Genomic DNA, 137,705 nt, shown 5'->3' on the forward strand with positions numbered 1-137,705 from the left:
GTTTCCTATGTGGCAGCGTGTTCCCTGCTGCGGAAAGAAGTTAGAGCAAGGCCGCACTGGAGGCACGTTGGACACTCTCAGGGCAGGGCACCCCAGGTCCCCTTTTGCTTCCAAAACGTATCATCGCTCCTAAGGTGACGTCTCCTGCGGGGGGGGGCCCGTGAGATCCCAGGGGACGAAAGACCTTAGAACAGGGGCGGACTAGAAGCCTGTTGGCTACACCGAGTTGAGTTCCAGGGAAGGCCCTTAGGCTTCCCAAACCTACAAACGCAGCGAAGACGAACACTACTAGAGGGCAGTGTTCTCCCAGTTGCGGAAAGGTGTTAGAACAAAGGCGGACGCCAAGGCAGGTTGGAGACTCTGAGGGAAGTGCTCGCCAATGCGTCTCTGCGTCCAAAACGCCAAGCGCCGCGTACGACGCAACCGCCTTCTGGCCGTGTTCTCGCAGGTGAGGAAAGAAGTGAGAACAAGGGCGGCCTGAAGCCGACTTGGACTCTCTGTGTGAAGTGCACGCCAAGTCCATTAGGCTTCCAAAAGGTAGCCTCGCTCTTCAGGTGAAGCCTCATAAGCGGCAGCGTGTTCGCAGCTCAGGCAAGAACTTAGAACCAAGGCGGACTCTACGCCAAGTTGCAAGCTCTACGTAAAGTGCAGGCTAAGGCCCTGCTGCTTCCAACACGTAGAAACGCTCCGAAGGCCAAGAGGCCTATGCGGCCGTGTGTTCCCATTGCAGGAAGGAAAGAACTTAGAACCAAGGCCGACTAGAAGGCAGTTGGAGCTTCTGAGTTAAGTTGCCCGTCCAGTCCCTTGGGCTGCAAAGCGTGTCATCGCGCTTCAGGCGAAGTCTCCTCAGTGGCAGTGTGTTCCCAAGCGAAGGGAAGACTTGAGAAGAAGGGCGTACTAGAAGCTTGTTGGATACTCCGAGTTAAGGGCACGCAAAGACGCTGCGGCTTCCAAAACGTGAACGCGACCTTCAAAGGGAGGATTCCCAAGGGGCAGTTTGCTCCCGGCTGAGGAAAGGAGTTGGAACCTGGGGCGCACCCTAGGCAAGTTGCACACTGCGAGTTAAGTGCAGGCCCAGACCCTTAGGCTTCCACAACGTAAACTCGACCTGAAGTGAAGTTTCCTATGTGGCAGCGTGTTCCCTGCTGCGGAAAGAAGTTAGAGCAAGGCCGCACTGGAGGCACGTTGGACACTCTCAGGGCAGGGCACCCCAGGTCCCCTTTTGCTTCCAAAACGTATCATCGCTCCTAAGGTGACGTCTCCTGCGGGGGGGGGGGCGTCAGATCCCAGGGGAGGAAAGACCTTAGAACAGGGGCAGACTAGAAGCCTGTTGGCTACACCGAGTTGAGTTCCAGGGAAGGCCCTTAGGCTTCCCAAACCTACAAACGCAGCGAAGACGAACACTACTAGAGGGCAGTGTTCTCCCAGTTGCGGAAAGGTGTTAGAACAAAGGCGGACGCCAAGGCAGGTTGGAGACTCTGAGGGAAGTGCTCGCCAATGCGCCTCTGCGTCCAAAACGCCAAGCGCCGCGTACGACGCAACCGCCTTCTGGCCGTGTTCTCGCAGGTGAGGAAAGAAGTGAGAACAAGGGCGGCCTGAAGCCGACTTGGACTCTCTGTGTGAAGTGCACGCCAAGTCCATTAGGCTTCCAAAAGGTAGCCTCGCTCTTCAGGTGAAGCCTCATAAGCGGCAGCGTGTTCGCAGCTCAGGCAAGAACTTAGAACCAAGGCGGACTCTACGCCAAGTTGCAAGCTCTACGTAAAGTGCAGGCTAAGGCCCTGCTGCTTCCAACACGTAGAAACGCTCCGAAGGCCAAGAGGCCTATGCGGCCGTGTGTTCCCATTGCAGGAAGGAAAGAACTTAGAACCAAGGCCGACTAGAAGGCAGTTGGAGCTTCTGAGTTAAGTTGCCCGTCCAGTCCCTTGGGCTGCAAAGCGTGTCATCGCGCTTCAGGTGAAGTCTCCTCAGTGGCAGTGTGTTCCCAAGCGAAGGGAAGACTTGAGAAGAAGGGCGTACTAGAAGCTTGTTGGATACTCCGAGTTAAGGGCACGCAAAGACGCTGCGGCTTCCAAAACGTGAACGCGACCTTCAAAGGGAGGATTCCCAAGGGGCAGTTTGCTCCCGGCTGAGGAAAGGAGTTGGAACCTGGGGCGCACCCTAGGCAAGTTGCACACTGCGAGTTAAGTGCAGGCCCAGACCCTTAGGCTTCCACAACGTAAACTCGACCTGAAGTGAAGTTTCCTATGTGGCAGCGTGTTCCCTGCTGCGGAAAGAAGTTAGAGCAAGGCCGCACTGGAGGCACGTTGGACACTCTCAGGGCAGGGCACCCCAGGTCCCCTTTTGCTTCCAAAACGTATCATCGCTCCTAAGGTGACGTCTCCTGCGGGGTGGGGCCCGTGAGATCCCAGGGGACGAAAGACCTTAGAACAGGGGCGGACTAGAAGCCTGTTGGCTACACCGAGTTGAGTTCCAGGGAAGGCCCTTAGGCTTCCCAAACCTACAAACGCAGCGAAGACGAACACTACTAGAGGGCAGTGTTCTCCCAGTTGCGGAAAGGTGTTAGAACAAAGGCGGACGCCAAGGCAGGTTGGAGACTCTGAGGGAAGTGCTCGCCAATGCGTCTCTGCGTCCAAAACGCCAAGCGCCGCGTACGACGCAACCGCCTTCTGGCCGTGTTCTCGCAGGTGAGGAAAGAAGTGAGAACAAGGGCGGCCTGAAGCCGACTTGGACTCTCTGTGTGAAGTGCACGCCAAGTCCATTAGGCTTCCAAAAGGTAGTCTCGCTCTTCAGGTGAAGCCTCATAAGCGGCAGCGTGTTCGCAGCTCAGGCAAGAACTTAGAACCAAGGCGGACTCTACGCCAAGTTGCAAGCTCTACGTAAAGTGCAGGCTAAGGCCCTGCTGCTTCCAACACGTAGAAACGCTCCGAAGGCCAAGAGGCCTATGCGGCCGTGTGTTCCCATTGCAGGAAGGAAAGAACTTAGAACCAAGGCCGACTAGAAGGCAGTTGGAGCTTCTGAGTTAAGTTGCCCGTCCAGTCCCTTGGGCTGCAAAGCGTGTCATCGCGCTTCAGGCGAAGTCTCCTCAGTGGCAGTGTGTTCCCAAGCGAAGGGAAGACTTGAGAAGAAGGGCGTACTAGAAGCTTGTTGGATACTCCGAGTTAAGGGCACGCAAAGACGCTGCGGCTTCCAAAACGTGAACGCGACCTTCAAAGGGAGGATTCCCAAGGGGCAGTTTGCTCCCGGCTGAGGAAAGGAGTTGGAACCTGGGGCGCACCCTAGGCAAGTTGCACACTGCAAGTTAAGTGCAGGCCCAGACCCTTAGGCTTCCACAACGTAAACTCGACCTGAAGTGAAGTTTCCTATGTGGCAGCGTGTTCCCTGCTGCGGAAAGAAGTTAGAGCAAGGCCGCACTGGAGGCACGTTGGACACTCTCAGGGCAGGGCACCCCAGGTCCCCTTTTGCTTCCAAAACGTATCATCGCTCCTAAGGTGACGTCTCCTGCGGGGGGGGGGGGCGTCAGATCCCAGGGGAGGAAAGACCTTAGAACAGGGGCAGACTAGAAGCCTGTTGGCTACACCGAGTTGAGTTCCAGGGAAGGCCCTTAGGCTTCCCAAACCTACAAACGCAGCGAAGACGAACACTACTAGAGGGCAGTGTTCTCCCAGTTGCGGAAAGGTGTTAGAACAAAGGCGGACGCCAAGGCAGGTTGGAGACTCTGAGGGAAGTGCTCGCCAATGCGCCTCTGCGTCCAAAACGCCAAGTGCCGCGTACGACGCAACCGCCTTCTGGCCGTGTTCTCGCAGGTGAGGAAAGAAGTGAGAACAAGGGCGGCCTGAAGCCGACTTGGACTCTCTGTGTGAAGTGCACGCCAAGTCCATTAGGCTTCCAAAAGGTAGCCTCGCTCTTCAGGTGAAGCCTCATAAGCGGCAGCGTGTTCGCAGCTCAGGCAAGAACTTAGAACCAAGGCGGACTCTACGCCAAGTTGCAAGCTCTACGTAAAGTGCAGGCTAAGGCCCTGCTGCTTCCAACACGTAGAAACGCTCCGAAGGCCAAGAGGCCTATGCGGCCATGTGTTCCCATTGCAGGAAGGAAAGAACTTAGAACCAAGGCCGACTAGAAGGCAGTTGGAGCTTCTGAGTTAAGTTGCCCGTCCAGTCCCTTGGGCTGCAAAGCGTGTCATCGCGCTTCAGGTGAAGTCTCCTCAGTGGCAGTGTGTTCCCAAGCGAAGGGAAGACTTGAGAAGAAGGGCGTACTAGAAGCTTGTTGGATACTCCGAGTTAAGGGCACGCAAAGACGCTGCGGCTTCCAAAACGTGAACGCGACCTTCAAAGGGAGGATTCCCAAGGGGCAGTTTGCTCCCGGCTGTGGAAAGGAGTTGGAACCTGGGGCGCACCCTAGGCAAGTTGCACACTGCGAGTTAAGTGCAGGCCCAGACCCTTAGGCTTCCACAACGTAAACTCGACCTGAAGTGAAGTTTCCTATGTGGCAGCGTGTTCCCTGCTGCGGAAAGAAGTTAGAGCAAGGCCGAACTGGAGGCACGTTGGACACTCTCAGGGCAGGGCACCCCAGGATCCCTTTTGCTTCCAAAACGTATCATCGCTCCTAAGGTGACGTCTCCTGCGGGGGGGGGGGGGGGGGGAGATCCCAGGGGAGGAAAGACCTTAGAACAGGGGCGGACAAGAAGCCTGTAGGCTACACCGAGTTGAGTTCCAGGGAAGGCCCTTAGGCTTCCCAAACCTACAAACGCAGCGAAGACGAACACTACTAGAGGGCAGTGTTCTCCCAGTTGCGGAAAGGTGTTAGAACAAAGGCGGACGCCAAGGCAGGTTGGAGACTCTGAGGGAAGTGCTCGCCAATGCGCCTCTGCGTCCAAAACGCCAAGCGCCGCGTACGACGCAACCGCCTTCTGGCCGTGTTCTCGCAGGTGAGGAAAGAAGTGAGAACAAGGGCGGCCTGAAGCCGACTTGGACTCTCTGTGTGAAGTGCACGCCAAGTCCTTTAGGCTTCCAAAAGGTAGCCTCGCTCTTCAGGTGAAGCCTCATAAGCGGCAGCGTGTTCGCAGCTCAGGCAAGAACTTAGAACCAAGGCGGACTCTACGCCAAGTTGCAAGCTCTACGTAAAGTGCAGGCTAAGGCCCTGCTGCTTCCAACACGTAGAAACGCTCCAAAGGCCAAGAGGCCTATGCGGCCGTGTGTTCCCATTGCAGGAAGGAAAGAACTTAGAACCAAGGCCGACTAGAAGGCAGTTGGAGCTTCTGAGTTAAGTTGCCCGTCCAGTCCCTTGGGCTGCAAAGCGTGTCATCGCGCTTCAGGTGAAGTCTCCTCAGTGGCAGTGTGTTCCCAAGCGAAGGGAAGACTTGAGAAGAAGGGCGTACTAGAAGCTTGTTGGATACTCCGAGTTAAGGGCACGCAAAGACGCTGCGGCTTCCAAAACGTGAACGCGACCTTCAAAGGGAGGATTCCCAAGGGGCAGTTTGCACCCGGCTGTGGAAAGAAGTTGGAACATGGGGCGCAGCCTAGGCAAGTTGCACACTGCGAGTTAAGTGCAGGCCCAGACCCTTAGGCTTCCACAACGTAAACTCGACCTGAAGTGAAGTTTCCTATGTGGCAGCGTGTTCCCTGCTGCGGAAAGAAGTTAGAGCAAGGCCGCACTGGAGGCAAGTTGGACACTCTCAGGGCAGGGCACCCCAGGTCCCCTTTTGCTTCCAAAACGTATCATCGCTCCTAAGGTGACGTCTCCTGGGGGGGGGGGCCGTGAGATCCCAGGGGAGGAAAGACCTTAGAACAGGGGCGGACTAGAAGCCTGTTGGCTACACCGAGTTGAGTTCCAGGGAAGGCCCTTAGGCTTCCCAAACCTACAAACGCAGCGAAGACGAACACTACTAGAGGGCAGTGTTCTCCCAGTTGCGGAAAGGTGTTAGAACAAAGGCGGACGCCAAGGCAGGTTGGAGACTCTGAGGGAAGTGCTCGCCAATGTGCCTCTGCGTCCAAAACGCCAAGCGCCGCGTACGACGCAACCGCCTTCTGGCCGTGTTCTCGCAGGTGAGGAAAGAAGTGAGAACAAGGGCAGCCTGAAGCCGACTTGGACTCTCTGTGTGAAGTGCTCGCCAAGTCCATTAGGCTTCCAAAAGGTAGCCTCGCTCTTCAGGTGAAGCCTCAGAAGCGGCAGCGTGTTCGCAGCTCAGGCAAGAACTTAGAACCAAGGCGGACTCTACGCCAAGTTGCAAGCTCTACGTAAAGTGCAGGCTAAGGCCCTGCTGCTTCCAACACGTAGAAACGCTCCGAAGGCCAAGAGGCCTATGCGGCCGTGTGTTCCCATTGCAGGAAGGAAAGAACTTAGAACCAAGGCCGACTAGAAGGCAGTTGGAGCTTCTGAGTTAAGTTGCCCGTCCAGTCCCTTGGGCTGCAAAGCGTGTCATCGCGCTTCAGGCGAAGTCTCCTCAGTGGCAGTGTGTTCCCAAGCGAAGGGAAGACTTGAGAAGAAGGGCGTACTAGAAGCTTGTTGGATACTCCGAGTTAAGGGCACGCAAAGACGCTGCGGCTTCCAAAACGTGAACGCGACCTTCAAAGGGAGGATTCCCAAGGGGCAGTTTGCTCCCGGCTGTGGAAAGGAGTTGGAACCTGGGGCGCAGCCTAGGCAAGTTGCACACTGCGAGTTAAGTGCTGGCCCAGACCCTTAGGCTTCCACAATGTAAACTCGACCTGAAGTGAAGTTTCCTATGTGGCAGCGTATTCCCTGCTGCGGAAAGAAGTTAGAGCAAGGCCGCACTGGAGGCAAGTTGGACACTCTCAGGGCCGGGCACCGCAGTCCCCTTTTGCTTCCAAAACGTATCATCGCTCCTCAGGTGACGTCTCCTGGGGGGGGGGGCGTGAAATCCCAGGGGAGGAAAGACCTTAAGAACAGGGGCGGATTAGAAGCCTGTTGGCTACACCGAGTTGAGTTCCAGGGAAGGCCCTTAGGCTTCCCAAACCTACAAACGCAGCGAAGACGAACACTACTAGAGGGCAGTGTTCTCCCAGTTGCGGAAAGGTGTTAGAACAAAGGCGGACGCCAAGGCAGGTTTGAGACTCTGAGGGAAGTGCTCGCCAATGCGCCTCTGCGTCCTAAACGCCAAGCGCCGCGTACGACGCAACCGCCTTCTGGCCGTGTTCTCGCAGGTGAGGAAAGAAGTGAGAACAAGGGCGGCCTGAAGCCGACTTGGACTCTCTGTGTGAAGTGCACGCCAAGTCCATTAGGCTTCCAAAAGGTAACCTCGCTCTTCAGGTGAAGCGTCATAAGCGGCAGCGTGTTCGCAGCTCAGGCAAGAACTTAGAACCAAGGCGGACTCTACGCCAAGTTGCAAGCTCTACGTAAAGTGCAGGCTAAGGCCCTGCTGCTTCCAACACGTAGAAACGCTCCGAAGGCCAAGAGGCCTATGCGGCCGTGTGTTCCCATTGCAGGAAGGAAAGAACTTAGAACCAAGGCCGACTAGAAGGCAGTTGGAGCTTCTGAGTTAAGTTGCCCGTCCAGTCCCTTGGGCTGCAAAGCATGTCATCGCACTTCAGGTGAAGTCTCCTCAGTGGCAGTGTGTTCCCAAGCGAAGGGAAGACTTGAGAAGAAGGGCGTACTAGAAGCTTGTTGGATACTCCGATTTAAGGGCACGCAAAGATGCTGTGGCTTCCAAAACGTGAACGCGACCTTCAAAGGGAGGATTCCCAAGGGGCAGTTTGCTCCCGGCTGTGGAAAGAAGTTGGAACTTGGGGCGCACCCTAGGCAAGTTGCACACTGCGAGTTAAGGGCAGGCCCAGACCCTTAGGCTTCCACAACGTAAACTCGACCTGAAGTGAAGTTTCCTATGTGGCAGCGTGTTCCCTGCTGCGGAAAGAAGTTAGAGCAAGGCCGCACTGGAGGCAAGTTGGACACTCTCAGGGCAGGGCACCCCAGGTCCCCTTTTGCTTCCAAAACGTATCATCGCTCCTAAGGTGACGTCTCCTGGGGGGGGGGCCGTGAGATCCCAGGGGAGGAAAGACCTTAGAACAGGGGCGGACTAGAAGCCTGTTGGCTACACCGAGTTGAGTTCCAGGGAAGGCCCTTAGGCTTCCCAAACCTACAAACGCAGCGAAGACGAACACTACTAGAGGGCAGTGTTCTCCCAGTTGCGGAAAGGTGTTAGAACAAAGGCGGACGCCAAGGCAGGTTGGAGACTCTGAGGGAAGTGCTCGCCAATGCGCCTCTGCGTCCAAAACGCCAAGCGCCGCGTTCGACGCAACCGACTTCTGGCCGTGTTCTCGCAGGTGAGGAAAGAAGTGAGAACAAGGGCGGCCTGAAGCCGACTTGGACTCTCGGTGTGAAGTGCACGCCAAGTCCATTAGGCTTCCAAAAGGTAGCCTCGCTCTTCAGGTGAAGCCTCATAAGCGGCAGCGTGTTCGCAGCTCAGGCAAGAACTTAGAACCAAGGCGGACTCTACGCCAAGTTGCAAGCTCTACGTAAAGTGCAGGCTAAGGCCCTGCTGCTTCCAACACGTAGAAACGCTCCGAAGGCCAAGAGGCCTATGCGGCCGTGTGTTCCCATTGCAGGAAGGAAAGAACTTAGAACCAAGGCCGACTAGAAGGCAGTTGGAGCTTCTGAGTTAAGTTGCCCGTCCAGTCCCTTGGGCTGCAAAGCGTGTCATCGCGCTTCAGGTGAAGTCTCCTCAGGGGCAGTGTGTTCCCAAGCGAAGGGAAGACTTGAGAAGAAGGGCGTACTAGAAGCTTGTTGGGTACTCCGAGTTAAGGGCACGCAAAGACGCTGCGGCTTCCAAAACGTGAACGCGACCTTCAAAGGGAGGATTCCCAAGGGGCAGTTTGCTCCCGGCTGTGGAAAGAAGTTGGAACCTGGGGCGCACCCTAGGCAAGTTGCACACTGCGAGTTAAGTGCAGGCCCAGACCCTTAGGCTTCCACAACGTAAACTCGACCTGAAGTGAAGTTTCCTCTGTGGCAGCGTGTTCCCTGCTGCGGAAAGAAGTTAGAGCAAGGCCGCACTGGAGGCAAGTTGGACACTCTCAGGGCAGGGCACCCCAGGTCCCCTTTTACTTACAAAATGTATCATCGCTCCTAAGGTGACGTCTCCTGGGGGGGGGGGGGCGTGAGATCCCAGGGGAGGAAAGACCTTAGAACAGGGGCGGACTAGAAGCCTGTTGGCTACACCGAGTTGAGTTCCAGGGAAGGCCCTTAGGCTTCCCAAACCTACAAACGCAGCGAAGACGAACACTACTAGAGGGCAGTGTTCTCCCAGTTGCGGAAAGGTGTTAGAACAAAGGCGGACGCCAAGGCAGGTTGGAGACTCTGAGGGAAGTGCTCGCCAATGCGCCTCTGCGTCCAAAACGCCGAGCGCCGCGTACGACGCAACCGCCTTCTGGCCGTGTTCTCGCAGGTGAGGAAAGAAGTGAGAACAAGGGCGGCCTGAAGCCGACTTGGACTCTCTGTGTGAAGTGCACGCCAAGTCCATTAGGCTTCCAAAAGGTAGCCTCGCTCTTCAGGTGAAGCCTCATAAGCGGCAGCGTGTTCGCAGCTCAGGCAAGAACTTAGAACCAAGGCGGACTCTACGCCAAGTTGCAAGCTCTACGTAAAGTGCAGGCTAAGGCCCTGCTGCTTCCAACACGTAGAAACGCTCCGAAGGCCAAGAGGCCTATGCGGCCGTGTGTTCCCATTGCAGGAAGGAAAGAACTTAGAACCAAGGCCGACTAGAAGGCAGTTGGAGCTTCTGAGTTAAGTTGCCCGTCCAGTCCCTTGGGCTGCAAAGCGTGTCATCGCGCTTCAGGTGAAGTCTCCTCAGTGGCAGTGTGTTCCCAAGCGAAGGGAAGACTTGAGAAGAAGGGCGTACTAGAAGCTTGTTGGATACTCCGAGTTAAGGGCACGCAAAGACGCTGCGGCTTCCAAAACGTGAACGCGACCTTCAAAGGGAGGATTCCCAAGGGGCAGTTTGCTCCCGGCTGTGGAAAGAAGTTGGAACCTGGGGCGCACCCTAGGCAAGTTGCACACTGCGAGTTAAGTGCAGGCCCAGACCCTTAGGCTTCCACAACGTAAACTCGACCTGAAGTGAAGTTTCCTATGTGGCAGCGTGTTCCCTGCTGCAGAAAGAAGTTAGAGCAAGGCCGCACTGGAGGCAAGTTGGACACTCTCAGGGCAGGGCACCGCAGTCCCCTTTTGCTTCCAAAACGTATCATCGCTCCTCAGGTGACGTCTCCTGGGGGGGGGGGCGTGAAATCCCAGGGGAGGAAAGACCTTAAGAACAGGGGCGGACTAGAAGCCTGTTGGCTACACCGAGTTGAGTTCCAGGGAAGGCCCTTAGGCTTCCCAAACCTACAAACGCAGCGAAGACGAACACTACTAGAGGGCAGTGTTCTCCCAGTTGCGGAAAGGTGTTAGAACAAAGGCGGACGCCAAGGCAGGTTGGAGACTCAGAGGGAAGTGCTCGCCAATGCGCCTCTGCGTCCAAAACGCCAAGCGCCGCGTACGACGCAACCGCCTTCTGGCCGTGTTCTCGCAGGTGAGGAAAGAAGTGAGAACAAGGGCGGCCTGAAGCCGACTTGGACTCTCTGTGTGAAGTGCACGCCAAGTCCATTAGGCTTCCAAAAGGTAGCCTCGCTCTTCAGGTGAAGCCTCATAAGCGGCAGCGTGTTCGCAGCTCAGGCAAGAACTTAGAACCAAGGCGGACTCTACGCCAAGTTGCAAGCTCTACGTAAAGTGCAGGCTAAGGCCCTGCTGCTTCCAACACGTAGAAACGCTCCGAAGGCCAAGAGGCCTATGCGGCCGTGTGTTCCCAAAGCAGGAAGGAAAGAACTTAGAACCAAGGCCGACTAGAAGGCAGTTGGAGCTTCTGAGTTAAGTTGCCCGTCCAGTCCCTTGGGCTGCAAAGCGTGTCATCGCGCTTCAGGTGAAGTCTCCTCAGGGGCAGTGTGTTCCCAAGCGAAGGGAAGACTTGAGAAGAAGGGCGTACTAGAAGCTTGTTGGGTACTCCGAGTTAAGGGCACGCAAAGACGCTGCGGCTTCCAAAACGTGAACGCGACCTTCAAACGGAGGATTCCCAAGGGGCAGTTTGCTCCCGGCTGTGGAAAGAAGTTGGAACCTGGGGCGCACCCTAGGCAAGTTGCACACTGCGAGTTAAGTGCAGGCCCAGACCCTTAGGCTTCCACAACGTAAACTCGACCTGAAGTGAAGTTTCCTCTGTGGCAGCGTGTTCCCTGCTGCGGAAAGAAGTTAGAGCAAGGCCGCACTGGAGGCAAGTTGGACACTCTCAGGGCAGGGCACCCCAGGTCCCCTTTTACTTACAAAATGTATCATCGCTCCTAAGGTGACGTCTCCTGGGGGGGGGGGGCGTGAGATCCCAGGGGAGGAAAGACCTTAGAACAGGGGCGGACTAGAAGCCTGTTGGCTACACCGAGTTGAGTTCCAGGGAAGGCCCTTAGGCTTCCCAAACCTACAAACGCAGCGAAGACGAACACTACTAGAGGGCAGTGTTCTCCCAGTTGCGGAAAGGTGTTAGAACAAAGGCGGACGCCAAGGCAGGTTGGAGACTCTGAGGGAAGTGCTCGCCAATGCGCCTCTGCGTCCAAAACGCCGAGCGCCGCGTACGACGCAACCGCCTTCTGGCCGTGTTCTCGCAGGTGAGGAAAGAAGTGAGAACAAGGGCGGCCTGAAGCCGACTTGGACTCTCTGTGTGAAGTGCACGCCAAGTCCATTAGGCTTCCAAAAGGTAGCCTCGCTCTTCAGGTGAAGCCTCATAAGCGGCAGCGTGTTCGCAGCTCAGGCAAGAACTTAGAACCAAGGCGGACTCTACGCCAAGTTGCAAGCTCTACGTAAAGTGCAGGCTAAGGCCCTGCTGCTTCCAACACGTAGAAACGCTCCGAAGGCCAAGAGGCCTATGCGGCCGTGTGTTCCCATTGCAGGAAGGAAAGAACTTAGAACCAAGGCCGACTAGAAGGCAGTTGGAGCTTCTGAGTTAAGTTGCCCGTCCAGTCCCTTGGGCTGCAAAGCGTGTCATCGCGCTTCAGGTGAAGTCTCCTCAGTGGCAGTGTGTTCCCAAGCGAAGGGAAGACTTGAGAAGAAGGGCGTACTAGAAGCTTGTTGGATACTCCGAGTTAAGGGCACGCAAAGACGCTGCGGCTTCCAAAACGTGAACGCGACCTTCAAAGGGAGGATTCCCAAGGGGCAGTTTGCTCCCGGCTGTGGAAAGAAGTTGGAACCTGGGGCGCACCCTAGGCAAGTTGCACACTGCGAGTTAAGTGCAGGCCCAGACCCTTAGGCTTCCACAACGTAAACTCGACCTGAAGTGAAGTTTCCTATGTGGCAGCGTGTTCCCTGCTGCGGAAAGAAGTTAGAGCAAGGCCGCACTGGAGGCAAGTTGGACACTCTCAGGGCAGGGCACCGCAGTCCCCTTTTGCTTCCAAAACGTATCATCGCTCCTCAGGTGACGTCTCCTGGGGGGGGGGGGGCCGTGAAATCCCAGGGGAGGTAAGACCTTAAGAACAGGGGCGGACTAGAAGCCTGTTGGCTACACCGAGTTGAGTTCCAGGGAAGGCCCTTAGGCTTCCCAAACCTACAAACGCAGCGAAGACGAACACTACTAGAGGGCAGTGTTCTCCCAGTTGCGGAAAGGTGTTAGAACAAAGGCGGACGCCAAGGCAGGTTGGAGACTCAGAGGGAAGTGCTCGCCAATGCGCCTCTGCGTCCAAAACGCCAAGCGCCGCGTACGACGCAACCGCCTTCTGGCCGTGTTCTCGCAGGTGAGGAAAGAAGTGAGAACAAGGGCGGCCTGAAGCCGACTTGGACTCTCTGTGTGAAGTGCACGCCAAGTCCATTAGGCTTCCAAAAGGTAGCCTCGCTCTTCAGGTGAAGCCTCATAAGCGGCAGCGTGTTCGCAGCTCAGGCAAGAACTTAGAACCAAGGCGGACTCTACGCCAAGTTGCAAGCTCTACGTAAAGTGCAGGCTAAGGCCCTGCTGCTTCCAACACGTAGAAACGCTCCGAAGGCCAAGAGGCCTATGCGGCCGTGTGTTCCCAAAGCAGGAAGGAAAGAACTTAGAACCAAGGCCGACTAGAAGGCAGTTGGAGCTTCTGAGTTAAGTTGCCCGTCCAGTCCCTTGGGCTGCAAAGCGTGTCATCGCGCTTCAGGTGAAGTCTCCTCAGTGGCAGTGTGTTCCCAAGCGAAGGGAAGACTTGAGAAGAAGGGCGTACTAGAAGCTTGTTGGATACTCCGAGTTAAGGGCACGCAAAGACGCTGCGGCTTCCAAAACGTGAACGCGACCTTCAAAGGGAGGATTCCCAAGGGGCAGTTTGCTCCCGGCTGTGGAAAGAAGTTGGAACCTGGGGCGCACCCTAGGCAAGTTGCACACTGCGAGTTAAGTGCAGGCCAAGACCCTTAGGCTTCCACAACGTAAACTCGACCTGAAGTGAAGTTTCCTATGTGGCAGCGTGTTCCCTGCTGCGGAAAGCAGTTAGAGCAAGGGCGCACTGGAGGCAAGTTGGACACTCTCAGGGCAGGGCACCCCAGGTCCCCTTTTGCTTCCAAAACGTATCATCGCTCCTAAGGTGACGTCTCCTGGGGGGTGGGGCCGTGAGATCCCAGGGGAGGAAAAACCTTAGAACAGGGGCGGACTAGAAGCCTGTTGGCTACACCGAGTTGAGTTCCAGGGAAGGCCCTTAGACTTCCCAAACCTACAAACGCAGCGAAGAAGAACACTACTAGAGGGCAGTGTTCTCCCAGTTGCGGAAAGGTGTTAGAACAAAGGCGGACGCCAAGGCAGGTTTGAGACTCTGAGGGAAGTGCTCGCCAATGCGCCTCTGCGTCCTAAACGCCAAGCGCCGCGTACGACGCAACCGCCTTCTGGCCGTGTTTTCGCAGGTGAGGAAAGAAGTGAGAACAAGGGCGGCCTGAAGCCGACTTGGACTCTCTGTGTGAAGTGCACGCCAAGTCCATTAGGCTTCCAAAAGGTAGCCTCGCTCTTCAGGTGAAGCCTCATAAGCGGCAGCGTGTTCGCAGCTCAGGCAAGAACTTAGAACCAAGGCGGACTCTACGCCAAGTTGCAAGCTCTACGTAAAGTGCAGGCTAAGGCCCTGCTGCTTCCAACACGTAGAAACGCTCCGAAGGCCAAGAGGCCTATGCGGCCGTGTGTTCCCATTGCAGGAAGGAAAGAACTTAGAACCAAGGCCGACTAGAAGGCAGTTGGAGCTTCTGAGTTAAGTTGCCCGTCCAGTCCCTTGGGCTGCAAAGCGTGTCATCGCGCTTCAGGTGAAGTCTCCTCAGTGGCAGTGTGTTCCCAAGCGAAGGGAAGACTTGAGAAGAAGGGCGTACTAGAAGCTTGTTGGATACTCCGAGTTAAGGGCACGCAAAGACGCTGCGGCTTCCAAAACGTGAACGCGACCTTCAAAGGGAGGATTCCCAAGGGGCAGTTTGCTCCCGGCTGTGGAAAGAAGTTGGAACCTGGGGCGCAGCCTAGGGAAGTTGCACACTGCGAGTTAAGTGCAGGCCCAGACCCTTAGGCTTCCACAACGTAAACTCGACCTGAAGTGAAGTTTCCTATGTGTAGCGTGTTCCCTGCTGCGGAAAGAAGTTAGAGCAAGGCCGCACTGGAGGCAAGTTGGACACTCTCAGGGCAGGGCACCGCAGTCCCCTTTTGCTTCCAAAACGTATCATCGCTCCTCAGGTGACGTCTCCTGGGGGGGGGGGGCGTGAAATCCCAGGGGAGGAAAGACCTTAAGAACAGGGGCGGACTAGAAGCCTGTTGGCTACACCGAGTTGAGTTCCAGGGAAGGCCCTTAGGCTTCCCAAACCTACAAACGCAGCGAAGACGAACACTACTAGAGGGCAGTGTTCTCCCAGTTGCTGAAAGGTGCTGGAACAAAGGCGGACGCCAAGGCAGGTTTGAGACTCTGAGGGAAGTGCTCGCCAATGCGCCTCTGCGTCCTAAACGCCAAGCGCCGCGTACGACGCAACCGCCTTCTGGCCGTGTTCTCGCAGGTGAGGAAAGAAGTGAGAACAAGGGCGGCCTGAAGCCGACTTGGACTCTCTGTGTGAAGTGCACGCCAAGTCCATTAGGCTTCCAAAAGGTAGCCTCGCTCTTCAGGTGAAGCCTCATAAGCGGCAGCGTGTTCGCAGCTCAGGCAAGAACTTAGAACCAAGGCGGACTCGACGCCAAGTTGCAAGCTCTACGTAAAGTGCAGGCTAAGGCCCTGCTGCGTCCAACACGTAGAAACGCTCCGAAGGCCAAGAGACCTATGCGGCCGTGTGTTCCCATTGCAGGAAGGAAAGAACTTAGAACCAAGGCCGACTAGAAGGCAGTTGGAGCTTCTGAGTTAAGTTGCCCGTCCAGTCCCTTGGGCTGCAAAGCGTGTCATCGCGCTTCAGGTGAAGTCTCCTCAGTGGCAGTGTGTTCCCAAGCGAAGGGAAGACTTGAGAAGAAGGGCGTACTAGAAGCTTGTTGGATACTCCGAGTTAAGGGCACGCAAAGACGCTGCGGCTTCCAAAACGTGAACGCGACCTTCAAAGGGAGGATTCCCAAGGGGCAGTTTGCTCCCGGCTGTGGAAAGAAGTTGGAACCTGGGGCGCACCCTAGGCAAGTTGCACACTGCGAGTTAAGTGCAGGCCCAGACCCTTAGGCTTCCACAACGTAAACTCGACCTGAAGTGAAGTTTCCTATGTGGCAGCGTGTTCCCTGCTGCGGAAAGAAGTTAGAGCAAGGCCGCACTGGAGGCAAGTTGGACACTCTCAGGGCAGGGCACCGCAGTCCCCTTTTGCTTCCAAAACGTATCATCGCTCCTCAGGTGACGTCTCCTGGGGGGGGGGGGGGGCGTGAAATCCCAAGGGAGGAAAGACCTTAAGAACAGGGGCGGACTAGAAGCCTGTTGGCTACACCGAGTTGAGTTCCAGGGAAGGCCCTTAGGCTTCCCAAACCTACAAACGCAGCGAAGACGAACACTACTAGAGGGCAGTGTTCTCCCAGTTGCGGAAAGGTGTTAGAACAAAGGCGGACGCCAAGGCAGGTTGGAGACTCTGAGGGAAGTGCTCGCCAATGCGCCTCTGCGTCCAAAACGCCAAGCGCCGCGTACGACGCAACCGCCTTCTGGCCGTGTTCTCGCAGGTGAGGAAAGAAGTGAGAACAAGGGCGGCCTGAAGCCGACTTGGACTCTCTGTGTGAAGTGCACGCCAAGTCCATTAGGCTTCCAAAAGGTAGCCTCGCTCTTCAGGTGAAGCCTCATAAGCGGCAGCGTGTTCGCAGCTCAGGCAAGAACTTAGAACCAAGGCGGACTCTACGCCAAGTTGCAAGCTCTACGTAAAGTGCAGGCTAAGGCCCTGCTGCTTCCAACACGTAGAAACGCTCCGAAGGCCAAGAGGCCTATGCGGCCGTGTGTTCCCAAAGCAGGAAGGAAAGAACTTAGAACCAAGGCCGACTAGAAGGCAGTTGGAGCTTCTGAGTTAAGTTGCCCGTCCAGTCCCTTGGGCTGCAAAGCGTGTCATCGCGCTTCAGGTGAAGTCTCCTCAGTGGCAGTGTGTTCCCATGCGAAGGGAAGACTTGAGAAGAAGGGCGTACTAGAAGCTTGTTGGATACTCCGAGTTAAGGGCACGCAAAGACGCTGCGGCTTCCAAAACGTGAACGCGACCTTCAAAGGGAGGATTCCCAAGGGGCAGTTTGCTCCCGGCTGTGGAAAGAAGTTGGAACCTGGGGCGCACCCTAGGCAAGTTGCACACTGCGAGTTAAGTGCAGGCCCAGACCCTTAGGCTTCCACAACGTAAACTCGACCTGAAGTGAAGTTTCCTATGTGGCAGCGTGTTCCCTGCTGCGGAAAGCAGTTAGAGCAAGGGCGCACTGGAGGCAAGTTGGACACTCTCAGGGCAGGGCACCCCAGGTCCCCTTTTGCTTCCAAAACGTATCATCGCTCCTAAGGTGACGTCTCCTGGGGGGTGGGGCCGTGAGATCCCAGGGGAGGAAAAACCTTAGAACAGGGGCGGACTAGAAGCCTGTTGGCTACACCGAGTTGAGTTCCAGGGAAGGCCCTTAGACTTCCCAAACCTACAAACGCAGCGAAGAAGAACACTATTAGAGGGCAGTGTTCTCCCAGTTGCGGAAAGGTGTTAGAACAAAGGCGGACGCCAAGGCAGGTTTGAGACTCTGAGGGAAGTGCTCGCCAATGCGCCTCTGCGTCCTAAACGCCAAGCGCCGCGTATGACGCAACCGCCTTCTGGCCGTGTTTTCGCAGGTGAGGAAAGAAGTGAGAACAAGGGCGGCCTGAAGCCGACTTGGACTCTCTGTGTGATGTGCACGCCAAGTCCATTAGGCTTCCAAAAGGTAGCCTCGCTCTTCAGGTGAAGCGTCATAAGCGGCAGCGTGTTCGCAGCTCAGGCAAGAACTTAGAACCAAGGCGGACTCTACGCCAAGTTGCAAGCTCTACGTAAAGTGCAGGCTAAGGCCCTGCTGCGTCCAACACGTAGAAACGCTCCGAAGGCCAAGAGGCCTATGCGGCCGTGTGTTCCCATTGCAGGAAGGAAAGAACTTAGAACCAAGGCCGACTAGAAGGCAGTTGGAGCTTCTGAGTTAAGTTGCCCGTCCAGTCCCTTGGGCTGCAAAGCGTGTCATCGCGCTTCAGGTGAAGTCTCCTCAGTGGCAGTGTGTTCCCAAGCGAAGGGAAGACTTGAGAAGAAGGGCGTACTAGAAGCTTGTTGGATACTTCGATTTAAGGGCACGCAAAGACGCTGTGGCTTCCAAAACGTGAACGCGACCTTCAAAGGGAGGATTCCCAAGGGGCAGTTTGCTCCCGGCTGTGGAAAGAAGTTGGAACTTGGGGCGCACCCTAGGCAAGTTGCACACTGCGAGTTAAGGGCAGGCCCAGACCCTTAGGCTTCCACAACGTAAACTCGACCTGAAGTGAAGTTTCCTATGTGGCAGCGTGTTCCCTGCTGCGGAAAGAAGTTAGAGCAAGGCCGCACTGGAGGCAAGTTGGACACTCTCAGGGCAGGGCACCCCAGGTCCCCTTTTGCTTCCAAAACGTATCATCGCTCCTAAGGTGACGTCTCCTGGGGGGGGGGGGCCGTGAGATCCCAGGGGAGGAAAGATCTTAGAACAGGGGCGGACTAGAAGCCTGTTGGCTACACCGAGTTGAGTTCCAGGGAAGGCCCTTAGGCTTCCCAAACCTACAAACGCAGCGAAGACGAACACTACTAGAGGGCAGTGTTCTCCCAGTTGCGGAAAGGTGTTAGAACAAAGGCGGACGCCAAGGCAGGTTGGAGACTCTGAGGGAAGTGCTCGCCAATGCGCCTCTGCGTCCAAAACGCCAAGCGCCGCGTACGACGCAACCGCCTTCTGGCCGTGTTCTCGCAGGTGAGGAAAGAAGTGAGAACAAGGGCGGCCTGAAGCCGACTTGGACTCTCTGTGTGAAGTGCACGCCAAGTCCATTAGGCTTCCAAAAGGTAGCCTCGCTCTTCAGGTGAAGCCTCATAAGCGGCAGCGTGTTCGCAGCTCAGGCAAGAACTTAGAACCAAGGCGGACTCTACGCCAAGTTGCAAGCTCTACGTAAAGTGCAGGCTAAGGCCCTGCTGCTTCCAACACGTAGAAACGCTCCGAAGGCCAAGAGGCCTATGCGGCCGTGTGTTCCCATTGCAGGAAGGAAAGAACTTAGAACCAAGGCCGACTAGAAGGCAGTTGGAGCTTCTGAGTTAAGTTGCCCGTCCAGTCCCTTGGGCTGCAAAGCGTGTCATCGCGCTTCAGGTGAAGTCTCCTTAGTGGCAGTGTGTTCCCAAGCGAAGGGAAGACTTGAGAAGAAGGGCGTACTAGAAGCTTGTTGGATACTCCGAGTTAAGGGCACGCAAAGACGCTGCGGCTTCCAAAACGTGAACGCGACCTTCAAAGGGAGGATTCCCAAGGGGCAGTTTGCTCCCGGCTGAGGAAAGAAGTTGGAACTTGGGGCGCACCCTAGGCAAGTTGCACACTGCGAGTTAAGTGCAGGCCCAGACCCTTAGGCTTCCACAACGTAAACTCGACCTGAAGTGAAGTTTCCTATGTGGCAGCGTGTTCCCTGCTGCGGAAAGAAGTTAGAGCAAGGCCGCACTGGAGGCAAGTTGGACACTCTCAGGGCAGGGCACCCCAGGTCCCCTTTTGCTTCCAAAACGTATCATTGCTCCTAAGGTGACGTCTCCTGGGGGGGGGGGCCGAGAGATCCCAGGGGAGGAAAGACCTTAGAACAGGGGCGGACTAGAAGCCTGTTGGCTACACCGAGTTGAGTTCCAGGGAAGGCCCTTAGGCTTCCCAAACCTACAAACGCAGCGAAGACGAACACTACTAGAGGGCAGTGTTCTCCCAGTTGCGGAAATGTGTTAGAACAAAGGCGGACGCCAAGGCAGGTTGGAGACTCTGAGGGAAGTGCTCGCCAATGCGCCTCTGCGTCCAAAACGCCAAGCGCCGCGTACGACGCAACCACCTTCTGGCCGTGTTCTCGCAGGTGAGGAAAGAAGTGAGAACAAGGGCGGCCTGAAGCCGACTTGGACTCTCTGTGTGAAGTGCACGCCAAGTCCATTAGGCTTCCAAAAGGTAGCCTCGCTCTTCAGGTGAAGCCTCATAAGCGGCAGCGTGTTCGCAGCTCAGGCAAGAACTTAGAACCAAGGCGGACTCTACGCCAAGTTGCAAGCTCTACGTAAAGTGCAGGCTAAGGCCCTGCTGCTTCCAACACGTAGAAACGCTCCGAAGGCCAAGAGGCCTATGCGGCCGTGTGTTCCCATTGCAGGAAGGAAAGAACTTAGAACCAAGGCCGACTAGAAGGCAGTTGGAGCTTCTGAGTTAAGTTGCCCGTCCAGTCCCTTGGGCTGCAAAGCGTGTCATCGCGCTTCAGGTGAAGTCTCCTCAGTGGCAGTGTGTTCCCAAGCGAAGGGAAGACTTGAGAAGAAGGGCGTACTAGAAGCTTGTTGGATACTCCGAGTTAAGGGCACGCAAAGACGCTGCGGCTTCCAAAACGTGAACGCGACCTTCAAAGGGAGGATTCCCAAGGGGCAGTTTGCTCCCGGCTGTGGAAAGAAGTTGGAACCTGGGGCGCAGCCTAGGCAAGTTGCACACTGCGAGTTAAGTGCAGGCCCAGACCCATAGGCTTCCACAACGTAAACTCGACCTGAAGTGAAGTTTCCTATGTGGCAGCGTGTTCCCTGCTGCGGAAAGAAGTTAGAGCAAGGCCGCACTGGAGGCAAGTTGGACACTCTCAGGGCAGGGCACCCCAGGTCCCCTTTTGCTTCCAAAACGTATCATCGCTCCTAAGGTGACGTCTCCTGGGGGGGGGGGTGAGATCCCAGGGGAGGAAAGACCTTAGAAGAGGGGCGGACTAGAAGCCTGTTGGCTACACCGAGTTGAGTTCCAGGGAAGGCCCTTAGGCTTCCCAAACCTACAAACGCAGCGAAGACGAACACTACTAGAGGGCAGTGTTCTCCCAGTTGCGGAAAGGTGTTAGAACAAAGGCGGACGCCAAGGCAGGTTGGAGACTCTGAGGGAAGTGCTCGCCAATGCGCCTCTGCGTCCAAAACGCCAAGCGCCGCGTACGACGCAACCGCCTTCTGGCCGTGCTCTCGCAGGTGAGGAAAGAAGTGAGAACAAGGGCGACCTGAAGCCGACTTGGACTCTCTGTGTGAAGTGCACGCCAAGTCCATTAGGCTTCCAAAAGGTAGCCTCGCTCTTCAGGTGAAGCCTCATAAGCGGCAGCGTGTTCGCAGCTCAGGCAAGAACTTAGAACCAAGGCGGACTCTACGCCAAGTTGCAAGCTCTACGTAAAGTGCAGGCTAAGGCCCTGCTGCTTCCAACACGTAGAAACGCTCCGAAGGCCAAGAGGCCTATGCGGCCGTGTGTTCCCATTGCAGGAAGGAAAGAACTTAGAACCAAGGCCGACTAGAAGGCAGTTGGAGCTTCTGAGTTAAGTTGCCCGTCCAGTCCCTTGGGCTGCAAAGCGTGTCATCGCGCTTCAGGTGAAGTCTCCTCAGGGGCAGTGTGTTCCCAAGCGAAGGGAAGACTTGAGAAGAAGGGCGTACTAGAAGCTTGTTGGATACTCCGAGTTAAGGGCACGCAAAGACGCTGCGGCTTCCAAAACGTGAACGCGACCTTCAAAGGGAGGATTCCCAAGGGGCAGTTTGCTCCCGGCTGTGGAAAGAAGTTGGAACCTGGGGCGCACCCTAGGCAAGTTGCACACTGCGAGTTAAGTGCAGGCCCAGACCCTTAGGCTTCCACAACGTAAACTCGACCTGAAGTGAAGTTTCCTATGTGGCAGCGTGTTCCCTGCTGCAGAAAGAAGTTAGAGCAAGGCCGCACTGGAGGCAAGTTGGACACTCTCAGGGCAGGGCACCGCAGTCCCCTTTTGCTTCCAAAACGTATCATCGCTCCTCAGGTGACGTCTCCTGGGGGGGGCGGCCGTGAAATCCCAGGGGAGGAAAGACCTTAAGAACAGGGGCGGACTAGAAGCCTGTTGGCTACACGGAGTTGAGTTCCAGGGAAGGCCCTTAGGCTTCCCAAACCTACAAACGCAGCGAAGACGAACACTACTAGAGGGCAGTGTTCTCCCAGTTGCGGAAAGGTGTTAGAACAAAGGCGGACGCCAAGGCAGGTTGGAGACTCTGAGGGAAGTGCTCGCCAATGCGCCTCTGCGTCCAAAACGCCAAGCGCCGCGTACGACGCAACCGCCTTCTGGCCGTGTTCTCGCAGGTGAGGAAAGAAGTGAGAACAAGGGCGGCCTGAAGCCGACTTGGACTCTCTGTGTGAAGTGCACGCCAAGTCCATTAGGCTGCCAAAAGGTAGCCTCGCTCTTCAGGTGAAGCCTCATAAGCGGCAGCGTGTTCGCAGCTCAGGCAAGAACTTAGAACCAAGGCGGACTCTACGCCAAGTTGCAACCTCTACGTAAAGTGCAGGCTAAGGCCCTGCTGCTTCCAACACGTAGAAACGCTCCGAAGGCCAAGAGGCCTATGCGGCCGTGTGTTCCCATTGCAGGAAGGAAAGAACTTAGAACCAAGGCCGACTAGAAGGCAGTTGGAGCTTCTGAGTTAAGTTGCCCGTCCAGTCCCTTGGGCTGCAAAGCGTGTCATCGCGCTTCAGGTGAAGTCTCCTCAGTGGCAGTGTGTTCCCAAGCGAAGGGAAGACTTGAGAAGAAGGGCGTACTAGAAGCTTGTTGGATACTCCGAGTTAAGGGCACGCAAAGACGCTGCGGCTTCCAAAACGTGAACGCGACCTTCAAAGGGAGGATTCCCAAGGGGCAGTTTGCTCCCGGCTGTGGAAAGAAGTTGGAACCTGGGGCGCACCCTAGGCAAGTTGCACACTGCGAGTTAAGTGCAGGCCCAGACCCATAGGCTTCCACAACGTAAACTCGACCTGAAGTGAAGTTTCCTATGTGGCAGCGTGTTCCCTGCTGCGGAAAGAAGTTAGAGCAAGGCCGCACTGGAGGCAAGTTGGACACTCTCAGGGCAGGGCACCCCAGGTCCCCTTTTGCTTCCAAAACGTATCATCGCTCCTAAGGTGACGTCTCCTGGGGGGGGGGGTGAGATCCCAGGGGAGGAAAGACCTTAGAAGAGGGGCGGACTAGAAGCCTGTTGGCTACACCGAGTTGAGTTCCAGGGAAGGCCCTTAGGCTTCCCAAACCTACAAACGCAGCGAAGACGAACACTACTAGAGGGCAGTGTTCTCCCAGTTGCGGAAAGGTGTTAGAACAAAGGCGGACGCCAAGGCAGGTTGGAGACTCTGAGGGAAGTGCTCGCCAATGCGCCTCTGCGTCCAAAACGCCAAGCGCCGCGTACGACGCAACCGCCTTCTGGCCGTGCTCTCGCAGGTGAGGAAAGAAGTGAGAACAAGGGCGACCTGAAGCCGACTTGGACTCTCTGTGTGAAGTGCACGCCAAGTCCATTAGGCTTCCAAAAGGTAGCCTCGCTCTTCAGGTGAAGCCTCATAAGCGGCAGCGTGTTCGCAGCTCAGGCAAGAACTTAGAACCAAGGCGGACTCTACGCCAAGTTGCAAGCTCTACGTAAAGTGCAGGCTAAGGCCCTGCTGCTTCCAACACGTAGAAACGCTCCGAAGGCCAAGAGGCCTATGCGGCCGTGTGTTCCCATTGCAGGAAGGAAAGAACTTAGAACCAAGGCCGACTAGAAGGCAGTTGGAGCTTCTGAGTTAAGTTGCCCGTCCAGTCCCTTGGGCTGCAAAGCGTGTCATCGCGCTTCAGGTGAAGTCTCCTCAGGGGCAGTGTGTTCCCAAGCGAAGGGAAGACTTGAGAAGAAGGGCGTACTAGAAGCTTGTTGGATACTCCGAGTTAAGGGCACGCAAAGAAGCTGCGGCTTCCAAAACGTGAACGCGACCTTCAAAGGGAGGATTCCCAAGGGGCAGTTTGCTCCCGGCTGTGGAAAGAAGTTGGAACCTGGGGCGCAGCCTAGGCAAGTTGCACACTGCGAGTTAAGTGCAGGCCCAGACCCTTAGGCTTCCACAACGTAAACTCGACCTGAAGTGAGGTTTCCTATGTGGCAGCGTGTTCCCTGCTGCGGAAAGAAGTTAGAGCAAGGCCGCACTGGAGGCAAGTTGGACACTCTCAGGGCAGGGCACCCCAGGTCCCCATTTGCTTCCAAAACGTATCATCGCTCCTCAGGTGACGTCTCCTGGGGGGGGGGGCGTGAGATCCCAGGGGAGGAAAGACCTTAGAACAGGGGCGGACTAGAAGACTGTTGGCTACACCGAGTTGAGTTCCAGGGAAGGCCCTTAGGCTTCCCAAACCTACAAACGCAGCGAAGACGAACACTACTAGAGGGCAGTGTTCTCCCAGTTGCGGAAAGGTGTTAGAACAAAGGCGGACGCCAAGGCAGGTTGGAGACTCTGAGTGAAGTGCTCGCCAATGCGCCTCTGCGTCCAAAACGCCAAGCGCCGCGTACGACGCAACCGCCTTCTGGCCGTGTTCTCGCAGGTGAGGAAAGAAGTGAGAACAAGGGCGGCCTGAAGCCGACTTGGACTCTCTGTGTGAAGTGCACGCCAAGTCCATTAGGCTTCCAAAAGGTAGCCTCGCTCTTCAGGTGAAGCCTCATAAGCGGCAGCGTGTTCGCAGCTCAGGCAAGAACTTAGAACCAAGGCGGACTCTACGCCAAGTTGCAAGCTCTACCTAAAGTGCAGGCTAAGGCCCTGCTGCTTCCAACACGTAGAAACGCTCCGAAGGCCAAGAGGCCTATGCGGCCGTGTGTTCCCATTGCAGGAAGGAAAGAACTTAGAACCAAGGCCGACTAGAAGGCAGTTGGAGCTTCTGAGTTAAGTTGCCCGTCCAGTCCCTTGGGCTGCAAAGCGTGTCATCGCGCTTCAGGTGAAGTCTCCTCAGTGGCAGTGTGTTCCCAAGCGAAGGGAAGACTTGAGAAGAAGGGCGTACTAGAAGCTTGTTGGATACTCCGAGTTAAGGGCACGCAAAGACGCTGCGGCTTCCAAAACGTGAACGCGACCTTCAAAGGGAGGATTCCCAAGGGGCAGTTTGCTCCCGGCTGTGGAAAGAAGTTGGAACCTGGGGCGCAGCCTAGGCAAGTTGCACACTGCGAGTTAAGTGCAGGCCCAGACCCTTAGGCTTCCACAACGTAAACTCGACCTGAAGTGAAGTTTCCTATGTGGCAGCGTGTTCCCTGCTGCGAAAAGAAGTTAGAGCAAGGCCGCACTGGAGGCAAGTTGGACACTCTCAGGGCAGGGCACCCCAGGTCCCCTTTTGCTTCCAAAACGTATCATCGCTCCTCAGGTGACGTCTCCTGGGGGGGGGCGTGAGATCCCAGGGGAGGAAAGACCTTAGAACAGGGGCGGACTAGAAGCCTGTTGGCTACAGCGGGTTGAGTTCCAGGGAAGGCCCTTAGGCTTCCCAAACCTACAAACACAGCGAAGACGAACACTACTAGAGGGCAGTGTTCTCCCAGTTGCGGAAAGGTGTTAGAACAAAGGCGGACGCCAAGGCAGGTTGGAGACTCTGAGTGAAGTGCTCGCAAATGCGCCTCTGCGTCCAAAACGCCAAGCGCCGCGTACGACGCAACCGCCTTCTGGCCGTGTTGTCGCAGGTGAGGAAAGAAGTGAGAACAAGGGCGGCCTGAAGCCGACTTGGACTCTCTGTGTGAAGTGCACGCCAAGTCCATTAGGCTTCCAAAAGGTAGCCTCGCTCTTCAGGTGAAGCCTCAGAAGCGGCAGCGTGTTCGCAGCTCAGGCAAGAACTTAGAACCAAGGCGGACTCTACGCCAAGTTGCAAGGTCCACGTAAAGTGCAGGCTAAGGCCCTGCTGCTTCCAACACGTAGAAACGCTCCGAAGGTCAAGAGGCCTATGCGGCCGTGTGTTCCCATTGCAGGAAGGAAAGAACTTAGAACCAAGGCCGACTAGAAGGCAGTTGGAGCTTCTGAGTTAAGTTGCCCGTCCAGTCCCTTGGGCTGCAAAGCGTGTCATCGCGCTTCAGGTGAAGTCTCCTCAGTGGCAGTGTGTTCCCAAGCAAAGGGAAGACTTGAGAAGAAGGGCGTACTAGAAGCTTGTTGGATACTCCGAGTTAAGGGCACGCAAAGACGCTGCGGCTTCCAAAACGTGAACGCGACCTTCAAAGGGAGGATTCCCAAGGGGCAGTTTGCTCCCGGCTGTGGAAAGAAGTTGGAACCTGGGGCGCACCCTAGGCAAGTTGCACACTGCGAGTTAAGTGCAGGCCCAGACCCTTAGGCTTCCACAACGTAAACTCGACCTGAAGTGAAGTTTCCTATGTGGCAGCGTGTTCCCTGCTGCGGAAAGAAGTTAGAGCAAGGCCGCACTGGAGGCAAGTTGGACACTCTCAGGGCAGGGCACCCCAGGTCCCCTTTTGCTTCCAAAACGTATCATCGCTCCTAAGGTGACGTCTCCTGGGGGGGGGGCCGTGAGATCCCAGGGGAGGAAAGACCTTAGAACAGGGGCGGACTAGAAGCCTGTTGGCTACACCGAGTTGAGTTCCAGGGAAGGCCCTTAGGCTTCCCAAACCTACAAACGCAGCGAAGACGAACACTACTAGAGGGCAGTGTTCTCCCAGTTGCGGAAAGGTGTTAGAACAAAGGCGGACGCCAAGGCAGGTTGGAGACTCTGAGTGAAGTGCTCGCCAATGCGCCTCTGCGTCCAAAACGCCAAGCGCCGCGTACGACGCAACCGCCTTCTGGCCGTGCTCTCGCAGGTGAGGAAAGAAGTGAGAACAAGGGCGGCCTGAAGCCGACTTGGACTCTCTGTGTGAAGTGCACGCCAAGTCCATTAGGCTTCCAAAAGGTAGCCTCGCTCTTCAGGTGAAGCCTCAGAAGCGGCAGCGTGTTCGCAGCTCAGGCAAGAACTTAGAACCAAGGCGGACTCTACGCCAAGTTGCAAGGTCCACGTAAAGTGCAGGCTAAGGCCCTGCTGCTTCCAACACGTAGAAACGCTCCGAAGGTCAAGAGGCCTATGCGGCCGTGTGTTCCCATTGCAGGAAGGAAAGAACTTAGAACCAAGGCCGACTAGAAGGCAGTTGGAGCTTCTGAGTTAAGTTGCCCGTCCAGTCCCTTGGGCTGCAAAGCGTGTCATCGCGCTTCAGGTGAAGTCTCCTCAGTGGCAGTGTGTTCCCAAGCAAAGGGAAGACTTGAGAAGAAGGGCGTACTAGAAGCTTGTTGGATACTCCGAGTTAAGGGCACGCAAAGACGCTGCGGCTTCCAAAACGTGAACGCGACCTTCAAAGGGAGGATTCCCAAGGGGCAGTTTGCTCCCGGCTGTGGAAAGAAGTTGGAACCTGGGGCGCACCCTAGGCAAGTTGCACACTGCGAGTTAAGTGCAGGCCCAGACCCTTAGGCTTCCACAACGTAAACTCGACCTGAAGTGAAGTTTCCTATGTGGCAGCGTGTTCCCTGCTGCGGAAAGAAGTTAGAGCAAGGCCGCACTGGAGGCAAGTTGGACACTCTCAGGGCAGGGCACCCCAGGTCCCCTTTTGCTTCCAAAACGTATCATCGCTCCTAAGGTGACGTCTCCTGGGGGGGGGGCCGTGAGATCCCAGGGGAGGAAAGACCTTAGAACAGGGGCGGACTAGAAGCCTGTTGGCTACACCGAGTTGAGTTCCAGGGAAGGCCCTTAGGCTTCCCAAACCTACAAACGCAGCGAAGACGAACACTACTAGAGGGCAGTGTTCTCCCAGTTGCGGAAAGGTGTTAGAACAAAGGCGGACGCCAAGGCAGGTTGGAGACTCTGAGTGAAGTGCTCGCCAATGCGCCTCTGCGTCCAAAACGCCAAGCGCCGCGTACGACGCAACCGCCTTCTGGCCGTGCTCTCGCAGGTGAGGAAAGAAGTGAGAACAAGGGCGGCCTGAAGCCGACTTGGACTCTCTGTGTGAAGTGCACGCCAAGTCCATTAGGCTTCCAAAAGGTAGCCTCGCTCTTCAGGTGAAGCCTCATAAGCGGCAGCGTGTTCGCAGCTCAGGCAAGAACTTAGAACCAAGGCGGACTCTACGCCAAGTTGCAAGCTCTACGTAAAGTGCAGGCTAAGGCCCTGCTGCTTCCAACACGTAGAAACGCTCCGAAGGCCAAGAGGCCTATGCGGCCGTGTGTTCCCATTGCAGGAAGGAAAGAACTTAGAACCAAGGCCGACTAGAAGGCAGTTGGAGCTTCTGAGTTAAGTTGCCCGTCCAGTCCCTTGGGCTGCAAAGCGTGTCATCGCGCTTCAGGTGAAGTCTCCTCAGTGGCAGTGTGTTCCCAAGCGAAGGGAAGACTTGAGAAGAAGGGCGTACTAGAAGCTTGTTGGATACTCCGAGTTAAGGGCACGCAAAGACGCTGCGGCTTCCAAAACGTGAACGCGACCTTCAAAGGGAGGATTCCCAAGGGGCAGTTTGCTCCCGGCTGAGGATAGAAGTTGGAACCTGGGGCGCACCCTAGGCAAGTTGCACACTGCGAGTTAAGTGCAGGCCCAGACCCTTAGGCTTCCACAACGTAAACTCGACCTGAAGTGAAGTTTCCTATGTGGCAGCGTGTTCCCTGCTGCGGAAAGAAGTTAGAACAAGGCCGCACTGGAGGCAAGTTGGACACTCTCAGGGCAGGGCACCCCAGGTCCCCTTTTGCTTCCAAAACGTATCATCGCTCCTAAGGTGACGTCTCCTGGGGGGGGGGGCGTGAGATCCCAGGGGAGGAAAGACCTTAGAACAGGGGCGGACTAGAAGCCTGTTGTCTACACCGAGTTGAGTTCCAGGGAAGGCCCTTAGGCTTCCCAAACCTACAAACGCAGCGAAGACGAACACTACTAGAGGGCAATGTTCTCCCAGTTGCGGAAAGGTGTTAGAACAAAGGCGGACGCCAAGGCAGGTTGGAGACTCTGAGGGAAGTGCTCGCCAATGCGCCTCTGCGTCCAAAACGCCAAGTGCCGCGTAGGACGCAACCGCCTTCTGGCCGTGTTCTCGCAGGTGAGGAAAGAAGTGAGAACAAGGGCGGCCTGAAGCCGACTTGGACTCTCTGTGTGAAGTGCACGCCAAGTCCATTAGGCTTCCAAAATGTAGCCTCGCTCTTCAGGTGAAGCCTCATAAGCGGCAGCGTGTTCGCAGCTCAGGCAAGAACTTAGAACCAAGGCGGACTCTACACCAAGTTGCAAGCTCTACGTAAAGTGCAGGCTAAGGCCCTGCTGCTTCCAACACGTAGAAACGCTCCGAAGGCCAAGAGGCCTATGCGGCCGTGTGTTCCCATTGCAGGAAGGAAAGAACTTAGAACCAAGGCCGACTAGAAGGCAGTTGGAGCTTCTGAGTTAAGTTGCCCGTCCAGTCCCTTGGGCTGCAAAGCGTGTCATCGCGCTTCAGGTGAAGTCTCCTCAGTGGCAGTGTGTTCCCAAGCGAAGGGAAGACTTGAGAAGAAGGGCGTACTAGAAGCTTGTTGGATACTCCGAGTTAAGGGCACGCAAAGACGCTGCGGCTTCCAAAACGTGAACGCGACCTTCAAAGGGAGGATTCCCAAGGGGCAGTTTGCTCCCGGCTGTGGAAAGAAGTTGGAACCTGGGGCGCACCCTAGGCAAGTTGCACACTGCGAGTTAAGTGCAGGCCCAGACCCTTAGGCTTCCACAACGTAAACTCGACCTGAAGTGAAGTTTCCTATGTGGCAGCGTGTTCCCTGCTGCGGAAAGAAGTTAGAGCGACGCCGCACTGGAGGCAAGTTGGACGCTCTCAGGGCAGGGCACCCCAGGTCCGCCTTTGCTTCCAAAACGTATCATCGCTCCTAAGGTGACGTCTCCGGGGGGGGGGGGCGTGAGATCGCAGGGGAGGAAAGACCTTAAGAAGAGGGGCGGACTAGAAGCCTGTTGGCTACACCGAGTTGAGTTCCAGGGAAGGCCCTTAGGCTTCCCAAACCTACAAACGCAGCGAAGGCGAACACTACTAGAGGGCAGTGTTCTCCCAGTTGCGGAAAGTTGTTAGAACAAAGGCGGACGCCAAGGCAGGTTGGAGACTCTGAGGGAAGTGCTCGCCAATGCGCCTCTGCGTCCAAAACGCCAAGCGCCGCGTACGACGCAACCGCCTTCTGGCCGTGTTCTCGCAGGTGAGGAAAGAAGTGAGAACAAGGGCGGCCTGAAGCCGACTTGGACTCTCTGTGTGAAGTGCACGCCAAGTCCATTAGGCTTCCAAAAGGTAGCCTCGCTCTTCAGGTGAAGCCTCAGAAGCGGCAGCGTGTTCGCAGCTCAGGCAAGAACTTAGAACCAAGGCGGACTCTACGCCAAGTTGCAAGCTCTACGTAAAGTGCAGGCTAAGGCCCTGCTGCTTCCAACACGTAGAAACGCTCCGAAGGCCAAGAGGCCTATGCGGCCGTGTGTTCCCATTGCAGGACGGAAAGAACTTAGAACCAAGGCCGACTAGAAGGCAGTTGGAGCTTCTGAGTTAAGTTGCCCGTCCAGTCCCTTGGGCTGCAAAGCGTGTCATCGCGCTTCAGGTGAAGTCTCCTCAGTGGTAGTGTGTTCCCAAGCGAAGGGAAGACTTGAGAAGAAGGGCGTACTAGAAGCTTGTTGGATACTCCGAGTTAAGGGCACGCAAAGACGCTGCGGCTTCCAAAACGTGAACGCGACCTTCAAAGGGAGGATTCCCAAGGGGCAGTTTGCTCCCGGCTGTGGAAAGAAGTTGGAACCTGGGGCGCACCCTAGGCAAGTTGCACACTGCGAGTTAAGTGCAGGCCCAGACCCTTAGGCTTCCACAACGTAAACTCGACCTGAAGTGAAGTTTCCTATGTGGCAGCGTGTTCCCTGCTGCGGAAAGAAGTTAGAGCAAGGCCGCACTGGAGGCAAATTGGACACGCTCAGGGCAGGGCACCCCAGGTCCCCTTTTGCTTCCAAAACGTATCATCGCTCCTAAGGTGACGTCTCCTGGGGGGGGGGGCCGTGAGATCCCAGGGGAGGAAAGACCTTAGAACAGGGGCGGACTAGAAGCCTGTTGGCTACACCGAGTTGAGTTCCAGGGAAGGCCCTTAGGCTTCCCAAACCTACAAACGCAGCGAAGACGAACACTACTAGAGGGCAGTGTTCTCCCAGTTGCGGAAAGGTGTTAGAACAAAGGCGGACGCCAAGGCAGGTTGGAGACTCTGAGTGAAGTGCTCGCCAATGCGCCTCTGCGTCCAAAACGCCAAGCGCCGCGTACGACGCAACCGCCTTCTGGCCGTGCTCTCGCAGGTGAGGAAAGAAGTGAGAACAAGGGCGGCCTGAAGCCGACTTGGACTCTCTGTGTGAAGTGCACGCCAAGTCCATTAGGCTTCCAAAAGGTAGCCTCGCTCTTCAGGTGAAGCCTCATAAGCGGCAGCGTGTTCGCAGCTCAGGCAAGAACTTAGAACCAAGGCGGACTCTCCGCCAAGTTGCAAGCTCTACGTAAAGTGCAGGCTAAGGCCCTGCTGCTTCCAACACGTAGAAACGCTCCGAAGGCCAAGAGGCCTATGCGGCCGTGTGTTCCCATTGCAGGAAGGAAAGAACTTAGAACCAAGGCCGACTAGAAGGCAGTTGGAGCTTCTGAGTTAAGTTGCCCGTCCAGTCCCTTGGGCTGCAAAGCGTGTCATCGCGCTTCAGGTGAAGTCTCCTCAGTGGCAGTGTGTTCCCAAGCGAAGGGAAGACTTGAGAAGAAGGGCGTACTAGAAGCTTGTTGGATACTCCGACTTAAGGGCACGCAAAGACGCTGCGGCTTCCAAAACGTGAACGCGACCTTCAAAGGGAGGATTCCCAAGGGGCAGTTTGCTCCCGGCTGTGGAAAGAAGTTGGAACCTGGGGCGCAGCCTAGGCAAGTTGCACACTGCGAGTTAAGTGCAGGCCCAGACCCTTAGGCTTCCACAACGTAAACTCGACCTGAAGTGAAGTTTCCTATGTGGCAGCGTGTTCCCTGCTGCGGAAAGAAGTTAGAGCAACGCCGCACTGGAGGCAAGTTGGACGCTCTCAGGGCAGGGCACCCCAGGTCCGCCTTTGCTTCCAAAACGTATCATCGCTCCTAAGGTGACGTCTCCGGGGGGGGGGGGGCGTGAGATCGCAGGGGAGGAAAGACCTTAAGAAGAGGGGCGGACTAGAAGCCTGTTGGCTACACCGAGTTGAGTTCCAGGGAAGGCCCTTAGGCTTCCCAAACCTACAAACGCAGCGAAGGCGAACACTACTAGAGGGCAGTGTTCTCCCAGTTGCGGAAAGTTGTTAGAACAAAGGCGGACGCCAAGGCAGGTTGGAGACTCTGAGGGAAGTGCTCGCCAATGCGCCTCTGCGTCCAAAACGCCAAGCGCCGCGTACGACGCAACCGCCTTCTGGCCGTGTTCTCGCAGGTGAGGAAAGAAGTGAGAACAAGGGCGGCCTGAAGCCGACTTGGACTCTCGGTGTGAAGTGCACGCCAAGTCCATTAGGCTTCCAAAAGGTAGCCTCGCTCTTCAGGTGAAGCCTCATAAGCGGCAGCGTGTTCGCAGCTCAGGCAAGAACTTAGAACCAAGGCGGACTCTACGCCAAGTTGCAAGCTCTACGTAAAGTGCAGGCTAAGGCCCTGCTGCTTCCAACACGTAGAAACGCTCCGAAGGCCAAGAGGCCTATGCGGCCATGTGTTCCCATTGCAGGAAGGAAAGAACTTAGAACCAAGGCCGACTAGAAGGCAGTTGGAGCTTCTGAGTTAAGTTGCCCGTCCAGTCCCTTGGGCTGCAAAGCGTGTCATCGCGCTTCAGGTGAAGTCTCCTCAGTGGCAGTGTGTTCCCAAGCGAAGGGAAGACTTGAGAAGAAGGGCGTACTAGAAGCTTGTTGGATACTCCGAGTTAAGGGCACGCAAAGACGCTGCGGCTTCCAAAACGTGAACGCGACCTTCAAAGGGAGGATTCCCAAGGGGCAGTTTGCTCCCGGCTGTGGAAAGGAGTTGGAACCTGAGGCGCACCCTAGGCAAGTTGCACACTGCGAGTTAAGTGCAGGCCCAGACCCTTAGGCTTCCACAACGTAAACTCGACCTGAAGTGAAGTTTCCTATGTGGCAGCGTGTTCCCTGCTGCGGAAAGAAGTTAGAGCAAGGCCGAACTGGAGGCACGTTGGACACTCTCAGGGCAGGGCACCCCAGGTCCCCTTTTGCTTCCAAAACGTATCATCGCTCCTAAGGTGACGTCTCCTGCGGGGGGGGGGGGGGGCGTGAGATCCCAGGGGAGGAAAGACCTTAGAACAGGGGCGGACAAGAAGCCTGTAGGCTACACCGAGTTGAGTTCCAGGGAAGGCCCTTAGGCTTCCCAAACCTACAAACGCAGCGAAGACGAACACTACTAGAGGGCAGTGTTCTCCCAGTTGCGGAAAGGTGTTAGAACAAAGGCGGACGCCAAGGCAGGTTGGAGACTCTGAGGGAAGTGCTCGCCAATGCGCCTCTGCGTCCAAAACGCCAAGCGCCGCGTACGACGCAACCGCCTTCTGGCCGTGTTCTCGCAGGTGAGGAAAGAAGTGAGAACAAGGGCGGCCTGAAGCCGACTTGGACTCTCTGTGTGAAGTGCACGCCAAGTCCTTTAGGCTTCCAAAAGGTAGCCTCGCTCTTCAGGTGAAGCCTCATAAGCGGCAGCGTGTTCGCAGCTCAGGCAAGAACTTAGAACCAAGGCGGACTCTACGCCAAGTTGCAAGCTCTACGTAAAGTGCAGGCTAAGGCCCTGCTGCTTCCAACACGTAGAAACGCTCCAAAGGCCAAGAGGCCTATGCGGCCGTGTGTTCCCATTGCAGGAAGGAAATAACTTAGAACCAAGGCCGACTAGAAGGCAGTTGGAGCTTCTGAGTTAAGTTGCCCGTCCAGTCCCTTGGGCTGCAAAGCGTGTCATCGCGCTTCAGGTGAAGTCTCCTCAGTGGCAGTGTGTTCCCAAGCGAAGGGAAGACTTGAGAAGAAGGGCGTACTAGAAGCTTGTTGGATACTCCGAGTTAAGGGCACGCAAAGACGCTGCGGCTTCCAAAACGTGAACGCGACCTTCAAAGGGAGGATTCCCAAGGGGCAGTTTGCACCCGGCTGTGGAAAGAAGTTGGAACCTGGGGCGCAGCCTAGGCAAGTTGCACACTGCGAGTTAAGTGCAGGCCCAGACCCTTAGGCTTCCACAACGTAAACTCGACCTGAAGTGAAGTTTCCTATGTGGCAGCGTGTTCCCTGCTGCGGAAAGAAGTTAGAGCAAGGCCGCACTGGAGGCAAGTTGGACACTCTCAGGGCAGGGCACCCCAGGTCCCCTTTTGCTTCCAAAACGTATCATCGCTCCTAAGGTGACGTCTCCTGGGGGGGGGGGGGCCGTGAGATCCCAGGGGAGGAAAGACCTTAGAACAGGGGCGGACTAGAAGCCTGTTGGCTACACCGAGTTGAGTTCCAGGGAAGGCCCTTAGGCTTCCCAAACCTACAAACGCAGCGAAGACGAACACTACTAGAGGGCAGTGTTCTCCCAGTTGCGGAAAGGTGTTAGAACAAAGGCGGACGCCAAGGCAGGTTGGAGACTCTGAGGGAAGTGCTCGCCAATGTGCCTCTGCGTCCAAAACGCCAAGCGCCGCGTACGACGCAACCGCCTTCTGGCCGTGTTCTCGCAGGTGAGGAAAGAAGTGAGAACAAGGGCGGCCTGAAGCCGACTTGGACTCTCTGTGTGAAGTGCACGCCAAGTCCATTAGGCTTCCAAAAGGTAGCCTCGCTCTTCAGGTGAAGCCTCATAAGCGGCAGCGTGTTCGCAGCTCAGGCAAGAATTTAGAACCAAGGCGGACTCTACGCCAAGTTGCAAGCTCTACGTAAAGTGCAGGCTAAGGCCCTGCTGCTTCCAACACGTAGAAACGCTCCGAAGGCCAAGAGGCCTATGCGGCCGTGTGTTCCCATTGCAGGAAGGAAAGAACTTAGAACCAAGGCCGACTAGAAGGCAGTTGGAGCTTCTGAGTTAAGTTGCCCGTCCAGTCCCTTGGGCTGCAAAGCGTGTCATCGCGCTTCAGGCGAAGTCTCCTCAGTGGCAGTGTGTTCCCAAGCGAAGGGAAGACTTGAGAAGAAGGGCGTACTAGAAGCTTGTTGGATACTCCGAGTTAAGGGCACGCAAAGACGCTGCGGCTTCCAAAACGTGAACGCGACCTTCAAAGGGAGGATTCCCAAGGGGCAGTTTGCTCCCGGCTGTGGAAAGGATTTGGAACCTGGGGCGCAGCCTAGGCAAGTTGCACACTGCGAGTTAAGTGCTGGCCCAGACCCTTAGGCTTCCACAATGTAAACTCGACCTGAAGTGAAGTTTCCTATGTGGCAGCGTGTTCCCTGCTGCGGAAAGAAGTTAGAGCAAGGCCGCACTGGAGGCAAGTTGGACACTCTCAGGGCAGGGCACCCCAGGTCCCCTTTTGCTTCCAAAGCGTATCATCGCTCCTAAGGTGACGTCTCCTGCGGGGGGGGGGGGGGGCGTGAGATCCCAGGGGAGGAAAGACCTTAGAACAGGGGCGGACTAGAAGCCTGTTGGCTACACCGAGTTGAGTTCCAGGGAAGGCCCTTAGGCTTCCCAAACCTACAAACGCAGCGAAGACGAACACTACTAGAGGGCAGTGTTCTCCCAGTTGCGGAAAGGTGTTAGAACAAAGGCGGACGCCAAGGCAGGTTGGAGACTCTGAGGGAAGTGCTCGCCAATGCGCCTCTGCGTCCAAAACGCCAAGCGCCGCGTACGACACAACCGCCTTCTGGCCGTGTTCTCGCAGGTGAGGAAAGAAGTGAGAACAAGGGCGGCCTGAAGCCGACTTGGACTCTCTGTGTGAAGTGCACGCCAAGTCCATTAGGCTTCCAAAAGGTAGCCTCGCTCTTCAGGTGAAGCCTCATAAGCGGCAGCGTGTTCGCAGCTCAGGCAAGAACTTAGAACCAAGGCGGACTCTACGCCAAGTTGCAAGCTCTACGTAAAGTGCAGGCTAAGGCCCTGCTGCTTCCAACACGTAGAAACGCTCCGAAGGCCAAGAGGCCTATGCGGCCGTGTGTTCCCATTGCAGGAAGGAAAGAACTTAGAACCAAGGCCGACTAGAAGGCAGTTGGAGCTTCTGAGTTAAGTTGCCCGTCCAGTCCCTTGGGCTGCAAAGCATGTCATCGCACTTCAGGTGAAGTCTCCTCAGTGGCAGTGTGTTCCCAAGCGAAGGGAAGACTTGAGAAGAAGGGCGTACTAGAAGCTTGTTGGATACTCCGAGTTAAGGGCACGCAAAGACGCTGCGGCTTCCAAAACGTGAACGCGACCTTCAAAGGGAGGATTCCCAAGGGGCAGTTTGCTCCCGGTTGTGGAAAGAAGTTGGAACCTGGGGCGCAGCCTAGGCAAGTTGCACACTGCGAGTTAAGTGCAGGCCCAGACCCTTAGGCTTCCACAACGTAAACTCGACCTGAAGTGAAGTTTCCTATGTGGCAGCGTGTTCCCTGCTGCGGAAAGAATTTAGAACAAGGCCGCACTGGAGGCAAGTTGGACACTCTCAGGGCAGGGCACCCCAGGTCCCCTTTTGCTTCCAAAACGTATCATCGCTCCTCAGGTGACGTCTCCTGGGGGGGGGGGGGCCCGTGAGATCCCAGGGGAGGAAAGAACTTAAGAACAGGGACGGGCTAGAAGCCTGTTGGCTACACCGAGTTGAGTTCCAGGGAAGGCCCTTAGGCTTCCCAAACCTACAAACGCAGCGAAGGCGAACACTACTAGAGGGCAGTGTTCTCCCAGTTGCGGAAAGGTGTTAGAACAAAGGCGGACGCCAAGGCAGGTTGGAGACTCTGAGGGAAGTGCTCGCCAATGCGCCTCTGCGTCCAAAACGCCGAGCGCCGAGTACGACGCAACCGCCTTCTGGCCGTGTTCTCGCAGGTGAGGAAAGAAGTGAGAACAAGGGCGGCCTGAAGCCGACTTGGACTCTCTGTGTGAAGTGCACGCCAAGTCCATTAGGCTTCCAAAAGGTAGCCTCGCTCTTCAGGTGAAGCCTCATAAGCGGCAGCGTGTTCGCAGCTCAGGCAAGAACTTAGAACCAAGGCGGACTCTACGCCAAGTTGCAAGCTCTACGTAAAGTGCAGGCTAAGGCCCTGCTGCTTCCAACACGTAGAAACGCTCCGAAGGCCAAGAGGCCTATGCGGCCGTGTGTTCCCATTGCAGGAAGGAAAGAACTTAGAACCAAGGCCGACTAGAAGGCAGTTGGAGCTTCTGAGTTAAGTTGCCCGTCCAGTCCCTTGGGCTGCAAAGCGTGTCATCGCGCTTCAGGTGAAGTCTCCTCAGTGGCAGTGTGTTCCCAAGCGAAGGGAAGACTTGAGAAGAAGGGCGTACTAGAAGCTTGTTGGATACTCCGAGTTAAGGGCACGCAAAGACGCTGCGGCTTCCAAAACGTGAACGCGACCTTCAAAGGGAGGATTCCCAAGGGGCAGTGTGCTCCCGGCTGTGGAAAGAAGTTGGAAACTGGGGGGCACCCTAGGCAAGTTGCACACTGCGAGTTAAGTGCAGGCCCAGACCCTTAGGCTTCCACAACGTAAACTCGACCTGAAGTGAAGTTTCCTATGTGGCAGCGTGTTCCCTGCTGCGGAAAGAAGTTAGAGCAAGGCCGCACTGGAGGCAAGTTGGACACTCTCAGGGCAGGGCACCGCAGTCCCCTTTTGCTTCCAAAACGTATCATCGCTCCTCAGGTGACGTCTCCTGGGGGGGGGGGGCGTGAAATCCCAGGGGAGGAAAGACCTTAAGAACAGGGGCGGACTAGAAGCCTGTTGGCTACACCGAGTTGAGTTCCAGGGAAGGCCCTTAGGCTTCCCAAACCTACAAACGCAGTGAAGACGAACACTACTAGAGGGCAGTGTTCTCCCAGTTGCGGAAAGGTGTTAGAACAAAGGCGGACGCCAAGGCAGGTTTGAGACTCTGAGGGAAGTGCTCGCCAATGCGCCTCTGCGTCCTAAACGCCAAGCGCCGCGTACGACGCAACCGCCTTCTGGCCGTGTTCTCGCAGGTGAGGAAAGAAGTGAGAACAAGGGCGGCCTGAAGCCGACTTGGACTCTCTGTGTGAAGTGCACGCCAAGTCCATTAGGCTTCCAAAAGGTAACCTCGCTCTTCAGGTGAAGCGTCATAAGCGGCAGCGTGTTCGCAGCTCAGGCAAGAACTTAGAACCAAGGCGGACTCTACGCCAAGTTGCAAGCTCTACGTAAAGTGCAGGCTAAGGCCCTGCTGCTTCCAACACGTAGAAACGCTCCGAAGGCCAAGAGGCCTATGCGGCCGTGTGTTCCCATTGCAGGAAGGAAAGAACTTAGAACCAAGGCCGACTAGAAGGCAGTTGGAGCTTCTGAGTTAAGTTGCCCGTCCAGTCCCTTGGGCTGCAAAGCGTGTCATCGCGCTTCAGGTGAAGTCTCCTCAGTGGTAGTGTGTTCCCAAGCGAAGGGAAGACTTGAGAAGAAGGGCGTACTAGAAGCTTGTTGGATACTCCGATTTAAGGGCACGCAAAGACGCTGTGGCTTCCAAAACGTGAACGCGACCTTCAAAGGGAGGATTCCCAAGGGGCAGTTTGCTCCCGGCTGTGGAAAGAAGTTGGAACTTGGGGCGCACCCTAGGCAAGTTGCACACTGCGAGTTAAGGGCAGGCCCAGACCCTTAGGCTTCCACAACGTAAACTCGACCTGAAGTGAAGTTTCCTATGTGGCAGCGTGTTCCCTGCTGCGGAAAGAAGTTAGAGCAAGGCCGCACTGGAGGCAAGTTGGACACTCTCAGGGCAGGGCACCCCAGGTCCCCTTTTGCTTCCAAAACGTATCATCGCTCCTAAGGTGACGTCTCCTGGGGGGGGGGGCCGTGAGATCCCAGGGGAGGAAAGACCTTAGAACAGGGGCGGACTAGAAGCCTGTTGGCTACACCGAGTTGAGTTCCAGGGAAGGCCCTTAGGCTTCCCAAACCTACAAACGCAGCGAAGACGAACACTACTAGAGGGCAGTGTTCTCCCAGTTGCGGAAAGGTGTTAGAACAAAGGCGGACGCCAAGGCAGGTTGGAGACTCTGAGGGAAGTGCTCGCCAATGCGCCTCTGCGTCCAAAACGCCAAGCGCCGCGTTCGACGCAACCGACTTCTGGCCGTGTTCTCGCAGGTGAGGAAAGAAGTGAGAACAAGGGCGGCCTGAAGCCGACTTGGACTCTCGGTGTGAAGTGCACGCCAAGTCCATTAGGCTTCCAAAAGGTAGCCTCGCTCTTCAGGTGAAGCCTCATAAGCGGCAGCGTGTTCGCAGCTCAGGCAAGAACTTAGAACCAAGGCGGACTCTACGCCAAGTTGCAAGCTCTACGTAAAGTGCAGGCTAAGGCCCTGCTGCTTCCAACACGTAGAAACGCTCCGAAGGCCAAGAGGCCTATGCGGCCGTGTGTTCCCATTGCAGGAAGGAAAGAACTTAGAACCAAGGCCGACTAGAAGGCAGTTGGAGCTTCTGAGTTAAGTTGCCCGTCCAGTCCCTTGGGCTGCAAAGCGTGTCATCGCGCTTCAGGTGAAGTCTCCTCAGGGGCAGTGTGTTCCCAAGCGAAGGGAAGACTTGAGAAGAAGGGCGTACTAGAAGCTTGTTGGGTACTCCGAGTTAAGGGCACGCAAAGACGCTGTGGCTTCCAAAACGTGAACGCGACCTTCAAAGGGAGGATTCCCAAGGGGCAGTTTGCTCCCGGCTGTGGAAAGAAGTTGGAACCTGGGGCGCACCCTAGGCAAGTTGCACACTGCGAGTTAAGTGCAGGCCCAGACCCTTAGGCTTCCACAACGTAAACTCGACCTGAAGTGAAGTTTCCTCTGTGGCAGCGTGTTCCCTGCTGCGGAAAGAAGTTAGAGCAAGGCCGCACTGGAGGCAAGTTGGACACTCTCAGGGCAGGGCACCCCAGGTCCCCTTTTACTTCCAAAATGTATCATCGCTCCTAAGGTGACGTCTCCTGGGGGGGGGGGGGCGTGAGATCCCAGGGGAGGAAAGACCTTAGAACAGGGGCGGACTAGAAGCCTGTTGGCTACACCGAGTTGAGTTCCAGGGAAGGCCCTTAGGCTTCCCAAAAATACAAACGCAGCGAAGACGAACACTACTAGAGGGCAGTGTTCTCCCAGTTGCGGAAAGGTGTTAGAACAAAGGCGGACGCCAAGGCAGGTTGGAGACTCTGAGGGAAGTGCTCGCCAATGCGCCTCTGCGTCCAAAACGCCGAGCGCCGCGTACGACGCAACCGCCTTCTGGCCGTGTTCTCGCAGGTGAGGAAAGAAGTGAGAACAAGGGCGGCCTGAAGCCGACTTGGACTCTCTGTGTGAAGTGCACGCCAAGTCCATTAGGCTTCCAAAAGGTAGCCTCGCTCTTCAGGTGAAGCCTCATAAGCGGCAGCGTGTTCGCAGCTCAGGCAAGAACTTAGAACCAAGGCGGACTCTACGCCAAGTTGCAAGCTCTACGTAAAGTGCAGGCTAAGGCCCTGCTGCTTCCAACACGTAGAAACGCTCCGAAGGCCAAGAGGCCTATGCGGCCGTGTGTTCCCATTGCAGGAAGGAAAGAACTTAGAATCAAGGCCGACTAGAAGGCAGTTGGAGCTTCTGAGTTAAGTTGCCCGTCCAGTCCCTTGGGCTGCAAAGCGTGTCATCGCGCTTCAGGTGAAGTCTCCTCAGTGGCAGTGTGTTCCCAAGCGAAGGGAAGACTTGAGAAGAAGGGCGTACTAGAAGCTTGTTGGATACTCCGAGTTAAGGGCACGCAAAGACGCTGCGGCTTCCAAAACGTGAACGCGACCTTCAAAGGGAGGATTCCCAAGGGGCAGTTTGCTCCCGGCTGTGGAAAGAAGTTGGAACCTGGGGCGCACCCTAGGCAAGTTGCACACTGCGAGTTAAGTGCAGGCCCAGACCCTTAGGCTTCCACAACGTAAACTCGACCTGAAGTGAAGTTTCCTATGTGGCAGCGTGTTCCCTGCTGCGGAAAGAAGTTAGAGCAAGGCCGCACTGGAGGCAAGTTGGACACTCTCAGGGCAGGGCACCGCAGTCCCCTTTTGCTTCCAAAACGTATCATCGCTCCTCAGGTGACGTCTCCTGGGGGGGGGGGGGCCGTGAAATCCCAGGGGAGGAAAGACCTTAAGAACAGGGGCGGACTAGAAGCCTGTTGGCTACACCGAGTTGAGTTCCAGGGAAGGCCCTTAGGCTTCCCAAACCTACAAACGCAGCGAAGACGAACACTACTAGAGGGCAGTGTTCTCCCAGTTGCGGAAAGGTGTTAGAACAAAGGCGGACGCCAAGGCAGGTTGGAGACTCAGAGGGAAGTGCTCGCCAATGCGCCTCTGCGTCCAAAACGCCAAGCGCCGCGTACGACGCAACCGCCTTCTGGCCGTGTTCTCGCAGGTGAGGAAAGAAGTGAGAACAAGGGCGGCCTGAAGCCGACTTGGACTCTCTGTGTGAAGTGCACGCCAAGTCCATTAGGCTTCCAAAAGGTAGCCTCGCTCTTCAGGTGAAGCCTCATAAGCGGCAGCGTGTTCGCAGCTCAGGCAAGAACTTAGAACCAAGGCGGACTCTACGCCAAGTTGCAAGCTCTACGTAAAGTGCAGGCTAAGGCCCTGCTGCTTCCAACACGTAGAAACGCTCCGAAGGCCAAGAGGCCTATGCGGCCGTGTGTTCCCAAAGCAGGAAGGAAAGAACTTAGAACCAAGGCCGACTAGAAGGCAGTTGGAGCTTCTGAGTTAAGTTGCCCGTCCAGTCCCTTGGGCTGCAAAGCGTGTCATCGCGCTTCAGGTGAAGTCTCCTCAGTGGCAGTGTGTTCCCAAGCGAAGGGAAGACTTGAGAAGAAGGGCGTACTAGAAGCTTGTTGGATACTCCGAGTTAAGGGCACGCAAAGACGCTGCGGCTTCCAAAACGTGAACGCGACCTTCAAAGGGAGGATTCCCAAGGGGCAGTTTGCTCCCGGCTGTGGAAAGAAGTTGGAACCTGGGGCGCACCCTAGGCAAGTTGCACACTGCGAGTTAAGTGCAGGCCAAGACCCTTAGGCTTCCACAACGTAAACTCGACCTGAAGTGAAGTTTCCTATGTGGCAGCGTGTTGCCTGCTGCGGAAAGCAGTTAGAGCAAGGGCGCACTGGAGGCAAGTTGGACACTCTCAGGGCAGGGCACCCCAGGTCCCCTTTTGCTTCCAAAACGTATCATCGCTCCTAAGGTGACGTCTCCTGGGGGGTGGGGCCGTGAGATCCCAGGGTAGGAAAAACCTTAGAACAGGGGCGGACTAGAAGCCTGTTGGCTACACCGAGTTGAGTTCCAGGGAAGGCCCTTAGACTTCCCAAACCTACAAACGCAGCGAAGAAGAACACTACTAGAGGGCAGTGTTCTCCCAGTTGCGGAAAGGTGTTAGAACAAAGGCGGACGCCAAGGCAGGTTTGAGACTCTGAGGGAAGTGCTCGCCAATGCGCCTCTGCGTCCTAAACGCCAAGCGCCGCGTACGACGCAACCGCCTTCTGGCCGTGTTTTCGCAGGTGAGGAAAGAAGTGAGAACAAGGGCGGCCTGAAGCCGACTTGGACTCTCTGTGTGAAGTGCACGCCAAGTCCATTAGGCTTCCAAAAGGTAGCCTCGCTCTTCAGGTGAAGCCTCATAAGCGGCAGCGTGTTCGCAGCTCAGGCAAGAACTTAGAACCAAGGCGGACTCTACGCCAAGTTGCAAGCTCTACGTAAAGTGCAGGCTAAGGCCCTGCTGCTTCCAACACGTAGAAACGCTCCGAAGGCCAAGAGGCCTATGCGGCCGTGTGTTCCCATTGCAGGAAGGAAAGAACTTAGAACCAAGGCCGACTAGAAGGCAGTTGGAGCTTCTGAGTTAAGTTGCCCGTCCAGTCCCTTGGGCTGCAAAGCGTGTCATCGCGCTTCAGGTGAAGTCTCCTCAGGGGCAGTGTGTTCCCAAGCGAAGGGAAGACTTGAGAAGAAGGGCGTACTAGAAGCTTGTTGGGTACTCCGAGTTAAGGGCACGCAAAGACGCTGTGGCTTCCAAAACGTGAACGCGACCTTCAAAGGGAGGATTCCCAAGGGGCAGTTTGCTCCCGGCTGTGGAAAGAAGTTGGAACCTGGGGCGCACCCTAGGCAAGTTGCACACTGCGAGTTAAGTGCAGGCCCAGACCCTTAGGCTTCCACAACGTAAACTCGACCTGAAGTGAAGTTTCCTCTGTGGCAGCGTGTTCCCTGCTGCGGAAAGAAGTTAGAGCAAGGCCGCACTGGAGGCAAGTTGGACACTCTCAGGGCAGGGCACCCCAGGTCCCCTTTTACTTCCAAAATGTATCATCGCTCCTAAGGTGACGTCTCCTGGGGGGGGGGGGCGTGAGATCCCAGGGGAGGAAAGACCTTAGAACAGGGGCGGACTAGAAGCCTGTTGGCTACACCGAGTTGAGTTCCAGGGAAGGCCCTTAGGCTTCCCAAACCTACAAACGCAGCGAAGACGAACACTACTAGAGGGCAGTGTTCTCCCAGTTGCGGAAAGGTGTTAGAACAAAGGCGGACGCCAAGGCAGGTTGGAGACTCTGAGGGAAGTGCTCGCCAATGCGCCTCTGCGTCCAAAACGCCGAGCGCCGCGTACGACGCAACCGCCTTCTGGCCGTGTTCTCGCAGGTGAGGAAAGAAGTGAGAACAAGGGCGGCCTGAAGCCGACTTGGACTCTCTGTGTGAAGTGCACGCCAAGTCCATTAGGCTTCCAAAAGGTAGCCTCGCTCTTCAGGTGAAGCCTCATAAGCGGCAGCGTGTTCGCAGCTCAGGCAAGAACTTAGAACCAAGGCGGACTCTACGCCAAGTTGCAAGCTCTACGTAAAGTGCAGGCTAAGGCCCTGCTGCTTCCAACACGTAGAAACGCTCCGAAGGCCAAGAGGCCTATGCGGCCGTGTGTTCCCATTGCAGGAAGGAAAGAACTTAGAACCAAGGCCGACTAGAAGGCAGTTGGAGCTTCTGAGTTAAGTTGCCCGTCCAGTCCCTTGGGCTGCAAAGCGTGTCATCGCGCTTCAGGTGAAGTCTCCTCAGTGGCAGTGTGTTCCCAAGCGAAGGGAAGACTTGAGAAGAAGGGCGTACTAGAAGCTTGTTGGATACTCCGAGTTAAGGGCACGCAAAGACGCTGCGGCTTCCAAAACGTGAACGCGACCTTCAAAGGGAGGATTCCCAAGGGGCAGTTTGCTCCCGGCTGTGGAAAGAAGTTGGAACCTGGGGCGCACCCTAGGCAAGTTGCACACTGCGAGTTAAGTGCAGGCCCAGACCCTTAGGCTTCCACAACGTAAACTCGACCTGAAGTGAAGTTTCCTATGTGGCAGCGTGTTCCCTGCTGCGGAAAGAAGTTAGAGCAAGGCCGCACTGGAGGCAAGTTGGACACTCTCAGGGCAGGGCACCGCAGTCCCCTTTTGCTTCCAAAACGTATCATCGCTCCTCAGGTGACGTCTCCTGGGGGGGGGGGGGCCGTGAAATCCCAGGGGAGGAAAGACCTTAAGAACAGGGGCGGACTAGAAGCCTGTTGGCTACACCGAGTTGAGTTCCAGGGAAGGCCCTTAGGCTTCCCAAACCTACAAACGCAGCGAAGACGAACACTACTAGAGGGCAGTGTTCTCCCAGTTGCGGAAAGGTGTTTGAACAAAGGCGGACGCCAAGGCAGGTTGGAGACTCTGAGGGAAGTGCTCGCCAATGCGCCTCTGCGTCCAAAACGCCAAGCGCCGCGTACGACGCAACCGCCTTCTGGCCGTGTTCTCGCAGGTGAGGAAAGAAGTGAGAACAAGGGCGGCCTGAAGCCGACTTGGACTCTCTGTGTGAAGTGCACGCCAAGTCCATTAGGCTTCCAAAAGGTAGCCTCGCTCTTCAGGTGAAGCCTCATAAGCGGCAGCGTGTTCGCAGCTCAGGCAAGAACTTAGAACCAAGGCGGACTCTACGCCAAGTTGCAAGCTCTACGTAAAGTGCAGGCTAAGGCCCTGCTGCTTCCAACACGTAGAAACGCTCCGAAGGCCAAGAGGCCTATGCGGCCGTGTGTTCCCAAAGCAGGAAGGAAAGAACTTAGAACCAAGGCCGACTAGAAGGCAGTTGGAGCTTCTGAGTTAAGTTGCCCGTCCAGTCCCTTGGGCTGCAAAGCGTGTCATCGCGCTTCAGGTGAAGTCTCCTCAGTGGCAGTGTGTTCCCAAGCGAAGGGAAGACTTGAGAAGAAGGGCGTACTAGAAGCTTGTTGGATACTCCGAGTTAAGGGCACGCAAAGACGCTGCGGCTTCCAAAACGTGAACGCGACCTTCAAAGGGAGGATTCCCAAGGGGCAGTTTGCTCCCGGCTGTGGAAAGAAGTTGGAACCTGGGGCGCACCCTAGGCAAGTTGCACACTGCGAGTTAAGTGCAGGCCAAGACCCTTAGGCTTCCACAACGTAAACTCGACCTGAAGTGAAGTTTCCTATGTGGCAGCGTGTTGCCTGCTGCGGAAAGCAGTTAGAGCAAGGGCGCACTGGAGGCAAGTTGGACACTCTCAGGGCAGGGCACCCCAGGTCCCCTTTTGCTTCCAAAACGTATCATCGCTCCTAAGGTGACGTCTCCTGGGGGGTGGGGCCGTGAGATCCCAGGGTAGGAAAAACCTTAGAACAGGGGCGGACTAGAAGCCTGTTGGCTACACCGAGTTGAGTTCCAGGGAAGGCCCTTAGACTTCCCAAACCTACAAACGCAGCGAAGAAGAACACTACTAGAGGGCAGTGTTCTCCCAGTTGCGGAAAGGTGTTAGAACAAAGGCGGACGCCAAGGCAGGTTTGAGACTCTGAGGGAAGTGCTCGCCAATGCGCCTCTGCGTCCTAAACGCCAAGCGCCGCGTACGACGCAACCGCCTTCTGGCCGTGTTTTCGCAGGTGAGGAAAGAAGTGAGAACAAGGGCGGCCTGAAGCCGACTTGGACTCTCTGTGTGAAGTGCACGCCAAGTCCATTAGGCTTCCAAAAGGTAGCCTCGCTCTTCAGGTGAAGCCTCATAAGCGGCAGCGTGTTCGCAGCTCAGGCAAGAACTTAGAACCAAGGCGGACTCTACGCCAAGTTGCAAGCTCTACGTAAAGTGCAGGCTAAGGCCCTGCTGCTTCCAACACGTAGAAACGCTCCGAAGGCCAAGAGGCCTATGCGGCCGTGTGTTCCCATTGCAGGAAGGAAAGAACTTAGAACCAAGGCCGACTAGAAGGCAGTTGGAGCTTCTGAGTTAAGTTGCCCGTCCAGTCCCTTGGGCTGCAAAGCGTGTCATCGCGCTTCAGGTGAAGTCTCCTCAGTGGCAGTGTGTTCCCAAGCGAAGGGAAGACTTGAGAAGAAGGGCGTACTAGAAGCTTGTTGGATACTCCGAGTTAAGGGCACGCAAAGACGCTGCGGCTTCCAAAACGTGAACGCGACCTTCAAAGGGAGGATTCCCAAGGGGCAGTTTGCTCCCGGCTGTGGAAAGAAGTTGGAACCTGGGGCGCAGCCTAGGCAAGTTGCACACTGCGAGTTAAGTGCAGGCCCAGACCCTTAGGCTTCCACAACGTAAACTCGACCTGAAGTGAAGTTTCCTATGTGTAGCGTGTTCCCTGCTGCGGAAAGAAGTTAGAGCAAGGCCGCAATGGAGGCAAGTTGGACACTCTCAGGGCAGGGCACCGCAGTCCCCTTTTGCTTCCAAAACGTATCATCGCTCCTCAGGTGACGTCTCCTGGGGGGGGGGGGCGTGAAATCCCAGGGGAGGAAAGACCTTAAGAACAGGGGCGGACTAGAAGCCTGTTGGCTACACCGAGTTGATTTCCAGGGAAGGCCCTTAGGCTTCCCAAACCTACAAACGCAGCGAAGACGAACACTACTAGAGGGCAGTGTTCTCCCAGTTGCGGAAAGGTGTTAGAACAAAGGCGGACACCAAGGCAGGTTGGAGACTCTGAGGGAAGTGCTCGCCAATGCGCCTCTGCGTCCAAAACGCCAAGCGCCGCGTACGACGCAACCGCCTTCTGGCCGTGTTCTCGCAGGTGAGGAAAGAAGTGAGAACAAGGGCGGCCTGAAGCCGACTTGGACTCTCTGTGTGAAGTGCACGCCAAGTCCATTAGGCTTCCAAAAGGTAGCCTCGCTCTTCAGGTGAAGCCTCATAAGCGGCAGCGTGTTCGCAGCTCAGGCAAGAACTTAGAACCAAGGCGGACTCTACGCCAAGTTGCAAGCTCTACGTAAAGTGCAGGCTAAGGCCCTGCTGCTTCCAACACGTAGAAACGCTCCGAAGGCCAAGAGGCCTATGCGGCCGTGTGTTCCCATTGCAGGAAGGAAAGAACTTAGAACCAAGGCCGACTAGAAGGCAGTTGGAGCTTCTGAGTTAAGTTGCCCGTCCAGTCCCTTGGGCTGCAAAGCGTGTCATCGCGCTTCAGGTGAAGTCTCCTCAGTGGCAGTGTGTTCCCAAGCGAAGGGAAGACTTGAGAAGAAGGGCGTACTAGAAGCTTGTTGGATACTCCGAGTTAAGGGCACGCAAAGACGCTGCGGCTTCCAAAACGTGAACGCGACCTTCAAAGGGAGGATTCCCAAGGGGCAGTTTGCTCCCGGCTGTGGAAAGAAGTTGGAACCTGGGGCGCACCCTAGGCAAGTTGCACACTGCGAGTTAAGTGCAGGCCAAGACCCTTAGGCTTCCACAACGTAAACTCGACCTGAAGTGAAGTTTCCTATGTGGCAGCGTGTTGCCTGCTGCGGAAAGCAGTTAGAGCAAGGGCGCACTGGAGGCAAGTTGGACACTCTCAGGGCAGGGCACCCCAGGTCCCCTTTTGCTTCCAAAACGTATCATCGCTCCTAAGGTGACGTCTCCTGGGGGGTGGGGCCGTGAGATCCCAGGGGAGGAAAAACCTTAGAACAGGGGCGGACTAGAAGCCTGTTGGCTACACCGAGTTGAGTTCCAGGGAAGGCCCTTAGACTTCCCAAACCTACAAACGCAGCGAAGAAGAACACTACTAGAGGGCAGTGTTCTCCCAGTTGCGGAAAGGTGTTAGAACAAAGGCGGACGCCAAGGCAGGTTTGAGACTCTGAGGGAAGTGCTCGCCAATGCGCCTCTGCGTCCTAAACGCCAAGCGCCGCGTACGACGCAACCGCCTTCTGGCCGTGTTTTCGCAGGTGAGGAAAGAAGTGAGAACAAGGGCGGCCTGAAGCCGACTTGGACTCTCTGTGTGAAGTGCACGCCAAGTCCATTAGGCTTCCAAAAGGTAGCCTCGCTCTTCAGGTGAAGCCTCATAAGCGGCAGCGTGTTCGCAGCTCAGGCAAGAACTTAGAACCAAGGCGGACTCTACGCCAAGTTGCAAGCTCTACGTAAAGTGCAGGCTAAGGCCCTGCTGCTTCCAACACGTAGAAACGCTCCGAAGGCCAAGAGGCCTATGCGGCCGTGTGTTCCCATTGCAGGAAGGAAAGAACTTAGAACCAAGGCCGACTAGAAGGCAGTTGGAGCTTCTGAGTTAAGTTGCCCGTCCAGTCCCTTGGGCTGCAAAGCGTGTCATCGCGCTTCAGGTGAAGTCTCCTCAGTGGCAGTGTGTTCCCAAGCGAAGGGAAGACTTGAGAAGAAGGGCGTACTAGAAGCTTGTTGGATACTCCGAGTTAAGGGCACGCAAAGACGCTGCGGCTTCCAAAACGTGAACGCGACCTTCAAAGGGAGGATTCCCAAGGGGCAGTTTGCTCCCGGCTGTGGAAAGAAGTTGGAACCTGGGGCGCAGCCTAGGCAAGTTGCACACTGCGAGTTAAGTGCAGGCCCAGACCCTTAGGCTTCCACAACGTAAACTCGACCTGAAGTGAAGTTTCCTATGTGTAGCGTGTTCCCTGCTGCGGAAAGAAGTTAGAGCAAGGCCGCAATGGAGGCAAGTTGGACACTCTCAGGGCAGGGCACCGCAGTCCCCTTTTGCTTCCAAAACGTATCATCGCTCCTCAGGTGACGTCTCCTGGGGGGGGGGGCGTGAAATCCCAGGGGAGGAAAGACCTTAAGAACAGGGGCGGACTAGAAGCCTGTTGGCTACACCGAGTTGAGTTCCAGGGAAGGCCCTTAGGCTTCCCAAACCTACAAACGCAGCGAAGACGAACACTACTAGAGGGCAGTGTTCTCCCAGTTGCGGAAAGGTGTTAGAACAAAGGCGGACGCCAAGGCAGGTTGGAGACTCTGAGGGAAGTGCTCGCCAATGCGCCTCTGCGTCCAAAACGCCAAGCGCCGCGTACGACGCAACCGCCTTCTGGCCGTGTTCTCGCAGGTGAGGAAAGAAGTGAGAACAAGGGCGGCCTGAAGCCGACTTGGACTCTCTGTGTGAAGTGCACGCCAAGTCCATTAGGCTTCCAAAAGGTAGCCTCGCTCTTCAGGTGAAGCCTCATAAGCGGCAGCGTGTTCGCAGCTCAGGCAAGAACTTAGAACCAAGGCGGACTCTACGCCAAGTTGCAAGCTCTACGTAAAGTGCAGGCTAAGGCCCTGCTGCTTCCAACACGTAGAAACGCTCCGAAGGCCAAGAGGCCTATGCGGCCGTGTGTTCCCATTGCAGGAAGGAAAGAACTTAGAACCAAGGCCGACTAGAAGGCAGTTGGACCTTCTGAGTTAAGTTGCCCGTCCAGTCCCTTGGGCTGCAAAGCGTGTCATCGCGCTTCAGGTGAAGTCTCCTCAGTGGCAGTGTGTTCCCAAGCGAAGGGAAGATATGAGAAGAAGGGCGTACTAGAAGCTTGTTGGATACTCCGAGTTAAGGGCACGCAAAGACGCTGCGGCTTCCAAAACGTGAACGCGACCTTCAAAGGGAGGATTCCCAAGGGGCAGTTTGCTCCCGGCTGAGGAAAGAAGTTGGAACTTGGGGCGCACCCTAGGCAAGTTGCACACTGCGAGTTAAGTGCAGGCCCAGACCCTTAGGCTTCCACAACGTAAACTCGACCTGAAGTGAAGTTTCCTATGTGGCAGCGTGTTCCCTGCTGCGGAAAGAAGTTAGAGCAAGGCCGCACTGGAGGCAAGTTGGACACTCTCAGGGCAGGGCACCCCAGGTCCCCTTTTGCTTCCAAAACGTATCATCGCTCCTAAGGTGACGTCTCCTGGGGGGGGGGGGCCGAGAGATCCCAGGGGAGGAAAGACCTTAGAACAGGGGCGGACTAGAAGCCTGTTGGCTACACCGAGTTGAGTTCCAGGGAAGGCCCTTAGGCTTCCCAAACCTACAAACGCAGCGAAGACGAACACTACTAGAGGGCAGTGTTCTCCCAGTTGCGGAAATGTGTTAGAACAAAGGCGGACGCCAAGGCAGGTTGGAGACTCTGAGGGAAGTGCTCGCCAATGCGCCTCTGCGTCCAAAACGCCAAGCGCCGCGTACGACGCAACCACCTTCTGGCCGTGTTCTCGCAGGTGAGGAAAGAAGTGAGAACAAGGGCGGCCTGAAGCCGACTTGGACTCTCTGTGTGAAGTGCACGCCAAGTCCATTAGGCTTCCAAAAGGTAGCCTCGCTCTTCAGGTGAAGCCTCATAAGCGGCAGCGTGTTCGCAGCTCAGGCAAGAACTTAGAACCAAGGCGGACTCTACGCCAAGTTGCAAGCTCTACGTAAAGTGCAGGCTAAGGCCCTGCTGCTTCCAACACGTAGAAACGCTCCGAAGGCCAAGAGGCCTATGCGGCCGTGTGTTCCCATTGCAGGAAGGAAAGAACTTAGAACCAAGGCCGACTAGAAGGCAGTTGGAGCTTCTGAGTTAAGTTGCCCGTCCAGTCCCTTGGGCTGCAAAGCGTGTCATCGCGCTTCAGGTGAAGTCTCCTCAGTGGCAGTGTGTTCCCAAGCGAAGGGAAGACTTGAGAAGAAGGGCGTACTAGAAGCTTGTTGGATACTCCGAGTTAAGGGCACGCAAAGACGCTGCGGCTTCCAAAACTTGAACGCGACTTTCAAAGGGAGGATTCCCAAGGGGCAGTTTGCTCCCGGCTGTGGAAAGAAGTTGGAACCTGGGGCGCACCCTAGGCAAGTTGCACACTGCGAGTTAAGTGCAGGCCCAGACCCTTAGGCTTCCACAACGTAAACTCGACCTGAAGTGAAGTTTCCTATGTGGCAGCGTGTTCCCTGCTGCGGAAAGAAGTTAGAGCAAGGCCGCACTGGAGGCAAGTTGGACACTCTCAGGGCAGGGCACCCCAGGTCCCCTTTTGCTTCCAAAACGTATCATCGCTCCTAAGGTGACGTCTCCTGGGGGGGGGGGTGAGATCCCAGGGGAGGAAAGACCTTAGAAGAGGGGCGGACTAGAAGCCTGTTGGCTACACCGAGTTGAGTTCCAGGGAAGGCCCTTAGGCTTCCCAAACCTACAAACGCAGCGAAGACGAACACTACTAGAGGGCAGTGTTCTCCCAGTTGCGGAAAGGTGTTAGAACAAAGGCGGACGCCAAGGCAGGTTGGAGACTCTGAGGGAAGTGCTCGCTAATGCGCCTCTGCGTCCAAAACGCCAAGCGCCGCGTACGACGCAACCGCCTTCTGGCCGTGCTCTCGCAGGTGAGGAAAGAAGTGAGAACAAGGGCGACCTGAAGCCGACTTGGACTCTCTGTGTGAAGTGCACGCCAAGTCCATTAGGCTTCCAAAAGGTAGCCTCGCTCTTCAGGTGAAGCCTCATAAGCGGCAGCGTGTTCGCAGCTCAGGCAAGAACTTAGAACCAAGGCGGACTCTACGCCAAGTTGCAAGCTCTACGTAAAGTGCAGGCTAAGGCCCTGCTGCTTCCAACACGTAGAAACGCTCCGAAGGCCAAGAGGCCTATGCGGCCGTGTGATCCCATTGCAGGAAGGAAAGAACTTAGAACCAAGGCCGACTAGAAGGCAGTTGGAGCTTCTGAGTTAAGTTGCCCGTCCAGTCCCTTGGGCTGCAAAGCGTGTCATCGCGCTTCAGGTGAAGTCTCCTCAGGGGCAGTGTGTTCCCAAGCGAAGGGAAGACTTGAGAAGAAGGGCGTACTAGAAGCTTGTTGGATACTCCGAGTTAAGGGCACGCAAAGAAGCTGCGGCTTCCAAAACGTGAACGCGACCTTCAAAGGGAGGATTCCCAAGGGGCAGTTTGCTCCCGGCTGTGGAAAGAAGTTGGAACCTGGGGCGCAGCCTAGGCAAGTTGCACACTGCGAGTTAAGTGCAGGCCCAGACCCTTAGGCTTCCACAACGTAAACTCGACCTGAAGTGAAGTTTCCTATGTGGCAGCGTGTTCCCTGCTGCGGAAAGAAGTTAGAGCAAGGCCGCACTGGAGGCAAGTTGGACACTCTCAGGGCAGGGCACCCCAGGTCCCCATTTGCTTCCAAAACGTATCATCGCTCCTCAGGTGACGTCTCCTGGGGGGGGGGGCGTGAGATCCCAGGGGAGGAAAGACCTTAGAACAGGGGCGGACTAGAAGACTGTTGGCTACACCGAGTTGAGTTCCAGGGAAGGCCCTTAGGCTTCCCAAACCTACAAACGCAGCGAAGATGAACACTACTAGAGGGCAGTGTTCTCCCAGTTGCGGAAAGGTGTTAGAACAAAGGCGGACGCCAAGGCAGGTTGGAGACTCTGAGGGAAGTGCTCGCCAATGCGCCTCTGCGTCCAAAACGCCAAGCGCCGCGTACGACGCAACCGCCTTCTGGCCGTGTTCTCGCAGGTGAGGAAAGAAGTGAGAACAAGGGCGGCCTGAAGCCGACTTGGACTCTCTGTGTGAAGTGCACGCCAAGTCCATTAGGCTTCCAAAAGGTAGCCTCGCTCTTCAGGTGAAGCCTCATAAGCGGCAGCGTGTTCGCAGCTCAGGCAAGAACTTAGAACCAAGGCGGACTCTACGCCAAGTTGCAAGCTCTACGTAAAGTGCAGGCTAAGGCCCTGCTGCTTCCAACACGTAGAAACGCTCCGAAGGCCAAGAGGCCTATGCGGCCGTGTGTTCCCATTGCAGGAAGGAAAGAACTTAGAACCAAGGCCGACTAGAAGGCAGTTGGAGCTTCTGAGTTAAGTTGCCCGTCCAGTCCCTTGGGCTGCAAAGCGTGTCATCGCGCTTCAGGTGAAGTCTCCTCAGTGGCAGTGTGTTCCCAAGCGAAGGGAAGACTTGAGAAGAAGGGCGTACTAGAAGCTTGTTGGATACTCCGAGTTAAGGGCACGCAAAGACGCTGCGGCTTCCAAAACGTGAACGCGACCTTCAAAGGGAGGATTCCCAAGGGGCAGTTTGCTCCCGGCTGTGGAAAGAAGTTGGAACCTGGGGCGCACCCTAGGCAAGTTGCACACTGCGAGTTAAGTGCAGGCCCAGACCCTTAGGCTTCCACAACGTAAACTCGACCTGAAGTGAAGTTTCCTATGTGGCAGCGTGTTCCCTGCTGCGGAAAGAAGTTAGAGCAAGGCCGCACTGGAGGCAAGTTGGACACTCTCAGGGCAGGGCACCGCAGTCCCCTTTTGCTTCCAAAACGTATCATCGCTCCTCAGGTGACGTCTCCTGGGGGGGGCGGCCGTGAAATCCCAGGGGAGGAAAGACCTTAAGAACAGGGGCGGACTAGAAGCCTGTTGTCTACACCGAGTTGAGTTCCAGGGAAGGCCCTTAGGCTTCCCAAACCTACAAACGCAGCGAAGACGAACACTACTAGAGGGCAGTGTTCTCCCAGTTGCGGAAAGGTGTTAGAACAAAGGCGGACGCCAAGGCAGGTTGGAGACTCTGAGGGAAGTGCTCGCCAATGCGCCTCTGCGTCCAAAACGCCAAGCGCCGCGTACGACGCAACCGCCTTCTGGCCGTGTTCTCGCAGGTGAGGAAAGAAGTGAGAACAAGGGCGGCCTGAAGCCGACTTGGACTCTCTGTGTGAAGTGCACGCCAAGTCCATTAGGCTTCCAAAAGGTAGCCTCGCTCTTCAGGTGAAGCCTCATAAGCGGCAGCGTGTTCGCAGCTCAGGCAAGAACTTAGAACCAAGGCGGACTCTACGCCAAGTTGCAAGATCTACGTAAAGTGCAGGCTAAGGCCCTGCTGCTTCCAACACGTAGAAACGCTCCGAAGGCCAAGAGGCCTATGCGGCCGTGTGTTCCCAAAGCAGGAAGGAAAGAACTTAGAACCAAGGCCGACTAGAAGGCAGTTGGAGCTTCTGAGTTAAGTTGCCCGTCCAGTCCCTTGGGCTGCAAAGCGTGTCATCGCGCTTCAGGTGAAGTCTCCTCAGTGGCAGTGTGTTCCCAAGCGAAGGGAAGACTTGAGAAGAAGGGCGTACTAGAAGCTTGTTGGATACTCCGAGTTAAGGGCACGCAAAGACGCTGCGGCTTCCAAAACGTGAACGCGACCTTCAAAGGGAGGATTCCCAAGGGGCAGTTTGCTCCCGGCTGTGGAAAGAAGTTGGAACCTGGGGCGCACCCTAGGCAAGTTGCACACTGCGAGTTAAGTGCAGGCCCAGACCCTTAGGCTTCCACAACGTAAACTCGACCTGAAGTGAAGTTTCCTATGTGGCAGCGTGTTCCCTGCTGCGGAAAGAAGTTAGAACAAGGCCGCACTGGAGGCAAGTTGGACACTCTCAGGGCAGGGCACCCCAGGTCCCCTTTTGCTTCCAAAACGTATCATCGCTCCTAAGGTGACGTCTCCTGGGGGGGGGGCGTGAGATCCCAGGGGAGGAAAGACCTTAGAACAGGGGCGGACTAGAAGCCTGTTGGCTACACCGAGTTGAGTTCCAGGGAAGGCCCTTAGGCTTCCCAAACCTACAAACGCAGCGAAGACGAACACTACTAGAGGGCAATGTTCTCCCAGTTGCGGAAAGGTGTTAGAACAAAGGCGGACGCCAAGGCAGGTTGGAGACTCTGAGGGAAGTGCTCGCCAATGCGCCTCTGCGTCCAAAACGCCAAGTGCCGCGTAGGACGCAACCGACTTCTGGCCGTGTTCTCGCAGGTGAGGAAAGAAGTGAGAACAAGGGCGGCCTGAAGCCGACTTGGACTCTCTGTGTGAAGTGCACGCCAAGTCCATTAGGCTTCCAAAATGTAGCCTCGCTCTTCAGGTGAAGCCTCATAAGCGGCAGCGTGTTCGCAGCTCAGGCAAGAACTTAGAACCAAGGCGGACTCTACACCAAGTTGCAAGCTCTACGTAAAGTGCAGGCTAAGGCCCTGCTGCTTCCAACACGTAGAAACGCTCCGAAGGCCAAGAGGCCTATGCGGCCGTGTGTTCCCATTGCAGGAAGGAAAGAACTTAGAACCAAGGCCGACTAGAAGGCAGTTGGAGCTTCTGAGTTAAGTTGCCCGTCCAGTCCCTTGGGCTGCAAAGCGTGTCATCGCGCTTCAGGTGAAGTCTCCTCAGTGGCAGTGTGTTCCCAAGCGAAGGGAAGACTTGAGAAGAAGGGCGTACTAGAAGCTTTTTGGATACTCCGAGTTAAGGGCACGCAAAGACGCTGCGGCTTCCAAAACGTGAACGCGACCTTCAAAGGGAGGATTCCCAAGGGGCAGTTTGCTCCCGGCTGTGGAAAGAAGTTGGAACCTGGGGCGCACCCTAGGCAAGTTGCACACTGCGAGTTAAGTGCAGGCCCAGACCCTTAGGCTTCCACAACGTAAACTCGACCTGAAGTGAAGTTTCCTATGTGGCAGCGTGTTCCCTGCTGCGGAAAGAAGTTAGAGCAACGCCGCACTGGAGGCAAGTTGGACGCTCTCAGGGCTGGGCACCCCAGATCCGCCTTTGCTTCCAAAACGTATCATCGCTCCTAAGGTGACGTATCCGGGGGGGGTGGCGTGAGATCGCAGGGGAGGAAAGACCTTAAGAAGAGGGGCGGACTAGAAGCCTGTTGGCTACACCGAGTTGAGTTCCAGGGAAGGCCCTTAGGCTTCCCAAACCTACAAACGCAGCGAAGGCGAACACTACTAGAGGGCAGTGTTCTCCCAGTTGCGGAAAGTTGTTAGAACAAAGGCGGACGCCAAGGCAGGTTGGAGACTCTGAGGGAAGTGCTCGCCAATGCGCCTCTGCGTCCAAAACGCCAAGCGCCGCCTACGACGCAACCGCCTTCTGGCCGTGTTCTCGCAGGTGAGGAAAGAAGTGAGAACAAGGGCGGCCTGAAGCCGACTTGGACTCTCTGTGTGAAGTGCACGCCAAGTCCATTAGGCTTCCAAAAGGTAGCCTCGCTCTTCAGGTGAAGCCTCAGAAGCGGCAGCGTGTTCGCAGCTCAGGCAAGAACTTAGAACCAAGGCGGACTCTACGCCAAGTTGCAAGCTCTACGTAAAGTGCAGGCTAAGGCCCTGCTGCTTCCAACACGTAGAAACGCTCCGAAGGCCAAGAGGCCTATGCGGCCGTGTGTTCCCATTGCAGGAAGGAAAGAACTTAGAACCAAGGCCGACTAGAAGGCAGTTGGAGCTTCTGAGTTAAGTTGCCCGTCCAGTCCCTTGGGCTGCAAAGCGTGTCATCGCGCTTCAGGTGAAGTCTCCTCAGTGGCAGTGTGTTCCCAAGCGAAGGGAAGACTTGAGAAGAAGGGCGTACTAGAAGCTTGTTGGATACTCCGAGTTAAGGGCACGCAAAGACGCTGCGGCTTCCAAAACGTGAACGCGACCTTCAAAGGGAGGATTCCCAAGGGGCAGTTTGCTCCCGGCTGTGGAAAGAAGTTGGAACCTGGGGCGCAGCCTAGGCAAGTTGCACACTGCGAGTTAAGTGCAGGCCCAGACCCTTAGGCTTCCACAACGTAAACTCGACCTGAAGTGAAGTTTCCTATGTGGCAGCGTGTTCCCTGCTGCGGAAAGAAGTTAGAGCAAGGCCGCACTGGAGGCAAGTTGGACACTCTCAGGGCAGGGCACCCCAGGTTCCCTTTTGCTTCCAAAACGTATCATCGCTCCTCAGGTGACGTCTCCTGGGGGGGGGCGTGAGATCCCAGGGGAGGAAAGACCTTAGAACAGGGGCGGACTAGAAGCCTGTTGGCTACACCGAGTTGAGTTCCAGGGAAGGCCCTTAGGCTTCCCAAACCTACAAACGCAGCGAAGACGAACACTACTAGAGGGCAGTGTTCTCCCAGTTGCGGAAAGGTGTTAGAACAAAGGCGGACGCCAAGGCAGGTTGGAGACTCTGAGGGAAGTGCTCGCCAATGCGCCTCTGCGTCCTAAACGCCAAGCGCCGCGTACGACGCAACCGCCTTCTGGCCGTGTTCTCGCAGGTGAGGAAAGAAGTGAGAACAAGGGCGGCCTGAAGCCGACTTGGACTCTCTGTGTGAAGTGCACGCCAAGTCCATTAGGCTTCCAAAAGGTAACCTCGCTCTTCAGGTGAAGCGTCATAAGCGGCAGCGTGTTCGCAGCTCAGGCAAGAACTTAGAACCAAGGCGGACTCTACGCCAAGTTGCAAGCTCTACGTAAAGTGCAGGCTAAGGCCCTGCTGCTTCCAACACGTAGAAACGCTCCGAAGGCCAAGAGGCCTATGCGGCCGTGTGTTCCCATTGCAGGAAGGAAAGAACTTAGAACCAAGGCCGACTAGAAGGCAGTTGGAGCTTCTGAGTTAAGTTGCCCGTCCAGTCCCTTGGGCTGCAAAGCGTGTCATCGCGCTTCAGGTGAAGTCTCCTCAGTGGTAGTGTGTTCCCAAGCGAAGGGAAGACTTGAGAAGAAGGGCGTACTAGAAGCTTGTTGGATACTCCGATTTAAGGGCACGCAAAGACGCTGTGGCTTCCAAAACGTGAACGCGACCTTCAAAGGGAGGATTCCCAAGGGGCAGTTTGCTCCCGGCTGTGGAAAGAAGTTGGAACTTGGGGCGCACCCTAGGCAAGTTGCACACTGCGAGTTAAGGGCAGGCCCAGACCCTTAGGCTTCCACAACGTAAACTCGACCTGAAGTGAAGTTTCCTATGTGGCAGCGTGTTCCCTGCTGCGGAAAGAAGTTAGAGCAAGGCCGCACTGGAGGCAAGTTGGACACTCTCAGGGCAGGGCACCCCAGGTCCCCTTTTGCTTCCAAAACGTATCATCGCTCCTAAGGTGACGTCTCCTGGGGGGGGGGCCGTGAGATCCCAGGGGAGGAAAGACCTTAGAACAGGGGCGGACTAGAAGCCTGTTGGCTACACCGAGTTGAGTTCCAGGGAAGGCCCTTAGGCTTCCCAAACCTACAAACGCAGCGAAGACGAACACTACTAGAGGGCAGTGTTCTCCCAGTTGCGGAAAGGTTTTAGAACAAAGGCGGACGCCAAGGCAGGTTGGAGACTCTGAGGGAAGTGCTCGCCAATGCGCCTCTGCGTCCAAAACGCGAAGCGCCGCGTTCGACGCAACCGACTTCTGGCCGTGTTCTCGCAGGTGAGGAAAGAAGTGAGAACAAGCCGGCCTGAAGCCGACTTGGACTCTCTGTGTGAAGTGCACGCCAAGTCCATTAGGCTTCCAAAAGGTAGCCTCGCTCTTCAGGTGAAGCCTCATAAGCGGCAGCGTGTTCGCAGCTCAGGCAAGAACTTAGAACCAAGGCGGACTCTACGCCAAGTTGCAAGCTCTACGTAAAGTGCAGGCTAAGGCCCTGCTGCTTCCAACACGTAGAAACGCTCCGAAGGCCAAGAGGCCTATGCGGCCGTGTGTTCCCATTGCAGGAAGGAAAGAACTTAGAACCAAGGCCGACTAGAAGGCAGTTGGAGCTTCTGAGTTAAGTTGCCCGTCCAGTCCCTTGGGCTGCAAAGCGTGTCATCGCGCTTCAGGTGAAGTCTCCTCAGGGGCAGTGTGTTCCCAAGCGAAGGGAAGACTTGAGAAGAAGGGCGTACTAGAAGCTTGTTGGGTACTCCGAGTTAAGGGCACGCAAAGACGCTGCGGCTTCCAAAACGTGAACGCGACCTTCAAAGGGAGGATTCCCAAGGGGCAGTTTGCTCCCGGCTGTGGAAAGAAGTTGGAACCTGGGGCGCACCCTAGGCAAGTTGCACACTGCGAGTTAAGTGCAGGCCCAGACCCTTAGGCTTCCACAACGTAAACTCGACCTGAAGTGAAGTTTCCTCTGTGGCAGCGTGTTCCCTGCTGCGGAAAGAAGTTAGAGCAAGGCCGCACTGGAGGCAAGTTGGACACTCTCAGGGCAGGGCAACCCAGGTCCCCTTTTACTTCCAAAATGTATCATCGCTCCTAAGGTGACGTCTCCTGGGGGGGGGGCGTGAGATCCCAGGGGAGGAAAGACCTTAGAACAGGGGCGGACTAGAAGCCTGTTGGCTACACCGAGTTGAGTTCCAGGGAAGGCCCTTAGGCTTCCCAAACCTACAAACGCAGCGAAGACGAACACTACTAGAGGGCAGTGTTCTCCCAGTTGCGGAAAGTTGTTAGAACAAAGGCGGACGCCAAGGCAGGTTGGAGACTCTGAGGGAAGTGCTCGCCAATGCGCCTCTGCGTCCAAAACGCCGAGCGCCGCGTACGACGCAACCGCCTTCTGGCCGTGTTCTCGCAGGTGAGGAAAGAAGTGAGAACAAGGGCGGCCTGAAGCCGACTTGGACTCTCTGTGTGAAGTGCACGCCAAGTCCATTAGGCTTCCAAAAGGTAGCCTCGCTCTTCAGGTGAAGCCTCATAAGCGGCAGCGTGTTCGCAGCTCAGGCAAGAACTTAGAACCAAGGCGGACTCTACGCCAAGTTGCAAGCTCTACGTAAAGTGCAGGCTAAGGCCCTGCTGCTTCCAACACGTAGAAACGCTCCGAAGGCCAAGAGGCCTATGCGGCCGTGTGTTCCCATTGCAGGAAGGAAAGAACTTAGAACCAAGGCCGACTAGAAGGCAGTTGGAGCTTCTGAGTTAAGTTGCCCGTCCAGTCCCTTGGGCTGCAAAGCGTGTCATCGCGCTTCAGGTGAAGTCTCCTCAGTGGCAGTGTGTTCCCAAGCGAAGGGAAGACTTGAGAAGAAGGGCGTACTAGAAGCTTGTTGGATACTCCGAGTTAAGGGCACGCAAAGACGCTGCGGCTTCCAAAACGTGAACGCGACCTTCAAAGGGAGGATTCCCAAGGGGCAGTTTGCTCCCGGCTGTGGAAAGAAGTTGGAACCTGGGGCGCACCCTAGGCAAGTTGCACACTGCGAGTTAAGTGCAGGCCCAGACCCTTAGGCTTCCACAACGTAAACTCGACCTGAAGTGAAGTTTCCTATGTGGCAGCGTGTTCCCTGCTGCGGAAAGAAGTTAGAGCAAGGCCGCACTGGAGGCAAGTTGGACACTCTCAGGGCAGGGCACCGCAGTCCCCTTTTGCTTCCAAAACGTATCATCGCTCCTCAGGTGACGTCTCCTGGGGGGGGGGGGCCGTGAAATCCCAGGGGAGGAAAGACCTTAAGAACAGGGGCGGACTAGAAGCCTGTTGGCTACACCAAGTTGAGTTCCAGGGAAGGCCCTTAGGCTTCCCAAACCTACAAACGCAGCGAAGACGAACACTACTAGAGGGCAGTGTTCTCCCAGTTGCGGAAAGGTGTTAGAACAAAGGCGGACGCCAAGGCAGGTTGGAGACTCAGAGGGAAGTGCTCGCCAATGCGCCTCTGCGTCCAAAACGCCAAGCGCCGTGTACGACGCAACCGCCTTCTGGCCGTGTTCTCGCAGGTGAGGAAAGAAGTGAGAACAAGGGCGGCCTGAAGCCGACTTGGACTCTCTGTGTGAAGTGCACGCCAAGTCCATTAGGCTTCCAAAAGGTAGCCTCGCTCTTCAGGTGAAGCCTCATAAGCGGCAGCGTGTTCGCAGCTCAGGCAAGAACTTAGAACCAAGGCGGACTCTACGCCAAGTTGCAAGCTCTACGTAAAGTGCAGGCTAAGGCCCTGCTGCTTCCAACACGTAGAAACGCTCCGAAGGCCAAGAGGCCTATGCGGCCGTGTGTTCCCAAAGCAGGAAGGAAAGAACTTAGAACCAAGGCCGACTAGAAGGCAGTTGGAGCTTCTGAGTTAAGTTGCCCGTCCAGTCCCTTGGGCTGCAAAGCGTGTCATCGCGCTTCAGGTGAAGTCTCCTCAGTGGCAGTGTGTTCCCAAGCGAAGGGAAGACTTGAGAAGAAGGGCGTACTAGAAGCTTGTTGGATACTCCGAGTTAAGGGCACGCAAAGACGCTGCGGCTTCCAAAACGTGAACGCGACCTTCAAAGGGAGGATTCCCAAGGGGCAGTTTGCTCCCGGCTGTGGAAAGAAGTTGGAACCTGGGGCGCACCCTAGGCAAGTTGCACACTGCGAGTTAAGTGCAGGCCAAGACCCTTAGGCTTCCACAACGTAAACTCGACCTGAAGTGAAGTTTCCTATGTGGCAGCGTGTTCCCTGCTGCGGAAAGCAGTTAGAGCAAGGGCGCACTGGAGGCAAGTTGGACACTCTCAGGGCAGGGCACCCCAGGTCCCCTTTTGCTTCCAAAACGTATCATCGCTCCTAAGGTGACGTCTCCTGGGGGGGGGCGTGAGATCCCAGGGGAGGAAAGACCTTAGAACAGGGGCAGACTAGAAGCCTGTTGTCTACACCGAGTTGAGTTCCAGGGAAGGCCCTTAGGCTTCCCAAACCTACAAGTGCAGCGAAGACGAACACTACTAGAGGGCAGTGTTCTCCCAGTTGCGGAAAGGTGTTAGAACAAAGGCGGACGCCAAGGCAGGTTGGAGACTCTGAGGGAAGTGCTCGCCAATGCGCCTCTGCGTCCAAAACGCCAAGCGCCGCGTACGACGCAACCGCCTTCTGGCCGTGCTCTCGCAGGTGAGGAAAGAAGTGAGAACAAGGGCGACCTGAAGCCGACTTGGACTCTCTGTGTGAAGTGCACGCCAAGTCCATTAGGCTTCCAAAAGGTAGCCTCGCTCTTCAGGTGAAGCCTCATAAGCGGCAGCGTGTTCGCAGCTCAGGCAAGAACTTAGAACCAAGGCGGACTCTACGCCAAGTTGCAAGCTCTACGTAAAGTGCAGGCTAAGGCCCTGCTGCTTCCAACACGTAGAAACGCTCCGAAGGCCAAGAGGCCTATGCGGCCGTGTGTTCCCATTGCAGGAAGGAAAGAACTTAGAACCAAGGCCGACTAGAAGGCAGTTGGAGCTTCTGAGTTAAGTTGCCCGTCCAGTCCCTTGGGCTGCAAAGCGTGTCATCGCGCTTCAGGTGAAGTCTCCTCAGGGGCAGTGTGTTCCCAAGCGAAGGGAAGACTTGAGAAGAAGGGCGTACTAGAAGCTTGTTGGATACTCCGAGTTAAGGGCACGCAAAGACGCTGCGGCTTCCAAAACGTGAACGCGACCTTCAAAGGGAGGATTCCCAAGGGGCAGTTTGCTCCCGGCTGTGGAAAGAAGTTGGAACCTGGGGCGCAGCCTAGGCAAGTTGCACACTGCGAGTTAAGTGCAGGCCCAGACCCTTAGGCTTCCACAACGTAAACTCGACCTGAAGTGAAGTTTCCTATGTGGCAGCGTGTTCCCTGCTGCGAAAAGAAGTTAGAGCAAGGCCGCACTGGAGGCAAGTTGGACACTCTCAGGGCAGGGCACCCCAGGTTCCCTTTTGCTTCCAAAACGTATCATCGCTCCTCAGGTGACGTCTCCTGGGGGGGGGCGTGAGATCCCAGGGGAGGAAAGACCTTAGAACAGGGGCGGACTAGAAGCCTGTTGGCTACACCGAGTTGAGTTCCAGGGAAGGCCCTTAGGCTTCCCAAACCTACAAACGCAGCGAAGACGAACACTACTAGAGGGCAGTGTTCTCCCAGTTGCGGAAAGGTGTTAGAACAAAGGCGGACGCCAAGGCAGGTTGGAGACTCTGAGTGAAGTGCTCGCCAATGCGCCTCTGCGTCCAAAACGCCAAGCGCCGCGTACGACGCAACCGCCTTCTGGCCGTGTTCTCGCAGGTGAGGAAAGAAGTGAGAACAAGGGCGGCCTGAAGCCGACTTGGACTCTCTGTGTGAAGTGCACGCCAAGTCCATTAGGCTTCCAAAAGGTAGCCTCGCTCTTCAGGTGAAGCCTCAGAAGCGGCAGCGTGTTCGCAGCTCAGGCAAGAACTTAGAACCAAGGCGGACTCTACGCCAAGTTGCAAGCTCCACGTAAAGTGCAGGCTAAGGCCCTGCTGCTTCCAACACGTAGAAACGCTCCGAAGGCCAAGAGGCCTATGCGGCCGTGTGTTCCCATTGCAGGAATGAAAGAACTTAGAACCAAGGCCGACTAGAAGGCAGTTGGAGCTTCTGAGTTAAGTTGCCCGTCCAGTCCCTTGGGCTGCAAAGCGTGTCATCGCGCTTCAGGTGAAGTCTCCTCAGTGGCAGTGTGTTCCCAAGCGAAGGGAAGACTTGAGAAGAAGGGCGTACTAGAAGCTTGTTGGATACTCCGAGTTAAGGGCACGCAAAGACGCTGCGGCTTCCAAAACGTGAACGCGACCTTCAAAGGGAGGATTCCCAAGGGGCAGTTTGCTCCCGGCTGTGGAAAGAAGTTGGAACCTGGGGCGCACCCTAGGCAAGTTGCACACTGCGAGTTAAGTGCAGGCCCAGACCCTTAGGCTTCCACAACGTAAACTCGACCTGAAGTGAAGTTTCCTATGTGGCAGCGTGTTCCCTGCTGCGAAAAGAAGTTAGAGCAAGGCCGCACTGGAGGCAAGTTGGACACTCTCAGGGCAGGGCACCCCAGGTCCCCTTTTGCTTCCAAAACGTATCATCGCTCCTAAGGTGACGTCTCCTGGGGGGGGGCGTGAGATCCCAGGGGAGGAAAGACCTTAGAACAGGGGCGGACTAGAAGCCTGTTGTCTACACCGAGTTGAGTTCCAGGGAAGGCCCTTAGGCTTCCCAAACCTACAAGTGCAGCGAAGACGAACACTACTAGAGGGCAGTGTTCTCCCAGTTGCGGAAAGGTGTTAGAACAAAGGCGGACGCCAAGGCAGGTTGGAGACTCTGAGGGAAGTGCTCGCCAATGCGCCTCTGCGTCCAAAACGCCAAGCGCCGCGTACGACGCAACCGCCTTCTGGCCGTGTTCTCGCAGGTGAGGAAAGAAGTGAGAACAAGGGCGGCCTGAAGCCGACTTGGACTCTCTGTGTGAAGTGCACGCCAAGTCCATTAGGCTTCCAAAAGGTAGCCTCGCTCTTCAGGTGAAGCCTCAGAAGCGGCAGCGTGTTCGCAGCTCAGGAAAGAACTTAGAACCAAGGCGGACTCTACGCCAAGTTGCAAGCTCTACGTAAAGTGCAGGCTAAGGCCCTGCTGCTTCCAACACGTAGAAACGCTCCGAAGGCCAAGAGGCCTATGCGGCCGTGTGTTCCCAAAGCAGGAAGGAAAGAACTTAGAACCAAGGCCGACTAGAAGGCAGTTGGAGCTTCTGAGTTAAGTTGCCCGTCCAGTCCCTTGGGCTGCAAAGCGTGTCATCGCGCTTCAGGTGAAGTCTCCTCAGTGGCAGTGTGTTCCCAAGCGAAGGGAAGACTTGAGAAGAAGGGCGTACTAGAAGCTTGTTGGATACTCCGAGTTAAGGGCACGCAAAGACGCTGCGGCTTCCAAAACGTGAACGCGACCTTCAAAGGGAGGATTCCCAAGGGGCAGTTTGCTCCCGGCTGTGGAAAGAAGTTGGAACCTGGGGCGCACCCTAGGCAAGTTGCACACTGCGAGTTAAGTGCAGGCCAAGACCCTTAGGCTTCCACAACGTAAACTCGACCTGAAGTGAAGTTTCCTATGTGGCAGCGTGTTCCCTGCTGCGGAAAGCAGTTAGAGCAAGGGCGCACTGGAGGCAAGTTGGACACTCTCAGGGCAGGGCACCCCAGGTCCCCTTTTGCTTCCAAAACGTATCATCGCTCCTAAGGTGACGTCTCCTGGGGGGTGGGGCCGTGAGATCCCAGGGGAGGAAAAACCTTAGAACAGGGGCGGACTAGAAGCCTGTTGGCTACACCGAGTTGAGTTCCAGGGAAGGCCCTTAGACTTCCCAAACCTACAAACGCAGCGAAGAAGAACACTACTAGAGGGCAGTGTTCTCCCAGTTGCGGAAAGGTGTTAGAACAAAGGCGGACGCCAAGGCAGGTTTGAGACTCTGAGGGAAGTGCTCGCCAATGCGCCTCTGCGTCCTAAACGCCAAGCGCCGCGTACGATGCAACCGCCTTCTGGCCGTGTTTTCGCAGGTGAGGAAAGAAGTGAGAACAAGGGCGGCCTGAAGCCGACTTGGACTCTCTGTGTGAAGTGCACGCCAAGTCCATTAGGCTTCCAAAAGGTAGCCTCGCTCTTCAGGTGAAGCCTCATAAGCGGCAGCGTGTTCGCAGCTCAGGCAAGAACTTAGAACCAAGGCGGACTCTACGCCAAGTTGCAAGCTCTACGTAAAGTGCAGGCTAAGGCCCTGCTGCTTCCAACACGTAGAAACGCTCCGAAGGCCAAGAGGCCTATGCGGCCGTGTGTTCCCATTGCAGGAAGGAAAGAACTTAGAACCAAGGCCGACTAGAAGGCAGTTGGAGCTTCTGAGTTAAGTTGCCCGTCCAGTCCCTTGGGCTGCAAAGCGTGTCATCGCGCTTCAGGTGAAGTCTCCTCAGTGGCAGTGTGTTCCCAAGCGAAGGGAAGACTTGAGAAGAAGGGCGTACTAGAAGCTTGTTGGATACTCCGAGTTAAGGGCACGCAAAGACGCTGCGGCTTCCAAAACGTGAACGCGACCTTCAAAGGGAGGATTCCCAAGGGGCAGTTTGCTCCCGGCTGTGGAAAGAAGTTGGAACCTGGGGCGCACCCTAGGCAAGTTGCACACTGCGAGTTAAGTGCAGGCCCAGACCCTTAGGCTTCCACAACGTAAACTCGACCTGAAGTGAAGTTTCCTATGTGGCAGCGTGTTCCCTGCTGCGGAAAGAAGTTAGAGCAAGGCCGCACTGGAGGCAAGTTGGACACTCTCAGGGCAGGGCACCGCAGTCCCCTTTTGCTTCCAAAACGTATCATCGCTCCTCAGGTGACGTCTCCTGGGGGGGGGGGGGCCGTGAAATCCCAGGGGAGGAAAGACCTTAAGAACAGGGGCGGACTAGAAGCCTGTTGGCTACACCAAGTTGAGTTCCAGGGAAGGCCCTTAGGCTTCCCAAACCTACAAACGCAGCGAAGACGAACACTACTAGAGGGCAGTGTTCTCCCAGTTGCGGAAAGGTGTTAGAACAAAGGCGGACGCCAAGGCAGGTTGGAGACTCAGAGGGAAGTGCTCGCCAATGCGCCTCTGCGTCCAAAACGCCAAGCGCCGTGTACGACGCAACCGCCTTCTGGCCGTGTTCTCGCAGGTGAGGAAAGAAGTGAGAACAAGGGCGGCCTGAAGCCGACTTGGACTCTCTGTGTGAAGTGCACGCCAAGTCCATTAGGCTTCCAAAAGGTAGCCTCGCTCTTCAGGTGAAGCCTCATAAGCGGCAGCGTGTTCGCAGCTCAGGCAAGAACTTAGAACCAAGGCGGACTCTACGCCAAGTTGCAAGCTCTACGTAAAGTGCAGGCTAAGGCCCTGCTGCTTCCAACACGTAGAAACGCTCCGAAGGCCAAGAGGCCTATGCGGCCGTGTGTTCCCAAAGCAGGAAGGAAAGAACTTAGAACCAAGGCCGACTAGAAGGCAGTTGGAGCTTCTGAGTTAAGTTGCCCGTCCAGTCCCTTGGGCTGCAAAGCGTGTCATCGCGCTTCAGGTGAAGTCTCCTCAGTGGCAGTGTGTTCCCAAGCGAAGGGAAGACTTGAGAAGAAGGGCGTACTAGAAGCTTGTTGGATACTCCGAGTTAAGGGCACGCAAAGACGCTGCGGCTTCCAAAACGTGAACGCGACCTTCAAAGGGAGGATTCCCAAGGGGCAGTTTGCTCCCGGCTGTGGAAAGAAGTTGGAACCTGGGGCGCACCCTAGGCAAGTTGCACACTGCGAGTTAAGTGCAGGCCAAGACCCTTAGGCTTCCACAACGTAAACTCGACCTGAAGTGAAGTTTCCTATGTGGCAGCGTGTTCCCTGCTGCGGAAAGCAGTTAGAGCAAGGGCGCACTGGAGGCAAGTTGGACACTCTCAGGGCAGGGCACCCCAGGTCCCCTTTTGCTTCCAAAACGTATCATCGCTCCTAAGGTGACGTCTCCTGGGGGGGGGCGTGAGATCCCAGGGGAGGAAAGACCTTAGAACAGGGGCAGACTAGAAGCCTGTTGTCTACACCGAGTTGAGTTCCAGGGAAGGCCCTTAGGCTTCCCAAACCTACAAGTGCAGCGAAGACGAACACTACTAGAGGGCAGTGTTCTCCCAGTTGCGGAAAGGTGTTAGAACAAAGGCGGACGCCAAGGCAGGTTGGAGACTCTGAGGGAAGTGCTCGCCAATGCGCCTCTGCGTCCAAAACGCCAAGCGCCGCGTACGACGCAACCGCCTTCTGGCCGTGCTCTCGCAGGTGAGGAAAGAAGTGAGAACAAGGGCGACCTGAAGCCGACTTGGACTCTCTGTGTGAAGTGCACGCCAAGTCCATTAGGCTTCCAAAAGGTAGCCTCGCTCTTCAGGTGAAGCCTCATAAGCGGCAGCGTGTTCGCAGCTCAGGCAAGAACTTAGAACCAAGGCGGACTCTACGCCAAGTTGCAAGCTCTACGTAAAGTGCAGGCTAAGGCCCTGCTGCTTCCAACACGTAGAAACGCTCCGAAGGCCAAGAGGCCTATGCGGCCGTGTGTTCCCATTGCAGGAAGGAAAGAACTTAGAACCAAGGCCGACTAGAAGGCAGTTGGAGCTTCTGAGTTAAGTTGCCCGTCCAGTCCCTTGGGCTGCAAAGCGTGTCATCGCGCTTCAGGTGAAGTCTCCTCAGGGGCAGTGTGTTCCCAAGCGAAGGGAAGACTTGAGAAGAAGGGCGTACTAGAAGCTTGTTGGATACTCCGAGTTAAGGGCACGCAAAGACGCTGCGGCTTCCAAAACGTGAACGCGACCTTCAAAGGGAGGATTCCCAAGGGGCAGTTTGCTCCCGGCTGTGGAAAGAAGTTGGAACCTGGGGCGCAGCCTAGGCAAGTTGCACACTGCGAGTTAAGTGCAGGCCCAGACCCTTAGGCTTCCACAACGTAAACTCGACCTGAAGTGAAGTTTCCTATGTGGCAGCGTGTTCCCTGCTGCGAAAAGAAGTTAGAGCAAGGCCGCACTGGAGGCAAGTTGGACACTCTCAGGGCAGGGCACCCCAGGTTCCCTTTTGCTTCCAAAACGTATCATCGCTCCTCAGGTGACGTCTCCTGGGGGGGGGCGTGAGATCCCAGGGGAGGAAAGACCTTAGAACAGGGGCGGACTAGAAGCCTGTTGGCTACACCGAGTTGAGTTCCAGGGAAGGCCCTTAGGCTTCCCAAAGCTACAAACGCAGCGAAGACGAACACTACTAGAGGGCAGTGTTCTCCCAGTTGCGGAAAGGTGTTAGAACAAAGGCGGACGCCAAGGCAGGTTGGAGACTCTGAGTGAAGTGCTCGCCAATGCGCCTCTGCGTCCAAAACGCCAAGCGCCGCGTACGACGCAACCGCCTTCTGGCCGTGTTCTCGCAGGTGAGGAAAGAAGTGAGAACAAGGGCGGCCTGAAGCCGACTTGGACTCTCTGTGTGAAGTGCACGCCAAGTCCATTAGGCTTCCAAAAGGTAGCCTCGCTCTTCAGGTGAAGCCTCATAAGCGGCAGCGTGTTCGCAGCTCAGGCAAGAACTTAGAACCAAGGCGGACTCTACGCCAAGTTGCAAGCTCCACGTAAAGTGCAGGCTAAGGCCCTGCTGCTTCCAACACGTAGAAACGCTCCGAAGGCCAAGAGGCCTATGCGGCCGTGTGTTCCCATTGCAGGAATGAAAGAACTTAGAACCAAGGCCGACTAGAAGGCAGTTGGAGCTTCTGAGTTAAGTTGCCCGTCCAGTCCCTTGGGCTGCAAAGCGTGTCATCGCGCTTCAGGTGAAGTCTCCTCAGTGGCAGTGTGTTCCCAAGCGAAGGGAAGACTTGAGAAGAAGGGCGTACTAGAAGCTTGTTGGATACTCCGAGTTAAGGGCACGCAAAGACGCTGCGGCTTCCAAAACGTGAACGCGACCTTCAAAGGGAGGATTCCCAAGGGGCAGTTTGCTCCCGGCTGTGGAAAGAAGTTGGAACCTGGGGCGCAGCCTAGGCAAGTTGCACACTGCGAGTTAAGTGCAGGCCCAGACCCTTAGGCTTCCACAACGTAAACTCGACCTGAAGTGAAGTTTCCTATGTGGCAGCGTGTTCCCTGCTGCGGAAAGAAGTTAGAGCAAGGCCGCACTGGAGGCAAGTTGGACACTCTCAGGGCAGGGCACCCCAGGTCCCCTTTTGCTTCCAAAACGTATCATCGCTCCTAAGGTGACGTCTCCTGGGGGGGGGGCGTGAGATCCCAGGGGAGGAAAGACCTTAGAACAGGGGCGGACTAGAGGCCTGTTGGTTACACCGAGTTGAGTTCCAGGGAAGGCCCTTAGGCTTCCCAAACCTACAAACGCAGCGAAGACGAACACTACTAGAGGGCAGTGTTCTCCCAGTTGCGGAAAGGTGTTAGAACAAAGGCGGACGCCAAGGCAGGTTGGAGACTCTGAGGGAAGTGCTCGCCAATGCGCCTCTGCGTCCAAAACGCCAAGCGCCGCGTACGACGCAACCGCCTTCTGGCCGTGTTCTCGCAGGTGAGGAAAGAAGTGAGAACAAGGGCGGCCTGAAGCCGACTTGGACTCTCTGTGTGAAGTGCACGCCAAGTCCATTAGGCTTCCAAAAGGTAGCCTCGCTCTTCAGGTGAAGCCTCATAAGCGGCAGCGTGTTCGCAGCTCAGGCAAGAACTTAGAACCAAGGCGGACTCTACGCCAAGTTGCAAGCTCCACGTAAAGTGCAGGCTAAGGCCCTGCTGCTTCCAACACGTAGAAACGCTCCGAAGGCCAAGAGGCCTATGCGGCCGTGTGTTCCCATTGCAGGAAGGAAAGAACTTAGAACCAAGGCCGACTAGAAGGCAGTTGGAGCTTCTGTGTTAAGTTGCCCGTCCAGTCCCTTGGGCTGCAAAGCGTGTCATCGCGCTTCAGGTGAAGTCTCCTCAGTGGCAGTGTGTTCCCAAGCGACGGGAAGACTTGAGAAGAAGGGCGTACTAGAAGCTTGTTGGATACTCCGAGTTAAGGGCACGCAAAGACGCTGCGGCTTCCAAAACGTGAACGCGACCTTCAAAGGGAGGATTCCCAAGGGGCAGTTTGCTCCCGGCTGAGGATAGAAGTTGGAACCTGGGGCGCACCCTAGGCAAGTTGCACACTGCGAGTTAAGTGCAGGCCCAGACCCTTAGGCTTCCACAACGTAAACTGGACCTGAAGTGAAGTTTCCTATGTGGCAGCGTGTTCCCTGCTGCGGAAAGAAGTTAGAGCAAGGCCGCACTGGAGGCAAGTTGGACACTCTCAGGGCAGGGCACCCCAGGTCCCCTTTTGCTTCCAAAACGTATCATCGCTCCTAAGGTGACGTCTCCTGGGGGGGGGGGCTGTGAGATCCCAGGGGAGGAAAGACCTTAGAACAGGGGCAGACTAGAAGCCTGTTGGCTACACCGAGTTGAGTTCCAGGGAAGGCCCTTAGGCTTCCCAAACCTACAAGCGCAGCGAAGACGAACACTACTAGAGGGCAGTGTTCTCCCAGTTGCGGAAAGGTGTTAGAACAAAGGCGGACGCCAAGGCAGGTTGGAGACTCTGAGGGAAGTGCTCGCCAATGCGCCTCTGCGTCCAAAACGCCAAGCGCCGCGTACGACGCAACCGCCTTCTGGCCGTGTTCTCGCAGGTGAGGAAAGAAGTGAGAACAAGGGCGGCCTGAAGCCGACTTGGACTCTCTGTGTGAAGTGCACGCCAAGTCCATTAGGCTTCCAAAAGGTAGCCTCGCTCTTCAGGTGAAGCCTCAGAAGCGGCAGCGTGTTCGCAGCTCAGGCAAGAACTTAGAACCAAGGCGGACTCTACGCCAAGTTGCAAGCTCTACGTAAAGTGCAGGCTAAGGCCCTGCTGCTTCCAACACGTAGAAACGCTCCGAAGGCCAAGAGGCCTATGCGGCCGTGTGTTCCCATTGCAGGAAGGAATGAACTTAGAACCAAGGCCGACTAGAAGGCAGTTGGAGCTTCTGAGTTAAGTTGCCCGTCCAGTCCCTTGGGCTGCAAAGCGTGTCATCGCGCTTCAGGTGAAGTCTCCTCAGTGGCAGTGTGTTCCCAAGCGAAGGGAAGACTTGAGAAGAAGGGCGTACTACAAGCTTGTTGGATACTCCGAGTTAAGGGCACGCAAAGACGCTGCGGCTTCCAAAACGTGAACGCGACCTTCAAAGGGAGGATTCCCAAGGGGCAGTTTGCTCCCGGCTGTGGAAAGAAGTTGGAACCTGGGGCGCAGCCTAGGCAAGTTGCACACTGCGAGTTAAGTGCAGGCCCAGACCCTTAGGCTTCCACAACGTAAACTCGACCTGAAGTGAAGTTTCCTATGTGGCAGCGTGTTCCCTCCTGCGGAAAGAAGTTAGAGCAAGGCCGCACTGGAGGCAAGTTGGACACTCTCAGGGCAGGGCACCCCAGGTCCCCTTTTGCTTCCAAAACGTATCATCGCTCCTAAGGTGACGTCTCCTGGGGGGGGTGCCGTGAGATCCCAGGGGAGGAAAGACCTTAGAACAGGGGCGGACTAGAAGCCTGTTGGCTACCCGAGTTGAGTTCCAGGGAAGGCCCTTAGGCTTCCCAAACCTACAAACGCAGCGAAGACGAACACTACTAGAGGGCAGTGTTCTCCCAGTTGCGGAAAGGTGTTAGAACAAAGGCGGACTCTAAGGCAGGTTGGAGACTCTGAGGGAAGTGCTCGCCAATGCGCCTCTGCGTCCAAAACGCCAAGCGCCGCGTACGACGCAACCGCCTTCTGGCCGTGTTCTCGCAGGTGAGGAAAGAAGTGAGAACAAGGGCGGCCTGAAGCCGACTTGGACTCTCTGTGTGAAGTGCACGCCAAGTCCATTAGGCTTCCAAAAGGTAGCCTCGCTCTTCAGGTGAAGCCTCATAAGCGGCAGCGTGTTCGCAGCTCAGGCAAGAACTTAGAACCAAGGCGGACTCTACGCCAAGTTGCAAGCTCTACGTAAAGTGCAGGCTAAGGCCCTGCTGCTTCCAACACGTAGAAACGCTCCGAAGGCCAAGAGGCCTATGCGGCCGTGTGTTCCCATTGCAGGAAGGAAAGAACTTAGAACCAAGGCCGACTAGAAGGCAGTTGGAGCTTCTGAGTTAAGTTGCCCGTCCAGGCCCTTGGGCTGCAAAGCGTGTCATCGCGCTTCAGGTGAAGTCTCCTCAGTGGCAGTGTGTTCCCAAGCGAAGGGAAGACTTGAGAAGAAGGGCGTACTAGAAGCTTGTTGGATACTCCGAGTTAAGGGCACGCAAAGACGCTGCGGCTTCCAAAACGTGAACGCGACCTTCAAAGGGAGGATTCCCAAGGGGCAGTTGGCTCCCGGCTGTGGAAAGAATTTGGAACCTGGGGCGCACCCTAGGCAAGTTGCACACTGCGAGTTAAGTGCAGGCCCAGACCCTTAGGCTTCCACAACGTAAACTCGACCTGAAGTGAAGTTTCCTATGTGGCAGCGTGTTCCCTGCTGCGGAAAGAAGTTAGAACAAGGCCGCACTGGAGGCAAGTTGGACACTCTCAGGGCAGGGCACCCCAGGTCCCCTTTTGCTTCCAAAACGTATCATCGCTCCTAAGGTGACGTCTCGTGGGGTGGGGCGTGAGATCCCAGGGGAGGAAAGACCTTAGAACAGGGGCGGACTTGAAGCCTGATGGCTACACCGAGTTGAGTTCCAGGGAAGGCCCTTCGGCTTCCCAAACCTACAAACGCAGCGAAGACGAACACTACTAGAGGGCAGTGTTCTCCCAGTTGCGGAAAGGTGTTAGAACAAAGGCGGACGCCAAGGCAGGTTGGAGACTCTGAGTGAAGTGCTCGCCAATGCGCCTCTGCGTCCAAAACGCCAAGCGCCGCGTACGACGCAACCGCCTTCTGGCCGTGTTCTCGCAGGTGAGGAAAGAAGTGAGAACAAGGGTGGCCTGAAGCCGACTTGGACTCTCTGTGTGAAGTGCACGCCAAGTCCATTAGGCTTCCAAAAGATAGCCTCGCTCTTCAGGTGAAGCCTCATAAGCGGCAGCGTGTTCGCAGCTCAGGCAAGAACTTAGAACCAAGGCGGACTCTACGCCAAGTTGCAAGCTCTACGTAAAGTGCAGGCTAAGGCCCTGCTGCTTCCAACACGTAGAAACGCTCCGAAGGCCAAGAGGCCTATGCGGCCGTGTGTTCCCATTGCAGGAAGGAAAGAACTTAGAACCAAGGCCGACTAGAAGGCAGTTGGAGCTTCTGAGTTAAGTTGCCCGTCCAGTCCCTTGGGCTGCAAAGCGTGTCATCGCGCTTCAGGTGAAGTCTCCTCAGTGGCAGTGTGTTCCCAAGCGAAGGGAAGACTTGAGAAGAAGGGCGTACTAGAAGCTTGTTGGATACTCCGAGTTAAGGGCACGCAAAGACGCTGCGGCTTCCAAACCGTGAACGCGACCTTCAAAGGGAGGATTCCCAAGGGGCAGTTGGCTCCCGGCTGTGGAAAGAAGTTGGAAACTGGGGCGCACCCTAGGCAAGTTGCACACTGCGAGTTAAGTGCAGGCCCAGACCCTTAGGCTTCCACAACGTAAACTCGACATGAAGTGAAGTTTCCTATGTGGCAGCGTGTTCCCTGCTGCGGAAAGAAGTTAGAACAAGGCCGCACTGGAGGCAAGTTGGACACTCTCAGGGCAGGGCACCCCAGGTCCCCTTTTGCTTCCAAAACGTATCATCGCTCCTCAGGTGATGTCTCGTGGGGGTGGGGGACGTGAGATCCCAGGGGAGGAAAGACCTTAGAACAGGGGCGGACTAGAAGCCTGTTGGCTACACCGAGTTGAGTTCCAGGGAAGGCCCGTAGGCTTCCCAAACCTACAAACGCAGCGAAGACGAACACTACTAGAGGGCAGTGTTCTCCCAGTTGCGGAAAGGTGTTAGAACAAAGGCGGACGCCAAGTCAGGTTGGAGACTCTGAGTGAAGTGCTCGCCAATGCGCCTCTGCGTCCAAAACGCCAAGCGCCGCGTACGACGCAACCGCCTTCGGGCCGTGTTCTCGCAGGTGAGGAAAGAAGTGAGAACAAGGGCGGCCTGAAGCCGACTTGGACTCTCTGTGTGAAGTGCACGCCAAGTCCATTAGGCTTCCAAAAGGTAGCCTCGCTCTTCAGGTGAAGCCTCATAAGCGGCAGCGTGTTCGCAGCTCAGGCAAGAACTTAGAACCAAGGCGGACTCTACGCCAAGTTGCAAGCTCTACGTAAAGTGCAGGCTAAGGCCCTGCTGCTTCCAACACGTAGAAACGCTCCGAAGGCCAAGAGGCCTATGCGGCCGTGTGTTCCCATTGCAGGAAGGAAAGAACTTAGAACCAAGGCCGACTAGAAGGCAGTTGGAGCTTCTGAGTTAAGTTGCCCGTCCAGTCCCTTGGGCTGCAAAGCGTGTCATCGCGCTTCAGGTGAAGTCTCCTCAGTGGCAGTGTGTTCCCAAGCGAAGGGAAGACTTGAGAAGAAGGGCGTACTAGAAGCTTGTTGGATACTCCGAGTTAAGGGCACGCAAAGACGCTGCGGCTTCCAAAACGTGAACGCGACCTTCAAAGGGAGGATTCCCAAGGGGCAGTTGGCTCCCGGCAGTGGAAAGAAGTTGGAACCTGGGGCGCACCCTAGGCAAGTTGCACACTGCGAGTTAAGTACAGGCCCAGACACTTAGGCTTCCACAACGTAAACTCGACCTGAAGTGAAGTTTCCTATGTGGCAGCGTGTTCCCTGCTGCGGAAAGAAGTTAGAGCAATGCCGCACTGGAGGCAAGTTGGACACTCTCAGGGCAGGGCACCCCAGGTCCCCTTTTGCTTCCAAAACGTATCATCGCTCCTCAGGTGACGTCTCGTGGGGGTGGGGGCCGTGAGATCCCAGGGGAGGAAAGACCTTAGAACAGGGGCGGACTAGAAGCCTGTTGGCTACACCGAGTTGAGTTCCAGGGAAGGCCCTTCGGCTTCCCAAACCTACAAACGCAGCGAAGACGAACACTACTAGAGGGCAGTGTTCTCCCAGTTGCGGAAAGGTGTTAGAACAAAGGCGGACGCCAAGGCAGGTTGGAGACTCTGAGTGAAGTGCTCGCCAATGCGCCTCTGCGTCCAAAACGCCAAGCGCCGCGTACGACGCAACCGCGTTCGGGCCGTGTTCTCGCAGGTGAGGAAAGAAGTGAGAACAAGGGCGGCCTGAAGCCGACTTGGACTCTCTGTGTGAAGTGCACGCCAAGTCCATTAGGCTTCCAAAAGGTAGCCTCGCTCTTCAGGTGAAGCCTCATAAGCGGCAGCGTGTTCGCAGCTCAGGCAAGAACTTAGAACCAAGGCGGACTCTACGCCAAGTTGCAAGATCTACGTAAAGTGCAGGCTAAGGCCCTGCTGCTTCCAACACGTAGAAACGCTCCGAAGGCCAAGAGGCCTATGCGGCCGTGTGTTCCCATTGCAGGAAGGAAAGAACTTAGAACCAAGGCCGACTAGAAGGCAGTTGGAGCTTCTGAGTTAAGTTGCCCGTCCAGTCCCTTGGGCTGCAAAGCGTGTCATCGCGCCTCAGGTGAAGTCTCCTCAGTGGCAGTGTGTTCCCAAGCGAAGGGAAGACTTGAGAAGAAGGGCGTACTAGAAGCTTGTTGGATACTCCGAGTTAAGGGCACGCAAAGACGCTGCGGCTTCCAAAACGTGAACGCGACCTTCAAAGGGAGGATTCCCAAGGGGCAGTTGGCTCCCGGCTGTGGAAAGAAGTTGGAACCTGGGGCGCACCCTAGGCAAGTTGCACACTGCGAGTTAAGTACAGGCCCAGACCCTTAGGCTTCCACAACGTAAACTCGACCTGAAGTGAAGTTTCCTATGTGGCAGCGTGTTCCCTGCTGCGGAAAGAAGTTAGAGCAATGCCGCACTGGAGGCAAGTTGGACACTCTCAGGGCAGGGCACCCCAGGTCCCCTTTTGCTTCCAAAACGTATCATCGCTCCTCAGGTGACGTCTCGTGGGGGTGGGGGCCGTGAGATCCCAGGGGAGGAAAGACCTTAGAACAGGGGCGGACTAGAAGCCTGTTGGCTACACCGAGTTGAGTTCCAGGGAAGGCCCTTAGGCTTCCCAAACCTACAAACGCAGCGAAGACGAACACTACTAGAGGGCAGTGTTCTCCCAGTTGCGGAAAGGTGTTAGAACAAAGGCGGACGCCAAGGCAGGTTGGAGACTCTGAGTGAAGTGCTCGCCAATGCGCCTCTGCGTCCAAAACGCCAAGCGCCGCGTACGACGCAACCGCCTTCTGGCCGTGTTCTCGCAGGTGAGGAAAGAAGTGAGAACAAGGGCGGCCTGAAGCCGACTTGGACTCTCTGTGTGAAGTGCACGCCAAGTCCATTAGGCTTCCAAAAGGTAGCCTCGCTCTTCAGGTGAAGCCTCATAAGCGGCAGCGTGTTCGCAGCTCAGGCAAGAACTTAGAACCAAGGCGGACTCTACGCCAAGTTGCAAGCTCTACGTAAAGTGCAGGCTAAGGCCCTGCTGCTTCCAACACGTAGAAACGCTCCGAAGGCCAAGAGGCCTATGCGGCCGTGTGTTCCCATTGCAGGAAGGAAAGAACTTAGAACCAAGGCCGACTAGAAGGCAGTTGGAGCTTCTGAGTTAAGTTGCCCGTCCAGTCCCTTGGGCTGCAAAGCGTGTCATCGCGCCTCAGGTGAAGTCTCCTCAGTGGCAGTGTGTTCCCAAGCGAAGGGAAGACTTGAGAAGAAGGGCGTACTAGAAGCTTGTTGGATACTCCGAGTTAAGGGCACGCAAAGACGCTGCGGCTTCCAAAACGTGAACGCGACCTTCAAAGGGAGGATTCCCAAGGGGCAGTTTGCTCCCGGCTGTGGAAAGAAGTTGGAACCTGGGGCGCAGCCTAGGCAAGTTGCACACTGCGAGTTAAGTGCAGGCCCAGACCCTTAGGCTTCCACAACGTAAACTCGACCTGAAGTGAAGTTTCCTATGTGGCAGCGTGTTCCCTCCTGCGGAAAGAAGTTAGAGCAAGGCCGCACTGGAGGCAAGTTGGACACTCTCAGGGCAGGGCACCCCAGGTCCCCTTTTGCTTCCAAAACGTATCATCGCTCCTAAGGTGACGTCTCCTGGGGGGGGTGCCGTGAGATCCCAGGGGAGGAAAGACCTTAGAACAGGGGCGGACTAGAAGCCTGTTGGCTACCCGAGTTGAGTTCCAGGGAAGGCCCTTAGGCTTCCCAAACCTACAAACGCAGCGAAGACGAACACTACTAGAGGGCAGTGTTCTCCCAGTTGCGGAAAGGTGTTAGAACAAAGGCGGACTCTAAGGCAGGTTGGAGACTCTGAGGGAAGTGCTCGCCAATGCGCCTCTGCGTCCAAAACGCCAAGCGCCGCGTACGACGCAACCGCCTTCTGGCCGTGTTCTCGCAGGTGAGGAAAGAAGTGAGAACAAGGGCGGCCTGAAGCCGACTTGGACTCTCTGTGTGAAGTGCACGCCAAGTCCATTAGGCTTCCAAAAGGTAGCCTCGCTCTTCAGGTGAAGCCTCATAAGCGGCAGCGTGTTCGCAGCTCAGGCAAGAACTTAGAACCAAGGCGGACTCTACGCCAAGTTGCAAGCTCTACGTAAAGTGCAGGCTAAGGCCCTGCTGCTTCCAACACGTAGAAACGCTCCGAAGGCCAAGAGGCCTATGCGGCCGTGTGTTCCCATTGCAGGAAGGAAAGAACTTAGAACCAAGGCCGACTAGAAGGCAGTTGGAGCTTCTGAGTTAAGTTGCCCGTCCAGGCCCTTGGGCTGCAAAGCGTGTCATCGCGCTTCAGGTGAAGTCTCCTCAGTGGCAGTGTGTTCCCAAGCGAAGGGAAGACTTGAGAAGAAGGGCGTACTAGAAGCTTGTTGGATACTCCGAGTTAAGGGCACGCAAAGACGCTGCGGCTTCCAAAACGTGAACGCGACCTTCAAAGGGAGGATTCCCAAGGGGCAGTTGGCTCCCGGCTGTGGAAAGAATTTGGAACCTGGGGCGCACCCTAGGCAAGTTGCACACTGCGAGTTAAGTGCAGGCCCAGACCCTTAGGCTTCCACAACGTAAACTCGACCTGAAGTGAAGTTTCCTATGTGGCAGCGTGTTCCCTGCTGCGGAAAGAAGTTAGAACAAGGCCGCACTGGAGGCAAGTTGGACACTCTCAGGGCAGGGCACCCCAGGTCCCCTTTTGCTTCCAAAACGTATCATCGCTCCTAAGGTGACGTCTCGTGGGGTGGGGCGTGAGATCCCAGGGGAGGAAAGACCTTAGAACAGGGGCGGACTTGAAGCCTGATGGCTACACCGAGTTGAGTTCCAGGGAAGGCCCTTCGGCTTCCCAAACCTACAAACGCAGCGAAGACGAACACTACTAGAGGGCAGTGTTCTCCCAGTTGCGGAAAGGTGTTAGAACAAAGGCGGACGCCAAGGCAGGTTGGAGACTCTGAGTGAAGTGCTCGCCAATGCGCCTCTGCGTCCAAAACGCCAAGCGCCGCGTACGACGCAACCGCCTTCTGGCCGTGTTCTCGCAGGTGAGGAAAGAAGTGAGAACAAGGGTGGCCTGAAGCCGACTTGGACTCTCTGTGTGAAGTGCACGCCAAGTCCATTAGGCTTCCAAAAGATAGCCTCGCTCTTCAGGTGAAGCCTCATAAGCGGCAGCGTGTTCGCAGCTCAGGCAAGAACTTAGAACCAAGGCGGACTCTACGCCAAGTTGCAAGCTCTACGTAAAGTGCAGGCTAAGGCCCTGCTGCTTCCAACACGTAGAAACGCTCCGAAGGCCAAGAGGCCTATGCGGCCGTGTGTTCCCATTGCAGGAAGGAAAGAACTTAGAACCAAGGCCGACTAGAAGGCAGTTGGAGCTTCTGAGTTAAGTTGCCCGTCCAGTCCCTTGGGCTGCAAAGCGTGTCATCGCGCTTCAGGTGAAGTCTCCTCAGTGGCAGTGTGTTCCCAAGCGAAGGGAAGACTTGAGAAGAAGGGCGTACTAGAAGCTTGTTGGATACTCCGAGTTAAGGGCACGCAAAGACGCTGCGGCTTCCAAACCGTGAACGCGACCTTCAAAGGGAGGATTCCCAAGGGGCAGTTGGCTCCCGGCTGTGGAAAGAAGTTGGAAACTGGGGCGCACCCTAGGCAAGTTGCACACTGCGAGTTAAGTGCAGGCCCAGACCCTTAGGCTTCCACAACGTAAACTCGACATGAAGTGAAGTTTCCTATGTGGCAGCGTGTTCCCTGCTGCGGAAAGAAGTTAGAACAAGGCCGCACTGGAGGCAAGTTGGACACTCTCAGGGCAGGGCACCCCAGGTCCCCTTTTGCTTCCAAAACGTATCATCGCTCCTCAGGTGATGTCTCGTGGGGGTGGGGGACGTGAGATCCCAGGGGAGGAAAGACCTTAGAACAGGGGCGGACTAGAAGCCTGTTGGCTACACCGAGTTGAGTTCCAGGGAAGGCCCGTAGGCTTCCCAAACCTACAAACGCAGCGAAGACGAACACTACTAGAGGGCAGTGTTCTCCCAGTTGCGGAAAGGTGTTAGAACAAAGGCGGACGCCAAGTCAGGTTGGAGACTCTGAGTGAAGTGCTCGCCAATGCGCCTCTGCGTCCAAAACGCCAAGCGCCGCGTACGACGCAACCGCCTTCGGGCCGTGTTCTCGCAGGTGAGGAAAGAAGTGAGAACAAGGGCGGCCTGAAGCCGACTTGGACTCTCTGTGTGAAGTGCACGCCAAGTCCATTAGGCTTCCAAAAGGTAGCCTCGCTCTTCAGGTGAAGCCTCATAAGCGGCAGCGTGTTCGCAGCTCAGGCAAGAACTTAGAACCAAGGCGGACTCTACGCCAAGTTGCAAGCTCTACGTAAAGTGCAGGCTAAGGCCCTGCTGCTTCCAACACGTAGAAACGCTCCGAAGGCCAAGAGGCCTATGCGGCCGTGTGTTCCCATTGCAGGAAGGAAAGAACTTAGAACCAAGGCCGACTAGAAGGCAGTTGGAGCTTCTGAGTTAAGTTGCCCGTCCAGTCCCTTGGGCTGCAAAGCGTGTCATCGCGCTTCAGGTGAAGTCTCCTCAGTGGCAGTGTGTTCCCAAGCGAAGGGAAGACTTGAGAAGAAGGGCGTACTAGAAGCTTGTTGGATACTCCGAGTTAAGGGCACGCAAAGACGCTGCGGCTTCCAAAACGTGAACGCGACCTTCAAAGGGAGGATTCCCAAGGGGCAGTTGGCTCCCGGCAGTGGAAAGAAGTTGGAACCTGGGGCGCACCCTAGGCAAGTTGCACACTGCGAGTTAAGTACAGGCCCAGACACTTAGGCTTCCACAACGTAAACTCGACCTGAAGTGAAGTTTCCTATGTGGCAGCGTGTTCCCTGCTGCGGAAAGAAGTTAGAGCAATGCCGCACTGGAGGCAAGTTGGACACTCTCAGGGCAGGGCACCCCAGGTCCCCTTTTGCTTCCAAAACGTATCATCGCTCCTAAGGTGACGTCTCGTGGGGGTGGGGGCCGTGAGATCCCAGGGGAGGAAAGACCTTAGAACAGGGGCGGACTAGAAGCCTGTTGGCTACACCGAGTTGAGTTCCAGGGAAGGCCCTTCGGCTTCCCAAACCTACAAACGCAGCGAAGACGAACACTACTAGAGGGCAGTGTTCTCCCAGTTGCGGAAAGGTGTTAGAACAAAGGCGGACGCCAAGGCAGGTTGGAGACTCTGAGTGAAGTGCTCGCCAATGCGCCTCTGCGTCCAAAACGCCAAGCGCCGCGTACGACGCAACCGCGTTCGGGCCGTGTTCTCGCAGGTGAGGAAAGAAGTGAGAACAAGGGCGGCCTGAAGCCGACTTGGACTCTCTGTGTGAAGTGCACGCCAAGTCCATTAGGCTTCCAAAAGGTAGCCTCGCTCTTCAGGTGAAGCCTCATAAGCGGCAGCGTGTTCGCAGCTCAGGCAAGAACTTAGAACCAAGGCGGACTCTACGCCAAGTTGCAAGATCTACGTAAAGTGCAGGCTAAGGCCCTGCTGCTTCCAACACGTAGAAACGCTCCGAAGGCCAAGAGGCCTATGCGGCCGTGTGTTCCCATTGCAGGAAGGAAAGAACTTAGAACCAAGGCCGACTAGAAGGCAGTTGGAGCTTCTGAGTTAAGTTGCCCGTCCAGTCCCTTGGGCTGCAAAGCGTGTCATCGCGCCTCAGGTGAAGTCTCCTCAGTGGCAGTGTGTTCCCAAGCGAAGGGAAGACTTGAGAAGAAGGGCGTACTAGAAGCTTGTTGGATACTCCGAGTTAAGGGCACGCAAAGACGCTGCGGCTTCCAAAACGTGAACGCGACCTTCAAAGGGAGGATTCCCAAGGGGCAGTTGGCTCCCGGCTGTGGAAAGAAGTTGGAACCTGGGGCGCACCCTAGGCAAGTTGCACACTGCGAGTTAAGTACAGGCCCAGACCCTTAGGCTTCCACAACGTAAACTCGACCTGAAGTGAAGTTTCCTATGTGGCAGCGTGTTCCCTGCTGCGGAAAGAAGTTAGAGCAATGCCGCACTGGAGGCAAGTTGGACACTCTCAGGGCAGGGCACCCCAGGTCCCCTTTTGCTTCCAAAACGTATCATCGCTCCTCAGGTGACGTCTCGTGGGGGTGGGGGCCGTGAGATCCCAGGGGAGGAAAGACCTTAGAACAGGGGCGGACTAGAAGCCTGTTGGCTACACCGAGTTGAGTTCCAGGGAAGGCCCTTAGGCTTCCCAAACCTACAAACGCAGCGAAGACGAACACTACTAGAGGGCAGTGTTCTCCCAGTTGCGGAAAGGTGTTAGAACAAAGGCGGACGCCAAGGCAGGTTGGAGACTCTGAGTGAAGTGCTCGCCAATGCGCCTCTGCGTCCAAAACGCCAAGCGCCGCGTACGACGCAACCGCCTTCTGGCCGTGTTCTCGCAGGTGAGGAAAGAAGTGAGAACAAGGGCGGCCTGAAGCCGACTTGGACTCTCTGTGTGAAGTGCACGCCAAGTCCATTAGGCTTCCAAAAGGTAGCCTCGCTCTTCAGGTGAAGCCTCATAAGCGGCAGCGTGTTCGCAGCTCAGGCAAGAACTTAGAACCAAGGCGGACTCTACGCCAAGTTGCAAGCTCTACGTAAAGTGCAGGCTAAGGCCCTGCTGCTTCCAACACGTAGAAACGCTCCGAAGGCCAAGAGGCCTATGCGGCCGTGTGTTCCCATTGCAGGAAGGAAAGAACTTAGAACCAAGGCCGACTAGAAGGCAGTTGGAGCTTCTGAGTTAAGTTGCCCGTCCAGTCCCTTGGGCTGCAAAGCGTGTCATCGCGCCTCAGGTGAAGTCTCCTCAGTGGCAGTGTGTTCCCAAGCGAAGGGAAGACTTGAGAAGAAGGGCGTACTAGAAGCTTGTTGGATACTCCGAGTTAAGGGCACGCAAAGACGCTGCGGCTTCCAAAACGTGAACGCGACCTTCAAAGGGAGGATTCCCAAGGGGCAGTTGGCTCCCGGCTGTGGAAAGAAGTTGGAACCTGGGGCGCACCCTAGGCAAGTTGCACACTGCGAGTTAAGTGCAGGCCCAGACCCTTAGGCTTCCACAACGTAAACTCGACCTGAAGTGAAGTTTCCTATGTGGCAGCGTGTTCCCTGCTGCGAAAAGAAGTTAGAGCAAGGCCGCACTGGAGGCAAGTTGGACACTCTCAGGGCAGGGCACCCCAGGTCCCCTTTTGCTTCCAAAACGTATCATCGCTCCTAAGGTGACGTCTCGTGGGTGTGGGGGCCGTGAGATCCCAGGGGAGGAAAGACCTTAGAACAGGGGCGGACTAGAAGCCTGTTGGCTACACCGAGTTGAGTTCCAGGGAAGGCCCTTCGGCTTCCCAAACCTACAAACGCAGCGAAGACGAACACTACTAGAGGGCAGTGTTCTCCCAGTTGCGGAAAGGTGTTAGAACAAAGGCGGACGCCAAGGCAGGTTGGAGACTCTGAGTGAAGTGCTCGCCAATGCGCCTCTGCGTCCAAAACGCCAAGCGCCGCGTACGACGCAACCGCGTTCGGGCCGTGTTCTCGCAGGTGAGGAAAGAAGTGAGAAAAAGGGCGGCCTGAAGCCGACTTGGACTCTCTGTGTGAAGTGCACGCCAAGTCCATTAGGCTTCCAAAAGGTAGCCTCGCTCTTCAGGTGAAGCCTCATAAGCGGCAGCGTGTTCGCAGCTCAGGCAAGAACTTAGAACCAAGGCGGACTCTACGCCAAGTTGCAAGCTCTACGTAAAGTGCAGGCTAAGGCCCTGCTGCTTCCAACACGTAGAAACGCTCCGAAGGCCAAGAGGCCTATGCGGCCGTGTGTTCCCATTGCAGGAAGGAAAGAACTTAGAACCAAGGCCGACTAGAAGGCAGTTGGAGCTTCTGAGTTAAGTTGCCCGTCCAGTCCCTTGGGCTGCAAAGCGTGTCATCGCGCTTCAGGTGAAGTCTCCTCAGTGGCAGTGTGTTCCCAAGCGAAGGGAAGACTTGAGAAGAAGGGCGTACTAGAAGCTTGTTGGATACTCCGAGTTAAGGGCACGCAAAGACGCTGCGGCTTCCAAAAGGTGAACGCGACCTTCAAAGGGAGGATTCCCAAGGGGCAGTTGGCTCCCGGCTGTGGAAAGAAGTTGGAACCTGGGGCGCACCCTAGGCAAGTTGCACACTGCGAGTTAAGTGCAGGCCCAGACCCTTAGGCTTCCACAACGTAAACTCGACCTGAAGTAAGTTTCCTATGTGGCAGCGTGTTCCCTGCTGCGGAAAGAAGTTAGAACAAGGCCGCACTGGAGGCAAGTTGGACACTCTCAGGGCAGGGCACCCCAGGTCCCCTTTTGTTTCCAAAACGTATCATCGCTCCTAAGGTGACATCTCCTGGGGGGGGGGGGCGTGAGATCCCAGGGGAGGAAAGACCTTAGAACAGGGGCGGACTAGAAGCCTGTTGGCTACACCGAGTTGAGTTCCAGGGAAGGCGCTTCGGCTTCCCAAACCTACAAACGCAGCGAAGACGAACACTACTAGAGGGCAGTGTTCTCCCAGTTGCGGAAAGGTGTTAGAACAAAGGCGGACGCCAAGGCAGGTTGGAGACTCTGAGTGAAGTGCTCGCCAATGCGCCTCTGCGTCCAAAACGACAAGCGCCGCGTACGACGCAACCGCGTTCGGGCCGTGTTCTCGCAGGTGAGGAAAGAAGTGAGAACAAGGGCGGCCTGAAGCCGACTTGGACTCTCTGTGTGAAGTGCACGCCAAGTCCATTAGGCTTCCAAAAGGTAGCCTCGCTCTTCAGGTGAAGCCTCATAAGCGGCAGCGTGTTCGCAGCTCAGGCAAGAACTTAGAACCAAGGCGGACTCTACGCCAAGTTGCAAGCTCTACGTAAAGTGCAGGCTAAGGCCCTGCTGCTTCCAACACGTAGAAACGCTCCGAAGGCCAAGAGGCCTATGCGGCCGTGTGTTCCCATTGCAGGAAGGAAAGAACTTAGAACCAAGGCCGACTAGAAGGCAGTTGGAGCTTCTGAGTTAAGTTGCCCGTCCAGTCCCTTGGGCTGCAAAGCGTGTCATCGCGCTTCAGGTGAAGTCTCCTCAGTGGCAGTGTGTTCCCAAGCGAAGGGAAGACTTGAGAAGAAGGGCGTACTAGAAGCTTGTTGGATACTCCGAGTGAAGGGCACGCAAAGACGCTGCGGCTTCCAAAAGGTGAACGCGACCTTCAAAGGGAGGATTCCCAAGAGGCAGTTTGCTCCCGGCTGTGGAAAGAAGTTGGAACCTGGGGCGCACCCTAGGCAAGTTGCACACTGCGAGTTAAGTGCAGGCCCAGACCCTTAGGCTTCCACAACGTAAACTCGACCTGAAGTGAAGTTTCCTAGGTGGCAGCGTGTTCCCTGCTATGGAAAGAAGTTAGAACAAGGCCGCACTGGAGGCAAGTTGGACACTCTCAGGGCAGGGCACCCCAGGTCCCCTTTTGCTTCCAAAACGTATCATCGCTCCTAAGGTAACGTCTCCTGGGGGGGGGGCCGTGAGATCCCAGGGCAGGATAGACCTTAGAACAGGGGCGGACTAGAAGCCTGTTGGCTACACCGAGTTGAGTTCCAGGGAAGGCCCTTAGGCTTCCCAAACCTACAAACGCAGCGAAGACGAACACTACTAGAGGGCAGTGTTCTCCCAGTTGCGGAAAGGTGTTAGAACAAAGGCGGACGCCAAGGCAGGTTGGAGACTCTGAGTGAAGTGCTCGCCAATGCGCCTCTGCGTCCAAAACGCCAAGCGCCGCGTACGACGCAACCGCCTTCTGGCCGTGTTCTCGCAGGTGAGGAAAGAAGTGAGAACAAGGGCGGCCTGAAGCCGACTTGGACTCTCTGTGTGAAGTGCACGCCAAGTCCATTAGGCTTCCAAAAGGTAGCCTCGCTCTTCAGGTGAAGCCTCATAAGCGGCAGCGTGTTCGCAGCTCAGGCAAGAACTTAGAACCAAGGCGGACTCTACGCCAAGTTGCAAGCTCTAGGTAAAGTGCAGGCTAAGGCCCTGCTGCTTCCAGCACGTAGAAACGCTCCAAAGGCCAAGAGGCCTATGCGGCCGTGTGTTCCCATTGCAGGAAGGAAAGAACTTAGAACCAAGGCCGACTAGAAGGCAGTTGGAGCTTCTGAGTTAAGTTGCCCGTCCAGTCCCTTGGGCTGCAAAGCGTGTCATCGCGCTTCAGGTGAAGTCTCCTCAGTGGCAGTGTGTTCCCAAGCGAAGGGAAGACTTGAGAAGAAGGGCGTACTAGAAGCTTGTTGGATACTCCGAGTTAAGGGCACGCAAAGACGCTGCGGCTTCCAAAACGTGAACGCGACCTTCAAAGGGAGGATTCCCAAGGGGCAGTTTGCTCCCGGCTGTGGAAAGAAGTTGGAACCTGGGGCGCACCCTAGGCAAGTTGCACACTGCGAGTTAAGTGCAGGCCCAGACCCTTAGGCTTCCACAACGTAAACTCGACCTGAAGGGAAGTTTCCTATGTGGCAGCGTGTTCCCTGCTGCGGAAAGAAGTTAGAGCAAGGCCGCACTGGAGGCAAGTTGGACACTCTCAGGGCAGGGCACCCCAGGTCCCCTATTGCTTCCAAAACGTATCATCGCTCCTCAGGTGACGTCTCCTGGGGGGGGGCGTGAGATCCCAGGGGAGGAAAGACCTTAGAACAGGGGCGGACTAGAAGCCTGTTGGCTACACCGAGTTGAGTTCCAGGGAAGGCCCTTAGGCTTCCCAAACCTACAAACGCAGCGAAGACGAACACTACTAGAGGGCAGTGTTCTCCCAGTTGCGGAAAGGTGTTAGAACAAAGGCGGACGCCAAGGCAGGTTGGAGACTCTGAGTGAAGTGCTCGCCAATGCGCCTCTGCGTCCAAAACGCCAAGCGCCGCGTACGACGCAACCGCCTTCTGGCCGTGTTCTCGCAGGTGAGGAAAGAAGTGAGAACAAGGGCGGCCTGAAGCCGACTTGGACTCTCTGTGTGAAGTGCACGCCAAGTCCATTAGGCTTCCAAAAGGTAGCCTCGCTCTTCAGGTGAAGCCTCATAAGCGGCAGCGTGTTCGCAGCTCAGGCAAGAACTTAGAACCAAGGCGGACTCTACGCCAAGGTGCAAGCTCTACGTAAAGTGCAGGCTAAGGCCCTGCTGCTTCCAACACGTAGAAACGCTCCGAAGGCCAAGAGGCCTATGCGGCCGTGTGTTCCCATTGCAGGAAGGAAAGAACTTAGAACCAAGGCCGACTAGAAGGCAGTTGGAGCTTCTGAGTTAAGTTGCCCGTCCAGTCCCTTGGGCTGCAAAGCGTGTCATCGCGCTTCAGGTGAAGTCTCCTCAGTGGCAGTGTGTTCCCAAGCGAACGGAAGACTTGAGAAGAAGGGCGTACTAGAAGCTTGTTGGATACTCCGAGTTAAGGGCACGCAAAGACGCTGCGGCTTCCAAAACGTGAACGCGACCTTCAATGGGAGGATTCCCAAGGGGCAGTTTGCTCCCGGCTGTGGAAAGAAGTTGGAAACTGGGGCGCACCCTAGGCAAGTTGCACACTGCGTGTTAAGTGCAGGCCCAGACCCTTAGGCTTCCACAACGTAAACTCGACCTGAAGTGAAGTTTCCTATGTGGCAGCGTGTTCCCTGCTGCGGAAAGAAGTTAGAGCAAGGCCGCACTGGAGGCAAGTTGGACACTCTCAGGGCAGGGCACCCCAGGTACCCTTTTGCTTCCAAAACGTATCATCGCTCCTCAGGTGACGTCTCCTGGGGGGGGGGGGGGGGCGTGAGGTCCCAGGGGAGGAAAGACCTTAGAACAGGGGCGGACTAGAAGCCTGTTGGCTACACCGAGTTGAGTTCCAGGGAAGGCCCTTAGGCTTCCCAAACCTACAAATGCAGCGAAGATGAACACTACTAGAGGGCAGTGTTCTCCCAGTTGCGGAAAGGTGTTAGAACAAAGGCGGACGCCAAGGCAGGTTGGAGACTCTGAGTGAAGTGCTGGCCAATGCGCCTCTGCGTCCAAAACGCCAAGCGCCGCGTACGACGCAACCGCCTTCTGGCCGTGTTCTCGCAGGTGAGGAAAGAAGTGAGAACAAGTGCGGCCTGAAGCCGACTTGGACTCTCTGTGTGAAGTGCACGCCAAGTCCATTAGGCTTCCAAAAGGTAGCCTCGCTCTTCAGGTGAAGCCTCAGAAGCGGCAGCGTGTTCGCAGCTCAGGCAAGAACTTAGAACCAAGGCGGACTCTACGCCAAGTTGCAAGCTCTACGTAAAGTGCAGGCTAAGCCCTGCTGCTTCCAACACGTAGAAACGCTCCGAAGACCAAGAGGCCTATGCGGCCGTGTGTTCCCATTGCAGGAAGGAAAGAACTTAGAACCAAGGCCGACTAGAAGGCAGTTGGAGCTTCTGAGTTAAGTTGCCCGTCCAGTCCCTTGGGCTGCAAAGCGTGTCATCGCGCTTCAGGTGAAGTCTCCTCAGTGGCAGTGTGTTCCCAAGCGAAGGGAAGACTTGAGAAGAAGGGCGTACTAGAAGCTTGTTGGATACTCCGAGTTAAGGGCACGCAAAGACGCTGCGGCTTCCAAAACGTGAACGCGACCTTCAAAGGGAGGATTCCCAAGGGGCAGTTTGCTCCCGGCTGTGGAAAGAAGTTGGAACCTGGGGCGCACCCTAGGCAAGTGGCACACTGCGAGTTAAGTGCAGGCCCAGACCCTTAGGCTTCCACAACGTAAACTCGACCTGAAGTGAAGTTTCCTATGTGGCAGCGTGTTCCCTGCTGCGGAAAGAAGTTAGAACAAGGCCGCACTGGAGGCAAGTTGGACACTCTCAGGGGAGGGCACCCCAGGTCCCCTTTTGCTTCCAAAACGTATCATCGCTCCTCAGGTGACGTCTCCTGGGGGATGGGGGGCCCGTGAGATCCCAGGGGAGGAAAGACCTTAAGAACAGGGGCGGACTAGAAGCCTGTTGGCTAAACCGAGTTGAGTTCCAGGGAAGGCCCTTAGGCTTCCCAAACCTACAAACGCAGCGAAGACGAACACTACTAGAGGGCAGTGTTCTCCCAGTTGCGGAAAGGTGTTAGAACAAAGGCGGACGCCAAGGCAGGTTGGAGACTCTGAGTGAAGTGCTCGCCAATGCGCCTCTGCGTCCAAAACGCCAAGCGCCGCGTACGACGCAACCGCCTTCTGGCCGTGTTCTCGCAGGTGAGGAAAGAAGTGAGAACAAGGGCGGCCTGAAGCCGACTTGGACTCTCTGTGTGAAGTGCACGCCAAGTCCATTAGGCTTCCAAAAGGTAGCCTCGCTCTTCAGGTGAAGCCTCATAAGGGGCAGCGTGTTCGCAGCTCAGGCAAGAACTTAGAACCAAGGCGGACTCTACGCCAAGTTGCAAGCTCTACGTAAAGTGCAGGCTAAGGCCCTGCTGCTTCCAACACGTAGAAACGCTCCGAAGGCCAAGAGGCCTATGCGGCCGTGTGTTCCCATTGCAGGAAGGAAAGAACTTAGAACCAAGGCCGACTAGAAGGCAGTTGGTGCTTCTGAGTTAAGTTGCCCGTCCAGTCCCTTGGGCTGCAAAGCGTGTCATCGCGCTTCAGGTGAAGTCTCCTCAGTGGCAGTGTGTACCCAAGCGAAGGGAAGACTTGAGAAGAAGGGCGTACTAGAAGCTTGTCGGATACTCCGAGTTAAGGGCACGCAAAGACGCTGCGGCTTCCAAAACGTGAACGCGACCTTCAAAGGGAGGATTCCCAAGGGGCAGTTTGCTCCCGGCTGTGGAAAGAAGTTGGAACCTGGGGCGCACCCTAGGCAAGTTGCACACTGCGAGTTAAGTGCAGGCCCAGACCCTTAGGCTTCCACAACGTAAACTCGACCTGAAGTGAAGTTTCCTAGGTGGCAGCGTGTTCCCTGCTGCGGAAAGAAGTTAGAACAAGGCCGCACTGGAGGCAAGTTGGACACTCTCAGGGCAGGGCACCCCAGGTCCCCTTTTGCTTCCAAAACGTATCATCGCTCCTCAGGTGACGTCTCCTGGAGGGGGGCGTGAGATCCCAGGGGAGGAAAGAACTTAGAACAGGGGCGGACTAGAAGCCTGTTGGCGACACCGAGTTGAGTTTCAGGGAAGGCCCTTAGGCTTCCCAAACCTACAAACGCAGCGAAGACGAACACTACTAGAGGGCAGTGTTCTCCCAGTTGTGGAAAGGTGTTAGAACAAAGGCGGACGCCAAGGCAGGTTGGAGACTCGGAGGGAAGTGCTCGCCAATGCGCCTCTGCGTCCAAAACGCCAAGCGCCGCGTACGACGCAACCGCCTTCTGGCCGTGTTCTCGCAGGTGAGGAAAGAAGTGAGAACAAGGGCGGCCTGAAGCCGACTTGGACTCTCTGTGTGAAGTGCACGCCAAGTCCATTAGGCTTCCAAAAGGTAGCCTCGCTCTTCAGGTGAAGCCTCATAAGCGGCAGCGTGTTCGCAGCTCAGGCAAGAACTTAGAACCAAGGCGGACTCTACGCCAAGTTGCAAGCTCTACGTAAAGTGCAGGCTAAGGCCCTGCTGCTTCCAACACGTAGAAACGCTCCGAAGGCCAAGAGGCCTATGCGGCCGTGTGTTCCCATTGCAGGAAGGAAAGAACTTAGAACCAAGGCCGACTAGAAGGCAGTTGGAGCTTCTGAGTTAAGTTGCCCGTCCAGTCCCTTGGGCTGCAAAGCGTGTCATCGCGCTTCAGGTGAAGTCTCCTCAGTGGCAGTGTGTTCCCAAGCGAAGGGAAGACTTGAGAAGAAGAGCGTACTAGAAGCTTGTTGGGTACTCCGAGATAAGGGCACGCAAAGACGCTGCGGCTTCCAAAACGTGAACGCGACCTTCAAAGGGAGGATTCCCAAGGGGCAGTTTGCTCCCGGCTGTGGAAAGAAGTTGGATCCTGGGGCGCACCCTAGGCAAGTTGCACACTGCGAGTTAAGTGCAGGCCCAGACCCTTAGGCTTCCACAACGTAAACTCGACCTGAGTGAAGTTTCCTATGTGGCAGCGTGTTCCCTGCTGCGGAAAGAAGTTAGAGCAAGGCCGCACTGGAGGCAAGTTGGACACTCTCAGGGCAGGGCACCCCAGGTCCCCTTTTGCTTCCAAAACGTATCATCGCTCCTAAGGTGACGTCTCCTGGGGGGGGGGGGGCCGTGAGATCCCAGGGGAGGAAAGACCTTAAGAACAGGGGCGGACTAGAATCCTGTTGGCTACACCGAGTTGAGTTCCAGGGAAGGCCCTTAGGCTTCCCAAACCTACAAACGCAGCGAAGACGAACACTACTAGAGGGCAGTGTTCTCCCAGTTGCGGAAAGGTGTTAGAACAAAGGCGGACGCCAAGGCAGGTTGGAGACTCTGAGTGAAGTGCTCGCCAATGCGCCTCTGCGTCCAAAACGCCAAGCGCCGCGTACGACGCAACCGCCTTCTGGCCGTGTTCTCGCAGGTGAGGAAAGAAGTGAGAACAAGGGCGGCCTGAAGCCGACTTGGACTCTCTGTGTGAAGTGCACGCCAAGTCCATTAGGCTTCCAAAAGGTAGCCTCGCTCTTCAGGTGAAGCCTCATAAGCGGCAGCGTGTTCGCAGCTCAGGCAAGAACTTAGAACCAAGGCGGACTCTACGCCAAGTTGCAAGCTCTACGTAAAGTGCAGGCTAAGGCCCTGCTGCTTCCAACACGTACAAACGCTCCGAAGGCCAAGAGGCCTATGCGGCCGTGTGTTCCCATTGCAGGAAGGAAATAACTTAGAACCAAGGCCGACTAGAAGGCAGTTGGAGCTTCTGAGTTAAGTTGCCCGTCCAGTCCCTTGGGCTGCAAAGCGTGTAATCGTGCTTCAGGTGAAGTCTCCTCAGTGGCAGTGTGTTCCCAAGCGAAGGGAAGACTTGAGAAGAAGGGCGTACTAGAAGCTTGTTGGATACTCCGAGTTAAGGGCACGCAAAGACGCTGCGGCTTCCAAAACGTGAACGCGACCTTCAAAGGGAGGATTCCCATGGGGCAGTTGGCTCCCGGCTCTGGAAAGAAGTTGGAACCTGGGGCGCACCCTAGGCAAGTTGCACACTGCGAGTTAAGTGCAGGCCCAGACCCTTAGGCTTCCACAACGTAAACTCGACCTGAAGTGAAGTTTCCTATGTGGCAGCGTGTTCCCTGCTGCGGAAAGAAGTTAGAACAAGGCCGCACTGGAGGCAAGTTGGACACTCTCAGGGCAGGGCACCCCAGGTCCCCTTTTGCTTCCAAAACGTATCATCGCTCCTCAGGTGACGTCTCCTGGGCTGGGGCCAGTGAGATCCCAGGGGAGGAAAGACCTTAAGAACAGGGGCGGACTAGAAGCCTGTTGGCTACACCGAGTTGAGTTCCAGGGAAGGCCCTTAGGCTTCCCAAACCTACAAACGCAGCGAAGACGAACACTACTAGAGGGCAGTGTTCTCCCAGTTGCGGAAAGGTGTTAGAACAAAGGCGGACGCCAAGGCAGTTTGGAGACTCTGAGTGAAGTGCTCGCCAATGCGCCTCTGCGTCCAAAACGCCAAGCGCCGCGTACGACGCAACCGCCTTCTGGCCGTGTTCTCGCAGGTGAGGAAAGAAGTGAGAACAAGGGCGGCCTGAAGCCGACTTGGACTCTCTGTGTGAAGTGCACGCCAAGTCCATTAGGCTTCCAAAAGGTAGCCTCGCTCTTCAGGTGAAGCCTCATAAGCGGCAGCGTGTTCGCTGCTCAGGCAAGAACTTAGAACCAAGGCGGACTCTACGCCAAGTTGCAAGCTCTACGTAAAGTGCAGGCTAAGGCCCTGCTGCTTCCAACACGTAGAAACGCTCCGAAGGCCAAGAGGCCTATGCGGCCGTGTGTTCCCATTGCAGGAAGGAAAGAACTTAGAACCAAGGCCGACTAGAAGGCAGTTGGAGCTTCTGAGTTAAGTTGCCCGTCCAGTCCCTTGGGCTGCAAAGCGTGTCATCGCGCTTCAGGTGAAGTCTCCTCAGTGGCAGTGTGTTCCCAAGCGAAGGGAAGACTTGAGAAGAAGGGCGTACTAGAAGCTTGTTGGATACTCCGAGTTAAGGGCACGCAAAGACGCTGCGGCTTCCAAAACGTGAACGCGACCTTCAAAGGGAGGATTCCCAAGGGGCAGTTTGCTCCCGGCTCTGGAAAGAAGTTGGAATCTGGGGCGCACCCTAGGCAAGTTGCACACTGCGAGTTAAGGGCAGGCCCAGACCCTTAGGCTTCCACAACGTAAACTCGACCTGAAGTGAAGTTTCCTATGTGGCAGCGTGTTCCCTGCTGCGGAAAGAAGTTAGAACAAGGCCGCACTGGAGGCAAGTTGGACACTCTCAGGGCAGGGCACCCCAGGTCCCCTTTTGCTTCCAAAACGTATCATCGCTCCTCAGGTGACGTCTCCTGGGGGGGGGGGCCCGTGAGATCCCAGGGGAGTAAAGACCTTAGGAACAGGGGCGGACTAGAAGCCTGTTGGCTACACCGAGTTGAGTTCCAGGGAAGGCCCTTAGGCTTCCAAAACCTACAAACGCAGCGAAGACAAACACTACTAGAGGGCAGGTTTCTCCCAGTTGCGGAAAGGTGTTAGAACAAAGGCGGACGCCAAGGCAGGTTGGAGACTCTGAGTGAAGTGCTCGCAATGCGCCTCTGCGTCCAAAACGCCAAGCGCCGAGTACGACGCAACCGCCTTCGGGCCGTGTTCTCGCAGGTGAGGAAAGAAGTGAGAACAAGGGCGGCCTGAAGCCGACTTGGACTCTCTGTGTGAAGTGCACGCCAGTCCCTTGGGCTGCAAAGCGTGTCATCGCGCTTCAGGTGAAGTCTCCTCAGTGGCAGTGTGTTCCCAAGCGAAGGGAAGACTTGAGAAGAAGGGCGTACTAGAAGCTTGTTGGATACTCCGAGTTAAGGGCACGCAAAGACGCTGCGGCTTCCAAAACGTGAACGTGACCTTCAAAGGGAGGATTCCCAAGGGGCAGTAGGCTCCCGGCTCTGGAAAGAAGTTGGAACCTGGGGCGCACCCTAGGCAAGTTGCACACTGCGAGTTAAGTGCAGGCCCAGACCCTTAGGCTTCCACAACGTAAACTCGACCTGAAGTGAAGTTTCCTATGTGGCAGCGTGTTCCCTGCTGCGGAAAGAAGTTAGAGCAAGGCCGCACTGGAGGCAAGTTGGACACTCTCAGGGCAGGGCACCCCAGGTCCCCTTTTGCTTCCAAAACGTATCATCGCTCCTCAGGTGACGTCTCCTGGGGGGGGGGGGGGGCCCGTGAGATCCCAGGGGAGGAAAGTCCTTAAGAACAGGGGCGGACTAGAAGCCTGTTGGCTACACCGAGTTGAGTTCCAGGGAAGGCCCTTAGGCTTCCCAAACCTACAAACGCAGCGAAGACGAACACTACTAGAGGGCATTGTTCTCCCAGTTGCGGAAATGGGTTAGAACAAAGGCGGACGCCAAGGCAGGTTGGAGACTCTGAGTGAAGTGCTCGCCAATGCGCCTCTGCGTCCAAAACGCCAAGCGCCGCGTACGACGCAACCGCCTTCTGGCCGTGTTCTCGCAGGTGAGGAAAGAAGTGAGAACAAGGGCGGCCTGAAGCCGACTTGGACTCTCTGTGTGAAGTGCACGCCAAGTCCATTAGGCTTCCAAAAGGTAGCCTCGCTCTTCAGGTGAAGCCTCATAAGCAGCAGCGTGTTCGCAGCTCAGGCAAGAACTTTGAACCAAGGCGGACTCTACGCCAAGTTGCAAGCTCTACGTAAAGTGCAGGCTAAGGCCCTGCTGCATCCAACACGTAGAAACGCTCCGAAGGCCAAGAGGCCTATGCGGCCGTGGGTTCCCATTGCAGGAAGGAAAGAACTTAGAACCAAGGCCGACTAGAAGGCAGTTGGAGCTTCTGAGTTAAGTTGCCCGTCTAGTCCCTTGGGCTGCAAAGCGTGTCATCGCGCTTCAGGTGAAGTCTCCTCAGTGGCAGTGTGTTCCCAAGCGAAGGGAAGACTTGAGAAGAAGGGCATACTAGAAGCTTGTTGGATACTCCGAGTTAAGGGCACGCAAAGACGCTGCGGCTTCCAAAACGTGAACGCGACCTTCAAAGGGAGGATTCCCAAGGGGCAGTTTGCTCCCGGCTGTGGAAAGAAGTTGGAACCTGGGGCGCACCCTAGGCAAGTTGCACACTGCGAGTTAAGTGCAGGCCCAGACCCTTAGGCTTCCACAACGTAAACTCGACCTGAAGTGAAGTTTCCTATGTGGCAGCGTGTTCCCTGCTGCGGAAAGAAGTTAGAACAAGGCCGCACTGGAGGCAAGTTGGACACTCTCAGGGCAGGGCACCCCAGGTCCCCTTTTGCTTCCAAAACGTATCATCGCTCCTCAGGTGACGTCTCCTGGGGGGGGGGGGCCGTGAGATCCCAGGGGAGGAAAGACCTTAAAAACAGGGGCGGACTAGAAGCCTGTTGGCTACACCGAGTTGAGTTCCAGGGAAGGCCCTTAGGCTTCCCAAAACTACAAACGCAGCGAAGACGAACACTACTAGAGGGCAGTGTTCTCCCAGTTGCGGAAAGGGGTTAGAACAAAGGCGGACGCCAAGGCAGGTTGGAGACTCTGAGGGAAGTGCTCGCCAATGCGCCTCTGCGTCCAAAACGCCAAGCGCCGCGTACGACGCAACCGCCTTCTGGCCGTGTTCTCGCAGGTGAGGAAAGAAGTGAGAACAAGGGCGGCCTGAAGCCGACTTGGACTCTCTGTGTGAAGTGCACGCCAAGTCCATTAGGCTTCCAAAAGGTAGCCTCGCTCTTCAGGTGAAGCCTCATAAGCAGCAGCGTGTTCGCAGCTCAGGCAAGAACTTAGAACCAAGGCGGGCTCTACGCCAAGTTGCAAGCTCTACGTAAAGTGCAGGCTAAGGCCCTGCTGCTTCCAACACGTACAAACGCTCCGAAGGCCAAGAGGCCTATGCGGCCGTGTGTTCCCATTGCAGGAAGGAAAGAACTTAGAACCAAGGCCGACTAGAAGGCAGTTGGAGCTTCTGAGTTAAGTTGCCCGTCCAGTCCCTTGGGCTGCAAAGCGTGTCATCGCGCTTCAGGTGAAGTCTCCTCAGTGGCAGTGTGTTCCCAAGCGAAGGGAAGACTTGAGAAGAAGGGCGTACTAGAAGCTTGTTGGATACTCCGAGTTAAGGGCACGCAAAGACGCTGCGGCTTCCAAAACGTGAACGCGACCTTCAAAGGGAGGATTCCCAAGGGGCAGTTGGCTCCCGGCTGTGGAAAGAAGTTGGAACCTGGGGCGCACCCTAGGCAAGTTGCACACTGCGAGTTAAGTGCAGGCCCAGACCCTTAGGCTTCCAAAACGTAAACTCGACCTGAAGTGAAGTTTCCTATGTGGCAGCGTGTTCCCTGCTGTGGAAAGAAGTTAGAGCAAGGCCGCACTGGAGGCAAGGTGGACACTCTCAGGGCAGGGCACCCCAGGACCCCTTTTGCTTCCAAAACGTATCATCGCTCCTCAGGTGACGTCTCCTGGGGGGTGGGGAGATCCCAGGGGAGGAAAGACCTTAGAACAGGGGCGGACTAGAAGCCTGTTGGCTACACCGAGTTGAGTTCCAGGGAAGGCCCTTAGGCTTCCCAAACCTACAAACGCAGCGAAGACGAACACTACTAGAGGGCAGTGTTCTCCCAGTTGCGGAAAGGGGTTAGAACAAAGGCGGACGCCAAGGCAGGTTGGAGACTCTGAGTGAAGTGCTCGCCAATGCGCCTCTGCGTCCAAAACGCCAAGCGCCGCGTCCGACGCAACCTCCTTCGGGCCGTGTTCTCGCAGGTGAGGAAAGAAGTGAGAACAAGGGCGGCCTGAAGCCGACTTGGACTCTCTGTGTGAAGTGCACGCCAAGTCCATTAGGCTTCCAAAAGGTAGCCTCGCTCTTCAGGTGAAGCCTCATAAGCGGCAGCGTGTTCGCAGCTCAGGCAAGAACTTAGAACCAAGGTGGACTCTACGCCAAGTTGCAAGCTCTACGTAAAGTGCAGGCTAAGGCCCTGCTGCTTCCAACACGTAGAAACGCTCCGACGGCCAAGAGGCCTATGCGGCCGTGTGTTCCCATTGCAGGAAGGAAAGAACTTAGAACCAAGGCTGACTAGAAGGCAGTTGGAGTTTCTGAGTTAAGTTGCCCGTCCAGTCCCTTGGGCTTCAAAGCGTGTCATCGCGCTTCAGGTGAAGTCTCCTCAGTGGCAGTGTGTTCCCAAGCGAAGGGAAGACTTGAGAAGAAGGGCGTACTAGAAGCTTGTTGGATACTCCGAGTTAAGGGCACGCAAAGACGCTGCGGCTTCCAAATCGTGAACGCGACCTTCAAAGGGAGGATTCCCAAGGGGCAGTTTTCTCCCGGCTGTGGAAAGAAGTTGGAACCTGGGGCGCTCCCTAGGCAAGTTGCACACTGCGAGTTAAGTGCAGGCCCAGACCCTTAGGCTTCCACAACGTAAACTCGACCTGAAGTGAAGTTTCCTATGTGGCAGCGTGTTCCCTGCTGCGGAAAGAAGTTAGAACAAGGCCGCACAGGAGGCAAGTTGGACACTCTCAGGGCAGGGCACCCCAGGTCACCTTTTGCTTCCAAAACGTATCATCGCTCCTCAGGTGACGTCTCCTGGGGGGGGGCCCGTGAGATCCCAGGGAAGGAAAGACCTTAAGAACAGGGGCGGACTAGAAGCCTGTTGGCTACACCGAGTTGAGTTCCAGGGAAGGCCCTTAGGCTTCCCAAACCTACAAACGCAGCGAAGACCAACTCTACTAGAGGGCAGTGTTCTCCCAGTTGCGGAAAGGTGTTAGAACAAAGGCAGACGCCAAGGCAGGTTGGAGACTCTGAGTGAAGTGCTCGCCAATGCGCCTCTGCGTCCAAAACGCCAAGCGCCGCGTACGACGCAACCGCCTTCTGGCCGTGTTCTCGCAGGTGAGGAAAGAAGTGAGAACAAGGGCGGCCTGAAGCCGACTTGGACTCTCTGTGTGAAGTGCACGCCAAGTCCATTAGGCTTCCAAAAGGTAGCCTCGCTCTTCAGGTGAAGCCTCATAAGCGGCAGCGTGTTCGCAGCTCAGGCAAGAACTTAGAACCAAGGCGGACTCTACGCCAAGTTGCAAGCTCTACGTAAAGTGCAGGCTAAGGCCCTGCTGCTTCCAACACGTAGAAACGCTCCGAAGGCCAAGAGGCCTATGCGGCCGTGGGTTCCCATTGCAGGAAGGAAAGAACTTAGAACCAAGGCCGACTAGAAGGCAGTTGGAGCTTCTGAGTTAAGTTGCCCGTCTAGTCCCTTGGGCTGCAAAGCGTGTCATCGCGCTTCAGGTGAAGTCTCCTCAGTGGCAATGTGTTCCCAAGCGAAGGGAAGACTTGAGAAGAAGGGCATACTAGAAGCTTGTTGGATACTCCGAGTTAAGGGCACGCAAAGACGCTGCGGCTTCCAAAACGTGAACGCGACCTTCAAAGGGAGGATTCCCAAGGGGCAGTTTGCTCCCGGCTCTGGAAAGAAGTTGGAACCTGGGGCGCACCCTAGGCAAGTTGCACACTGCGAGTTAAGTGCAGGCCCAGACCCTTAGGCTTCCACAACGTAAACTCGACCTGAAGTGAAGTTTCCTATGTGGCAGCGTGTTCCCTGCTGCGGAAAGAAGTTAGAACAAGGCCGCACTGGAGGCAAGTTGGACACTCTCAGGGCAGGGCACCCCAGGTCCCCTTTTGCTTCCAAAACGTATCATCGCTCCTCAGGTGACGTCTCCTGGGGGGGGGGGGGGGGCGTGAGATCCCAGGGGAGGAAAGACCTTAAGAACAGGTGCGGACTAGAAGCCTGTTGGCTACACCGAGTTGAGTTCCAGGGAAGGCCCTTAGGCTTCCCAAACCTACAAACGCAGCGAAGACGAACACTACTAGAGGGCAGTGTTCTCCCAGTTGCGGAAAGGTGTTAGAACAAAGGCGGACGCCAAGGCAGGTTGGAGACTCTGAGTGAAGTGCTCGCCAATGCGCCTCTGCGTCCAAAACGCCAAGCGCCGCGTACGACGCAACCGCCTTCTGGCCGTGTTCTCGCAGGTGAGGAAAGAAGTGAGAACAAGGGCGGCCTGAAGCCGACTTGGACTCTCTGTGTGAAGTGCACGCCAAGTCCATTAGGCTTCCAAAAGGTAGCCTCGCTCTTCAGGTGAAGCCTCATAAGCGGCAGCGTGTTCGCAGCTCAGGCAAGAACTTAGAACCAAGGCGGACTCTACGCCAAGTTGCAAGCTCTACGTAAAGTGCAGGCTAAGGCCCTGTTGCTTCCAACACGTAGAAACGCTCCGAAGGCCAAGAGGCCTATGCGGCCGTGTGTTCCCATTGCAGGAAGGAAAGAACTTAGAACCAAGGCCGACTAGAAGGCAGTTGGAGCTTCTGAGTTAAGTTGCCCGTCCAGTCCCTTGGGCTGCAAAGCGTGTCATCGCGCTTCAGGTGAAGTCTCCTCAGTGGCAGTGTGTTCCCAAGCGAAGGGAAGACTTGAGAAGAAGGGCGTACTAGAAGCTTGTTGGATACTCCGAGTTAAGGGCACGCAAAGACGCTGCGGCTTCCAAAACGTGAACGCGACCTTCAAAGGGAGGATTCCCAAGGGGCAGTTGGCTCCCGGCTGTGGAAAGAATTTGGAACCTGGGGCGCACCCTAGGCAAGTTGCACACTGCGAGTTAAGTGCAGGCCCAGACCCTTAGGCTTCCACAACGTAAACTCGACCTGAAGTGAAGTTTCCTATGTGGCAGCGTGTTCCCTGCTGTGGAAAGAAGTTAGAGCAAGGCCGCACTGGAGGCAAGGTGGACACTCTCAGGGCAGGGCACCCCAGGTCCCCTTTTGCTTCCAAAACGTATCATCGCTCCTCAGGTGACGTCTCTTGGGGGGGGGGGCGTGAGATCCCAGGGGAGGAAAGACCTTAGAACAGGGGCGGACTAGAAGCCTGTTGGCTACACCGAATTGAGTTCCAGGGAAGGCCCTTAGGCTTCCCAAACCTACAAACGCAGCGAAGACGAACACTACTAGAGGGCAGTGTTCTCCCAGTTGCGGAAAGGGGTTAGAACAAAGGCGGACTCCAAGGCAGGTTGGAGACTCTGAGTGAAGTGCTTGCCAATGTGCCTCTGCGTCCAAAACGCCAAGCGCCGCGAACGACGCAACCGCCTTCGGGCCGTGTTCTCGCAGGTGAGGAAAGAAGTGAGAACAAGGGCGGCCTGAAGCCGACTTGGACTCTCTGTGTGAAGTGCACGCCAAGTCCATTAGGCTTCCAAAAGGTAGCCTCGCTCTTCAGGTGAAGCCTCATAAGCGGCAGCGTGTTCGCAGCTCAGGCAAGAACTTAGAACCAAGGCGGACTCTACGCCAAGTTGCAAGCTCTACGTAAAGTGCAGGCTAAGGCCCTGCTGCATCCAACACGTAGAAACGCTCTGAAGGCCAAGAGGCCTATGCAGCCGTGTGTTCCCATTGCAGGAAGGAAAGAACTTAGAACCAAGGACGACTAGAAGGCAGTTGGAACTTCTGAGTTAAGTTGCCCGTCCAGTCCCTTGGGCTGCAAAGCGTGTCATCGCGCTTCAGGTGAAGTCTCCTCAGTGGCAGTGTGTTCCCAAGCGAAGGGAAGACTTGAGAAGAAGGGCGTACTAGAAGCTTGTTGGATACTCCGAGTGAAGGGCACGCAAAGACGCTGCGGCTTCCAAAACGTGAACGCGACCTTCAAAGGGAGGATTCCCAAGGGGCAGTTTGCTCCCGGCTCTGGAAAGAAGTTGGAACCTGGGGCGCACCCTAGGCAAGTTGCACACTGCGAGTTAAGTGCAGGCCCAGACCCTTAGGCTTCCACAACGTAAACTCGACCTGAAGTGAAGTTTCATATGTGGCAGCGTGTTCCCTGCTGCGGAAAGAAGTTAGAGCAAGGCCGCACTGGAGGCAAGTTGGACACTCTCAGGGCAGGGCACCCCAGGTCCCCTTTTGCTTCCAAAACGTATCATCCCTCCTCAGGTGACGTCTCCTGGGGGGGGGCCCGTGAGATCCCAGGGGAGGAAAGACCCTAAGAACAGGGGCGGACTAGAAGCCTGTTGGCTACACCGAGTTGAGTTCCAAGGAAGGCCCTTAGGCTTCCCAAACCTACAAACGCAGCGAAGACGAACACTACTAGAGGGCAGTGTTCTCCCAGTTGCGGAAAGGTGTTAGAACAAAGGCGGACGCCAAGGCAGGTTGGTGACTCTGAGTGAAGTGCTCGCCAATTGCCTCTGCGTCCAAAACGCCAAGCGCAGCGTACGACGCAACCGCCTTCTCGCCGTGTTCTCGCAGGTGAGGAAAGAAGTGAATACAAGGGCGGCCTGAAGCCGACTTGGACTCTCTGTGTGAAGTGCACGCCAAGTCCATTAGGCTTCCAAAAGGTAGCCTCGCTCTTCAGGTGAAGCCTCATAAGCGGCAGCGTGTTCGCAGCTCAGGCAAGAACTTAGAACCAAGGCGGACTCTACGCCAAGTTGCAAGCTCTACGTAAAGTGCAGGCTAAGGCCCTGCTGCTTCCAACACGTACAAACGCTCCGAAGGCCCAGAGGCCTATGCGGCCGTGTGTTCCCATTGCAGGAAGGAAAGAACTTAGAACCAAGGCCGACTAGAAGGCAGTTGGAGCTTCTGAGTTAAGTTGCCCGTCCAGTCCCTTGGGCTGCAAAGCGTGTCATCGCGCTTCAGGTGAAGTCTCCTCAGTGGCAGTGTGTTCCCAAGCGAAGGGAATATATGAGAAGAAGGGCGTACTAGAAGCTTGTTGGATACTCCGAGTTAAGGGCACGCAAAGACGCTGCGGCTTCCAAAACGTGAACGCGACCTTCAAAGGGAGGATTCCCAAGGGGCAGTTGGCTCCCGGCTGTGGAAAGAATTTGGAACCTGGGGCGCACCCTAGGCAAGTTGCACACTGCGAGTTAAGTGCAGGCCCAGACCCTTAGGCTTCCACAACGTAAACTCGACCTGAAGTGAAGTTTCCTATGTGGCAGCGTGTTCCCTGCTGCGGAAAGAAGTTAGAGCAAGGCCGCACTGGAGGCAAGGTGGACACTCTCAGGGCAGGGCACCCCAGGTCCCCTTTTGCTTCCAAAACGTATCATCGCTCCTCAGGTGACGTCTCCTGGGGGGGGGTGCGTGAGATCCCAGGGGAGGAAAGAACTTAGAACAGGGGCGGACTAGAAGCCTGTTGGCTACACCGAGTTGAGTTCCAGGGAAGGCCCTTAGGCTTCCCAAACCTACAAACGCAGCGAAGACGAACACTACTAGAGGGCAGTGTTCTCCCAGTTGCGGAAAGGTGTTAGAACAAAGGCGGACGCCAAGGCAGGTTGGAGACTCTGAGGGAAGTGCTCGCCAATGCGCCTCTGCGTCCAAAACGCCAAGCGCCGCGTACGACGCAACCGCCTTCTGGCCGTGTTCTCGCAGGTGAGGAAAGAAGTGAGAACAAGGGCGGCCTGAAGCCGACTTGGACTCTCTGTGTGAAGTGCACGCCAAGTCCATTAGGCTTCCAAAAGGTAGCCTCGCTCTTCAGGTGAAGCCTCATAAGCGGCAGCGTGTTCGCAGCTCAGGCAAGAACTTAGAACCAAGGCGGACTCTACGCCAAGTTGCAAGCTCTACGTAAAGTGCAGGCTAAGGCCCTGCTGCTTCCAACACGTAGAAACGCTCCGAAGGCCAAGAGGCCTATGCGGCCGTGTGTTCCCATTGCAGGAAGGAAAGAACTTAGAACCAAGGCCGACTAGAAGGCAGTTGGAGCTTCTGAGTTAAGTTGCCCGTCCAGTCCCTTGGGCTGCAAAGCGTGTCATCGCGCTTCAGGTGAAGTCTCCTCAGTGGCAGTGTGTTCCCAAGCGAAGGGAAGACTTGAGAAGAAGGGCGTACTAGAAGCTTGTTGGGTACTCCGAGTTAAGGGCATGCAAAGACGCTGCGGCTTCCAAAACGTGAACGCGACCATCAAAGGGAGGATTCCCAAGGGGCAGTTTTCTCCCGGCTGTGGAAAGAAGTTGGAACCTGGGGCGCACCCTAGGCAAGTTGCACACTGCGAGTTAAGTGCAGGCCCAGACCCTTAGGCTTCCACAACGTAAACTCGACCTGAAGTGAAGTTTCCTATGTGGCAGCGTGTTCCCTGCTGCGGAAAGAAGTTAGAACAAGGCCGCACTGGAGGCAAGTTGGACACTCTCAGGGCAGGGCACCCCAGGTCACCTTTTGCTTCCAAAACGTATCATCGCTCCTCAGGTGACGTCTCCTGGGGGGGGGGGCCCGTGAGATCCCAGGGGAGGAAAGACCTTAAGAACAGGGGCGGACTAGAAGCCTGTTGGCTACACCGAGTTGAGTTCCAGGGAAGGCCCTTAGGCTTCCCAAACCTACAAACGCAGCGAAGACGAACACTACTAGAGGGCAGTGTTCTCCCAGTTGCGGAAATGGGTTAGATCAAAGGCGGACGCCAAGGCAGGTTGGAGACTCTCAGTGAAGTGCTCGCCAATGCGCCTCTGCGTCCAAAACGCCAAGCGCCGCGTACGACGCAACCGCCTTCTGGCCGTGTTCTCGCAGGTGAGGAAAGAAGTGAGAACAAGGGCGGCCTGAAGCCGACTTGGACTCTCTGTGTGAAGTGCACGCCAAGTCCATTAGGCTTCCAAAAGGTAGCCTCGCTCTTCAGGTGAAGCCTCATAAGCGGCAGCGTGTTCGCAGCTCAGGCAAGAACTTAGAACCAAGGCGGACTCTACGCCAAGTTGCAAGCTCTACGTAAAGTGCAGGCTAAGGCCCTGCTGCTTCCAACACGTAGAAACGCTCCGAAGGCCAAGAGGCCTATGCGGCCGTGTGTTCCCATTGCAGGAAGGAAAGAACTTAGAACCAAGGCCGACTAGAAGGCAGTTGTAGCTTCTGAGTTAAGTTGCCCGTCTAGTCCCTTGGGCTGCAAAGCGTGTCATCGCGCTTCAGGTGAAGTCTCCTCAGTGGCAGTGTGTTCCCAAGCGAAGGGAAGACTTGAGAAGAAGGGCATACTAGAAGCTTGTTGGATACTCCGAGTTAAGGGCACGCAAAGACGCTGCGGCTTCCAAAACGTGAACGCGACCTTCAAAGGGAGGATTCCCAAGGGGCAGTTTGCTCCCGGCTCTGGAAAGAAGTTGGAACCTGGGGCGCACCCTAGGCAAGTTGCACACTGCGAGTTAAGTGCAGGCCCAGACCCTTAGGCTTCCACAACGTAAACTCGACCTGAAGTGAAGTTTCCTATGTGGCAGCGTGTTCCCTGCCGCGGAAAGAAGTTAGAACAAGGCCGCACTGGAGGCAAGTTGGACACTCTCAGGGCAGGGCACCCCAGGTCCCCTTTTGCTTCCAAAACGTATCATCGCTCCTCAGGTGACGTCTCCTGGGGGGGGGGGCGTGAGATCCCAGGGGAGGAAAGACCTTAAGAACAGGTGCGGACTAGAAGCCTGTTGGCTACACCGAGTTGAGTTCCAGGGAAGGCCCTTAGGCTTCCCAAACCTACAAACGCAGCGAAGACGAACACTACTAGAGGGCAGTGTTCTCCCAGTTGCGGAAAGGTGTTAGAACAAAGGCGGACGCCAAGGCAGGTTGGAGACTCTGAGTGAAGTGCTCGCCAATGCGCCTCTGCGTCCAAAACGCCAAGCGCCGCGTACGACGCAACCGCCTTCTGGCCGTGTTCTCGCAGGTGAGGAAAGAAGTGAGAACAAGGGCGGCCTGAAGCCGACTTGGACTCTCTGTGTGAAGTGCACGCCAAGTCCATTAGGCTTCCAAAAGGTAGCCTCGCTCTTCAGGTGAAGCCTCATAAGCGGCAGCGTGTTCGCAGCTCAGGCAAGAACTTAGAACCAAGGCGGACTCTACGCCAAGTTGCAAGCTCTACGTAAAGTGCAGGCTAAGGCCCTGCTGCTTCCAACACGTACAAACGCTCCGAAGGCCAAGAGGCCTATGCGGCCGTGTGTTCCCATTGCAGGAAGGAAAGAACTTAGAACCAAGGCCGACTAGAAGGCAGTTGGAGCTTCTGAGTTAAGTTGCCCGTCCAGTCCCTTGGGCTGCAAAGCGTGTCATCGCGCTTCAGGTGAAGTCTCCTCAGTGGCAGTGTGTTCCCAAGCGAAGGGAATATATGAGAAGAAGGGCGTACTAGAAGCTTGTTGGATACTCCGAGTTAAGGGCACGCAAAGACGCTGCGGCTTCCAAAACGTGAACGCGACCTTCAAAGGGAGGATTCCCAAGGGGCAGTTGGCTCCCGGCTGTGGAAAGAATTTGGAACCTGGGGCGCACCCTAGGCAAGTTGCACACTGCGAGTTAAGTGCAGGCCCAGACCCTTAGGCTTCCACAACGTAAACTCGACCTGAAGTGAAGTTTCCTATGTGGCAGCGTGTTCCCTGCTGCGGAAAGAAGTTAGAGCAAGGCCGCACTGGAGGCAAGGTGGACACTCTCAGGGCAGGGCACCCCAGGTCCCCTTTTGCTTCCAAAACGTATCATCGCTCCTCAGGTGACGTCTCCTGGGGGGGGGTGCGTGAGATCCCAGGGGAGGAAAGAACTTAGAACAGGGGCGGACTAGAAGCCTGTTGGCTACACCGAGTTGAGTTCCAGGGAAGGCCCTTAGGCTTCCCAAACCTACAAACGCAGCGAAGACGAACACTACTAGAGGGCAGTGTTCTCCCAGTTGCGGAAAGGTGTTAGAACAAAGGCGGACGCCAAGGCAGGTTGGAGACTCTGAGTGAAGTGCTCGCCAATGCGCCTCTGCGTCCAAAACGCCAAGCGCCGCGTACGACGCAACCGCCTTCTGGCCGTGTTCTCGCAGGTGAGGAAAGAAGTGAGAACAAGGGCGGCCTGAAGCCGACTTGGACTCTCTGTGTGAAGTGCACGCCAAGTCCATTAGGCTTCCAAAAGGTAGCCTCGCTCTTCAGGTGAAGCCTCATAAGCGGCAGCGTGTTCGCAGCTCAGGCAAGAACTTAGAACCAAGGCGGACTCTACGCCAAGTTGCAAGCTCTACGTAAAGTGCAGGCTAAGGCCCTGCTGCTTCCAACACGTAGAAACGCTCCGAAGGCCAAGAGGCCTATGCGGCCGTGTGTTCCCATTGCAGGAAGGAAAGAACTTAGAACCAAGGCCGACTAGAAGGCAGTTGGAGCTTCTGAGTTAAGTTGCCCGTCCAGTCCCTTGGGCTGCAAAGCGTGTCATCGCGCTTCAGGTGAAGTCTCCTCAGTGGCAGTGTGTTCCCAAGCGAAGGGAAGACTTGAGAAGAAGGGCGTACTAGAAGCTTGTTGGATACTCCGAGTTAAGGGCATGCAAAGACGCTGCGGCTTCCAAAACGTGAACGCGACCATCAAAGGGAGGATTCCCAAGGGGCAGTTTTCTCCCGGCTGTGGAAAGAAGTTGGAACCTGGGGCGCACCCTAGGCAAGTTGCACACTGCGAGTTAATTGCAGGCCCAGACCCTTAGGCTTCCACAACGTAAACTCGACCTGAAGTGAAGTTTCCTATGTGGCAGCGTGTTCCCTGCTGCGGAAAGAAGTTAGAACAAGGCCGCACTGGAGGCAAGTTGGACACTCTCAGGGCAGGGCACCCCAGGTCACCTTTTGCTTCCAAAACGTATCATCGCTCCTCAGGTGACGTCTCCTGGGGGGGGGGGGGGGCCCGTGAGATCCCAGGGGAGGAAAGACCTTAAGAACAGGGGCGGACTAGAAGCCTGTTGGCTACACCGAGTTGAGTTCCAGGGAAGGCCCTTAGGCTTCCCAAACCTACAAACGCAGCGAAGACGAACACTACTAGAGGGCAGTGTTCTCCCAGTTGCGGAAATGGGTTAGATCAAAGGCGGACGCCAAGGCAGGTTGGAGACTCTGAGTGAAGTGCTCGCCAATGCGCCTCTGCGTCCAAAACGCCAAGCGCCGCGTACGACGCAACCACCTTCTGGCCGTGTTCTCGCAGGTGAGGAAAGAAGTGAGAACAAGGGCGGCCTGAAGCCGACTTGGACTCTCTGTGTGAAGTGCACGCCAATTCCATTAGGCTTCCAATAGGTAGCCTCGCTCTTCAGGTGAAGCCTCATAAGCGGCAGCGTGTTCGCAGCTCAGGCAAGAACTTAGAACCAAGGCGGACTCTACGCCAAGTTGCAAGCTCTACGTAAAGTGCAGGCTAAGGCCCTGTTGCTTCCAACACGTAGAAACGCTCCGAAGGCCAAGAGGCCTATGCGGCCGTGTGTTCCCATTGCAGGAAGGAAAGAACTTAGAACCAAGGCCGACTAGAAGGCAGTTGGAGCTTCTGAGTTAAGTTGCCCGTCCAGTCCCTTGGGCTGCAAAGCGTGTCATCGCGCTTCAGGTGAAGTCTCCTCAGTGGCAGTGTGTTCCCAAGCGAAGGGAAGACTTGAGAAGAAGGGCGTACTAGAAGCTTGTTGGATACTCCGAGTTAAGGGCACGCAAAGACGCTGCGGCTTCCAAAACGTGAACGCGACCTTCAAAGGGAGGATTCCCAAGGGGCAGTTGGCTCCCGGCTGTGGAAAGAATTTGGAACCTGGGGCGCACCCTAGGCAAGTTGCACACTGCGAGTTAAGTGCAGGCCCAGACCCTTAGGCTTCCACAACGTAAACTCGACCTGAAGTGAAGTTTCCTATGTGGCAGCGTGTTCCCTGCTGCGGAAAGAAGTTAGAGCAAGGCCGCACTGGAGGCAAGTTGGACACTCTCAGGGCAGGGCACCCCAGGTCCCCTTTTGCTTCCAAAACGTATCATCGCTCCTCAGGTGACGTCTCCTGGGGGGGGGCCCGTGAGATCCCAGGGAAGGAAAGACCTTAAGAACAGGGGCGGACTAGAAGCCTGTTGGCTACACCGAGTTGAGTTCCAGGGAAGGCCCTTAGGCTTCCCAAACCTACAAACGCAGCGAAGACCAACTCTACTAGAGGGCAGTGTTCTCCCAGTTGCGGAAAGGTGTTAGAACAAAGGCGGACGCCAAGGCAGGTTGGAGACTCTGAGTGAAGTGCTCGCCAATGCGCCTCTGCGTCCAAAACGCCAAGCGCCGCGTACGACGCAACCGCCTTCTGGCCGTGTTCTCGCAGGTGAGGAAAGAAGTGAGAACAAGGGCAGCCTGAAGCCGACTTGGACTCTCTGTGTGAAGTGCACGCCAAGTCCATTAGGCTTCCAAAAGGTAGCCTCGCTCTTCAGGTGAAGCCTCATAAGCGGCAGCGTGTTCGCAGCTCAGGCAAGAACTTAGAACCAAGGCGGACTCTACGCCAAGTTGCAAGCTCTACGTAAAGTGCAGGCTAAGGCCCTGCTGCTTCCAACACGTAGAAACGCTCCGAAGGCCAAGAGGCCTATGCGGCCGTGGGTTCCCATTGCAGGAAGGAAAGAACTTAGAACCAAGGCCGACTAGAAGGCAGTTGGAGCTTCTGAGTTAAGTTGCCCACTAGTCCCTTGGGCTGCAAAGCGTGTCATCGCGCTTCAGGTGAAGTCTCCTCAGTGGCAGTGTGTTCCCAAGCGAAGGGAAGACTTGAGAAGAAGGGCATACTAGAAGCTTGTTGGATACTCCGAGTTAAGGGCACGCAAAGACGCTGCGGCTTCCAAAACGTGAACGCGACCTTCAAAGGGAGGATTCCCAAGGGGCAGTTTGCTCCCGGCTCTGGAAAGAAGTTGGAACCTGGGGCGCACCCTAGGCAAGTTGCACACTGCGAGTTAAGTGCAGGCCCAGACCCTTAGGCTTCCACAACGTAAACTCGACCTGAAGTGAAGTTTCCTTGTGGCAGCGTGTTCCCTGCTGCGGAAAGAAGTTAGAACAAGGCCGCACTGGAGGCAAGTTGGACACTCTCAGGGCAGGGCACCCCAGGTCCCCTTTTGCTTCCAAAACGTATCATCGCTCCTCAGGTGACGTCTCCTGGGGGGGGGGGGCGTGAGATCCCAGGGGAGGAAAGACCTTAAGAACAGGTGCGGACTAGAAGCCTGTTGGCTACACCGAGTTGAGTTCCAGGGAAGGCCCTTAGGCTTCCCAAACCTACAAACGCAGCGAAGACGAACACTACTAGAGGGCAGTTTTCTCCCAGTTGCGGAAAGGTGTTAGAACAAAGGCGGACGCCAAGGCAGGTTGGAGACTCTGAGTGAAGTGCTCGCCAATGCGCCTCTGCGTCCAAAACGCCAAGCGCCGCGTACGACGCAACCGCCTTCTGGCCGTGTTCTCGCAGGTGAGGAAAGAAGTGAGAACAAGGGTGGCCTGAAGCCGACTTGGACTCTCTGTGTGAAGTGCACGCCAAGTCCATTAGGCTTCCAAAAGGTAGCCTCGCTCTTCAGGTGAAGCCTCATAAGCGGCAGCGTGTTCGCAGCTCAGGCAAGAACTTAGAACCAAGGCGGACTCTACGCCAAGTTGCAAGCTCTACGTAAAGTGCAGGCTAAGGCCCTGCTGCTTCCAACACGTACAAACGCTCCGAAGGCCAAGAGGCCTATGCGGCCGTGTGTTCCCATTGCAGGAAGGAAAGAACTTAGAACCAAGGCCGACTAGAAGGCAGTTGGAGCTTCTGAGTTAAGTTGCCCGTCCAGTCCCTTGGGCTGCAAAGCGTGTCATCGCGCTTCAGGTGAAGTCTCCTCAGTGGCAGTGTGTTCCCAAGCGAAGGGAAGACTTGAGAAGAAGGGCGTACTAGAAGCTTGTTGGATACTCCGAGTTAAGGGCACGCAAAGACGCTGCGGCTTCCAAAACGTGAACGCGACCTTCAAAGGGAGGATTCCCAAGGGGCAGTTGGCTCCCGGCTGTGGAAAGAATTTGGAACCTGGGGCGCACCCTAGGCAAGTTGCACACTGCGAGTTAAGTGCAGGCCCAGACCCTTAGGCTTCCACAACGTAAACTCGACCTGAAGTGAAGTTTCCTATGTGGCAGCGTGTTCCCTGCTGCGAAAAGAAGTTAGAGCAAGGCCGCACTGGAGGCAAGGTGGACACTCTCAGGGCAGGGCACCCCAGGTCCCCTTTTGCTTCCAAAACGTATCATCGCTCCTCAGGTGACGTCTCTTGGGGGGGGGGCGTGAGATCCCAGGGGAGGAAAGACCTTAGAACAGGGGCGGACTAGAAGCCTGTTGGCTACACCGAATTGAGTTCCAGGGAAGGCCCTTAGGCTTCCCAAACCTACAAACGCAGCGAAGACGAACACTACTAGAGGGCAGTGTTCTCCCAGTTGCGGAAAGGGGTTAGAACAAAGGCGGACTCCAAGGCAGGTTGGAGACTCTGAGTGAAGTGCTTGCCAATGCGCCTCTGCGTCCAAAACGCCAAGCGCCGCGAACGACGCAACCGCCTTCGGGCCGTGTTCTCGCAGGTGAGGAAAGAAGTGAGAACAAGGGCGGCCTGAAGCCGACTTGGACTCTCTGTGTGAAGTGCACGCCAAGTCCATTAGGCTTCCAAAAGGTAGCCTCGCTCTTCAGGTGAAGCCTCATAAGCGGCAGCGTGTTCGCAGCTCAGGCAAGAACTTAGAACCAAGGCGGACTCTACGCCAAGTTGCAAGCTCTACGTAAAGTGCAGGCTAAGGCCCTGCTGCATCCAACACGTAGAAACGCTCTGAAGGCCAAGAGGCCTATGCAGCCGTGTGTTCCCATTGCAGGAAGGAAAGAACTTAGAACCAAGGACGACTAGAAGGCAGTTGGAACTTCTGAGTTAAGTTGCCCGTCCAGTCCCTTGGGCTGCAAAGCGTGTCATCGCGCTTCAGGTGAAGTCTCCTCAGTGGCAGTGTGTTGCCAAGCGAAGGGAAGACTTGAGAAGAAGGGCGTACTAGAAGCTTGTTGGATACTCCGAGTGAAGGGCACGCAAAGACGCTGCGGCTTCCAAAACGTGAACGCGACCTTCAAAGGGAGGATTCCCAAGGGGCAGTTTGCTCCCGGCTGTGGAAAGAAGTTGGAACCTGGGGCGCACCCTAGGCAAGTTGCACACTGCGAGTTAAGTGCAGGCCCAGACCCTTAGGCTTCCACAACGTAAACTCGACCTGAAGTGAAGTTTCCTATGTGGCAGCGTGTTCCCTGCTGCGGAAAGAAGTTAGAGCAAGGCCGCACTGGAGGCAAGTTGGACACTCTCAGGGCAGGGCACCCCAGGTCCCCTTTTGCTTCCAAAACGTATCATCCCTCCTCAGGTGACGTCTCCTGGGGGGGGGCCCGTGAGATCCCAGGGGAGGAAAGACCCTAAGAACAGGGGCGGACTAGAAGCCTGTTGGCTACACCGAGTTGAGTTCCAAGGAAGGCCCTTAGGCTTCCCAAACCTACAAACGCAGCGAAGACGAACACTACTAGAGGGCAGTGTTCTCCCAGTTGCGGAAAGGTGTTAGAACAAAGGCGGACGCCAAGGCAGGTTGGTGACTCTGAGTGAAGTGCTCGCCAATTGCCTCTGCGTCCAAAACGCCTAGCGCCGCGTACGACGCAACCGCCTTCTGGCCGTGTTCTCGCAGGTGAGGAAAGAAGTGAGAACAAGGGCGGCCTGAAGCCGACTTGGACTCTCTGTGTGAAGTGCACGCCAAGTCCATTAGGCTTCCAAAAGGTAGCCTCGCTCTTCAGGTGAAGCCTCATAAGCGGCAGCGTGTTCGCAGCTCAGGCAAGAACTTAGAACCAAGGCGGACTCTACGCCAAGTTGCAAGCTCTACGTAAAGTGCAGGCTAAGGCCCTGCTGCTTCCAACACGTAGAAACGCTCCGAAGGCCAAGAGGCCTATGCGGCCGTGTGTTCCCATTGCAGGAAGGAAAGAACTTAGAACCAAGGCCGACTAGAAGGCAGTTGGAGCTTCTGAGTTAAGTTGCCCGTCCAGTCCCTTGGGCTGCAAAGCGTGTCATCGCGCTTCAGGTGAAGTCTCCTCAGTGGCAGTGTGTTCCCAAGCGAAGGGAAGACTTGAGAAGAAGGGCGTACTAGAAGCTTGTTGGGTACTCCGAGTTAAGGGCACGCAAAGACGCTGCGGCTTCCAAAACGTGAACGCGACCTTCAAAGGGAGGATTCCCAAGGGGCAGTTTGCTCCCGGCTGTGGAAAGAAGTTGGAACCTGGGGCGCACCCTAGGCAATTGGCACACTGCGAGTTAAGTGCAGGCCCAGACCCTTAGGCTTCCACAACGTAAACTCGACCTGAAGTGAAGTTTCCTATGTGGCAGCGTGTTCCCTGCTGCGGAAAGAAGTTAGAACAAGGCCGCACTGGAGGCAAGTTGGACACTCTCAGGGCAGGGCACCCCAGGTCCCCTTTTGCTTCCAAAACGTATCATAGCTCCTCAGGTGACGTCTCCTGGGGGGGGGGGCGTGAGATCCCAGGGGAGGAAAGACCTTAGAACAGGGGTGGACTAGAAGCCTGTTGGCTACACCGAGTTGAGTTCCAGGGAAGGCCCTTAGGCTTACCAAACCTACAAACGCAGCGAAGACGAACACTACTAGAGGGCAGTGTTCTCCCAGTTGCGGAAAGGTGTTAGAACAAAGGCGGACGCCAAGGCAGGTTGGAGACTCTGAGTGAAGTGCTCGCCAATGCGCCTCTGCGTCCAAAACGCCAAGCGCCGCGTACGACGGAACCGCCTTCTGGCCGTGTTCTCGCAGGTGAGGAAAGAAGTGAGAACAAGGGCGGCCTGAAGCCGACTTGGACTCTCTGTGTGAAGTGCACGCCAAGTCCATTAGGCTTCCAAAAGTTAGCCTCGCTCTTCAGGTGAAGCCTCATAAGCGGCAGCGTGTTCGCAGCTCAGGCAAGAACTTAGAACCAAGGCGGACTCTACGCCAAGTTGCAAGCTCTACGTAAAGTGCAGGCTAAGGCCCTGCTGCTTCCAACACGTACAAACGCTCCGAAGGCCAAGAGGCCTATGCGGCCGTGTGTTCCCATTGCAGGAAGGAAAGAACTTAGAACCAAGGCCGACTAGAAGGCAGTTGGAGCTTCTGAGTTAAGTTGCCCGTCTAGTCCCTTGGGCTGCAAAGCGTGTCATCGCGCTTCAGGTGAAGTCTCCTCAGTGGCAGTGTGTTCCCAAGCGAAGGGAAGACTTGAGAAGAAGGGCGTACTAGAAGCTTGTTGGATACTCCGAGTCAAGGGCACGCAAAGACGCTGTGGCTTCCAAAAGGTGAACGCGACCTTCAAAGGGAGGATTCCCAAGAGGCAGTTTGCTCCCGGCTCTGGAAACAAGTTGGAACCTGGGGCGCACCCTAGGCAAGTTGCACACTGCGAGTTAAGTGCAGGCCCAGACCCTTAGGCTTCCACAACGTAAACTCGACCTGAAGTGAAGTTTCCTATGTGGCAGCGTGTTCCCTGCTGCGGAAAGAAGTTAGAACAAGGCCGCACTGGAGGCAAGTTGGACACTCTCAGGGCAGGGCACCCCAGGTCCCCTTTTGCTTCCAAAACGTATCATCGCTCCTAAGGTGACGTCTCCTGGGGGGGGCCGTGAGATCCCAGGGGAGGAAAGACCTTAGGACAGGGGCGGAGTAGAAGCCTGTTGGCTACACCGAGTTGAGTTCCAGCGAAGGCCCTTAGGCTTCCCAAACCTACAAACGCAGCGAAGACGAACACTACTAGAGGGCAGTGTTCTCCCAGTTGCGGAAAGGTGTTAGAACAAAGGCAGGCGCCAAGGCAGGTTGGAGACTCTGAGTGAAGTGCTCGCCAATGCGCCTCTGCGTCCAAAACGCCAAGCGCCGCGTACGACGCAACCGCCTTCTGGCCGTGTTCTCGCAGGTGAGGAAAGAAGTGAGAACAAGGGCGGCCTGAAGCCGACTTGGACTCTCTGTGTGAAGTGCACGCCAAGTCCATTAGGCTTCCAAAAGGTAGCCTCGCTCTTCAGCTGAAGCCTCATAAGCGGCAGCGTGTTCGCAGCTCAGGCAAGAACTTAGAACCAAGGCGGACTCTACGCCAAGTTGCAAGCTCTACGTAAAGTGCAGGCTAAGGCCCTGCTGCTTCCAACACGTAGAAACGCTCCGAAATTAAAGAGGCCTATGCGGCCGTGGGTTCCCATTGCAGGAAGGAAAGAACTTAGAACCAAGGCCGACTAGAAGGCAGTTGGAGCTTCTGAGTTAAGTTGCCCGTCCAGTCCATTGGGCTGCAAAGCGTGTCATCGCGCTTCAGGTGAAGTCTCCTCAGTGGCAGTGTGTTCCCAAGCGAAGGGAAGACTTGAGAAGAAGGGCGTACTAGAAGCTTGTTGGATACTCCGAGTTAAGGGCATGCAAAGACGCTGCGGCTTCCAAAACGTGAACGCGACCTTCAAAGGGAGGATTCCCAAGGGGCAGTTTGCTCCCGGCTGTGGAAAGAAGTTGGAACCTGGGGCGCACCCTAGGCAAGTTGCACACTGCGAGTTAAGTGCAGGCCCAGACCCTGAGGCTTCCACAACGAAAACTCGACCTGAAGTCAAGTTTCCTGTGGGGCAGCGTGTTCCCTCCTGCGGAAAGGAGTTAGAGCAAGGCCGCACTGGAGGCAAGTTGGACACTCTCAAGGCAGGGCACCCCAGGTCCCCTTTTGCTTCCAAAACGTATCATCGCTCCTAAGGTGATGTCTCCTGGGGGGGGGGGGGCGTGAGATCCCAGGGAAGGAAAGACCTTAGAACAGGGGCGGACTAGAAGCCTGTTGGCTACACCGAGTTGAGTTCCAGGGAAGGCCCTTAGGCTTCCCAAACCTACAAACGCAGCGAAGACGAACACTACTAGAGGGCAGTGTTCTCCCAGTTGCGGAAAGGTGTTAGAACAAAGGCGGACGCCAAGGCAGGTTGGAGACTCTGAGTGAAGTGCTCGCCAATGCGCCTCTGCGTCCAAAACGCCAAGCGCCGCGTACGACGCAACCGCCTTCTGGCCGTGTTCTCGCAGGTGAGGAAAGAAGTGAGAACAAGGGCGGCCTGAAGCCGACTTGGACTCTCTGTGTGAAGTGCACGCCAAGTCCATTAGGCTTCCAAAAGGTAGCCTCGCTCTTCAGGTGAAGCCTCATAAGCGGCAGCGTGTTCGCAGCTCAGGCAAGAACTTAGAACCAAGGCGGACTCTACGCCAAGTTGCAAGCTCTACGTAAAGTGCAGGCTAAAGCCCTGCTGCTTCCAACACGTAGAAACGCTCCAAAGGCCAAGCGGTCTATGCGGCCGTGTGTTCCCATTCCAGGAAGGAAAGAACTTCAAACCAAGGCCGACTAGAAGGCAGTTGGAGCTTCTGAGTTAAGTTGCCCGTCCAGTCCCTTGGGCTGCAAAGCGTGTCATCGCGCTTCAGGTGAAGTCTCCTCAGTGGCAGTGTGTTCCCAAGCGAAGGGAAGACTTGAGAAGAAGGGCGTACTAGAAGCTTGTTGGATACTCCGAGTGAAGGGCACGCAAAGACGCTGCGGCTTCCAAAACGTGAACGCGACCTTCAAAGGGAGGATTCCCAAGGGGCAGTTTGCTCCAGGCTGTGGAAATAAGTTGAAACCTGGGGCGCACCCTAGGCAAGTTGCACACTGCGAGTTAAGTGCAGGCCCAGACCCTTAGGCTTCCACAACGTAAACTCGACCTGAAGTGAAGTTTCCTATGTGGCAGCGTGTTCCCTGCTGCGGAAAGAAGTTAGAACAAGGCCGCACTGGAGGCAAGTTGGACACTCTCAGGGCAGGGCACCCCAGGTCCCCTTTTGCTTCCAAAACGTATCATAGCTCCTCAGGTGACGTCTCCTGGGGGGGGGGCGTGAGATCCCAGGGGAGGAAAGACCTTAGAACAGGGGCGGACTAGAAGCCTGTTGGCTACACCGAGTTGAGTTCCAGGGAAGGCCCTTAGGCTTCCCAAACCTACAAACGCAGCGAAGACGAACACTACTAGAGGGCAGTGTTCTCCCAGTTGTGGAAAGGTGTTAGAACAAAGGCGGACGCCAAGGCAGGTTGGAGACTCTGAGTGAAGTGCTCGCCAATGCGCCTCTGCGTCCAAAACGCCAAGCGCCGCGTACGACGCAACCGCCTTCTGGCCGTGTTCTCGCAGGTGAGGAAAGAAGTGAGAACAAGGGCGGCCTGAAGCCGACTTGGACTCTCTGTGTGAAGTGCACGCCAAGTCCATTAGGCATCCAAAAGGTAGCCTCGCTCTTCAGGTGAAGCCTCATAAGCGGCAGCGTGTTCGCAGCTCAGGCAAGCACTTAGAACCAAGGCGGACTCTACGCCAAGTTGCAAGCTCTACGTAAAGTGCAGGCTAAGGCCCTGCTGCTTCCAACACGTAGAAACGCTCCGAAGGCCAAGAGGCCTATGCGGCCGTGGGTTCCCATTGCAGGAAGGAAAGAACTTAGAACCAAGGCCGACTAGAAGGCAGTTGGAGCTTCTGAGTTAAGTTGCCCGTCCAGTCCCTTGGGCTTCAAAGCGTGTCATCGCGCTTCAGGTGAAGTCTCCTCAGTGGCAGTGTGTTCCCAAGCGAAGGGAAGACTTGAGAAGAAGGGCGTACTAGAAGCTTGTTGGATACTCCGAGTTAAGGGCACGCAAAGACGCTGCGGCTTCCAAAACGTGAACGCGACCTTCAAAGGGAGGATTCCCAAGGGGCAGTTGGCTCCCGGCTGTGGAAAGAAGTTGGAACCTGGGGCGCACCCTAGGCAAGTTACACACTGCGAGTTAAGTGCAGGCCCAGACCCTTAGGCTTCCACAACGTAACCTCAACCTGAAGTGCAGTTTCCGATGTGGCAGCGTGTTCCCTGCTGCGGAAAGAAGTTAGAGCAAGGCCGCACTGGAGGCAAGTTGGACATTCTCAGGGCAGGGCACCCCAGGTCCCCTTTTGCTTCCAAAACGTATCATCGCTCCTCAGGTGACGTCTCCTGGGGGGGGTGCGTGAGATCCCAGGGGAGGAAAGACTTTAGAACAGGGGCGGACTCGAAGCCTGTTGGCTACACCGAGTTGAGTTCCAGGGAAGGCCCTTAGGCTTCCCAAACCTACAAACGCAGCGAAGACGAACACTACTAGAGGTCAGTGTTCTCCCAGTTGCGGAAAGGGGTTAGAACAAAGGCGGATGCCAAGGCAGGTTGGAGACTCTGAGTGAAGTGCTCGCCAATGCGCCTCTGCGTCCAAAACGCCAAGCGCCGCGTACGACGCAACCGCCTTCTGGCCGTGTTCTCGCAGGTGAGGAAAGAAGTGAGAACAAGGGCGGCCTGAAGCCGACTTGGACTCTCTGTGTGAAGTGCACGCCAAGTCCATTAGGCTTCCAAAAGGTAGCCTCGCTCTTCAGGTGAAGCCTCAGAAGCGGCAGCGTGTTCGCAGCTCAGGCAAGAACTTAGAACCAAGGCGGACTCTACGCCAAGTTGCAAGCTCTACGTAAAGTGCAGGCTAAGGCCCTGCTGCTTCCAACACGTAGAAACGCTCCGAAGGCCAAGAGGCCTATGCGGCCGTGTGTTCCCATTGCAGGAAGGAAAGAACTTAGAACCAAGGCCGACTAGAAGGCAGTTGGAGCTTCTGAGTTAAGTTGCCCGTCCAGTCCCTTGGGCTGCAAAGCGTGTCATCGCGCTTCAGGTGAAGTCTCCTCAGTGGCAGTGTGTTCCCAAGCGAAGGGAAGACTTGAGAAGAAGGGCGTACTAGAAGCTTGTTGGATACTCCGAGTTAAGGGCACGCAAAGACGCTGCGGCTTCCAAAACGTGAACGCGACCTTCAAAGGGAGGATTCCCAAGGGGCAGTTTGCTCCCGGCTCTGGAAAGAAGTTAGAACCTGGGGCCACCCTAGGCAAGTTGCACACTGCGAGGTAAGTGCAGGCCCAGACCCTGAAGCTTCCACAACGTAAACTCGACCTGAATTGAAGTTTCCTATGTGGCAGCGTGTTCCCTGCTGCGGAAAGAAGTTAGAACAAGGCCGCACTGGAGGCCAGTTGGACACTCTCAGGGAAGGGCACCCCAGGTCCCCTTTTGCTTCCAAAACGTATCATCGCTCCTAAGGTGATGTCTCCTGGGGGAGGGGGGGCGTGAGATCCCAGGGGAGGAAAGACCTTAGAACAGGGGCGGACTAGAAGCCTGTTGGCTACACCGAGTTGAGTTCCAGGGAAGGCCCTTAGGCTTCCCAAACCTACAAACGCAGCGAAGACGAACACTACTAGAGGGCAGTGTTCTCCCAGTTGCGGAAAGGTGTTAGAACATAGGCAGACGCCAAGGCAGGTTGGAGACTCTGAGTGAAGTGCTCGCCAATGCGCCTCTGCGTCCAAAACGCCAAGCGCCGCGTACGACGCAACCGCCTTCTGGCCGTGTTCTCGCAGGTGAGGAAAGAAGTGAGAACAAGGGCGGCCTGAAGCCGACTTGGACTCTCTGTGTGAAGTGCACGCCAAGTCCATTAGGCTTCCAAAGGTAGCCTCGCTCTTCAGGTGAAGCCTCATAAGCGGCAGCGTGTTCGCAGCTCAGGCAAGAACTTAGAACCAAGGCGGACTCTACGCCAAGTTGCAAGCTCTACGTAAAGTGCAGGCTAAGGCCCTGCTGCTTCCAACACGTAGAAACGCTCCGACGGCCAAGAGGCCTATGCGGCCGTGTGTTCCCATTGCAGGAAGGAAAGAACTTAGAACCAAGGCCGACTAGAAGGCAGTTGGAGCTTCTGAGTTAAGTTGCCCGTCCAGTCCCTTGGGCTGCAAAGCGTGTCATCGCGCTTCAGGTGAAGTCTCCTCAGTGGCAGTGTGTTCGCAAGCGAAGGGAAGACTTGAGAAGAAGGGCGTACTAGAAGCTTGTTGGATACTCCGAGTGAAGGGCACGCAAAGACGCTGTGGCTTCCAAAAGGTGAACGCGACCTTCAAAGGGAGGATTCCCAAGGGGCAGTTTGCTCCCGGCTGTGGAAAGAAGTTGGAACCTGGGGCGCACCCTAGGCAAGTTGCACACTGCGAGTTAAGTGCAGGCCCAGACCCTTAGGCTTCCACAACGTAAACTCGACCTGAAGTGAAGTTTCCTATGTGGCAGCGTGTTCCCTGCTGCGGAAAGAAGTTAGAACAAGGCCGCACTGGAGGCAAGTTGGACACTCTCAGGGCAGGGCACCCCAGGTCCCCTTTTGCTTCCAAAACGTATCATCGCTCCTCAGGTGACGTCTCCTGGGGGGGTGGCCGTGAGATCCCAGGGGAGGAAAGACGTTAAGAACAGGGGCGGACTAGAAGCCTGTTGGCTACACCGAGTTGAGTTCCAGGGAAGGCCCTTAGGCTTCCCAAACCTACAAACGCAGCGAAGACGAACACTACTAGAGGGCAGTGTTCTCCCAGTTGCGGAAAGGGGTTAGAACAAAGGCGGACGCCAAGGCAGGTTGGAGACTCTGAGTGAAGTGCTCGCCAATGCGCCTCTGCGTCCAAAACGCCAAGCGCCGCGTACGACGCAACCGCCTTCTGGCCGTGTTCTCGCAGGTGAGGAAAGAAGTGAGAACAAGGGCGGCCTGAAGCCGACTTGGACTCTCTGTGTGAAGTGCACGCCAAGTCCATTAGGCTTCCAAAAGGTAGCCTCGCTCTTCAGGTGAAGCCTCATAAGCGGCAGCGTGTTCGCAGCTCAGGCAAGAACTTAGAACCAAGGTGGACTCTACGCCAAGTTGCAAGCTCTACGTAAAGTGCAGGCTAAGGCCCTGCTGCTTCCAACACGTAGAAACGCTCCGACGGCCAAGAGGCCTATGCGGCCGTGTGTTCCCATTGCAGGAAGGAAAGAACTTAGAACCAAGGCTGACTAGAAGGCAGTTGGAGTTTCTGAGTTAAGTTGCCCGTCCAGTCCCTTGGGCTTCAAAGCGTGTCATCGCGCTTCAGGTGAAGTCTCCTCAGTGGCAGTGTGTTCCCAAGCGAAGGGAAGACTTGAGAAGAAGGGCGTACTAGAAGCTTGTTGGATACTCCGAGTTAAGGGCACGCAAAGACGCTGCGGCTTCCAAAACGTGAACGCGACCTTCAAAGGGAGGATTCCCAAGGGGCAGTTTGCTCCCGGCTGTGGAAAGGAGTTGGAACCTGGGGCGCAGCCTAGGCAAGTTGCACACTGCGAGTTAAGTGCTGGCCCAGACCCTTAGGCTTCCACAATGTAAACTCGACCTGAAGTGAAGTTTCCTATGTGGCAGCGTGTTCCCTGCTGCGGAAAAAGTTAGAACAAGGCCGCACTGGAGGCAAGTTGGACACTCTCAGGGCAGGGCACCCCAGGTCACCTTTTGCTTCCAAAACGTATCATCGCTCCTCAGGTGACGTCTCCTGGGGGGGGGGGGGCCCGTGAGATCCCAGGGGAGGAAAGACCTTAAGAACAGGGGCGGACTAGAAGCCTGTTGGCTACACCGAGTTGAGTTCCAGGGAAGGCCCTTAGGCTTCCCAAACCTACAAACGCAGCGAAGACGAACACTACTAGAGGGCAGTGTTCTCCCAGTTGCGGAAATGGGTTAGAACAAAGGCGGACGCCAAGGCAGGTTGGAGACTCTGAGTGAAGTGCTCGCCAATGCGCCTCTGCGTCCAAAACGCCAAGCGCCGCGTACGACGCAACCGCCTTCTGGCCGTGTTCTCGCAGGTGAGGAAAGAAGTGAGAACAAGGGCGGCCTGAAGCCGACTTGGACTCTCTGTGTGAAGTGCACGCCAAGTCCATTAGGCTTCCAAAAGGTAGCCTCGCTCTTCAGGTGAAGCCTCATAAGCGGCAGCGTGTTCGCAGCTCAGGCAAGAACTTAGAACCAAGGCGGACTCTACGCCAAGTTGCAAGCTCTACGTAAAGTGCAGGCTAAGGCCCTGTTGCTTCCAACACGTAGAAACGCTCCGAAGGCCAAGAGGCCTATGCGGCCGTGTGTTCCCATTGCAGGAAGGAAAGAACTTAGAACCAAGGCCGACTAGAAGGCAGTTGGAGCTTCTGAGTTAAGTTGCCCGTCCAGTCCCTTGGGCTGCAAAGCGTGTCATCGCGCTTCAGGTGAAGTCTCCTCAGTGGCAGTGTGTTCCCAAGCGAAGGGAAGACTTGAGAAGAAGGGCGTACTAGAAGCTTGTTGGATACTCCGAGTTAAGGGCACGCAAAGACGCTGCGGCTTCCAAAACGTGAACGCGACCTTCAAAGGGAGGATTCCCTAGGGGCAGTTGGCTCCCGGCTGTGGAAAGAATTTGGAACCTGGGGCGCACCCTAGGCAAGTTGCACACTGCGAGTTAAGTGCAGGCCCAGACCCTTAGGCTTCCACAACGTAAACTCGACCTGAAGTGAAGTTTCCTATGTGGCAGCGTGTTCCCTGCTGCGGAAAGAAGTTAGAGCAAGGCCGCACTGGAGGCAAGTTGGACACTCTCAGGGCAGGGCACCCCAGGTCCCCTTTTGCTTCCAAAACGTATCATCGCTCCTCAGGTGACGTCTCCTGGGGGGGGGCCCGTGAGATCCCAGGGAAGGAAAGACCTTAAGAACAGGGGCGGACTAGAAGCCTGTTGGCTACACCGAGTTGAGTTCCAGGGAAGGCCCTTAGGCTTCCCAAACCTACAAACGCAGCGAAGACCAACTCTACTAGAGGGCAGTGTTCTCCCAGTTGCGGAAAGGTGTTAGAACAAAGGCGGACGCCAAGGCAGGTTGGAGACTCTGAGTGAAGTGCTCGCCAATGCGCCTCTGCGTCCAAAACGCCAAGCGCCGCGTACGACGCAACCGCCTTCTGGCCGTGTTCTCGCAGGTGAGGAAAGAAGTGAGAACAAGGGCGGCCTGAAGCCGACTTGGACTCTCTGTGTGAAGTGCACGCCAAGTCCATTAGGCTTCCAAAAGGTAGCCTCGCTCTTCAGGTGAAGCCTCATAAGCGGCAGCGTGTTCGCAGCTCAGGCAAGAACTTAGAACCAAGGCGGACTCTACGCCAAGTTGCAAGCTCTACGTAAAGTGCAGGCTAAGGCCCTGCTGCTTCCAACACGTAGAAACGCTCCGAAGGCCAAGAGGCCTATGCGGCCGTGGGTTCCCATTGCAGGAAGGAAAGAACTTAGAACCAAGGCCGACTAGAAGGCAGTTGGAGCTTCTGAGTTAAGTTGCCCGTCTAGTCCCTTGGGCTGCAAAGCGTGTCATCGCGCTTCAGGTGAAGTCTCCTCAGTGGCAGTGTGTTCCCAAGCGAAGGGAAGACTTGAGAAGAAGGGCATACTAGAAGCTTGTTGGATACTCCGAGTTAAGGGCACGCAAAGACGCTGCGGCTTCCAAAACGTGAACGCGACCTTCAAAGGGAGGATTCCCAAGGGGCAGTTTGCTCCCGGCTCTGGAAAGAAGTTGGAACCTGGGGCGCACCCTAGGCAAGTTGCACACTGCGAGTTAAGTGCAGGCCCAGACCCTTAGGCTTCCACAACGTAAACTCGACCTGAAGTGAAGTTTCCTATGTGGCAGCGTGTTCCCTGCTGCGGAAAGAAGTTAGAGCAAGGCCGCACTGGAGGCAAGGTGGACACTCTCAGGGCAGGGCACCCCAGGTCCCCTTTTGCTTCCAAAACGTATCATCGCTCCTCAGGTGACGTCTCCTGGGGGGGGGTGCGTGAGATCCCAGGGGAGGAAAGAACTTAGAACAGGGGCGGACTAGAAGCCTGTTGGCAACACCGAGTTGAGTTCCAGGGAAGGCCCTTAGGCTTCCCAAACCTACAAACGCAGCGAAGACGAACACTACTAGAGGGCAGTGTTCTCCCAGTTGCGGAAAGGTGTTAGAACAAAGGCGGACGCCAAGGCAGGTTGGAGACTCTGAGTGAAGTGCTCGCCAATGCGCCTCTGCGTCCAAAACGCCAAGCGCCGCGTACGACGCAACCGCCTTCTGGCCGTGTTCTCGCAGGTGAGGAAAGAAGTGAGAACAAGGGCGGCCTGAAGCCGACTTGGACTCTCTGTGTGAAGTGCACGCCAAGTCCATTAGGCTTCCAAAAGGTAGCCTCGCTCTTCAGGTGAAGCCTCATAAGCGGCAGCGTGTTCGCAGCTCAGGCAAGAACTTAGAACCAAGGCGGACTCTACGCCAAGTTGCAAGCTCTACGTAAAGTGCAGGCTAAGGCCCTGCTGCTTCCAACACGTACAAACGCTCCGAAGGCCAAGAGGCCTATGCGGCCGTGTGTTCCCATTGCAGGAAGGAAAGAACTTAGAACCAAGGCCGACTAGAAGGCAGTTGGAGCTTCTGAGTTAAGTTGCCCGTCCAGTCCCTTGGGCTGCAAAGCGTGTCATCGCGCTTCAGGTGAAGTCTCCTCAGTGGCAGTGTGTTCCCAAGCGAAGGGAAGACTTGAGAAGAAGGGCGTACTAGAAGCTTGTTGGATACTCCGAGTTAAGGGCACGCAAAGACGCTGCGGCTTCCAAAACGTGAACGCGACCTTCAAAGGGAGGATTCCCAAGGGGCAGTTGGCTCCCGGCTGTGGAAAGAATTTGGAACCTGGGGCGCACCCTAGGCAAGTTGCACACTGCGTGTTAAGTGCAGGCCCAGACCCTTAGGCTTCCACAACGTAAACTCGACCTGAAGTGAAGTTTCCTATGTGGCAGCGTGTTCCCTGCTGTGGAAAGAAGTTAGAGCAAGGCCGCACTGGAGGCAAGGTGGACACTCTCAGGGCAGGGCACCCCAGGTCCCCTTTTGCTTCCAAAACGTATCATCGCTCCTCAGGTGACGTCTCTTGGGGGGGGGGGCGTGAGATCCCAGGGGAGGAAAGACCTTAGAACAGGGGCGGACTAGAAGCCTGTTGGCTACACCGAATTGAGTTCCAGGGAAGGCCCTTAGGCTTCCCAAACCTACAAACGCAGCGAAGACGAACACTACTAGAGGGCAGTGTTCTCCCAGTTGCGGAAAGGTGTTAGAACAAAGGCGGACTCCAAGGCAGGTTGGAGACTCTGAGTGAAGTGCTTGCCAATGTGCCTCTGCGTCCAAAACGCCAAGCGCCGCGAACGACGCAACCGCCTTCGGGCCGTGTTCTCGCAGGTGAGGAAAGAAGTGAGAACAAGGGCGGCCTGAAGCCGACTTGGACTCTCTGTGTGAAGTGCACGCCAAGTCCATTAGGCTTCCAAAAGGTAGCCTCGCTCTTCAGGTGAAGCCTCATAAGCGGCAGCGTGTTCGCAGCTCAGGCAAGAACTTAGAACCAAGGCGGACTCTACGCCAAGTTGCAAGCTCTACGTAAAGTGCAGGCTAAGGCCCTGCTGCATCCAACACGTAGAAACGCTCTGAAGGCCAAGAGGCCTATGCAGCCGTGTGTTCCCATTGCAGGAAGGAAAGAACTTAGAACCAAGGACGACTAGAAGGCAGTTGGAACTTCTGAGTTAAGTTGCCCGTCCAGTCCCTTGGGCTGCAAAGCGTGTCATCGCGCTTCAGGTGAAGTCTCCTCAGTGGCAGTGTGTTGCCAAGCGAAGGGAAGACTTGAGAAGAAGGGCGTACTAGAAGCTTGTTGGATACTCCGAGTGAAGGGCACGCAAAGACGCTGCGGCTTCCAAAACGTGAACGCGACCTTCAAAGGGAGGATTCCCAAGGGGCAGTTTGCTCCCGGCTCTGGAAAGAAGTTGGAACCTGGGGCGCACCCTAGGCAAGTTGCACACTGCGAGTTAAGTGCAGGCCCAGACCCTTAGGCTTCCACAACGTAAACTCGACCTGAAGTGAAGTTTCATATGTGGCAGCGTGTTCCCTGCTGCGGAAAGAAGTTAGAGCAAGGCCGCACTGGAGGCAAGTTGGACACTCTCAGGGCAGGGCACCCCAGGTCCCCTTTTGCTTCCAAAACGTATCATCCCTCCTCAGGTGACGTCTCCTGGGGGGGGGCCCGTGAGATCCCAGGGGAGGAAAGACCCTAAGAACAGGGGCGGACTAGAAGCCTGTTGGCTACACCGAGTTGAGTTCCAAGGAAGGCCCTTAGGCTTCCCAAACCTACAAACGCAGCGAAGACGAACACTACTAGAGGGCAGTGTTCTCCCAGTTGCGGAAAGGTGTTAGAACAAAGGCGGACGCCAAGGCAGGTTGGTGACTCTGAGTGAAGTGCTCGCCAATTGCCTCTGCGTCCAAAACGCCAAGCGCAGCGTACGACGCAACCGCCTTCTGGCCGTGTTCTCGCAGGTGAGGAAAGAAGTGAGAACAAGGGCGGCCTGAAGCCGACTTGGACTCTCTGTGTGAAGTGCACGCCAAGTCCATTAGGCTTCCAAAAGGTAGCCTCGCTCTTCAGGTGAAGCCTCATAAGCGGCAGCGTGTTCGCAGCTCAGGCAAGAACTTAGAACCAAGGCGGACTCTACGCCAAGTTGCAAGCTCTACGTAAAGTGCAGGCTAAGGCCCTGCTGCTTCCAACACGTAGAAACGCTCCGAAGGCCAAGAGGCCTATGCGGCCGTGTGTTCCCATTGCAGGAAGGAAAGAACTTAGAACCAAGGCCGACTAGAAGGCAGTTGGAGCTTCTGAGTTAAGTTGCCCGTCCAGTCCCTTGGGCTGCAAAGCGTGTCATCGCGCTTCAGGTGAAGTCTCCTCAGTGGCAGTGTGTTCCCAAGCGAAGGGAAGACTTGAGAAGAAGGGCGTACTAGAAGCTTGTTGGGTACTCCGAGTTAAGGGCACGCAAAGACGCTGCGGCTTCCAAAACGTGAACGCGACCTTCAAAGGGAGGATTCCCAAGGGGCAGTTTGCTCCCGGCTGTGGAAAGAAGTTGGAACCTGGGGCGCACCCTAGGCAAGTGGCACACTGCGAGTTAAGTGCAGGCCCAGACCCTTAGGCTTCCACAACGTAAACTCGACCTGAAGTGAAGTTTCCTATGTGGCAGCGTGTTCTCTGCTGCGGAAAGAAGTTAGAACAAGGCCGCACTGGAGGCAAGTTGGAAACTCTCAGGGCAGGGCACCCCAGGTCCCCTTTTGCTTCCAAAACGTATCATAGCTCCTCAGGTGACGTCTCCTGGGGGGGGGGGGGGGCGTGAGATCCCAGGGGAGGAAAGACCTTAGAACAGGGGTGGACTAGAAGCCTATTGGCTACACCGAGTTGAGTTCCAGGGAAGGCCCTTAGGCTTCCCAAACCTACAAACGCAGCGAAGACGAACACTACTAGAGGGCAGTGTTCTCCCAGTTGCGGAAAGGTGTTAGAACAAAGGCGGACGCCAAGGCAGGTTGGAGACTCTGAGTGAAGTGCTCGCCAATGCGCCTCTGCGTCCAAAACGCCAAGCGCCGCGTACGACGCAACCGCCTTCTGGCCGTGTTCTCGCAGGTGAGGAAAGAAGTGAGAACAAGGGCGGCCTGAAGCCGACTTGGACTCTCTGTGTGAAGTGCACGCCAAGTCCATTAGGCTTCCAAAAGGTAGCCTCGCTCTTCAGGTGAAGCCTCATAAGCGGCAGCGTGTTCGCAGCTCAGGCAAGAACTTAGAACCAAGGCGGACTCTACGCCAAGTTGCAAGCTCTACGTAAAGTGCAGGCTAAGGCCCTGCTGCTTCCAACACGTAGAAACGCTCCGAAGGCCAAGAGGCCTATGCGGCCGTGTGTTCCCATTGCAGGAAGGAAAGAACTTAGAACCAAGGCCGACTAGAAGGCAGTTGGAGCTTCTGAGTTAAGTTGCCCGTCCAGTCCCTTGGGCTGCAAAGCGTGTCATCGCGCTTCAGGTGAAGTCTCCTCAGTGGCAGTGTGTTCCCAAGCGAAGGGAAGACTTGAGAAGAAGGGCGTACTAGAAGCTTGTTGGATACTCCGAGTCAAGGGCACGCAAAGACGCTGTGGCTTCCAAAAGGTGAACGCGACCTTCAAAGGGAGGATTCCCAAGAGGCAGTTTGCTCCCGGCTCTGGAAAGAAGTTGGAACCTGGGGCGCACCCTAGGCAAGTTGCACACTGCGAGTTAAGTGCAGGCCCAGACCCTTAGGCTTCCACAACGTAAACTCGACCTGAAGTGAAGTTTCCTATGTGGCAGCGTGTTCCCTGCTGCGGAAAGAAGTTAGAACAAGGCCGCACTGGAGGCAAGTTGGACACTCTCAGGGCAGGGCACCCCAGGTCACCTTTTGCTTCCAAAACGTATCATCGCTCCTCAGGTGACGTCTCCTGGGGGGGGGGGGGCCCGTGAGATCCCAGGGGAGGAAAGACCTTAAGAACAGGGGCGGACTAGAAGCCTGTTGGCTACACCGAGTTGAGTTCCAGGGAAGGCCCTTAGGCTTCCCAAACCTACAAACGCAGCGAAGACGAACACTACTAGAGGGCAGTGTTCTCCCAGTTGCGGAAATGGGTTAGATCAAAGGCGGACGCCAAGGCAGGTTGGAGACTCTCAGTGAAGTGCTCGCCAATGCGCCTCTGCGTCCAAAACGCCAAGCGCCGCGTACGACGCAACCGCCTTCTGGCCGTGTTCTCGCAGGTGAGGAAAGAAGTGAGAACAAGGGCGGCCTGAAGCCGACTTGGACTCTCTGTGTGAAGTGCACGCCAAGTCCATTAGGCTTCCAAAAGGTAGCCTCGCTCTTCAGGTGAAGCCTCATAAGCGGCAGCGTGTTCGCAGCTCAGGCAAGAACTTAGAACCAAGGCGGACTCTACGCCAAGTTGCAAGCTCTACGTAAAGTGCAGGCTAAGGCCCTGCTGCTTCCAACACGTAGAAACGCTCCGAAGGCCAAGAGGCCTATGCGGCCGTGGGTTCCCATTGCAGGAAGGAAAGAACTTAGAACCAAGGCCGACTAGAAGGCAGTTGGAGCTTCTGAGTTAAGTTGCCCGTCTAGTCCCTTGGGCTGCAAAGCGTGTCATCGCGCTTCAGGTGAAGTCTCCTCAGTGGCAGTGTGTTCCCAAGCGAAGGGAAGACTTGAGAAGAAGGGCATACTAGAAGCTTGTTGGATACTCCGAGTTAAGGGCACGCAAAGACGCTGCGGCTTCCAAAACGTGAACGCGACCTTCAAAGGGAGGATTCCCAAGGGGCAGTTTGCTCCCGGCTCTGGAAAGAAGTTGGAACCTGGGGCGCACCCTAGGCAAGTTGCACACTGCGAGTTAAGTGCAGGCCCAGACCCTTAGGCTTCCACAACGTAAACTCGACCTGAAGTGAAGTTTCCTATGTGGCAGCGTGTTCCCTGCTGCGGAAAGAAGTTAGAACAAGGCCGCACTGGAGGCAAGTTGGACACTCTCAGGGCAGGGCACCCCAGGTCCCCTTTTGCTTCCAAAACGTATCATCGCTCCTCAGGTGACGTCTCCTGGGGGGGGGGGGCGTGAGATCCCAGGGGAGGAAAGACCTTAAGAACAGGTGCGGACTAGAAGCCTGTTGGCTACACCGAGTTGAGTTCCAGGGAAGGCCCTTAGGCTTCCCAAACCTACAAACGCAGCGAAGACGAACACTACTAGAGGGCAGTGTTCTCCCAGTTGCGGAAAGGTGTTAGAACAAAGGCGGACGCCAAGGCAGGTTGGAGACTCTGAGTGAAGTGCTCGCCAATGCGCCTCTGCGTCCAAAACGCCAAGCGCCGCGTACGACGCAACCGCCTTCTGGCCGTGTTCTCGCAGGTGAGGAAAGAAGTGAGAACAAGGGCGGCCTGAAGCCGACTTGGACTCTCTGTGTGAAGTGCACGCCAAGTCCATTAGGCTTCCAAAAGGTAGCCTCGCTCTTCAGGTGAAGCATCATAAGCGGCAGCGTGTTCGCAGCTCAGGCAAGAACTTAGAACCAAGGCGGACTCTACGCCAAGTTGCAAGCTCTACGTAAAGTGCAGGCTAAGGCCCTGCTGCTTCCAACACGTACAAACGCTCCGAAGGCCAAGAGGCCTATGCGGCCGTGTGTTCCCATTGCAGGAAGGAAAGAACTTAGAACCAAGGCCGACTAGAAGGCAGTTGGAGCTTCTGAGTTAAGTTGCCCGTCCAGTCCCTTGGGCTGCAAAGCGTGTCATCGCGCTTCAGGTGAAGTCTCCTCAGTGGCAGTGTGTTCCCAAGCGAAGGGAAGACTTGAGAAGAAGGGCGTACTAGAAGCTTGTTGGATACTCCGAGTGAAGGGCACGCAAAGACGCTGCGGCTTCCAAAACGTGAACGCGACCTTCAAAGGGAGGATTCCCAAGGGGCAGTTGGCTCCCGGCTGTGGAAAGAAGTTGGAACCTGGGGCGCACCCTAGGCAAGTTGCACACTGCGAGTTAAGTGCAGGCCCAGACCCTTAGGCTTCCACAACGTAAACTCGACCTGAAGTGAAGTTTCCTATGTGGCAGCGTGTTCCCTGCTGCGGAAAGAAGTTAGAGCAAGGCCGCACTGGAGGCAAGGTGGACACTCTCAGGGCAGGGCACCCCAGGTCCCCTTTTGCTTCCAAAACGTATCATCGCTCCTCAGGTGACGTCTCCTGGGGGGGGGGTGCGTGAGATCCCAGGGGAGGAAAGACCTTAAGAACAGGGGCGGACTAGAAGCCTGTTGGCTACACCGAGTTGAGTTCCAGGGAAGGCCCTTAGGCTTCCCAAACCTACAAACGCAGCGAAGATGAACACTACTAGAGGGCAGTGTTCTCCCAGTTGCGGAAATGGGTTAGATCAAAGGCGGACGCCAAGGCAGGTTGGAGACTCTGAGTGAAGTGCTCGCCAATGCGCCTCTGCGTCCAAAACGCCAAGCGCCGCGTACGACGCAACCACCTTCTGGCCGTGTTCTCGCAGGTGAGGAAAGAAGTGAGAACAAGGGCGGCCTGAAGCCGACTTGGACTCTCTGTGTGAAGTGCACGCCAATTCCATTAGGCTTCCAATAGGTAGCCTCGCTCTTCAGGTGAAGCCTCATAAGCGGCAGCGTGTTCGCAGCTCAGGCAAGAACTTAGAACCAAGGCGGACTCTACGCCAAGTTGCAAGCTCTACGTAAAGTGCAGGCTAAGGCCCTGTTGCTTCCAACACGTACAAACGCTCCGAAGGCCAAGAGGCCTATGCGGCCGTGTGTTCCCATTGCAGGAAGGAAAGAACTTAGAACCAAGGCCGACTAGAAGGCAGTTGGAGCTTCTGAGTTAAGTTGCCCGTCCAGTCCCTTGGGCTGCAAAGCGTGTCATCGCGCTTCAGGTGAAGTCTCCTCAGTGGCAGTGTGTTCCCAAGCGAAGGGAAGACTTGAGAAGAAGGGCGTACTAGAAGCTTGTTGGATACTCCGAGTTAAGGGCACGCAAAGACGCTGCGGCTTCCAAAACGTGAACGCGACCTTCAAAGGGAGGATTCCCAAGGGGCAGTTGGCTCCCGGCTGTGGAAAGAATTTGGAACCTGGGGCGCACCCTAGGCAAGTTGCACACTGCGAGTTAAGTGCAGGCCCAGACCCTTAGGCTTCCACAACGTAAACTCGACCTGAAGTGAAGTTTCCTATGTGGCAGCGTGTTCCCTGCTGCGGAAAGAAGTTAGAGCAAGGCCGCACTGGAGGCAAGTTGGACACTCTCAGGGCAGGGCACCCCAGGTCCCCTTTTGCTTCCAAAACGTATCATCGCTCCTCAGGTGACGTCTCCTGGGGGGGGCCCGTGAGATCCCAGGGAAGGAAAGACCTTAAGAACAGGGGCGGACTAGAAGCCTGTTGGCTACACCGAGTTGAGTTCCAGGGAAGGCCCTTAGGCTTCCCAAACCTACAAACGCAGCGAAGACCAACTCTACTAGAGGGCAGTGTTCTCCCAGTTGCGGAAAGGTGTTAGAACAAAGGCGGACGCCAAGGCAGGTTGGAGACTCTGAGTGAAGTGCTCGCCAATGCGCCTCTGCGTCCAAAACGCCAAGCGCCGCGTACGACGCAACCGCCTTCTGGCCGTGTTCTCGCAGGTGAGGAAAGAAGTGAGAACAAGGGCGGCCTGAAGCCGACTTGGACTCTCTGTGTGAAGTGCACGCCAAGTCCATTAGGCTTCCAAAAGGTAGCCTCGCTCTTCAGGTGAAGCCTCATAAGCGGCAGCGTGTTCGCAGCTCAGGCAAGAACTTAGAACCAAGGTGGACTCTACGCCAAGTTGCAAGCTCTACGTAAAGTGCAGGCTAAGGCCCTGCTGCTTCCAACACGTAGAAACGCTCCGAAGGCCAAGAGGCCTATGCGGCCGTGGGTTCCCATTGCAGGAAGGAAAGAACTTAGAACCAAGGCCGACTAGAAGGCAGTTGGAGCTTCTGAGTTAAGTTGCCCGTCTAGTCCCTTGGGCTGCAAAGCGTGTCATCGCGCTTCAGGTGAAGTCTCCTCAGTGGCAGTGTGTTCCCAAGCGAAGGGAAGACTTGAGAAGAAGGGCATACTAGAAGCTTGTTGGATACTCCGAGTTAAGGGCACGCAAAGACGCTGCGGCTTCCAAAACGTGAACGCGACCTTCAAAGGGAGGATTCCCAAGGGGCAGTTTGCTCCCGGCTCTGGAAAGAAGTTGGAACCTGGGGCGCACCCTAGGCAAGTTGCACACTGCGAGTTAAGTGCAGGCCCAGACCCTTAGGCTTCCACAACGTAAACTCGACCTGAAGTGAAGTTTCCTATGTGGCAGCGTGTTCCCTGCTGCGGAAAGAAGTTAGAACAAGGCCGCACTGGAGGCAAGTTGGACACTCTCAGGGCAGGGCACCCCAGGTCCCCTTTTGCTTCCAAAACGTATCATCGCTCCTCAGGTGACGTCTCCTGGGGGGGGGGCGTGAGATCCCAGGGGAGGAAAGACCTTAAGAACAGGTGCGGACTAGAAGCCTGTTGGCTACACCGAGTTGAGTTCCAGGGAAGGCCCTTAGGCTTCCCAAACCTACAAACGCAGCGAAGACGAACACTACTAGAGGGCAGTTTTCTCCCAGTTGCGGAAAGGTGTTAGAACAAAGGCGGACGCCAAGGCAGGTTGGAGACTCTGAGTGAAGTGCTCGCCAATGCGCCTCTGCGTCCAAAACGCCAAGCGCCGCGTACGACGCAACCGCCTTCTGGCCGTGTTCTCGCAGGTGAGGAAAGAAGTGAGAACAAGGGTGGCCTGAAGCCGACTTGGACTCTCTGTGTGAAGTGCACGCCAAGTCCATTAGGCTTCCAAAAGGTAGCCTCGCTCTTCAGGTGAAGCCTCATAAGCGGCAGCGTGTTCGCAGCTCAGGCAAGAACTTAGAACCAAGGCGGACTCTACACCAAGTTGCAAGCTCTACGTAAAGTGCAGGCTAAGGCCCTGCTGCTTCCAACACGTACAAACGCTCCGAAGGCCAAGAGGCCTATGCGGCCGTGTGTTCCCATTGCAGGAAGGAAAGAACTTAGAACCAAGGCCGACTAGAAGGCAGTTGGAGCTTCTGAGTTAAGTTGCCCGTCCAGTCCCTTGGGCTGCAAAGCGTGTCATCGCGCTTCAGGTGAAGTCTCCTCAGTGGCAGTGTGTTCCCAAGCGAAGGGAAGACTTGAGAAGAAGGGCGTACTAGAAGCTTGTTGGATACTCCGAGTTAAGGGCACGCAAAGACGCTGCGGCTTCCAAAACGTGAACGCGACCTTCAAAGGGAGGATTCCCAAGGGGCAGTTGGCTCCCGGCTGTGGAAAGAATTTGGAACCTGGGGCGCACCCTAGGCAAGTTGCACACTGCGAGTTAAGTGCAGGCCCAGACCCTTAGGCTTCCACAACGTAAACTCGACCTGAAGTGAAGTTTCCTATGTGGCAGCGTGTTCCCTGCTGTGGAAAGAAGTTAGAGCAAGGCCGCACTGGAGGCAAGGTGGACACTCTCAGGGCAGGGCACCCCAGGTCCCCTTTTGCTTCCAAAACGTATCATCGCTCCTCAGGTGACGTCTCTTGGGGGGGGGGCGTGAGATCCCAGGGGAGGAAAGACCTTAGAACAGGGGCGGACAAGAAGCCTGTTGGCTACACCGAATTGAGTTCCAGGGAAGGCCCTTAGGCTTCCCAAACCTACAAACGCAGCGAAGACGAACACTACTAGAGGGCAGTGTTCTCCCAGTTGCGGAAAGGGGTTAGAACAAAGGCGGACTCCAAGGCAGGTTGGAGACTCTGAGTGAAGTGCTTGCCAATGCGCCTCTGCGTCCAAAACGCCAAGCGCCGCGAACGACGCAACCGCCTTCGGGCCGTGTTCTCGCAGGTGAGGAAAGAAGTGAGAACAAGGGCGGCCTGAAGCCGACTTGGACTCTCTGTGTGAAGTGCACGCCAAGTCCATTAGGCTTCCAAAAGGTAGCCTCGCTCTTCAGGTGAAGCCTCATAAGCGGCAGCGTGTTCGCAGCTCAGGCAAGAACTTAGAACCAAGGCGGACTCTACGCCAAGTTGCAAGCTCTACGTAAAGTGCAGGCTAAGGCCCTGCTGCATCCAACACGTAGAAACGCTCTGAAGGCCAAGAGGCCTATGCAGCCGTGTGTTCCCATTGCAGGAAGGAAAGAACTTAGAACCAAGGACGACTAGAAGGCAGTTGGAACTTCTGAGTTAAGTTGCCCGTCCAGTCCCTTGGGCTGCAAAGCGTGTCATCGCGCTTCAGGTGAAGTCTCCTCAGTGGCAGTGTGTTGCCAAGCGAAGGGAAGACTTGAGAAGAAGGGCGTACTAGAAGCTTGTTGGATACTCCGAGTGAAGGGCACGCAAAGACGCTGCGGCTTCCAAAACGTGAACGCGACCTTCAAAGGGAGGATTCCCAAGGGGCAGTTTGCTCCCGGCTCTGGAAAGAAGTTGGAACCTGGGGCGCACCCTAGGCAAGTTGCACACTGCGAGTTAAGTGCAGGCCCAGACCCTTAGGCTTCCACAACGTAAACTCGACCTGAAGTGAAGTTTCATATGTGGCAGCGTGTTCCCTGCTGCGGAAAGAAGTTAGAGCAAGGCCGCACTGGAGGCAAGTTGGACACTCTCAGGGCAGGGCACCCCAGGTCCCCTTTTGCTTCCAAAACGTATCATCCCTCCTCAGGTGACGTCTCCTGGGGGGGGGGCCCGTGAGATCCCAGGGGAGGAAAGACCCTAAGAACAGGGGCGGACTAGAAGCCTGTTGGCTACACCGAGTTGAGTTCCAAGGAAGGCCCTTAGGCTTCCGAAACCTACAAACGCAGCGAAGACGAACACTACTAGAGGGCAGTGTTCTCCCAGTTGCGGAAAGGTGTTAGAACAAAGGCGGACGCCAAGGCAGGTTGGTGACTCTGAGTGAAGTGCTCGCCAATTGCCTCTGCGTCCAAAACGCCTAGCGCCGCGTACGACGCAACCGCCTTCTGGCCGTGTTCTCGCAGGTGAGGAAAGAAGTGAGAACAAGGGCGGCCTGAAGCCGACTTGGACTCTCTGTGTGAAGTGCACGCCAAGTCCATTAGGCTTCCAAAAGGTAGCCTCGCTCTTCAGGTGAAGCCTCATAAGCGGCAGCGTGTTCGCAGCTCAGGCAAGAACTTAGAACCAAGGCGGACTCTACGCCAAGTTGCAAGCTCTACGTAAAGTGCAGGCAAAGGCCCTGCTGCTTCCAACACGTAGAAACGCTCCGAAGGCCAAGAGGCCTATGCGGCCGTGTGTTCCCATTGCAGGAAGGAAAGAACTTAGAACCAAGGCCGACTAGAAGGCAGTTGGAGCTTCTGAGTTAAGTTGCCCGTCCAGTCCCTTGGGCTGCAAAGCGTGTCATCGCGCTTCAGGTGAAGTCTCCTCAGTGGCAGTGTGTTCCCAAGCGAAGGGAAGACTTGAGAAGAAGGGCGTACTAGAAGCTTGTTGGGTACTCCGAGTTAAGGGCACGCAAAGACGCTGCGGCTTCCAAAACGTGAACGCGACCTTCAAAGGGAGGATTCCCAAGGGGCAGTTTGCTCCCGGCTGTGGAAAGAAGTTGGAACCTGGGGCGCACCCTAGGCAAGTGGCACACTGCGAGTTAAGTGCAGGCCCAGACCCTTAGGCTTCCACAACGTAAACTCGACCTGAAGTGAAGTTTCCTATGTGGCAGCGTGTTCCCTGCTGCGGAAAGAAGTTAGAACAAGGCCGCACTGGAGGCAAGTTGGACACTCTCAGGGCAGGGCACCCCAGGTCCCCTTTTGCTTCCAAAACGTATCATAGCTCCTCAGGTGACGTCTCCTGGGGGGGGGGGGCGTGAGATCCCAGGGGAGGAAAGACCTTAGAACAGGGGTGGACTAGAAGCCTGTTGGCTACACCGAGTTGAGTTCCAGGGAAGGCCCTTAGGCTTACCAAACCTACAAACGCAGCGAAGACGAACACTACTAGAGGGCAGTGTTCTCCCAGTTGCGGAAAGGTGTTAGAACAAAGGCGGACGCCAAGGCAGGTTGGAGACTCTGAGTGAAGTGCTCGCCAATGCGCCTCTGCGTCCAAAACGCCAAGCGCCGCGTACGACGCAACCGCCTTCTGGCCGTGTTCTCGCAGGTGAGGAAAGAAGTGAGAACAAGGGCGGCCTGAAGCCGACTTGGACTCTCTGTGTGAAGTGCACGCCAAGTCCATTAGGCTTCCAAAAGGTAGCCTCGCTCTTCAGGTGAAGCCTCATAAGCGGCAGCGTGTTCGCAGCTCAGGCAAGAACTTAGAACCAAGGCGGACTCTACGCCAAGTTGCAAGCTCTACGTAAAGTGCAGGCTAAGGCCCTGCTGCTTCCAACACGTAGAAACGCTCCGAAGGCCAAGAGGCCTATGCGGCCGTGTGTTCCCATTGCAGGAAGGAAAGAACTTAGAACCAAGGCCGACTAGAAGGCAGTTGGAGCTTCTGAGTTAAGTTGCCCGTCCAGTCCCTTGGGCTGCAAAGCGTGTCATCGCGCTTCAGGTGAAGTCTCCTCAGTGGCAGTGTGTTCCCAAGCGAAGGGAAGACTTGAGAAGAAGGGCGTACTAGAAGCTTGTTGGATACTCCGAGTCAAGGGCACGCAAAGACGCTGTGGCTTCCAAAAGGTGAACGCGACCTTCAAAGGGAGGATTCCCAAGAGGCAGTTTGCTCCCGGCTCTGGAAAGAAGTTGGAACCTGGGGCGCACCCTAGGCAAGTTGCACACTGCGAGTTAAGTGCAGGCCCAGACCCTTAGGCTTCCACAACGTAAACTCGACCTGAAGTGAAGTTTCCTATGTGGCAGCGTGTTCCCTGCTGCGGAAAGAAGTTAGAACAAGGCCGCACTGGAGGCAAGTTGGACACTCTCAGGGCAGGGCACCCCAGGTCCCCTTTTGCTTCCAAAACATATCATCGCTCCTAAGGTGACGTCTCCTGGGGGGGGCCGTGAGATCCCAGGGGAGGAAAGACCTTAGGACAGGGGCGGAGTAGAAGCCTGTTGGCTACACCGAGTTGAGTTCCAGCGAAGGCCCTTAGGCTTCCCAAACCTACAAACGCAGCGAAGACGAACACTACTAGAGGGCAGTGTTCTCCCAGTTGCGGAAAGGTGTTAGAACAAAGGCGGGCGCCAAGGCAGGTTGGAGACTCTGAGTGAAGTGCTCGCCAATGCGCCTCTGCGTCCAAAACGCCAAGCGCCGCGTACGACGCAACCGCCTTCTGGCCGTGTTCTCGCAGGTGAGGAAAGAAGTGAGAACAAGGGCGGCCTGAAGCCGACTTGGACTCTCTGTGTGAAGTGCACGCCAAGTCCATTAGGCTTCCAAAAGGTAGCCTCGCTCTTCAGGTGAAGCCTCATAAGCGGCAGCGTGTTCGCAGCTCAGGCAAGAACTTAGAACCAAGGCGGACTCTACGCCAAGTTGCAAGCTCTACGTAAAGTGCAGGCTAAGGCCCTGCTGCTTCCAACACGTAGAAACGCTCCGAAATTAAAGAGGCCTATGCGGCCGTGGGTTCCCATTGCAGGAAGGAAAGAACTTAGAACCAAGGCCGACTAGAAGGCAGTTGGAGCTTCTGAGTTAAGTTGCCCGTCCAGTCCATTGGGCTGCAAAGCGTGTCATGGCGATCAGGTGAAGTCTCCTCAGTGGCAGTGTGTTCCCAAGCGAAGGGAAGACTTGAGAAGAAGGGCGTACTAGAAGCTTGTTGGATACTCCGAGTTAAGGGCATGCAAAGACGCTGCGGCTTCCAAAACGTGAACGCGACCTTCAAAGGGAGGATTCCCAAGGGGCAGTTTGCTCCCGGCTGTGGAAAGAAGTTGGAACCTGGGGCGCACCCTAGGCAAGTTGCACACTGCGAGTTAAGTGCAGGCCCAGAACCTGAGGCTTCCACAACGAAAACTCGACCTGAAGTCAAGTTTCCTGTGGGGCAGCGTGTTCCCTCCTGCGGAAAGGAGTTAGAGCAAGGCCGCACTGGAGGCAAGTTGGACACTCTCAAGGCAGGGCACCCCAGGTCCCCTTTTGCTTCCAAAACGTATCATCGCTCCTAAGGTGATGTCTCCTGGGGGGGGGGGGGCGTGAGATCCCAGGGAAGGAAAGACCTTAGAACAGGGGCGGACTAGAAGCCTGTTGGCTACACCGAGTTGAGTTCCAGGGAAGGCCCTTAGGCTTCCCAAACCTACAAACGCAGCGAAGACGAACACTACTAGAGGGCAGTGTTCTCCCAGTTGCGGAAAGGTGTTAGAACAAAGGCGGACGCCAAGGCAGGTTGGAGACTCTGAGTGAAGTGCTCGCCAATGCGCCTCTGCGTCCAAAACGCCAAGCGCCGCGTACGACGCAACCGCCTTCTGGCCGTGTTCTCGCAGGTGAGGAAAGAAGTGAGAACAAGGGCGGCCTGAAGCCGACTTGGACTCTCTGTGTGAAGTGCACGCCAAGTCCATTAGGCTTCCAAAAGGTAGCCTCGCTCTTCAGGTGAAGCCTCATAAGCGGCAGCGTGTTCGCAGCTCAGGCAAGAACTTAGAACCAAGGCGGACTCTACGCCAAGTTGCAAGCTCTACGTAAAGTGCAGGCTAAAGCCCTGCTGCTTCCAACACGTAGAAACGCTCCAAAGGCCAAGCGGTCTATGCGGCCGTGTGTTCCCATTCCAGGAAGGAAAGAACTTCAAACCAAGGCCGACTAGAAGGCAGTTGGAGCTTCTGAGTTAAGTTGCCCGTCCAGTCCCTTGGGCTGCAAAGCGTGTCATCGCGCTTCAGGTGAAGTCTCCTCAGTGGCAGTGTGTTCCCAAGCGAAGGGAAGACTTGAGAAGAAGGGCGTACTAGAAGCTTGTTGGATACTCCGAGTGAAGGGCACGCAAAGACGCTGCGGCTTCCAAAACGTGAACGCGACCTTCAAAGGGAGGATTCCCAAGGGGCAGTTTGCTCCAGGCTGTGGAAATAAGTTGAAACCTGGGGCGCACCCTAGGCAAGTTGCACACTGCGAGTTAAGTGCAGGCCCAGACCCTTAGGCTTCCACAACGTAAACTCGACCTGAAGTGAAGTTTCCTATGTGGCAGCGTGTTCCCTGCTGCGGAAAGAAGTTAGAACAAGGCCGCACTGGAGGCAAGTTGGACACTCTCAGGGCAGGGCACCCCAGGTCCACTTTTGCTTCCAAAACGTATCATAGCTCCTCAGGTGACGTCTCCTGGGGGGGGGGCGTGAGATCCCAGGGGAGGAAAGACCTTAGAACAGGGGCGGACTAGAAGCCTGTTGGCTACACCGAGTTGCGTTCCAGGGAAGGCCCTTAGGCTTCCCAAACCTACAAACGCAGCGAAGACGAACACTACTAGAGGGCAGTGTTCTCCCAGTTGCGGAAAGGGGTTAGAACAAAGGCGGATGCCAAGGCAGGTTGGAGACTCTGAGTGAAGTGCTCGCCAATGCGCCTCTGCGTCCAAAACGCCAAGCGCCGCGTACGACGCAACCGCCTTCTGGCCGTGTTCTCGCAGGTGAGGAAAGAAGTGAGAACAAGGGCGGCCTGAAGCCGACTTGGACTCTCTGTGTGAAGTGCACGCCAAGTCCATTAGGCTTCCAAAAGGTAGCCTCGCTCTTCAGGTGAAGCCTCAGAAGCGGCAGCGTGTTCGCAGCTCAGGCAAGAACTTAGAACCAAGGCGGACTCTACGCCAAGTTGCAAGCTCTACGTAAAGTGCAGGCTAAGGCCCTGCTGCTTCCAACACGTAGAAACGCTCCGAAGGCCAAGAGGCCTATGCGGCCGTGTGTTCCCATTGCAGGAAGGAAAGAACTTAGAACCAAGGCCGACTAGAAGGCAGTTGGAGCTTCTGAGTTAAGTTGCCCGTCCAGTCCCTTGGGCTGCAAAGCGTGTCATCGCGCTTCAGGTGAAGTCTCCTCAGTGGCAGTGTGTTCCCAAGCGAAGGGAAGACTTGAGAAGAAGGGCGTACTAGAAGCTTGTTGGATACTCCGAGTTAAGGGCACGCAAAGACGCTGCGGCTTCCAAAACGTGAACGCGACCTTCAAAGGGAGGATTCCCAAGGGGCAGTTTGCTCCCGGCTCTGGAAAGAAGTTGGAACCTGGGGCCACCCTAGGCAAGTTGCACACTGCGAGGTAAGTGCAGGCCCAGACCCTGAAGCTTCCACAACGTAAACTCGACCTGAAGTGAAGTTTCCTATGTGGCAGCGTGTTCCCTGCTGCGGAAAGAAGTTAGAACAAGGCCGCACTGGAGGCAAGTTGGACACTCTCAGGGCAGGGCACCCCAGGTCCCCTTTTGCTTCCAAAACGTATCATCGCTCCTAAGGTGACGTCTCCTGGGGGGGGGGGGCGTGAGATCCCAGGGGAGGAAAGACGTTAAGAACAGGGGCGGACTAGAAGCCTGTTGGCTACACCGAGTTGAGTTCCAGGGAAGGCCCTTAGGCTTCCCAAACCTACAAACGCAGCGAAGACGAACACTACTAGAGGGCAGTGTTCTCCCAGTTGCGGAAAGGGGTTAGAACAAAGGCGGACGCCAAGGCAGGTTGGAGACTCTGAGTGAAGTGCTCGCCAATGCGCCTCTGCGTCCAAAACGCCAAGCGCCGCGTACGACGCAACCGCCTTCTGGCCGTGTTCTCGCAGGTGAGGAAAGAAGTGAGAACAAGGGCGGCCTGAAGCCGACTTGGACTCTCTGTGTGAAGTGCACGCCAAGTCCATTAGGTTTCCAAAAGGTAGCCTCGCTCTTCAGGTGAAGCCTCATAAGCGGCAGCGTGTTCGCATCTCAGGCAAGAACTTAGAACCAAGGCGGA

The sequence above is a fragment of the Meles meles genome, chromosome 19 (genome assembly GCF_922984935.1).
Source record: "Meles meles chromosome 19, mMelMel3.1 paternal haplotype, whole genome shotgun sequence".
Taxonomy (NCBI): Eukaryota; Metazoa; Chordata; class Mammalia; order Carnivora; family Mustelidae; genus Meles; species Meles meles.